The sequence below is a fragment of the Oryctolagus cuniculus genome, chromosome 5 (genome assembly GCF_964237555.1).
Source record: "Oryctolagus cuniculus chromosome 5, mOryCun1.1, whole genome shotgun sequence".
Lineage (NCBI taxonomy): Eukaryota > Metazoa > Chordata > Mammalia > Lagomorpha > Leporidae > Oryctolagus > Oryctolagus cuniculus.
In genome coordinates, this window is record NC_091436.1 from 99039768 (window position 1) to 99181284 (window position 141517).

Sequence of the window (141517 nt, forward strand, 5' to 3'; positions counted from 1 at the left end):
AACACCAAGAAATCATTACTGTCTTCAAGTATATGAAGAGTAATTTAAGACTGCAGAGTGTTGTTCAAAGTGACTTAAAACACAGGCTTGGGGCCGCCGGCAAGCTCCTTTTAAAGTGTACAATTCAATGATCTTTAATAATCTTCACAGAGTTTTGCAGCTATCACCATAATATAATTTCAGTCATTTTCATCACCTTTGCCCTTTTCTGAGGACAAAGAATCCACCCACCCAGAAGATTCCCTGCACAATTCACTGGGTCAGTTTGCACCGCAGCCTCGGGCATGGACCAAACACTGAGGGAACTGAAATTACCGAGCCTCGTTTCAACTAACAAAGACATAGGTCACATCTGGGGCTGCAGAGGGACAAAGGGTGACCAAAATCCCAATTCTCCGTATGGAAGAAGAGGGCAGCAGACGCACACAGTGGAAGCACCCGGCAGTGTTGATCATGGAATCACCAGGTCTTGATTCCCTTGTCTATGGAAAAGGGGTAACTTTATCACGGGGTTAAATGGGGTAACACATGTATGGCACCTACTTTGCTATCTGGCACACCAGAAAACATTTTTTTTTTTTTTTAAATTTGAGAGCAGTGAAAGAAATCCCATCTGCTGGCTCACTGCCCAAATGCCCAGGGCAGTAACTGGCCAGGCCAAAGCTAAAAAAGTCCAGGACTCAACCTGAACCTCCCACAGGACTGGCAGGGAATAAAATGACTCCCAGACAGCGTTAGCAGGAAGGTGGAGTCAGGAGCGGGAGGTGGACCTCAAACCCAGTCACTCTAATACAGGATGCAGGCCGCCACCTGCCTGCCCCGCCCCAGGTAGTAGCTGCAAATGAAAGTACTATTTCCTTAAGGGGACATGTGATGAAGTACTCTTAGATTTTAGTAATAGGAAAAAGGTTTCTCTTGCTTCCCTTGTGACAGAAAGACCTTCTTATATTATTGCTAGGAAGCTAAGAGATAGAATTTAATGTTTAAATAGAATCTGCCAAAAAAAAAATACACTAAAAACAAAAAAAGGCCAAAAAAAAAAAAAAAAGATAAATAGAAATCTGCCGCTTCCTGATCTTTTTCAACTCTTCTGGTTTACTTAAAAATGTCCCCACCAGGAGTAGGTGTTTGGTTAAGATTCCACCGGGGTGGGGTGGGGTGGGTAGTGTTGTGGCATCACAGGTAAAGTTGCCTGTGATGCTGGCTGGCATCCCATATGGGCTCCAGTTTGTGTCCCAGCTACTCCTCTTCTGATCCAGCTCCCTGCTAATGGCCTGGGGAAAGCAGTGGAAGATGGCCCATGTGGGAGACTTGGATGAAACTCCTGGCTCCTGGCTTTGTCCTGGGCCAGCCCTGGCCATTGCAGCCATCTGAGGAGTGAACCAGCAGACAGATCTCTCTCTCTCCCACTCTGTAACTTTGACTTTCAAATAAAATAAATTTTTTTTTTTTCAAAGAGTCCGCTTGGGGGATGCCATTGTGGCACAGCAGGTTAAGCTGTGGTGGTTGTGGGTGCTTGTGTGAATCCCAGGCGCACTATTTCTGATCCGGTTCTCTGCTAATGCACTTGGGAAAGCAGTGGAAGATGGCCCAAGTACTTAGGCCCCTGTACCCACATGGGAAGACTTGGATGAAGTTCCAGACTCCTGGCTTTGGCCTGGTCCAACCCCAGTCATTGCGGCCATTTAGGGAGTAAATCAGCTGATGAAAGATCTTTCTCTTTCTCTCCCCGTCTCTTTGTAGCTTTGCCTTTCACATAAATAATCTTTTTAAAAAAGACTCTGCTTGGGATGCCCACATCCCACATTGGAGTGCCTGGGTTCTAGTTCTGGCTCCTGGCTTTGACCTGGCCCCAGCCCAGCTGTTGTGAGCATCTGGGGAATAAACCAATGATTGGGAAATCTCTATCTCTACCTTTCGAATGAAAAAATAGCCGGCGCCGTGGCTCAATAGGATAATCCTCCACCTTGCGGCGCCGGCACACCGGGTTCTAGTCCCGGTTGGGGCGCCGGATTCTGTCCCGGTTGCCCCTCTTCCAGGCCAGCTCTCTGCTATGGCCAGGGAGTGCAGTGGAGGACGGCCCAGGTGCTTGGGCCCTGCACCCCATGGGAGACCAGGAAAAGCACCTGGCTCCTGGCTCCTGCCAGGATCAGCGCGGTGCGCCGGCTGCAGCGGCGGCCATTGGAGGGTGAACCAACCAACGGCAAAGGAAGACCTTTCTCTCTCTGTCTCTCTCTCTCACTGTCCACTCTGCCTGTCAAAAAAAAAAAAAAATAATAATTTTTTAAAAAAGATTTTATTTATTTATTTGAGAGGCAGAGTTACAGAGAGGTCTTCCATCAGCTGATTCACTCCCCAAATGGCCACAATGGCCAGAGCTGAGCCAATCCGAAGCTAAAAGCCAGGAGCTTCTTCTGGGTCTCCCATGTGGTTGCAGGGGCCCAAGCACTTGGGCCATCTTCTACTGCTTCCCAGGCCATGGCAGAGAGCTAGATTGGAAGAGGAGCAGCTGGGACTTGAATCGGCGCACATATGGGATGCTGGCACTGCAAGAGGAAGATTAGCCCACTATGCCACAGCATCAGCCCCCAAAATAATGCATTTTGTGAAAGATTTATTTATTTATTTATTGGAATGGCAGAGTTAGGGAGAGACAGAGAGATCGAGCTTCCATCTGCTGGTTCACTCCCCAAATGTCCGCCAACAGCCGGAGGTGGATCAGACTTGGGCCAGACTGAAGCCAAGAGCTTCTTCTGGTCTTCCCTGTGGGTGCAGGGACCCAAGCACTTTGGCTATTTTCTGCTGCTTTCCTAGGCCATTAGCAGGGATCTGGATAGGAAGTGGAGCAGCATGGCAAGTGGCAGCTTAACTCGCTGTACCACAATGTAGGCCCCAAATGAATACAGTTTATTATTATAATTTTTTAAAAATTTTATTTATATATTTGAAAGATAGAGTTACAGAGAGGGAGATACAAATTAATTTTTTAACTTTTTTTTAATTTGAAAAGCAGAGTTGTCGCTCCCCCTCTTCGTGGAGGAACGACACTAAACCCTGCCTAGGCTTCATATCCGAGTCACGACACCATTATGTCGCTCCCCCTCTTCGTGGAGGAACGACACAGGACCCTGCGCTGTTCTTTTGTCTGCTCGGCCCTTCCCTGGTTTGCTGCTGGTTCTTCCCGGGTTGGCTACCATCCCTTCCACCTCCGTGGAGGGGCGGGCCCCCCTGCCACTTTCCCCACTTCCGTGGGGGAGCGGCACACCGCCGGCCGGCTCTCTCGGGGGCTGCTCAGGTGTTCCTCAGGTGTTCCCCTTAGATGTTCCTGGTACATGTTGTCTCTCTCCTCCTTTATAGTCCTCTTCCACCAATCCCAACTCTGCTACCCACACGCCGAGTACGCTGCTCTCCTCCAATCAGGAGTAGGTCCTACAGTTTATTGGTCAAACTGGAGGCAGCTGTGTAGAAGCTGCTTCTCCCTTCTCAGCGCCATATTGTGGGAGAGCAGATGCATAGAATAAGTCTTAATTCCAGTAACAGTCTAGTCCGAGTTGCTCCCCACACAGAGTTACAGAGAGGTAGAGGCAAAGAGAGATCTTCCATCCACTGGTTCACTCCTCAAATGGCCACAATGGCTGGAGGTGGGCCTATCCGAAGCCAGAAGCCAGGAGCTTCCTCGGTATCCGACATGAGTGCAGGGGCCTAAGCCCTTGGGCCACCTTCTACTGCCTTCCCAGGCCATAGCAGAGAGCTAGAATGGAAGTGGAGCAGCTGGGTCTTGAACTGGTGCCCATATGGGATGCCAACACTACAGGTAGAGGCTTTACCTGCTACACCACAGTGCTGGCCCAAAATGAATGTATTTTTAAAAATAAAAAATAGGGAGTTCAATAGGTCTGGTCTGATTTCATCATCATTTAAAAAATCATCTATTATTTTTCACTTTATGTTTCTGTGTGGGAGCAAACTGTTGAAATCTTTATTTAATGTATACTAAGCTGATCTTCTGTATATTAAGAGAATCGAAAATGAATCTTGATGTGAATGAAAGGGGAGAGGGAGTGGGAAAGGGGAGGGTTGCGGGTGGGAGGGACGGTATGGGGAGGGAAGCCATTGTAATCCGTAAGTCGTACTTTGGAAATTTATATTCATTAAATAAAAGTTAAAAAAAAAATAGGGAGTCGGCACTGTGGCATAGTGGGTAAAGCTGTCACCTGCAGTGCTGGCATCCCATATGGGTGCCAGTTTGAGTCCCGGCTGCTCCACCACTTCCAATCCAGCTCTCCCCTATGGCCTGGGAAAGCAGAAGATAGCCTAAGTCCTTGGGCCCCTGCACCTATGTGGGAGACCCAGAAGAAGCTCCTGGTCCTGGCTTTGGATCGGTGCAGCTCTGGCCATTGCAGCCAATTGGGGAGTGAACCAGCGGATGAAAGAGAGAGGTCTCTCTCTCTCTCTCTTTCTGCCTCTCCTTGTCTCTCTGTGTAACTCTGATTTTCAAATAAAATAAATCTTTCAAAAAATATAAACACAATGTCTCAACTGTGTTTTTAGAAATAAGCAGATGATAAATTATCAATAAACAAACATAAAAAGCTTGGGGCCGGTGCTGTGGCACAGCGGGTTAACGCCTTGGCCTGCAGCACCAGCATCCCATATGGGCGCTGGTTCGAGACCCGGCTGCTCCACTTCCAAGACCTGGGAAAGCAGTAGAAGATGGTCCAAATCCTTGGATCCCTGTACCTGCGTGGGAGACCCAAAAGAAGCTCCTGACTCCTGGCTTTAGACTGTTGCGGCCATCTGGGGAGTGAACCATCGGATGGAAGACTCTGCCTCTCCTCTCTGTGTAACTCTGACTTTCAAATGAATAAATAAATCTTTGGAAAAAAAAAAGTAATAATAAGCTTGAGGGACTGAAATACAAATTAATTCATCAGTTTTTTAAAAATTGTGACACAGCATGTAATATAAAATTTACCATATTAACTATTTTTAAATGTGCATTTAAGTGACACCAGCCACTGTGTCTAGGACTCTTCTCATTTTGCAAAACTGAAGCTTGTACTCCAGGAACCATAACTCCATTTCACCCTCACCTCAGCCTCCAGTTTTTACCATTTTTCTTTCTATGAGTTTACTATTCTAGGTAACTCATGTAAGTAGAATTATACAGTATTTGCCTTTAAAAAAAAATTATTTATTTGAGAGGCAGAGTTAGAGATAGACAGAGGGAGGAGACAGAAGGGTCTTCCATCCACTGGCTCACTCCTCAAATAGCCACAATGGCTGGGGCTGGGCCAATCTGAAGCCAGGAGCCAGGAGCTTCTTCTGGGTCTCCCACATGAGTGAAGGGGCCCAAGCACTTGGGCCATCTTCCACTGCTTTTCCAGGCCATTAGCAGGACGCTGGATTGGAAGTGGAGCAGCTGGGACTTGAACCTGTGCCTAAATGGGATGCTGGTGCCACAGGCAGAGGCTTAACGTACTATGCCAGAGTTCCAGCCTCCTTTAAAAAAAAAAAAAATAGAAGGCTTATTTATTTGGAAGGCTGGGTGAAAGAATGAGAGAGTCACAGAGAGAGAGAGAGAGAGAGAGAGAGAGAGGGAGAGAAATATTTTCCATCCATTAGTTCACTTCTCAAATGGTCACAACAGCCAGGGCTGGACCAGGATGAAGCCAAGAGACAGAAACTCCATCCGTCTCCTATTGATCTGAAGTATGGATCCAGGAGCTTCTTCTGGGTCTCCCACGTGGGTGGCAGGTGGCCGAACACTTTGATCATCTTCTGCTGCTTTTCCCAGGCCATTAGTAGGGAGCTGGATTGGGAGTGGAACAGCTGGGACTCCAGCTATCATATGGGATGCCAATATTGCAGGTGGCAGCCTTATCCATTACGTCACACTGCCCCCACCCTTTGTTAAAAAAAAAAAAAAAAAAAAAAAAAAAAACCCAAACAAACAAACAAAAAAAACTAGTGTCTAGACTGCAGCCAGGAGCCAGGAGCTTCATCCAGGTGTCCCGTGGGCCATCCTTTGCTGAGTTTTCTCAGGCACGTTAGTAGGGAGCTGAATCAGAAGTGGAGCAGCTGGGACTTGGATGCTATTCTTTTTTTTTTTTTTTTTTTTTTTTTTTTTTTTTTTTTTTTTGACAGGCAGAGTGGACAGTGAGAGAGAGAAACAGAGAGAAAGGTCTTCCTTTACCGTTGGTTCACCCTCCAATGGCCGCTGTGGCTGGCGCACTGCGGCCAGCGCACCACGCTGATCCGAAGGCAGGAGCCAGGTGCTTCTCCTGGTCTCCATGAGGGTGCAGGGCCCAAGCACTTGGGCCATCCTCCACTGCCTTCCCGGGCCACAGTAGAGAGCTGGACTGGAAGAGGAGCAACTGGGACAGAATCCAGCGCCCCAACCGGGACTAGAACCTGGGGTACCAATGCTGCAGGCGGAGGATTAGCCTATTGAGCCGCGGCGCCGGCCTTGGATGTTATTCTAAGTTGCAGCTTAAGTCATGTGCCACAATGTTGGTCTCTTCAGTTAGCTTCTCTCTCTCTCTCTCTCTCTCTCTCAGATTGTTATACATTTATTTGAAAGGCAGAGTTACAGAGAGAATGGGCAGGGGAAGATAGAGATCTTCTTCCATCCACTGATTCACTCCCCAAATGGCTGCAATGGTCAGAACGGGGCTGATCTGAAGCCAGGATACTGGAGCTTTTTCCAGGTCTCCTTTGTAAGTGCAGGGGCCCAAGCATTTGGGTCATCCTTTGCTGCTTTCCCAGACACTATAGCAGGGTGCTGGATGGGAAGTGGAGCAGCCAGGACCCAAACTGGTGCCTATATGAGATGCCGGCATTACTGTTGGAGGCTTTGCCCACTATGCCACACTGCAGGCCTCTCAGTTTTGTTTTTTTTTTTTTTTTTTGACAGGCAGAGTGGACAGTGAGAGAGAGACAGACAGAGAAATGTCTTCCTTTGCCGTTGGTTCACCCTCCAATGGCCGCCACAGCCGCACGCTGCGGCCGGCGCACCGCGCTGATCCAAAGCCAGGAGCCAGGTACTTATCCTGGTCTCCCATGGGGTGCACGGCCCAAGCACTTGGGCCATCCTCCACTGCACTCCCGGGCCACAGCAGAGAGCTGGCCTGGAAGAGGGGTAACCGGGACAGAATCCGGCGCCCCGACCGGGACTAGAACCCGGTGTGCCGGCGCCGCAAGGCGGAGGATTAGCCTAGTGAGCCGCGGCGCCGGCCTCAGTTGGCTTTTGAACTAAGAAAATCAGTATCTGGAGCAGGTGCAGTGGATTAGCAGGTTAAGTTGTCACTTGAGAGGACAGCATTCCATATCAGAGCACCATTCTGAATCCCAGCTTCTTATCCAACTTCCTGCTAATGTGCCTGGGAAGGCAGCAGACTATGGCCAAAGTCTTGGGGTCCCTGCCACCCGAACAGGAGACCTGGATGGAGTCCCCGGCTCCTGGATTTGGCCTGGCCCAGCCCTGGCTATTGTGGGCATTTGGAGAGTGAACCAGCAGATGGAATATTTCTCTCCCTCTGTGTCTTTATCACCTTGCCTTGCAAATAAATAAATACATCTTCAGTAAGTAAATACATAAAGTGAACGTCATTAATCTCCGGTTGCGGACTAGAAGCAGTGAAAAGTAGGGATAGCGCAGGAAGATAGGGAGGAAATTCAGCTAAAGAGAATGTGAAGACAGAACAAGCAAACAGGAAAGTGCACAGTTCCTGGGGTGGGTGTTTTACCTCGTGGTTCAGATGCCTGCATCTCACAGAGGAGGGCCTGGGTTTGCTTCCTGGCTCTGGGTCCTGATTCTAGCTCCTTGCTGATGTGGACCCAGGGAGGAAGTGGAGTGGCTCAAGTAGTTGAGTTCCCGCCACCCACCCGCCTCGGAGACCCGGCTTGAGTTTCTGGCTTCCTTCTTCAGCCTCCCACACGTTGCTGGCATCTGAGGAGTGAACCAGTGGACAGCAGCTTGCTGTTTCCCTCCGTCTGCCTTTCATACAAATAAACAGAAGTTAAAAAAAATTGTGTACTTCTTGATACTTATGTCAGAAATACTAAAAAAAATTTTTTAATTAACTTATTTGACAGGCAGAGACACAGACAAGGCTTCTACACACTGGTTCACTCCTCAAATTCCAGCAACAATTGGGACTGGGCAGAGGTACAGCCAGGAGCTGGGAATTCAATTTGGATCTCCCACATGAGTGATAGGAATCCAACTACTTGAGCAACCTGCTGCCTCCCAGGGTGTGTATTAGCAGGAAGCTGCAGTCCAGAGGTGGAGATGGGTATGAAAGCCAGGCACTCCAATGTGTGCTAAGGCTAGGCTAACCTGCCCCACAAATATTTTTATCACATTTGATTGATCAATTGAGGGAGTGTTAGCATCACTTGCCCTTGGTAATCAAGAAGTCATTCAAAAAGCACTGAAGTGTCTACAAGGAAGGCACTGCCTGCATTCAAGAGGCCTTTCTCTCTAGAGAGATATGAAAAGTCAGATAGAATGCAGGGAGATACAAATCAAGATCACAATTATTAATCTCACCTCACAGGGTCAGAATGGCTATTATCCAAGAGACAGTAACAAATGCTAGAAAGGATGTGGAGAAGGGGAACTTTTATATACTCTTGGTGGAAATCTCAATCAGTGCAGCAACTGTGGAAAACAATATGGAGATTTCTTGAAACACTAGAAATGGAACTGATGTAGGATCCAGCAATCTCACTACTGGGTACATACCCCAAAGACAAGAACTCATTATAGCAGCACTGTTCAGAATACCCAAAATATAGACTCAACACAAATGTCCATCATCAGATGAACAGCTAAAAAAAAAATGTGATACACACACACACTACAATATTATTCAACTATAAAAACAGAATGAAATCCTGTCATTTGCAGCAAAATGGATGAAAAAGAGGACATCATGTTGGGACAAATAAGCGAGACACACAGGTTCTCCCTTCTATGTGGGAGCTAAAAAAAAAAAATAATTTGAACACAGAATGTTGATTGATAGAAGCTGGAAGGGTTTTTCGATTAGAAAAACGGGAAGCTGGGTGAGGTTCATCACCTGTGACAAATATACAAACAAGTATACGAAATAGAGGGGAAGCAGTGAGGGGCGTATGGGAACTTTTGGCATTACTGTCCCACAGTTTTATTAAAATTAAGATAGAATGAAACTAGGTACACTAATGGAAGTATTATGGAGTGGCAGTCTAAGAGGAAGAATTAATTTTCACTGGTACATTCCTGCACAAGTGGCTAGTCTTTATTGGTGGCTTTATTTATTTGAAAGAGAGAGAAATGAATGAATCTTCCATTGACTGGTTCACTCCCCAGATAACTGCCAACAGCCAGGGCTGGGTGAGGCTGAAGCCAGAAATCCAGAACTGAACCCAGTCTCCCATGTAGGTGGCATCACCTACTGTCTCCCAGGTTGTGCAACAGCAGGAAGCTGGATCAGAAGCAAGGACTGGAACCCAGGCATTCCAATATGAGATTTGGTCAATCCAAGCAGCTTACATCCCTGTTGGCTTTCTTGATATTCCTGACTTTCCTGGGGCAAGACACTTTTCTAGGAATTGAAATTTCTGAAGTGGAAAAGCCATCACCATTTCCATCTAGGTTGAAAAGTGACAAAACATTTTAAAAACAATCATTTACAAAATTCAAGTTCCTGGCTATAAAGGAACTTTATATTGAAGGTGATAATGGTTTAATTTAGCCAATTCATCTCCCTCCCCCAACTATTTCACAACTGCTCCAAGTCATTTCCCCTTTTTAATTTTGGTTTCTGTTGAGATGAACTTCAGCACCAGGCTTTTCCAACTACTGGACAGTGTGGTCTGTGGTGAGTGGAGGAAATCACAAGTGTAGCCAACTTCTGCTGGACGTTGACTAGTTTAATGATGGGGGATTTCTGAAGTAAATGAGTAAGATCACATTTTTAGCGGATTTTTCCCTAGAGTACCATATTTTGTAGTGCTTTTGGCTAATGACAATAGAAATAGTATTTGATGAGGTTTATATTCTAAACCCAATGGTGGAATCTAAAATAACTGTTTTCTATCAAAGATCATTGTGATTCTAATGGACTAGCATTAAACTCTAGAGCTCCTTTGTATGTGTAGTGCCACTTGGCACAAAATGTCAGGAATTCCCTAAGGAACTTTTTGTTTCTACAAGATAAATCTTTAGTGTATTTCATATAGTAGGCATCCCATTTACTGCTTTTGCTTTTGTATTTATTAAGAGGGGAAAAAAGTTTAAAAACAGTGATTTCCCATTTTGTGCTAAATAGGTAGTACAAAATAAATGCTACAGTATTATACTTAATATTTTCTTTATAATAAGAACTTTTGTCAAGGAGTACCTATAATGACTAACAAAGAAATGATCACCTTTTGAAATTACCAAATTAAGTGTCAAAAATAATTCATCATTGCTAAATGACCCAGCATTACCTATACAATTTACTTGTTACTGATACGACTGCTTTCTAGGTAGACTAAGATTTTAGTCTATGCAGACTAAACCCATGGAAACCCATGGAAACAGCTGTATTTAAGTGAACATGCGCACTGACAGAAACAAGATATTTAGTTGCCTCATACCCGTAATCAGACTTAGATCCACAGCCAAAGTGATTTTGAGGCCCTTAGACTTATCCTAAGTACCTGCTTTGGCCTGTGGCCGACATGGAAGCCTCTCCCATAGGCTGACAACAGACATCCAGGTTGGCATTTCAGGGACAAAAGGGCCCTTGGGCCCATTTGACTGTCTTCATATGCTGATCTATCCAGAAAAGCTGAGGTATCTGAGAAACCAAAGGGCCCAGTTAGTCACTCACTTCTAGCAATTGGAATCACTGAAGTATTGGAGCCTAAGAGGCGAACCAGCACTATTATGGTTTCTGTATCAATTCTGAATTAAAAATACAGAAACACTATTCACCAATTACTATGGATATGTGTCTTCAGTGCTATGAGATTACTGTCATAAGAGTTTCATAAGAAAATAATTTTAGGGGCTGGCGCTGTGGCACAGCCAGTAAAACTGTCACCTACAGTGCCAGCATCCCATATGGGTGCCAGGTCCTGGCTGCTCCATATCCAGCTCTGCTATGGCCTGGGAAAGCAGTAGAAGAGGGCCTAAGCGCTTGGGCCCCTGCACCTGCATGGAGACCCGAAGGAGGCTCCTGGCTCATGGCTTCGGATCGGCGCAGCTCTGGCCACTGCAGCCACTTGGGGAGTGAACCAGCAGATAAAAGACTTCTCTCTCTCTCTCTACCTCTGTCTCTGTAACTCTACCTTTCAAATAAATAAATTTTTAAAAAGAAAGCATAATTTTATTGTATGATATAAAATAATTGCCTTTGTTCTCCCTCAATCAAGTTACCAAATTAGTATCCACATTGTGAGATGAGAGAAAACAATGGTGATTAAAAAAATTATTATTTGAAAGAGCAATAGAAGAAGAGACAGACTCTTCCATCTGCTGGCTCATTCATATAATGGCTGTGACAGGGCTGGGCCAGGCTGAAGCCAGGAGCCTGGAACATCTGGGTCTCCCACACAGGTAGCAGAGGCCCAATTATTCTATTTACTTACTAGAGAAAGAGAGAGAAAGCGTGCTCCCGTCTGCTGATTTACTCTCCAAATACCTGCAATGGCTGGTACTGAAACCAGGAAGTGGGAACTCAATCATGGCCTTCCACATGGGTTACAGGAACACAATTACCTGAGCCATCACTACTGCATCCCCAGGGTGTACCTTAACAGGAATCTGGAGTCGGAAGCCAGAGACAAGTACTGAACTCAGGCACTCTGATAGGAGACATGGGTGTCTTAACTGCTAGGTCAAATGCCTATAACAACAATGGTGATTTCTAATCTTTCTAGTTTTATGGGGCTTTCATTAATTTTAAAAACAATTACTGGAGCAAAATCTTTTAAAGAATTTAATTATAAAAATGTGTATATTTGCAAGCTACAGTGTGATATTTAAATTCATGTATACAGTGTGTATTGATTTAAACAGTAATCCACATTTCCCCTTCTCTGACATTACTTTATGATGGGAGGCTTGGAGCTTCCTTGTTCTATTTGTTCACAAAATATATATGAGGTTGTTGTGAACTACAGCCTCCCCACAATGCTGTGTGAAGTACAGAAATCTCATAAGTCAACTTTCACCCTACATATTGTATTCCAGTATTAGATATTAGCTGAATGATTCTGGATACTTTTGTATAGTCTCGATTTTTAGCCCTTATCTCAGGACTTTGCTATTGTTTTCTTTTTAAAAAACTATTATTTCTTTTCTTTTTGGACAGGCAGAGTGGATAGTGAGAGAGAGAAAAAGGTCTTCCTTTTGCCGTTGGTTCACCCTCCAATGGCTGCCACGGCTGACGAGCTGCGGCCTGCGCACCGCGCTGATCCGATGGCAGGAGCCAGGTACTTATCCTGGTCTCCCATGGGGTGCAGGGCCCAAGGACTTGGGCCATCCTCCACTGCACTCCCTGGCCACAGCAGAAAGCTGGCCTGGAAGAGGGGCAACCGGGACAGAATTTGGCGCCCTGACTGGGACTAGAACCCGGTGTGCCAGCGCCGCTAGGTGGAAGATTAGCCTAGTGAGCCGCGGCGCCAGCCTTCTTTTCTTCTTTTTTTTTTTTAATTTGAAAGACAGAGACCTAGAGAGATCTTCTGTCTGCTGGTTCACCCTCCAAATGGCCCCAATATCCAGGGTTGGACCAGATCCAAACCAGGAGCTAGGAATACAATCCAGGTCTCACATGTGGGTGGCAGGGACTCAAGTACTTGAGCCATCTAATGCCTCCCAGGATGCACATTAGCAGCTAATTTGATAGGAAGAAGAAGAGCCAAGACTCAAACCAGCCTCTCCAATATGGGATGCAGCATCCCCAGTGGTATCTTAACCACTGTGCCAAAGCTTCCCCCTTTGATACTGCTTTCTTTTCTTTTCTTTTTTCTTTCTTTTTTTTTTTTTTTGGACAGGCAGAGTGGACAATGAGAGAGAGACAGAGAGAAAGGTCTTCCTTTTCTGTTGGTTCACTCTCCAATGGCCGCCGCGGCCGGCGCACCGCGCTGATCCTCAGCCAGGAGCCAGGTGCTTCTCCTGGTCTCCCATGCGGGTGCAGGGCCCAAGCACTTGGGCCATCCTCCACTGCACTCCCTGGCCACAGCAGAGAGCTGGCCTGGAAGAGGGGCAACCGGGACAGAATCCGGCACCCCGACTGGGACTAGAACCCGGTGTGCCGGCGCCGCAGGCAGAGGATTAGCCTATTGAGCTGCGGCACTGGCTTGATACTGCTTTCTAACCTAGTACAACCAGGCAAAAATTACTAACTTTCAAAATAGACCAACCAGTTAAGACTTTTAATTTGGCATACCATGTAATGGGCAAAGTCCTTATGAGTAGGCAAATATGCAAGATTTTTTTTTCAGGTTTACTTTTAGCCTCATGACATGTCTCTTTGAGGAACACTGCACGAAGTTACAAGAGGCTTACCATATTAGAACTGCCAAAACAGTACACATTGTTTAAAACTATTTTTTCCCAGATACACAAAAATCACAATTACAACCTCTTTCCCTTCATAAATTAATGACAAGCCTGTCATAACCTAATAAAGCTATTTTAATAAGTGCTAAACAGCTATCTCCTATCTATACTCTGGTACTGACTGAATTATTCGCACTTTAAAAGTCTCCTGTAAAGTGAAAGCTTGATGGTGGTATCACAGGCGTCATCAGTCAGTCTGTGGCAGTTCATTCACAGTTGCTTGTCTTTGCTGAGTCGTCTTCACAAATCTGAGCAGATTGACAATGGCAGCAGGTGTCACTCCAGGTATACGACTGGCGGCCCCGATCTAACAAGAAAATGATGAGAGGAGTGTAAGTGAGCAATGGCAAATCAAATCTATTTTCCTCTTAATACACCTATACAGTTTAGTTTATAAAACATTTCCATAAATATCAATCTTAATGTAGCTTCAAAACAACCTTGTGGCCAGCACCGCGGCTCAATAGGCTAATCCTCTGCCTGTGGTGCCAGCACCCCAGGTTCTCGTCCCGGTTTGGGCGCCAGATTCTGTCCCAGTTGCTCCTCTTCCAGTCCAGCTCTCTGCTGTGGCCCAGGAAGGCAGTGGAGGATGGCCCAAGTGCTTGGGCCCTGTACCCGCATGGGAGACCAGGAGAAGCACCTGGCTCCTGGCTTCGGATCAGCGCAGCGCGCTGGCCGTAGTGGCCATTTTGGGGGTGAACCAACGGAAAATGAAGACCTTTCTCTCTGTCTAGTTCTGCCTGTCCAAAAAATAAATAAATAAATAAAAACAAAAACAAAAACACACCAACCTTGTAGAGTAAAGGAATGGTGCTTATTACTTCTGTAATCTTACAAATGGGAAACTGAGGCTCAGAGAAGTTACAATGATTCTGAGATCACACACTAACAGATGTTATAGTACCTACTGTTTTGTTTGTTTAAAAAATTTTTTTTAATTTATTTTTTAAGGAATACAAATTTCGTAAGTACAACTTTAGGAATATAGTGATTCTTCCTATGATATCAGCCCTCCCACCCACACTCCCATTCCTCCTCCTCCTCCCTCTCCCCTTGCCAGACCCATTCTCCAATAAGATTCTTTTTTTTTTTTTTTTTTTTTAAGATTTATTTATTTGAAAGGTGGAGCTACAGAGAGGGGGAGAGAGAGAGAGAAGTCTTCTATCCCTGTCCTCTGGTTCACTTCCTAGATGGCCGCAACTGCCAGAGCTGAGCCAGGAGTCCCCTCTGGGTCTCCCACGTGGGTGCAGGGGCCAAAGGACTTGGGCCATCTTCTATTGCTTTCCAGGCCAAGGAGAGAGCTGGATTAGAAGTGGTGGAGCAGCCAGGACTAGAACTGGTGCCCATATGAGATGCTAGCACTGCAGACGGCGGCTTTGCCTGCTATGCCACAGCGCCAGTCCCAAGATTCATTTTCAATTGACTTTAAGAGTACCTACTTTTTGAAGATGGTGGAATAGGAAACTACATAAAGTGCTAGGCTAGGGCTAAATAGTTAAAAAAAAAAAAAAAAAAGGAAGTGTAGGAAGTGCATTCTTTGGGGCAAATCAGAGAGAAAACTGCAATGGAAAGTCTACAGAAGGAAGAACGCTGTGGACCTGCGTGCAAGGTGCACAACACATGACTCCAGCAGCCGAGAGCTGGAGAAAGCAGCAGCTTTGGAGACTGAGGTGAGATCAGACTGCAGCAAAGCATGCCTCTGGTGACAGAGCTGGAGGAAGAGCAGGGCATGACTCTGGCCTGGAGCCCTGGTGTGGAGAGGGTGCCTGGGGACCCTGTGGAAAAAAAGGGGTCAGGCTTCTGTCACCCCAACCCCCCAACAATGGCACCTGGCGATCAGCTAGAGGGCAGGCGCCATTTAGGGCACAAGCAGCAGCTGTGGAATCCCTTGTGCAGGTGTACAGCAACCGGCTGAGACAGACTCCATCTCCGAGTACTGGTGGCAGCAGCTCCGGTGCATGTGGCAGGGAGAAGGCAACACGGCCGGGGGCTCTTGTGCATGCGTGTGATCCCGAGACTCCAGCAGAGGGAAAAATCTGCATTCCCCACTGACTCTGAGTCTGGCTGGGAGGAACGACAGGGGGCTGGGCACCCACCTAAGACTGTGAGGTACCCCCAGCCTCCCAACATACCACAGGCTCTGGGGCTCAAGCTGCCTAGGTGGAGCACCCCAAGCAGCTGGCTCTGGGACAAACTGCCTCTCTGTGGATCAGTCAGGCTGGTGGGGTGGAGCGGACCCTCTGCAGCCCATGACTGTGGGCGCCTTGTGTGCTGAGTCTGTGGGGACTCTGTGGCTGCCCGAGAGGACGCAGGATGTGGCTGGGTCTCTGGCCAATCACTATGTGTGACTCCACGTGCTTGGAACTCCCTGGTTGCCTGGGTGAGTCATTCAGTGGGATCCGTGTTCAGACTGAGAACTGTGCAGATCATTTGTGTGGTTCCCATGGCAGCACGGATGAGTATTGCACCTACTGGGGCTAACATCTGGGCACTGACCACATTGGTAGAGAGGAGGTGAGGGTATGATCACAGCAGGAGCTGATCATGAACAAGAGATCTACAATGCCCAACTTGGGTGTCACCCTGGATACTCATCCCACCCTGAGCACTGACCAGAGCTCCCTGGCCACACCACGCACACACCTCTGTGTATTCACTGCAAATACAGACATTACACTAAGCCAAAGTCCAAAGATACATGCTATCAGAGGAAAAAACCAAAGTATCTCCACAAATGCCTAAAAATAAATGCAGAAATTCAAGAAATAATAAGACAACATGCCCCCCAAAAGGAACACAACACTTAAATATTAGAATGTGAAGAAATCGATGAAATGAATGCCTGAAACAGAATTCAAAGATTAATCACAGGATTAGTCAAACACAAACAGAATCAAATCCAAGAATTCAAGAAATCTGTACATGACATGAATGAAAATTTTTCCCATGAAATTGACATTTTATAGAGAAATCAAGGGGCTGCCGCTGTGGCACAGCGGATTAACGTCCTGGCCTGAAGCACCAGCATCCCATATGGATGCTGGTTTGAGACCTGGCTGCTCCACTTCCGATCCAGCTCTCTGCTATGGCCTGGGAAAGCAGTAGAAGATGGCCCAAGTCCTTGGGCCCTTGCACCTAGTGGGAAACCCAGAAGAAGCTCCTGGCTCCTGGCTTCGGATAGGCACTGCTCCGGCCATTGAGGCCAACTGGGGAGTGAACCATCGGATGGAAGATCTCTCTCTCTCTCTCTCTGCCTTTGCCTTTCTGTGTAACTCTTTGAAATAAATAAATAAATCTTTAAAAAAAAAAAGAGCGAGAAATCAAAATGAAATAATTAGAAATGAGAAAAATTCAAGAGACCAAATAAAAAATACAGTGGGAAGACTTAACAATACACTTGGTGAGGCAGAGGAAAGAATTTTCTAGCTAGAAGACAAATTTTTGGAAATTTTTCAGTCAGACCAAAAAAAGAAATTAGAAAAATTAAACAGTGTTGGAGATCTTTGGGATACTATCAAAGACCCAACACATGCATCTTAGGAGTTCCTGAAGGTGGGGAAAGAGAGAATGGATTAGGAAGGCCTATTTAAGGGCCAGCGCTGTGGTGTAACAGGTAAAGCCACTGCCTGCAGTGCTGGCATCCCAAGTGCTGGTTTGAGTCCCAGATGCTCCATTTCCAATCCAGCTCTCTGCTATGGCCTGGGAAAGCAGTGGGAGATGACTCAAGTGCTTGGCCTCTGAACTCGTGTGGGAGACCTGGAAGAAGCTCCTGGCTCCTGGCTTCGGATCGGCCCAGCTCCAGCTAATGTGGCCATTTGGAGAGTGAACCAGTGGATGGAAGATTTCTCTCTGCCTCTGCCTCTCTGTAACTCTGCCTTTCAAATAAATAAATAAATAAATAAATCTTTAAAAAATAAAAACAAACAAACAAACAAAAAGGTCTATTTAGTGAAACAGTTATAGAAAACTTCCCCAATTTGGAGAGAGAAAGGGATGTCCAAGTACAGGAAGCACATAGATCTAACTCCTAATAAACATGACCAGAAAAGATCTTCATCACGACACACTGTATTCAAACTTTCAACAGTAAAACATAAAGAAAAGATTGTAAAATGTGCACAGGAGAAACATCAGATTACTTTCAGAGGATCTCCAATTAGACTCACAGTGGACTTCTTATCAGAAACCCTACAGGCTAGGCAAGAATGGCAAGATATATTCCACGTCTTAAGAGAAAAAAACTGTCAAGCCAGAATACTGTACCCTGCAAAGCTCTCATTTATGAATGAAGGTGAAATAAAGACCTTCCATAACAAACAGAAATTGAAAGAATTTATCTCCACCTGCCCAGCCTTACAAAAGATGTTTAAGGATGTGCTACAAACAGAAACACAAAAACATGGTCATCACTATGAAAGAAGGTAAAGGCAGAAAATCTCCCAGTAAAAGTACAAAGGAAATCCAAAGTAAACAACAGGAATATTATCAAGTCACCTTGAATGAAAAGGGACTCAACTCTCCAGTTAATAGATACAGACTGGCAGGATGAATTAAAAAACAAAACCTGGGGCTGGTGTTGTAGCGCAGAGGGTTAAAACACTGGCCTGCAGTGCCAGCACCCCATATGGATGCCAGTTTGAGTCCCGGCTGCTCCACTTCCAATCCAGCTCTCTGCCGTGCCCTGGGAAAGCAGTAGAAGATGGCCCAAGTCTTTGGGCCTCTGCACCCTCATGGGAGACCTGGAAGAAGCTCCTGGCTCCTGGCTTTGATTGGTGTAACTCAAGCCATTGCAGCCATCTGGGGAGTGAACCCACAGATGGAAGACCTCTTTCTCTCTCTCTCTCTCTCTGCCTCTGCCTCTCTGTAACTCTGCCTTTCAAATAAATAAACAAATATTCAATAAATAAATAAAATCAGAGGTGAAAAATAAAATGTAACAACAGATACCACAGAAATAAAAAGAATCATCAGAATTACTAAAAAGAGCTGTATGGCAACAAACTGGGAAACCTAGAAGAAATGGATAGATTCCTGGACACATACAATCTACCAAAATTGAGTCATGAGCACACAGAAAACCTAAACAGACCAATAACCAAGACAGAGATTGAATCAGTAATAAAGACCCTCCCCCAACAAAGAAAAGCCTAGGACCGATGGCTTCACTGCTGAATTCTACCAGACATTTAAGGAAGAACTAACTCCAAATCTTTTCAAGCTACACAAAACAACTGAAAGGGATAGAATCCTCCCAAATTCCTTCTATGAAGCCAGCATCACTTTAATTCCAGAACAGAAAAAGATACAACAGAGAAAGAAAACTAGAGATCGAGATCCCTGATGAACATAGATGCAAAAATCCTCAACAAAATACTAGCTAATTGAATCCAACAACACATGAGAAAGATCATTCACCTGGACCAAGTAGGATTTATCGCTGGAATGTGGGGATGGTTCAACATTTGCAAATCAATAAATCTGATACATCACATTAACAAACTACCTGTTTTCTTACCGTCTGTGGGCGACTGAAATGTAATTTCTCCCGAACTTCCTGAGACAAAGACACATCCTTGATCGTCAAATAATCCAGGTCTTTTGGCAGCTGGAGAGTTTCATCTCGCTGAACTTCCTTTATTTCTTGTAGCTGATGGAACACTACTGATTCATAAGCGGCTGAGGAGTAAAACGAGAATTCTATTATGCTACCCAGGTTATACTAACAGCTTCCATTTGTATAGCCTTTTGCTATTTACAAAGAGTTTTGCATACATCATGTCATTCAACATTCATCTCAACACCATCAGACAGATGGGCAGGTGTCACCTCTGCAGGTGAGGAAGCTGAGGCTAAGACAAAGGGAGTATCTTGCATATTAGCTACAACATTCTGGCTAGTAGTATAATGTACTTTTCATTTCAAATATCTGGAAAATTAAAGATAAAAACAGAATTTGCTTTCCCTCTCAATTCAAATCTTGGTTGGAACAACTCCCTCAATACACTGTAGGTTTGAATTTTAATTCTCAAGATAGATATTGCTCCAAGAAAAATGACATTCTAAACTAGCTTGATATAAAGCTGTAATATTAAAAAGTGGAGCTACTTAGTTGAAAACCCATAATTTAAATAATTATTTAAAGTTTTATTCAGAAGTGACATTAAGATGATAATCCAGCAATTATTTTATAATTCAAATATTCTGTCCTTAGAAAAACCCAAAACTTCTGTTTAAACCTAAACTGAGGTGGTCATTCTGTCCTGTTCAAGAAAGGGGTTCCCTGAGGTCTTGGTAGCACCTGCTTCTGTCCTTGAGTAGCAGCTGGAAAATCTCACCTCTGAGCCTCATCTGCCAATGAGTTACTTGCCCTCTGACCACGGGCCCTGTGTCATCACTCTCGGCCTCAACTTCTTCAGAAACTGCCAAGTCTGGCATGATGACTTCTGAGTGTCTTTACAAAAAGACAGTTGTGAACTACACAAGCTTTGCATCCAGACAACCCAGGTTCAACCCAGGCTCTGCCACTCACCAGCTGTGATCTCAGACAACTTACCACTTCTCTGTAAAATAAGGACAACAATGCTAGTATGCAAATTCAAGAGGCAGGCCTACGTGTCAAATGACATAATTCCTCTAAGGGTGTGCTACAATACTGTAATGCAACAGATCTTAGGAAAACAAATTGTAAATCTTAATAAACAAATTTATGACTCATAAATAGACTCTTCAAGGTATCACAGAATATTAACAGGAATATGCTAGAGGATATATTATTTATTTGCTTAAATAATATAACAAGAGAGTTAAATGAAAAAAGAATCTGACAGTGATTTCTGCCCTTAAGAAATCTGTTGTCGGCTGGCGCCGCGGCTCACTAGGCTAATCCTCTGCCTTGCGGCGCCGGCACATCCGGTTCTAGTCCCGGTTGGGGCACCGGATTCTGTCCCGGTCGCCCCTCTTCCAGGCCAGCTCTCTGCTGTGGCCAGGGAGTGCAGTGGAGGATGACCCAAGTGCTTGGGCCCTGCACCCGCATGGGAGACCAGGATAAGTAACTGGCTCCTGCCATCAGATCAGCGCGGTGCGCCAGCCGCAGCACGCCGGCCGCGGCGGCCATTGGAGGGTGAATCAACGGCAAAGGAAGACCTTTCTCTCTGTCTCTCTCTCTCACTGTCCACTCTGCCTGTCAAAAAATAAAAAAATAAATAAAAAAAAGAAATCTATTGTCTAGTAGCAATTTTAAAACCAATTAGTGTACTATATTTTAACCAAATGTGTTTTCTTTTTAACCCCAAACAGACTACTAGAGTCTTTATATACACCAAGGTCTTTAAAGGATAAACACAACCAGTAGCAACACTGTAGTTGAAGGCAGAGGTTTCGTATCAACAAATTATTGTTCTGGATTATTCTGACCTGAACCTGATGATTACTGGACAAAATAAGACTGCAAACCAAGTTTAAAATATATCACTTAGTCACTATTTCCTGGTGCTAACAGTCCTACACGCTTAATAAAGTAATTTTTCTCAACAAAGAAATCATGGCGGTGAAGTAAAAGGTCAACATCACTTCTTGTGCATGAGTGTATTACCAGAACAAGTTTCTGGTGAGGTTCCTTCTGTGCCAGATTTTTATAAACTTTCATGGCAGGATGGTAGGTAGTACATGGGTCACCCCAGGTGACAGACCTCTGTGGAAGTGAAGGGAAACACGACCTCTAAAAAGAGTGCTGCATTCTCACCACCCTGGCTGTGCCCTAAGGTTTTAAAGCCTCCCTGTTTGAGCAGCCCACCACTGTCCAGCTTTTCCTACCCTTCTCCCCATCCTATACCTTGCTTTTTCCACTACATAATCTTCTACCCCTGGGGGAAAAAAAACAAAGTGCAGAAGGCAGTATTATTCTCAGTATTTTTGTTTATGTTTGAAATCTTTTATAATGAAAAACTTGAAAAAAAAATACAATGCAACTACCAAGGACACCAGTGGCTTAGGTAGTTGATCAACTGACCTAGAGTATGAGAGTTCATCATGTGTTACAACGTAAGAGGCAGACTCTAAATCTCTGTGCGATACAAAATGAGTATTTGTGAGTGGTAGAGTACTTCATATGTTGTCATAGCCAAAGACAGTATTATTTCTCTCATTATTAGAATGTTAGATAAGGAGAATGTAAATAAGGAAGCTCAATGTACAAAATAAGTGGTTTTCTTTTTAAAGGAAGGCTTTTATTGTAGCACTTCCCAGACTTAAAATGTGCAAACAAAACACCTGAGGATCTTGTTAAATGCAGATTCTCCCTCTAGAAATGGAGCCCAAGACTCCGCATTTCCAGCAAGCTGGCAGGTACTGCAATGCTGCTGGTTGGGGAGCACACTGAGTAGCACAGCGCCTAACACTATGCTGGTCCTTTGGAAATGACAGCTCTTCTTGGCATAGAGCTCTTAATGGACCTGCTGTCCTTTCATAACTTAGACAAGTAGGTAAAGATAGTACATAGGTATCTTAGGCAAAAAACCCTATTTTCTACCTTCTATTTTGAGTCTTTCGGCTAGTTCTCTACATTGAGTGTACTTCTTGAAGAGGTCTGGAACAACCTTGGCCAATGACTCCATGTCAACTTCCTCATGCTTCAGAACATCTAGAGCACTGAAAATACACAAAAGACTCATTAACGTAAGGATCCATATCATGTAAGGCAGACTAGGAGCGAGACTCCTTGGAACAACACCGAATCTCAGAATGAATAATACCGAAAGATAAGCTTCCCTGTTCCTAAGCACAGTGAGCAAAGCAGCAACACTAATGTAGGCCATCAATCAGATTTAATATTGATGTTCCCCAATTCCTTATCATGAGAATTAAGTTGCTGATAGAGTGGCATGGCTATAATCTGTCCTCCTTTTCATCGAAGGATACAATATCCTCTGATAACAAGGGTTTCATCACATCCCCTAAGCACAGGCAAGATGCTTTACATCTAAGCCATGTTAGGTCCTGGTGTTGCATCAGTGCATGATCCTTTTGCATGCTGGAAACTGTGAAGAAGACAGAACCACCTAAAGAACAAGAGGTCACTGTGAGCATGCTTTTAAGTCTCTGCAAAACTGATAAATATGGGCCAGCCTCGTGGTGCAGCAAGTTCTGCAACCATCTACAATGCCAGCATCCCATGTGAGCACCAACTGGAATACCAGCTGCTCCACTTTTCATCCAGCTCCCTGCTAATGCACCTGGGAAAGCAGCAGAAGATGGCCCAAGTACTTGGGTCCCTGCACCCACTCCAGGTGGGAGACCTGGATGAAGTTTCTGGCTTTGACCTGGTCCAGCCCAGCTATTGTGGCCATCTGGGGAGTGAGCCAGTGGATAGAAGATCTCTGTCCTTCTCTCCCCCTCTTTGTGTAACTGTCTTTCAAATATGTAAAGCATTAAAAAACAAAAAACTAATCAATATTATATACAAGTTTATAAGTAGTCTTCCATTCTGCTTTCTCCTGATTTGGCATAATCTCCATTTCAAATTTTTGCCACAGAGAACTTTTGAATTCTCAGTTCTACTTCTACTATCCATGATACATAGGCTAAGTCTCCTGGGCGAAAGGGGACTGTTAGAAAAATTTCCAGGCAACTTACACAGGTTACCACAAGAACATGCTGAAGTGAGATTTCCAAATACTATTTGTCACTCATTGAAATCAAACTACTGACAGAAACTTCAGGTATGTTTAGTCTCTAGAAGTTCTGGTGCTTCTTTGAATCCTTTTTGCACTACTTTCAGATTTTCTCTCTTTCTTTTTTTTTTTAAAGAATTATTTATTTATTTGAAAGTCAGAGTTACAGAGAGAAAAGGAAAGGCAGAGAGAGGCCGGCACCGTGGCTCAATAGGCTAATCCTCCACCTTGTGGCGCCGGCACACCAGGTTCTAGTCCCGGTCGGGGCGCCGGATTCTGTCCCGGTTGCCCCTCTTCCAGGCCAGCTCTCTGCTGTGGCCTGGGAGTGCAGTGGAGGATGGCCCAAATGCTTGGGCCCTGCACCCCATGGGAGACCAGGATAAATACCTGGCTCCTGGCATCGGATCAGCGCAGCGCGCGGACTGCGGCGGCCATTGGAGGGTGAACCAACGCCAAAGGAAGACCTTTCTCTCTGTCTCTCTCTCACTGTCCACTCTGCCTGTCAAAAAAAAAAAAAAGAAAGAAAGAAAGAAAAGAAAAAAGAAAGGCAGAGAGAGAGAGGGAGATGTCTTCCATCCGCTGGTTCACTCCCCAATTGGCCGCAATGGCCGGAGCTGTGCCAATCCAAAGCCAGGAGCCTCTTCTGGGTCTCCCACGTGGGTGCAGGGGCCCAAGGATTTGGGCCATCTTCTACTGCTTTCCCAGGCCAAAGCAGAAAGCTGGATTAGAAGTGGAGTGGCCGGGTCTAGAACTGGTGGCCATATGGGATGCCGCACTGCAGGCCAGGGTGTTAACCCGCTGCGCCACAGCGCTGGTCCCAGATCTTCTCTTTCATTTTTTTTTTTTTTTTAATTTGACAGGTAGAGTTACAGATAGTGAGAGAGAGAGAGACAGAGAGAAAGGTCTTCCTTCCGTTGGTTCATTCCCCAAATGGCTACCACGGCTGGCGCTGCACCGATATGAAGCCAGGAGCCAGGTGCTTCTCCTGGTCTCCCATGGGGTGCAGGGCCCAAGCACTTGGGCCATCCTCCACTGCCCTCCCGGGCCACAGCAGAGAGCTGGACTGGAAGAGGAGCAACTGGGACTAGAACCGGCACCCATATGGGATGACAGAGCCACAGGCAGAAGATTAACCAAGTGAGCCACGGCGCCAGCCCAGATCTTCTCTTTCAGTATTTCAATATCATACCCCTGTACCAACTCAACCCCAGATTCTCTCCTAAGGTAGAATTAACTACAAACCATTTGTTGCTCTGTTAATTATTATTTCATTTACACATGCTTTTTTTTCAGTCTAATTCATTTAAAGGAATACTGCTGTAGCAATTTTTACAGGAACAGAAAATTTCAGGGCTAGTGGTGCCGTGGGTTAATCCGCTGTCTGCAGAGCTGGCATTCCATATTCTACTATCACAGTCCGGCATTACCACTGTTTGCTGATGCTCAACTCCATATCCCTTCTTCAGATGGCCTGCTCTAGGACAAGGAATTCTCTCTCTTCTTAAAAAATATTTATTTATTTGAAAGGCAGAGTTACAGAGGGAAGGAGAGAGATTTCCCATCATTGGTTCATCCCCCAAATGGCCGCAACAGCCAGGACTAGGCCAGGCTGAAGCCAGGAACCAGGAGCTTCTTGTGGGTCTCATGTGGGTATAGGGGCCCAAGCACTTGGGCCACCTTCTACTGCTTACCCAGGTCACCAGTAGGGAGCCAGATGGGAAGTAGAGCAGCCAGGAATTGAACCAGTGCCCATATGGGATGCTGGCATTACAGGCTGTGGCTTTAATCCACTGAGCCACAGCACTGGCCCCAGGAATTCTCTCACTACAAATAATAGGTCATTGTTGTCATATTCTAGTAGATGAATTAGGTCAACTCATTACCAAGATAAGCAACAATGGAACCATAGGATTCTAAAACAATGTTAGGCCCGCACCACAGTTCACTAGGCTAATCCTCTGCCTGTGGCGCCAGCACATTGGGTTCTAGTCCCAGTTGGATTCTGTCCCGGTTGCTCCTCTTCCAGTCCAGCTCTCTGCTGTAGCCCGGGAGTGCAGTGGAGGATGGCCCAGGTCCTTGGGCACTACACCCGCATGGGAGACCAGGAGAAGCACCTGGCTTCTGGCTTCGGATCAGTGCAGTGCTCCGCCTGCAACGCACTGGCCATAGCGGCCACTTGGGGGGTGGTGAACCAAAGGAAAGGAAGACCTTTGTCACTGTCTCTCTCTCTCTCACTGTCTAACTCTGCATGTCAAAAACAACAACAATGTTTATAAGATTTTGAGCTATTCTCAAGTCTAAACTTCGAGACCAGCTTTGAATCAAGTCTAAGCCTCAGAACATAGACCTCTGGGACACAAAGAACAAATTAGCACACTTCAGCAGAACCTGTAAGAGACTTCTGAGCTATCTAAATACATCAATGTGCTTCTCTGTAATCTTTATGTATCCCTGAAATACCTGTTCAGAGGCTGGTTCAACTTATAGAACACAGCACTCATGCAGAGAGGAATATCTCCCATGCACTGGATTACTCCCCAAATGTCCAAAACAACTGGGGCTGGGTCAGGCCAAAGTCAGGAACTGGGAACTCAATCTTGGTCTCCCACACAAGTGCCAGAGACTCAACTATTTGAGGCACCATCTGCTGCTTCCCAGGGTGCACACAAATATGAATGGGGAGGAGAGCTGGAACCTGAGCCCAGGCACTCTGACCTGGGATGCAGGCATTCCAAGTGGCATCTTTTTTTTTTTTTTGACACGCAGAGTGGGCAGTGAGAGAGAGACAGAGAGAAAGGTCTTCCTTTGCCGTTGGTTCACCCTCCAATGGCCGCCACGGCTGGCGCGCTGTGGCCAGCACATCACGCTGATCCAAAGCCAGGAGCCAGATGCTTCTCCTGGTCTCCCATGCGGGTGCAGAGCCCAAGGACTTGGGCCATCCTCCACTGCACTCCCGGGCCACAGCAGAGAGCTGGCCTGGAAGAGGGGCAACTGGAACAGAATCCGGCACCCTGACCGGGACTAGAATCCGGTGTGCCAGCGCCGCAGGCAGAGGATTAGCCTAGTGAGCCGCAGCGCCAGCCCCAAGTGGCATTTAACTGCTATACCAAATACATTCTCTGGCTCTTTTTTTTTTTTTTTTTGATAGGCAGACTTAGACAGTGAGACAGACAGAGAGAAAGGTCTTCCTTTCCGTTGGTTCACTCCCCAAATAGCTGCTACAGCCAACACACTGCGCCGATCCGAAGCCAGGAGCCAGGTGCTTCCTCCTGGTCTCCCATGTGGGTGCAGGGCCTAAGCACTTGGGCCATCCTCCACTGTCCTCCCGGGCCACAGCAGAGAGCTGGACTGGAAAAGGAGCAACCGGGACAGAATCTGGCACCCCAACCCGGACTATATCCCAGGGTACCGGCACCACAGGCGGAGGATTAGCCAAGTGAGCCGTGGCGCTGGCCTATTTCCTAGCTCTCTTAAATTTAAACAAGCAGGGGCAGTGCTGTGGTATAGAAGACAAAGCCTCTGCCTGGAGGGGGTGCCAGTTCGAATCCCAGCCGCTCCACTTCCGATCCTTGGGCCCCTGCACCCCCGTGGAAGACACATTAGAAGCTCCTAGCTTTGGCTTAGCCCAGCCCCAACTGTTGTGGTCATTGGGAGAGTGAACCAGCGGACAGAAGACATCTCTCTCTCTATCTCTCCTCCTCTCTATCTCTGCCTTTGAAATAAAAAATAAATCTCAAAAAAAAATTAACTTAAATAAGCAAGGACAGAGCTGGAGACTGAGTAAATTATAAACTGTTCACACTACTGCCATTTTTCCAGCCACATACCTGGTAAACAGTTATATACCCAGCAGTAGTCTGAATGTTGGTGTCTCTCCCCAAATTTGTATGTTAGAACCTAATCCCCAAAATGACAGTATTAAGAAGTAGTGCCTTTAGGTGATTGAATCATAAATAAGTGAAAATAAGGTGATAAATATTAGACCATAATAAATACCAATTTAAAATTTCAATTACAATAATGATAATAACCCTGGTAACATAAAAGCAAAATAGAAATATGTCAGATTGCTAATTAAGGAAGGAGCACTTAAAAAGGCTAGAGAATAGGGGCTGGCATGGTGGTGTAGCGGGTAAAGCCGCCACCTGCAGTGCTGGCATCCCAAATGGGCACCCGTTCGAGTCCCGGCTGCTCCACTTCTAATCCAGCTCTCTGCTATGGCCTGGGAAAGCAGCAGAAGATGGCCCAAGTCCTTGGGCCCCTGCACCCACGTGGGAGATCCAGAAGAAGCTCCTGGCTCCTGGCTTCAGACCATCGCAGCCAGCCATTGTGGCCAACTGGAGAGTGAACTAGCGGATGGAAGAGCTCTCTCTCTCTCTCTCTACCTCTCCCTTTCTCTGTGTAAATCTTTCAATTAAATAAATAAATCTTGAAAAAAAAAAAAAAAGACTAGAGAATAAAATGAGCATATATTTAAGGCCACAAAAACTATCACAAGAAAAATGGAAGCTAAAAAGGGAGGATAAAATATACCAGAGCCATAGCTGCTAGAAAAATGCCAACAATGTGCACAGTATGCTTCTCAGCAACAAAACTGTAGATCTGGGGTAGGCACTTAGCATGGTAGGTATGGTACCTGTACAGCAAGTGCAGCAGAGTGCTTAGGTTCAAGTTCCTGTTCTGCCTCAATTCCAGCTTCCTGCTAACATGCACTCTGAGGCAGCAGGTGATGGTTCAAGTGGCTGAGTCCCTGCCACCCATGTGGGAGACTGTGCTGGCTTCAGCCTGGGCCAGACCTGGATGCTGCAGGTATTTGGGGAATGAACCCAGCAAATGGGAGATCCCTGTCCCTTTGTCTTTCAAATAAATTAAATAAATAAGTAAATAAATTATAGATTTATACCCTTTGACATCCTCTCCTACCTTAATTAGTTTACATCTTTAAAAAATTTTTATTTATTTACTTTTTATTTTTTTTGACAGGCAGAGTGGATAGTGAGGGAGAGAGATGGAGAGAAAGGTCTTCCTTTTGCCATTGGTTCACCCTCCAATGGCCGCCGCGGCTGGTGTGCTGCGGCTGGCGCACCGCGCTGATCCAAAGGCAGGAGCCAGGTGCTTCTCCTGGTCTCCCATGGGGTGCAGGGCCCAAGCACTTGGGCCATCCTCCACTGCACTCCCGGGCCACAGCAGAGGGCTGGCCTGGAAGAGGGGCAACCGGGACAGAATCCGGCGCCCCGACCGGGACTAGAACCCGGTGTGCCGGCGCCGCAAGGCGGAGGAGTAGCCTAGTGAGCCGCGGCGCTGGCCATATTTACTTTCATTTTCTTAAAAGACAATGAGACATACACACACAAAACAAACACGCACACACAAGCTGAAGCTAGGAACTTGGAATTCCATCTGGGTCTTGCATGTTGGCAGGGTTCCAAGCATTTAAGCCATCATTGGTTGCCTCCCAAGTTGCATCAGCAGCAAGCTGGATCAGAACTGGAATAGCTGGAACTGAAACCAGCACCCCAATATAGGATGTGGACATCGTAAGCAGCAACTTAACCTGCTGCACCAGTTTTCAGTCTATAATGGGTAAAATCAATGGTGAAATATACAGATTTTTAATTATGCAAAGTCATTAGGAATATATCTCAAGAGCAAAAATGTTTTATATTAATGTCCTTTAGACCCAGAGTCAATATAACTAGAATAATGAAAACAAGGACAAAACAATCTAAAATGCAGCAAGGAAGTCTTCACGTGAGTCAGAATTCATAAATACTCTACTGTGTTTAAAGGGTTTCCTTTGTTGTAGCTCATGACAATGAGACCACACTCATTGCTCGAAGCCTAGAACACAGATAACTGTATTTCTAGGTTTGGGCTTCCTAAATCTTAGGAATGGGAGCTGCAGAGAAACTATATAAAAAATAAAAATTACTTAGATTATATATAAATGATGACTGAGATTTGCAGTTTTATACAAATACCGAACACCATGGTATAATGGCAGAAATTTTTAAAGTAAACTTAGCTTCTAATATTAATCAGTTTTCAAATGCTTTGCAAGTAATTTAAAGACTGTAGCTCTTTTTCCTAAAAGTTCAGTGTTAGAATATACATATATATATAATTTTTTTTAAATTTGAGGTTGAGCATCATGTTCCCTCAAATTTGCTTTTAAGACTTATTTATGTGGTACAGTGTAACAATTCAATACACATAGTCATATACATGACCAATCAGGTTAATTTGCATTTCTATCTACTTACTTTTCTTTTGATCAACACACAACAATTGCACATATCTACGGAGTACAACGTGACATTTCAACAAGTGTATGCACTATGTACTGATCAAACCAAAGTAAGCAACATTTCTCTCTTCCTGATATCACTCACTCTATGCATGGAGCCTTGGAACTCCTCTCCTCTATCCACTCATAAAATCATACATATTTTTAATACTCAAGAAGTAGATGAGTTACATCTAAAAGATTCTGAAAAGGAGCTAAAATAAAATTTCGTTCATTTAAAATGTTTATGTAGGGGCTGGAGTTGCAGTGTAGCAGGCGAAGCTGCCACGTGAGACTCCGGAATCCTATACCAGTTCATGTTCTGACAGCTGCACTTCCAATCCAGCTCTCTGCTAGCAACCTGGGAAAAGCAGCAGAAGATGGCCCAAGTACTTGGGCCTCTGCCACTCACGTGGGAGACCCAGCTGAAGCTCCTGACTCCTAGCTTCAGCCTGGCCCAGCCATGGCCACTGCAGACATCTGGGGAGTGAACCAGCAGATGGATGATCTCTCTCCCTTTCTCTCTGTAACTCTTTCAAATAAATAAATAAATCTTTAAAAATAAAATAAAATGTGGGACCAGTGCCATGGTGCCATAGGTTAATCCTCCGCCTGTGGCACCAGCATCTCATATGAGCACCAGTTTTAGTCTCGGCTGCTCCTCTTCCCATCCAGCTCTCTACTATGGCCTGGGAAAGCAGTAGAAGATGGTCCAAGTCCTTGGGCCCCTGCACTCGCATGGGAGACCAGGAAGAAGCACTCGGCTCCTGGCTTTGGATCGGTGCAGCTCCAGCCACTGCGGCCAGTCGGCAAGTGAACCAATGGACAGAAGAGCTTTCTCTCCGTCTCTCCCTCTCACTGTCTGTAACTCTACCTCTCAAATAAATGAATTAAATCTTAATAAAAATATATAAAATGTTTAGGTAAAGAATCTATAGGTACCGTCTCTCTGGAATCACATTTTTTGGGTTAAAAAGTGAGAAAGGTGGCCAGCGCCGTGGTTCAATAGGCTAATCCTCCGCCTTGCGGCGCTGGCACACCAGGTTCTAGTCCCAGTCGGGGCACTGGATTCTGTCCCGGTTGCCCCTCTTCCAGGCCAGCTTTCTGCTATGACCCGGGAGTGCAGTGGAGGATGGCCCAAGTGCTTGGGCCCTGCACCCGCATGGGAGACCAGGAGAAACACCTGGCTCCTGCCTTTGGATCAGCGCGGTGCTCTGGCTGCAGTGCGCCAGCCGCGACGGCCATTGGAGGGTGAACCAATGGCAAAAGGAAGACCTTTCTCTCCATCTCTCTCTCACTGTCCACTCTGTCAAAAAAAAAAAAAAAAAAAAAAAAAAAAAAAAGTGAGAAAGGTAAAGTGCATACCTCACAGGATGACTTTTAGTAATACTTATAGAAGCCTCTGGGATTAATTGTTTCCATTTATAGCTTGAAAATTCAATGGATTTCAATACAGAGATGCCCTCCTCTAGAGAAGACTTCATCCAACAAGCTCTTTCATATCGCTGTTGGGACACACAGCCAGCTTCCTCATACCCTAGGACAGAGAGAGAGGATAAAATGAGAAGTTTCTTTTTTTTTTTTCTTTTAAAGAAATTTATGGGGTTGGGGCTGATGTTGTGGCACAGTGGGTTAGGCTGCTGCTTGCAATGCAGGCATCCCATATGTGCACTGGTTCAAGTACTGGCTGCTCTGCTTCTGATCCAGCTCCCTACTAAGGCACCCATGAAAGCAGAAGGTGGTGCTTGGGCCCATGTACCCATATGGGAGATCCTGATGAAGCTCCTGGCTCCGGGCTTTGTTCCGGTTCAGCCCCAGCCATTGTGGGCATTTGGGGAGTGAACCAGCAAATGGAAGAGCTCTTTCTCTCTTTGTCTCTGCCCGTCTCTCTTAACTCTACCTTTCAAGTAAATAAACAATAAATCTTAAAAAAAAAAATCAAGAATTATTTACTTGAAAGGTGAAATGACAGAGAGAGAGGGAGAGACAGAGAACTCTTCCATTCACTGGTTCACTTCCCAAATGCCCACAACGGCTGGGGCTTGTGGGTATCCCAAGTTGCAGCTTAACCCACCACACCATAACATTCACCCTCAGAGAGGTTTCAAAGAGGAGTAAACTAGGTTTCAGGGCTCAATGAGTGTTACCTCGGAACGTGAGTCGGCTGTCGGCATTATCAGGGCGCAATGACAGACGGAACTCCACTCTGCTGGTAAACATGCGGTATGGTTCACTAGTGCCCAGCGTGGTGAGGTCATCAATCAAAACTCCAATGTAGCCTTCTGTTCGGCTGACGACAAAGGGAGGCTTGCGGCTGACTCGAAGACTGGCATTGATTCCGGCTATCACACCCTACAAGAGGACTGAAATGTTTAAAAGGCCATTACGAACTGAACAAAGAGCTATCCTATTCAGAACACTACCTGGGAAGAACAGCACAGGGCAAGAAGGAAACAGGCACTGCCCATGAGGAATATAACAGAGGTGGGAAATGTGACCTACAATTCAGAAACAGAATATGGGCCACATACATCAGCATGCTATGATTCACTGTTCCAGAAATACCTAGTATTCCAGATAAGCCTGGAGGCTTTTTTAAAAAATCCACATGTGAGACTTTTCTAGCTTTTTCATACCTATTAACATAAATTAAAATAAATTAACATAATTTCCCATTTATAAAAACAATATAATTCTTAATAAAATTATGTCAAAAGAACTTTTCTTTTTTAAATTTCAGAAGCAACATAATAAATATAATCAAAATACAATACTAGATCTATGATTTTGGGAGTAATAAAGTCACAGGTGTTTTTAAAATCCTATTATATACAATGGCCACCCCCACATGTCCTGAAACAGCAGTTTTCTATTAGAGTTACCAGTTGTACCTCAGATCTATGTTGTTTACATAACATATTAAAAGACAGAATACCAGCCAAGCAGACCCTTTCAGTTTACAGTAACATTGGAACAGCCCTTACCTGAGCTGCCGCTTCCTCGTAACCAGTGGTGCCATTTATCTGTCCCGCAAAGAAGAGCCGCTGAACCAGATGAGTCTCGAGGGAAGGACTGATCTGACGGGGATCTAAGTAATCATACTGAACACCGTAGCCTGACCAAAGAATAAAGAACATGAAATGAGTAAAACGGAGCTGGATTTGCCTCTAGGAAGAGATACAAAGATTACTATCAAATGCCCTTCAAGGCCGGCGCCACGGCTCACTAGGCTAATCCTTTGCCTACGGTGCCGGCACACCAGGTTCTAGTCCCGGTCAAAGCGTTGGATTCTATCCCGGTTGCTCCTCGTCCAGTCCAGATCTCTACTGTGGCCCGGGAGTACAGTGGAGGATGGTCCAAGTGCTTGGGCCCTGCACCCGCATGGGAGACCAGGAGAAGCACCTGGCTCCCTGGCTTTGGATCAGTGCAGTGCGCCGGCCGCAGCACGCCGGCCGCAGTGGCCATTGGAGGGTGAACCAACGGCAAGGGAAGACCTTTCTCCCTGTCTCTCTCTCACTGCTGTCCACTCTGCCTGTTAACAAAAAATGCCCTTCAAAAGCAAAAAAGATTTTAAATGTACTTATGTTGGGCTTCATCTTCTGCGACTCTAAGCAACCACACTAACTGTAGCCAAACCCTCCTCACTGACAGCTAAGGCCATGCTGAGCTTACACTGAAGGGCAGTTGTGACGCTCTTTACCTGGCTGAATCATTTTAGCTTTCTCCAAGCCTCTGATGCACGCAATCATTTTCTCTTGTAATTCAGCTGGTAGCGTCACAGATAAGCCTTGGGGGTAGATAAGATCAGAATCCAATCCTTCAGGTTCCAGCCAAACCTGATGCAGGCGATTGGGAAAACGCAAAACCTTTGATTCAATGGAGGGACAGTATCTGTAATAGGACATTAAAAATTTTTTTTATGACATTAAAATTTTAAAAACCGAAGTGAACAAAAGAGAGTTTGCATCATTCCTTAAAATAACTGAGCACTAATTAATAGCTTGTCCTTACCGAGGCCCTCTGGTAGTTTCTTTAACGTGACTATTAAGGTGAAGGTTCTCAAGGACAATTTCATCCACTTTAGGATTCGTGTGAGTCATGTAACATGGCAGCTGATCTTCTGGCTAAAGAAACAGTAACCAGATATAAGCTTGTTTTGCTTCCCTACTAATCTGCCACTTCCTCAAATAAATTCCACACAATATGTGCTAACTTTCTAGACAGTAAATCCACGCATAATGCCCAGTATAGCTTATAAGCCATTCTTGTCAAAAATCAACAACCCCAAAGATTTCCTAAATATAAGCAACCTCTAGGTCTAACTTACAGAGTACAGGAAACAGGTAGAGAAATACGGTACAACAGCAACACAGCCAGACAAAACTAGACTACAGATATTCTAGAGGCAAAGGCCTCAATTTTTTTTTTTTGACAGGCAGAGTGGACAGTGAGAGAGAGAGACAGAGAGAAAAGTCTTCCTTTGCCATTGGTTCACCATCCAATGGCCACCGCGGCCGGTGCGCTGCGGCCGGCGCACCGCGCTGATCCGAAGGCAGGAGCCAGGTGCTTTTCCTGGTCTCCCACGGGGTGCAGGGCCCAAGCACTTGGGCCATCCTCCACTGCACTCCTGGGCCACAGCTGAGAGCTGGCCTGGAAGAGGGGCAACTAGGACAAAATCCGGTGCCCCGACCAGGACTAGAACCCGGTGTGTTGGTGCTGCAAGGCGGAGGATTAGCCTACTGAGCCGCGGCGCCGGCCCCAACTTTTTCAATATATAAATATTAAAAAGAAAAAAATGGAAGGTTACTATTACAAAACATATTCTCCAATGCAATGTGTGGACTTTATTTGGTTCCTGGTTCAAATAAAACAACTTTAAAAAATGTTTTTCAGACAATTATGGGCAACTAAACACTAAATATAGATGCTAAGAAATTATGGGGGCTGGCGCTGTGAAGTAGTGGGTAATGCCACTGCCTGCAGTGCTGGCATCCCACATAGGCACCAATCTGAGTCCCCACTGCTTCACTTGTGATCCAGGCCTCTGCTATGGTCTGGAAAGGCAGTGGAAGATGGCCCAAGTCCTTGGGCCCCTGCACCCACATGGGAGACCCAGAAGAAGATCCTGGCTCCTGGCTTCGGATCAGCGTAGCTCAGACGTTGAGGCCAATTGGGGAGTGAACCAGCAGATGGAAGACCTCTCTCTTTCTCTCTGTCTCTGCCTCTCTCTAACTCTGCCTTTCAAATAAAATAAATAAATCTTAAAAAAATTGTATTTTATTAGGTGTGATAATGGCATTTTTTTCTTAAAGTTCATAGCTAATAAAGATAACCATCCAAGTATTAATAAGGGAAATATGTGATGTCTGGGGTTGTTCCTTTAAACTCAGCATAAAAAAGCATTCAGGAAAAAAGAGGAAATAAGGATGCCAAAATGCTACTTGATGAAACTGGGTGATGGACATATAGCTTAATTATATTATTCCCCTGCTTTGTGAAGACCTGGAAATTTACAATAAAAACTTAAAATTAAACAATAAAAAAGTATCATCATAATTTGCATTTTATCGAAGCAAAGAATAAAATAGAGCAGTTGGAGCCACTCATCAGGATAACACCAGAAACTAGAAAAAAAAATGTTATTAATCCTCTGTCCTAAACACACAATATACATTCTTTCTTTTCTTTTCTTTTTTTTTTTTTTTGACAGAAAGAGTTAGACAATGAGAGAGACAGAGAGAAAGGTCTTCCTTCCGTTGGTTCACCTCCCATATGGCTACTATGGCCGGCGTGCTGCGCCGATCCGAAGCCAGGAGCCAGCTGCTTCCTCCTGGTCTCCCATGCAGGTGCAGGGCCCAAGCACTTGGGCCATCCTTCACTGCCTTCCCCAGCCACAGCAGAGAGCTGGACTGGAAGAGGGGCAACCAGGACAGAATCGGCGCCCCGACCGGGACTAGAACCCAGAGTACCGGCGCTGCAGGAGGAGGATTAGCCTAGTGAGCGGCAGCGCCAGCCCCATTAATTCTTTAATTTAAAAAATATGTGATGGAAAGTCAAGATACTATAGCAAAAAATGTTCTACATGAAGGATCTCTGTGAGTGAGACCCCACAAAAAGAAGTGGCCATCAAAGAAGGAGGTACTTTGAAGGAAGGAGAGAACTTCCACTTTGTTTTTGGCCTTGTCTAAATACTAACGGAGTTTGTGGATTCAAAAGGATTCCATAGCCTAGGCAGCTCATGTCAAGAGCCTCGGGTGATCACTGACATCACGCATAAAGAGTGTTAATTGTTAAATTAACAAGAGTCACTGTGCACTAACTTCCCATGCAGAACCTCTGTTCTCAAAGATTTGTATTATAATTATGTCTAAGTGCTCACAAAAGATGTATCATTCTTGGGTGCTTCTTTAAAGTTAATTAACTTTCTAAAAAAAGAAAGGGAAATTAATTTCAAGATGCAATGACCTTGAACAGCCCTTGTCTTGACTGTTGAAGAACAGGTTTATTTTTTTTCAGTGCAAATTGTTGAACTCTTTACTTAGTATAGAGTTGGTTTTCTGTGTATAAAGTTAATTAAAAATTATCTTAGTGGAGAATCGGACTGGGAATGGGAGAGGGAAGAGGAGGTGTGGGTACAGTGGGAAGAATCACTGTACTTCCTAAAGTTGCACTTATGAAATGCATGAAGCTTGTATTCCTTAAATAAAAGGTTTCTTTGGGGAAAATAAAATAAAAATATGGTCTGAAATATTTAGAGGTAAAGGCTCATGATCTCTGCAAGTATCTGTATTTCCATCTGTAAATGATTACACAGAGAGAAATATAAAATATTAATTACAGGTGACTTCCAATTGTTTTTAGGAATTTGCTATAATACTTTCACAACTTTTCTGTAAAATTGTTTTTTAAAAGTTTAATTTACAAAATAAGTAAAATTATTTGTGGGGTAATAATCAATTAGCCAAGTTAGCTAATCCTTTTAAACATCATTTCTTTGTACTCTAAACTATAGTAAAGTGAGTTATTGCCACAAAAGGAAAGAAAAAGAAATGACTAGGCTACCTCCTGCTGTGAAGAGCCAATAGTTATTCTAGGTGTTCATAAACTACCTTACCTTAATCCACACCGTCTCATTGATAAAGCTGAACGGTTTGGGCGGATCATCTGGTGTCTGCTTGTTTAGAATGCTGAAATTAATGGACTCTTTGGCAATTCGGGGTGGAGTCCCAGTCTTCAACCTTCCCACTGCAAACCCCAACTTCTCCAGAGTCTGAGCCAACCCTATGGAAGGCTGATCTCCTAAACGTCCTGCTGGATGCATCTCCAATCCAATCACAACTGTGCCTCTTAGAAATGTCCCAGTAGTCAGAATCACACTGTCCGCATATACTGTGCTTCCATCCACTAAATAAAAAAGCAAAATCATTTTCTGTTACCACAGGTCAAAGTGGAATGTGACTAGTTTTCATTAAAGCCACAAAAAAACTGTCAGTCCTTTTTTTTTTTTTTTAGAAGCAGAAAGACAACTCAAATCCACTAGCTCATTCTCCAAATGCCTGTAATGACTGGGGCTAGACCAGGCTGAGGCTGGAGCCAGGAACACATTCTAGTCTCCGAAACGAGTGGCAGGAAGCCAATTAGCAGAGCCATCACTACGGCCTCCCAGGCTCTGGACTGGCAGGAAGCTGGGGTCAGGAGCCAGAATTGAGAATCGAGCCCAGGCACCCTGAAGTGAAACACAGGAATCTTAACTGCTGGGCTAAATTGTGGGGAGCAACTGGGAGCAACTCGGACTAGACTAAGTTACTGGAATTAAGACTTATTCTATGCATCTGCTCTCCCACAATATGGCGCTGGGAGAGGAGGAAACAGCTTCTACACAGCTGCCTCCAGTTCAACCAATAAGCTGTAGGACCTGCTCCTGATTGGAGGAGAGCAGCGTACTCGGCGTGTGGGTAGCAGAGTTGGGATTGGTGGAAGAGGACTATAAAGGAGGAGAGAGACAACATGCACCAGAAACACCTGAGGAACATCTGAGCAGCCCCCGAGAGAACCAGCCGGCAGTGTGCCGCTCCCCCGCGGAAGTGGGGAAAGTGGCAGGGGGAACCGCCCTTCCACGGAGGTGGAAGGGACGGTAGCCAACCAGGGAAGAACCAGCAGCAAACCCGGGGAAGGCCGAGCAGACAAAAGAACAGCGCAGGATTCAGTGTCGTTCCTCTGCGAAGAGGGGGAGCGACATAATGGTGCCGTGACTCGGATATGAAGCCTAGGCAGGGTCTTGTGTCGTTCCTCCATGAAGAGGGGGAGCGACACTAAATGTCTGTTCCCAAGTCTCTAGAAACTTTGGAAAGAATTAAAAAAAAAAAAAAAAAAATTGTTCTTCTTTTCAAGCTTACTGACAAACAGATATGTGTGTATATATGTGTGTGTGTGTATATATATATAATATATATTGGGCTGGCGCCACGGCTCACTAGGCTAATCCTCCACCTTGCGGTGCCGGCACACCGGGTTCTAGTCCTGGTCGGGGCGCCGGATTCTGTCCCGGTTGCCCTTCTTCCAGGCCAGCTCTCTGCTGTGGCACAGGCAGTGCAGTGGAGGATGGCCCAAGTGCTTGGGCCCTGCACCCCATGGGAGACCAGGATGAGTACCTGGCTCCTGCCTTCGGATCAGCGCGGTGCGCCGGCCGCAGCGCACCGGCCGTGGCGGCCATTGGAGGTTGAACTAACGATATCTCCCTTCAGACACGGAGTTTTAGCTATCTCCCCTTTACCGAGTCAGTTAATGTTCTTCCAACAACTTTGTATCTCCCAAAAATATACTAGAGTACTTCAAAAAGTTCATGTGACACTGGCATCCCATGTTGGAGCACCGTTCTAGCTGCTCTGCTTTCTGTCTCACTTCCTGCTAATGTGCCTAGGAAGGCTGAGGAAGATGGCCCAAGTTGTCACCTAAATTGCCACCTACATGGGAAACCCAGATGGAATTCCAGGCTTCTGGCTTTGACAGGCCAAAGCAGTTGCAACCATTTGGGGAGTATACCAATGGATGGAAGATCTCTGTCTCTCTCTGTTGCTCTACCTTTCAAATAAATAAATCTTTTAACAAGGGTGGAGGGGGGGAGTCTTCAAAAAGTTCATGAAAGATGCACATTAAGAAAAAACTGCTGGCCGGCGCCGCAGCTCACTAGGCTAATCCTCCACCTTGCGGCCAGCTTCACTGACGGCATGGTCAGGACGTGGGACCTGCGCAGTTGGAGCATGGTCAGGGACCTCCCCGGCCCCCAAACTGCACCAACAGCATCGCGGTCAGAGACCAGCAGGTGTGGGCGGGCGGCCTGGACGCGTGCCTGCGCTGCTGGGACCTGCGTGCCGCGGGGCCACCCCTGCAGTACCTGCTGGAGTCCCAGATCATGAGCCTGGCCCACTGCCCCCAGGAAGACTGGCTGCTGCTGGACCTGGCGAACGGGCAGCAGTGGCTGCGGCGGCCCGACGGCAGCCAGGCACGCATGGCTGGGCACAAGGACAGCGCCATCCTAGCGCTCAGGTTCTCAGCCTTTGGCCACTGGTGGGTGAGCGTGGGCACGGACGACCTGGTCAGCATCTACGCGATGCCCCTGGGCGCCAAGGTGTTCCAGGTGCCCGAGGCCACCGCCATCTTGTGCTGCGACGTGTCCAGCGACAGCCACCTGGTCGTTACGGGTGCCGGGGACTGTGCCTCCGTGTACCGGGTCACCTACTGAGGCCCCGCGTCCGTCCATCGTCTCCTGAGACGGGCCGGGGGTGGGGGGAGGTAGTGGGAGGGGTCTCGTCGGCACCGCGTGGGGTTCACAGCCTCTGGGCTCTGTCCATGGAATAAAGCACTCGGCAAAGCAAAAAAAAAAAAAAAAAAAAAAGAGAGAATGAACTAATTTGCCCTACAAAGCAACATTAAATGGAGAATTGAGAAAGAGAACTGAGAAATGCAGGAATGAATATTGGGGCTAAAATAAAATAAACAGGTGAAGCTAATATATTAAGGTTTTATCCCTAGAAAGTTTTATCGTACAGAATAATGGAGGTTTATTCTTCAGATAATAGGGTATTACCATTTAATGGATAGGGAATTTCAACTTGAGATGATGAAAAAGATGGATAGTAGTGCTGGTTGTATGGCATTGTGAACAGACTAAACAAACAACATTGATTTGTACACTTTTAAATGATCAAAATGGTAAGCTTTTTAATAATGTATGCATATTTTTTAATATATACTTTACCACATTAAAAAAAATTAGAAGGATAGTGCTGTGGCACAGCAAGAAAAGCTGCTTCCTACAATGCTAGCATCCAAAATGGGCCCTTGTTAAAGTTCCGGCTGCTCTAGTTCTGATCCAGCTCCCTGCTACATGCCTGAGAAAGCAGTGGAAGATGGTCCAAGTACATGGGCCCCTGCCACCCATGAGGGAGATCCAAATGAAGCTCCTAGTTCCTGGTTTCAGCTCAGCCCAGTCCCAGCTGTTGTAGCCACTTGGGTAGTGAACTAGCAGATGGAAGATCTCTCTCTCTGTCATTCCCTCACTCTGTAACTCTGCTTTTCAAATAAATAAATCAATCTTTAAAAAAAATTATAGTTATATCTATAACAACAGGGCAAAAAATAGCAAAAAATTAGCACTGGGGCCAGTGCTGTGGCATAGGTTACGCCTCCGCCTATGGCACCAGCATCCCATATGGGTGCTGGTTCAAGTCCCGGCTGTTTTACTTCCAATCCGGCTCCCTGCTGGTGGCCTGCAAAAGTAATGGAAGATGGTTTAAGTGCTTGGGGCCCTGCACCCTTGTGGGAGGCCCAGAAGAAGTTCCTGGCTCCTGGCTTCAGATTGGCCCAGCTCCAGTCATTGCAGCCATTTGGGGAGCGAACTAGTGGATGGAAGACCTCTCTCTGTCTCTGTCTCTCTCTCTAACACTGCCTCTCAAATAAATAAATAAATAAATAAAAGCATTTAGGAATTCCTCAAAAAAGGCCAGTTCAATTATTGATCACCACTCTAGTCAGGCTAGCAATAAAATTAACTATGTACATAAAAATCTTCCACTTAGTGCCTCAGTGTCTCATTTAAAACCTTGAACAAACAACCAATGTTCCCCAGGCATTTGAAGAAAGCTATGTACATGAAAGAGAGCATCCGGGAAGGGAGAAAAGTTGCAGAAATAGAGCACGGAAAAACAACAGAAGGTGAGGCTGGCGCTGTGGCACAGTGGGTTAACACCCTTGCCTGAAGAGCTGACATCCTATATGGGTGCCGGTTCGAGACCCGGCTGCTCTACTTCCAATCCAGCTCTCTGCTTTGGCCTGGGAAAGCAGTGGAAGATGGCCCAAGTCCTTGGGACCCTGCAACCACGTGGGAGACCTGGAGGAAGCTCTTGGCTCCTGGCTTTGGATCGGTGCCAATTGGGGAATGAACCATCGTATGGAAGACCTCTCTCTCTCTCACTCTCTATCTGCCTCTCCTCTCTCTGTGTAACTCTTTCAAATAAATAAATCTCAAAAAAACAAACAAACAAACAAACAAAAAAAAAAAACAACCAATAGAAGGAAATACCCTGGGGCTGGCGCTGTGGCTCACTTGGCTAATCCTCCGCCTGCGGCGCCGGTATCCCATATGGGCACCGGGTTCTAGTCCCAGTTGCTCCTCTTCCAGTGCAGCTCTCTGCTGTGGCCCAGGAGGGCAGTGGAGAATGGCCCAAGTGCTTGGGCGCCTGCACCCGCATGGGAGACCAGGAGGATTGGCACAGTGCCGGCCATGGTGGCCATTTGGGGAGTGAACCAGTGGAAGGAAGACCTTTCTCTCTCTCTCACTGTCTATAACTCTACCTGTCAAATAAATAAATAAAAAAGAAAGAAAGAAAGAAAGAAAGACCCCACAAGAGGAGGACATGGCTTTCTAGATCTAAAAGGAACATCTAGTACTCCACCACAATGAAAATGAACAAAGAGTACTCCGAAGAACACCATTCTATCTTTTACAACACCAGAGGCAAATACAAGATTCTAAAGCTTTCAAAGAAAAGAGACATACAAAAAATAATTACAGCATTGAGCTAACCAAAAGCAACACAGCTAGAAGACAGTGAAGCAGGACTATCAAGATTCTAAGGGAGAAAAAAAAAAAAAAAGAAAGATAACAAACAAAAAAAAACATAAAAAAAAGAAAAAAGAAAAAAATAAGAAAACAACAACAACAAAAAAGGCAAAAAAAAGAGAAAAACAAACAAAATATTCTAAGGGAAACAGATTTAACCCAGAATTCTATATTCAGCCCCAAATTAAGAGCCAAGTCTGGAGCCGGCGCCGCGGCTCACTAGGCTAATCCTCCGCCTAGCGGCGCCGGCACACCGGGTTCTAGTCCCGGTTGGGGCGCCGGATTCTGTCCCGGTTGCCCCTCTTCCAGGCCAGCTCTCTGCTGTGGCACAGGGAGTGCAGTGGAGGATGGCCCAGGTGCTTGGGCCCTGCACCCCATGGGAGACCAGGAAAAGCACCTGGCTCCTGGCTCCTGCCATTGGATCAGCGCGGTGCGCCGGCCGCAGCGCGCCAGCCGCGGCGGCCATTGGAGGGTGAACCAAAGGCAAAAGGAAGACCTTTCTCTCTGTCTCTCTCTCTCACTGTCCACTCTGCCTGTCAAAAAAAAAAAAAGAGCCAAGTCTGGGGCTGGCATTGTGGTACAATGTGTTAAGCTGCTGCCTGTGATGCCGGCATCCCATATGAACACCAGTTTGAATCCCAGCTGTTCCACTTCTATTCCAGGTCCCTTCTCATGGCTTGTGAAAAGCAGTGGAAGATGGTCCAAGTATTTGGGCCCTTGCCACCCATGTGGGAGATCCAGATGAAGCTCCTGGCTCCTGGCTTTGGCCTGGCCTGGCCCTGGCTGTTGCGGCCATCTGCGGAGTGAACAAACAAATAGAAGACCTCTCTCTTTCTGTCTTCCTCCTCTGACTGTAACTCTTTCAAATAATCTTTTTTTTTTTTTTTTTTAAGATTTATTTATTTGAAAGTCAGAGTTAGAGAGAGAGAGAGAGAGGGAGGGAGAGAGACAGAAAGAGCGATCTTTCACCTACTGGCTTACTCCACAAATGGCTGCAATGCCCAGAGATGGGCCAATCTGAAGTCAGGAGCCAGGAACTTCATCCAAGTCTCCCACATGGGTGCAGGAGCCCAGGTACTTGGGCCATCCTTTGCTACTTTCCCAGGCACATCACAAGGGAGCTGGATCAGGAGTGGAGCAGATGGGACTTGAACCAGCATTAATGGGATCCCAGTGCTGTAGGCGGAAGCTTTATCCACTACACCACAGTGCTGACCCCTCAAATAAATAGATCAAATAAACAGATCTTAAAAAAAAAGAAAAAGATAGAATTGAGAGATTATTTGATATCTATTAAGAAAATGATATTGGCAGATATTTCTGATTAAAAAGAAAGGTGGGCAGGTACACAGAAACTAAGCAAATAAAAAATAAATCAGCCCAAAACAAAAACATATATGAAAGAAACATAATAATGTAAATACATTTTTTTAAAGATTTATTTTACTTATTTGAAAGAGTTATATAGAGAGAAAAGAGACAAAGAGAGATCTTCCATCCATCGGTTCACTCCCTAGACGGTTACAACGGCCGGGGTTGCACCAGGCTAAAGCCAAGTTAGGAGCCAGGAGCTTCATCCAGGTCTCCCACATGGGTGCAGGGGCCCAAGGACTTGGGCCACCTTCTGCTGTTTTCCCAGACACATTAGCAGGGAGCTGGATTGGAAGCAGAGCAGCTGGGACTTGAACTGGTACATATATGGGATGCTGCATCACAGTACTGGCCCCTAGAATGTACATGCTATTAATCAAAAATTGTGCCAGCGCCACGGCTCAATAGGCTAATCCTCCACCTAGCGGTGCCGGCACACCGGGTTCTAGTCCCGGTCAGGGCGCCGGATTCTGTCCCAGTTGCCCCCCTTCCAGGCCAGCTCTCTGCTATGGCCAGGGAGTGCAATGGAGGATGGCCCAAGTGCTTGGGCCCTGCACCCCATGAAAGACCAGGAGAAGCACCTGGCTCCTGCCTTCGGATCAGCACGGTGTGCCGTCCGCAGCGGCCGTTGGAGGGTGAACCAACGGAAAAGGAATACCTTTCTCTCTGTTTCTCTTTCTCACTGTCCACTCTTTCTGTATTAAAAAAAAAAAAAAAAGAGGTAATATCTAAGACTGATAATTCGATAATTCTTAAAAAGATTTATTATTGATATATTTATTTCAGATCTAGTTTCCTGCTAATATATCCTGGGAGGAAGTGGATTATGGATATAGTACTTGGGTCCTGCCACCCGCATTGAGTTCCTGGCTCCTAACTTCAGCAGGGCATCTGAGAATGAACCAGCAAGATGGGAGTTATCTCATCATTCTCTCTCTTGCTCTGCTTTTAAAGTAAATAAAAATAAATAAACTTTTTTTTAAAGTCCTACACTAAGATTAGATAATTGATGAGCCCAGAATTTGTCTGTGCTTTATGATGGTCAGAATGAAAAGAAAAGCATGATTACTTATATAGATTTCCTAACTCAGACAAAGAAAACACAGTAATTTTCTGGAACAAGAAAAAACATATCCACACTTTGCTCTAACATCACACGAAGTTTGATAATTACCACCAGTACATACCCAAAACAACACCGCTGACACGGCACTTCCCAGGGTGCTCAGGCTCTGGTTCCGACAGAATAAGGTCTTCTACTGCTCCCTCCTGAACTGTGAGCAGTGGCGTGTTCAGGATTTCTTTCTGTCAAAAGAGGATGCCAATTGAAGCACAGCAGTTAAACAACTCCACCAATCTCTCCGGTTCTCATGCCCTATTCTTACCTGCATGTTCTGTTTATACAGTTTCCTATCGATTTGAGCTCTCAGACCCCACACAGCTGGCCCCTTTCGCCGGTTTAATACTTTGTAATGTACACCAGACTGGTCACAGATGCGAGAACACAGACCATCCAAGGCATCAACTTCTCTCATTAAATGCCCCTTTCCAATGCCACCAAAGGAGGGATTACAGGACATCTGACCTAAACAGAACAGACATAAACAAAATGAATATATGAGCACCTTGCAAATAGTGGGTGTTTAATATGAAAATATTTAACTAGAATCATCTCATATTACAAAATGACAGGAAACTTGAAACATATACTACAAAGAAAATTCCAAAGTATCAATGGGATACAGGAGTTGTCCAGGGCATCCTGAAGACAAATCACCACCTGAATTCCTGTCTATGGCATTGCCACCTTGAACGCGCCAGTTCTTGTCTGAATTTCCTTTTGAATATTTTCCTTGATGTGTATTTTTTACTGTTTCGTTTGGCTTTTACTTTAAAATGTAGAATTCCTGAGCTGGCGCCGCAGCTCACTAGGCTAATCCTCCACCTTGCGGCGCCGGCACCCCGGGTTCTAGTCCCGGTTGCCCCTCTTCCAGGCCAGCTCTCTGCTGTGGCCAGGGAGTGCAGTGGAGGATGGCCCAGGTGCTTGGGCCCTGCACCCCATGGGAGACCAGGAAAAGCACCTGGCTCCTGGCTCCTGCCATCGGATCAGTGCGGTGCGCCGGCCGCGGCGGCCATTGGAGGGTGAACCAACGGCAAAGGAAGACCTTTCTCTGTCTCCTGTCTCTCACTGTCCACTCTGTCTATCAAAAAAAAAAAAAAAAAAAAGTACAATTCTTACCTCATGAACCCTCCCTAAATCAAGCACACTTTTTTTTTTTTTTTTTTTTTTAAAGAGAGTAGGAGGTGGGATGGTTTGGGGGTGGGAGGGCAGGTATGGGGGGAAGAAGTGCTATAACCCAAAAGTTGTTCTTATGAAATTTATATTTATTAAATAAAAGCTTTCTATAAAAAAGAAGGTGGGGGGGGCCGGCACCGTGGCTCACTTGGTTAATCCTCTGCCAGCGGCACCGGCATCCCATGTGGGCACTGGGTTCTAGTCCTGGTTGCTCCTCTTCCAGTCCAGCTCTCTCTGTGGTCCAGGAAGGCAATGGAGCCCTCAAGAATGCTTTTAAGCCGGCGCCGTGGCTCAATAGGCTAATCCTCCACCTTGCGGCGCCAGCACACCGGGTTCTAGTCCCGGTCGGGGCGCCGGATTCTGTCCCGGTTGCCCCTCTTCCAGGCCAGCTCTCTGCTATGGCCAGGGAGTGCAGTGGAGGATGGCCCAGGTGCTTGGGCCCTGCACCCCATGGGAGACCAGGAAAAGCACCTGGCTCCTGGCTCCTGCCATCGGATCAGCGCGGTGCGCCGGCTGCAGCGGCGGCCATTGGAGGGTGAACCAACGGCAAAGGAAGACCTTTCTCTCTGTCTCTCTCTCTCACTGTCCACTCTGCCTGTCAAAAAAAAAAAAAAAAAGAATGCTTTTAAAAAGTCCCTGGAGCTGGTGCTGCAGCCGTTGCAGCCATTTGGGGAGTGAGTCAGCAGATGGAAGGCCTCTCTCTCTCTGCCTCTCTGTAATTCTACCTTTTTTTTTTTTTTTTTTTTAAGATTTATTTTTTTATTTATTTGAAAGAGTTATAGAGAGAGGTAAAGACAGAGAGAGGTCTTCCATCAGCTCGTTCACTCCCCAGATGGCCGCAACAGCCAGAGCTGCACTGATCTGGAACCAGGAGGCAGGAGCTTCTTCTGGGTCTCCCATGTGGGTGCAGGGACCCAAGGACTTGGACCATCTTCTACTGCTTTCCCAGGCCATAGCAGAGGGCTAGATCGGAAGAAGAGCGGCTGGGGCTAGAACCGGCACCCATATGGGATGTTGCACTTCAGGTCAGGGCTTTAACCTGCTGTACCACAGCGCCGGCTCCCCACCTTTCAAATGAATAAATAAATCTGAACAACAACAAAAATAGGGGCCGTTGCCGTGGCTCACTTGGTTAATCCTCCACCTGTGGTGCCGGCATCCCATGTGGGCACCAGGTTCTAGTCCCAGCTGCTCCTCTTCCAGTCCAGCTCTCTGCTGTGGCCCCTGAAGGCAGTGGAGGATGGCCCAAGGGATTGGGTGCCTGCACCCACGTGGAAGACCAGGAAGAAGCACCTGGCTCTTAGCTTCAGATTGGTGCAGCTCTGTCCATTGCAGTCATTTGGAGAGTGAACCAATGGAAGGAAGACCTTTCTCTCTGTTTCTCTCTCACTGTCTGTAACTCTACCTGTCAAATAAATTTAAAAAGAAAAGTACTAAATGAAATTTAAAAACAACAACAACATAAGGTCCTTTGGCACTCATTCTTTGCTACAATCATGTCTTTCACAAGTGCCATTTGCTATTTTCCTTTCACTCTTATTTTATACAAATAAATTATAAATTTCTTGAAAGTCAAAGCTGTTTTATACCTTGCTTTTAATTTTACCCAGTCTTATTTGGAGACTAAACTCATATGTTACCGCAAATATTTTTAAAATTTATTTGAAAGACAGAGAGGCAAAGAGACAGGCAGTGGAGATCTACTGTCTGTTGATTCACTCTGCGAAGGCCTTCAACAGCTAGGGCTGGCTGGACTAGGTCTACCCAGGTCTCCCATGTGATTGGCAGGGACCTAATCCCTGAGCAATCCATCACCTGCTGCCTCCCAGGATGCACATTAGAAGGAAGCTGGAATCAGAGGCAGAGCCAGGACTTGAACCTAGACACTCTGGTGTGAGATGAAGCTGTCTCAAGAGGCATCTTAACTGCTGTGCCAAGGACCCAGCACTACCTCAAGGTTTTTATGGCGAAGTGGGAAGTTGTGCCAACATCGGCACATCTACCTCAGCCACTATTAAGCCCTCCAAAAGTCATTATGGTCTCCACAGGGAAGCTGAATAGTGCTGTAACCATGAGTATGGAGTGTGTGATTATGAGGAGTGAATGAAAGAGATTTGGCTCAATTTCTAAATCTACTACTTACTAACACTGTGGTTTTAGCAAGTTACCTTTCTTTCAGTTTTCCTACTATAAAAACAGAGTTAACAGCTGTAGATTTTCCCCTTCCTTTTGAAATGGAATAATAATTTTATTTAAGTAAACACTCCCATAACTCAGTTTTGGGATACGCCTTTCATTGGTATAAAGTAATCCCTGTAATCCTGTGCCTACTTGCCAGTGTCTGGTTTAATGGCAGTAAGTCAAGAGGGGAGAGCTGTGAAGGGTCTCAAGGAGAGGGTGGCTTGTTTGTTTTAGAGAGATTCAAGGTGGGGTGGAAAACACTCTTGGTTAAAAGCTGAAATCTCTGGATGTGACAACCGGAACTAAAGTAGACATCTTGCAACCATAAGCACAGCTAGCCTGAAGACAAGCTAAGAGTGGCATAATAAAGAGAGTGCAGGAATTCGAATCCTTGGGCATTGTGAGGCTGCTGAATCAGCTACCCTTACTGCTGATCTACCTGCAAATTTGTTTTTAGATAACAGGTATTATCTCACTTTTTATTAAATCAGTAGAATAAGAATTTTCTGTTACTGCAAAGTGAGATGATATGCATACAGCACTTAATACAGTGTCCGTTGCAGAGTACACAATAATTAATATTTACTAGCAATTATCTTAATGTATTTCTCAGGTCATTGTAAAATATTCTCTGCCTAAGATCCTTCATTTTTTTTAAAAAAATCACATAATTTCAAAAATTTTTTTTAATCCTCCAGAAGGTGATCGCTGTGATCATACTGCATTTCTACTTAAAATCCTTTTTTCTTTAAATTTGAAAGTCATCTTTCTTCAGAAAGGCTTCACAAAATCCCGATAAAAACAACGGTCGTTTTAATAAACGATGATTGATAATGCCAATTCACTCTTCATCTGACAAGATAGTAGGAGACAGATGCTACAAAGAACTAGGTAGCTACGATCGAATACTCTTGATGTTTCTCCCTTTCTAGGTGCCACCACCAACTCCCTACAACTAACTGCTGCCAACAGCCACAAAATCTTGGGTCCACGGAATAGACTGATCCAGAACTAACAGCTCATGCCCGCCTGATCCCTACGAGACACAGATCTGAGCTAAAAACACCACAGGGGCTGGACTCTCACCAGTCCTCAGGGAGGGAAGAAGTCGCCCACATCAGGCACCGGACAAGGGAAAGCGGGCATCTTGGCAGCCCGCGTCTTAGGCCAACCTCCACACCACCCGCTCTCCTCACCGATCGTATCCACGCGGTGCGTGAGGAGCAGAGTGCGGGAGCCGCACCGAGCGGCGGCGGCGGCTGCCTCGGTCCCAGCATGTCCTCCGCCGATGACTACCACGTCGAAGTGCGGAGTCCGGGGCGCCGCACTGTCGGCGCTAAACTGAGCCCACGGAAGGTGTTGTTTGGCGAGGGAAGCCGCTACCCAGCGGCCACAGCCACGGAGGGAGAGCATTCTGGAAGCAAGCTAGAGACTAACTTAGAGCCTGACATGAGCGAGTGGCCGAGCGTCTACACGAGAGAGAAGCCGCAGGGCGCAGCCATCTTGTCTGATGTCACGGCGTAGCGCGTCTACGTCCAGCGTCCCCGCTGATTGGCTGTGCAGTGCGACTTTGCAGGCAAAAGGAGGCTGAGAATGGGGCAGGCAGCCCGGGCTGCGTGTATTCTCGGGTTTGACGCAGCCTGTATTGGTTACCTTATAGCCGTGAACTGTGGGCAACTGCTAAAGGGCATCCTTTGTCCTTCCCCCGGCGTCCCGACCTTAATTGTCCGTTGGCTACCCACGAACAAAGAATTGGATGACTGCCTCATTAGTGCACAATTACGTGGACTTGTGTCTGTAAAAACTAGAGTCTGAAAATAGGAATGGATTCCAAAGGAATTCAGATTTATTTGTGAAAGAAAGTTTCAGGGCCGGCGCTGTGGTGCAGCGGGTTAATGCCCTGGCCTGAAGCGCCGGCATCCCAGATGGGCGCCAGTTCTAGTGCCGGCTGCTCCACTTCCAATCCAGCTCTCTGCTATGGCCTGGGAAAGCAGTAGAAGATGGCCCAAGTCTTAGGACCCTGCACCCTCTTGGGAGATCTGGAAGAAGCTCTTGGCTCCTGGCTCCAGATCGGCGCAGCTCCGGCCGTTGCGGCCAATTGGGTAGTGAACCACTGGATGGAAGACCTCTCTCTCTCTCTCTCTGCCTCTCCTTCTCTCTGTGTAACTCTGGCTTTCAAATATATAAATAAATCTTAAAAAAAAAAAAAAAGGAAGAAAGTTTAATGATGGTTAATTAGGGGAAGTGGATGATTCAAGGTTAAGTATCCAGCTTTTTGGAATTGATATCTTGTGGATCATTTTCATTGCTATGATTATTAAAATTACAAAATACATAATCTTATTTTAGTACCCTAGTACCAGTGCCGTGGCTCACTTGGTTAATCCTCCGCCTGCAGTGCCAGCATCCCATATGGGTGGGTGCCCGGTTCTAGTCCCGGTTGCTCCTCTTCCAGTCCAGCTCTCTGCTGTGGCCCAGAAGGGCAGTGCAGGATGACCCGGATGCTTGGGACCCGCATGGGAGACCCGGTGAAGGCACCTGGCTTCTGGCTTTGGATTGGTGCAGCCCTGGCCGTGGTGGCCATTTGGGGAGTAAACCAATGGAAGGAAGACCTTTCTCTCTCTGTCCCTCTCTCTCACTGTCTATAACTCTACCTGTCAAAACAAAACAAAACAAAAAAAAACCTGCTAGGTCAAACACCCTCTCCTGTGATATCCTTTCTATAAATATAAATACTACGGTTAAGGGTGTCTCAAATGTTTAAATTTTAATAGATTGATAAATTTTTTTCCAAAACCTGTCAGGTTGCACTAACAGTCTATAAAATTATTTCCCCATAGTAGCCAGCATTAATTTTAACTAAGCTTTAAATATGAACATATTGTCCATATTTTAATTAAAATACCATAATACAAATGTTGTTGTATAATCTACTTTTTTTTAAAAAAAGATTTATTTATTTATTTATTTGAAAGGTGGAGTTAAGAGAGGTAGAGGCAGAGAGAGGTCTTCCATCTGCTGGTTTACTTCCCAGATGGCCATAAAAGCAAAAGCTGCACCGATCTGAAGCCAGGAGCCAGGAGCTTCTTTGGGGTCTCCCACCTGGGTGCAAGGGCACAAAATCTTGGGCCATCTTCCACTGCTTTCCCAGGCCATAGGAGAGAGCTGGAAGTGGAGCATCCAGGACTTGAACTAGCGCCCATATGGAATGCCGGCACTGCAGGCGATGGTTTTACCCACTAAGCCACAGCACTGGCCTCCAATCTACTCTTTCATATAACACTTTAGCACGGATATTTTTCTATGCCAATATATACAAACTTAGATCATTTCCAAGACCACAAAATATACTATTTATCCATTTTTAAGCTTATAACTTGAGCCTTTAATTAGAAATCATATATTTTACATTTGAAAGCTATTCATCAATCCCTTTACCTGATGTGTTTTCAGCTGAGACCCTGCTCTTTGTAATAGAGACCTTAATCCAAAGAAGGGGTATTTAGGCATAGTTTAGGTAAATGACTAAGTGAATTTCTACTGTAAAAGGAGACAGCACTTCTTTCTGTTGAAGTTAGCATTTTACCTTTTGTGTTGGGGTTCCTAAGATGGTCCTCAGATTTGATGATTATCTGGAAAAACACACTCCAGAAAAGCAATTACATTTGTGTTGATGGTTTGTTAGAGTGAAAGGACACAGATTAAAATCAGGAAAGGCAAAAAGTGTGTTGGGTAGAGTCCAGGAGAGACCAGACATGAAATTCTAGTTGTCTCTGCCCGTGTTGGACTACAGGCAGAACTTAGTTTTCCTATGAATGATATATGGTAATATGAACAAACTGTGAACAGGTAGGGGAGCTTACCTAAGCCTTGGTATCCAGGGCTTCAGCCCCCTCAAAGGGCAAACTGAAAAACTCACCAAATATTACGTTGTGAGAATAAACTATCATGCATGGTGTAGTTATATATAGAATATATATGTGCAGTTTAGGCAGAATATTTCAAGTACTTTGAGGTTTTTCTCCCAGGAGCCAGGCAAGGCCCAGGCCTTTCTTTGAAATGTGCAGCATATGAACACCCTAAGCCTGCTGAGTTAGACCTTTACTCTTTTTATGAGTTAAGGAAATCATCACTGGTCATATGTTAGACTGCTTTATATTGTAAATCTTTTTTTTTTTTTTTGACAGGCAGAGTGGACAGTGAGAGAGAGAGATAGAGAGAAAGGTCTTCCTTTTGCCGTTGGTTCACCCTCCAATGGCCGCCACGGCTGGTGCGCTGCGGCCGGCGCACCGCGCTGATCCAAAGGCAGAAGCCAGGTGCTTCTCCTGGTCTCCCATGGGGTGCAGGGCCCAAGCACTTGGGCCATCCTCCACTGCCTTCCCTGGCACAGCAGAGAGCTGGCCTGGAAGAGGGGCAACCAGGACAGAATCCGGCGCCCCAACCGGGACTAGAACCTGGTGTGCCAGTGCCGCTAGGTGGAGGATTAGCCTATTGCGCCGTGGCGCCGGCCATATTGTAAATCTTTACCTCAGTCTTTATGTTAAGAGACAATCTATCAAAATTGCAGAACAGCTGGCAATAAAGTCTCAAGGTCCCTGAGTTGTAAGGTCCCTTGTAATTATAAACTATAGAAAAGAGAAATAAGATAAAAAAGAATGAAGTATATGTTACCAATAAATATGTGGGCCTTACAAATAATAGCTTTAGAAAATAACTCTAAGTGTCAATGATTTTCTTTTCCTTTTATTCTCCACTTAATTTGAAGTCTACTCATTTTGAGCAATAAGAGAAGTAGAAAAACAATTTCTGCCGTAGTGATGTGTATGGTTGCATGGGTAATTCAGCCAGGGTAAAAGCAACACAAGGGAAGGAGTCAATTTTACCACCATTTGGAGAAAGGTTGGCTTTACAATTGAACGATCAAAGAATTTGCAGACTGCTGGATGACATGCACACAGCAGTTATAAGGCAGTACAATAGTGAGCTGTGAGTACAGGGAGCATCTAGCCATGGCAGATGACAGGGAATGCTCGCTTCTTCACAGAGTTGACCCATGAAGAAGTACTCAAAACAATTCATCATGAAAGGAAAGGTGTCTTTGAGGAGTGCTTTATTATTATCTGGTCTCCAAATATTTCCCCTAGTCTTTTCTGTGTTTGCCGTTCCTTCAACCTGGAATGACTCTCCTCTTCCTCTACAAACTTTATGGTATTTTGTGCTTCAAAAGGAAGAATGTGTGGGGCTGGCACTGTGGCGTAGTGGATAAAGCTGCCACCTGCAGTGTCGACATCCCATATGAGCCCGGTTTGAATTCTGGCTGCTCCACTTCCAATCCAGCTCTCTGCTGTGGCCTGGGAAAGCAGTAGAAGATGGCCCAAGTCCTTGTACCCCTGTACCCGAGTGAGAGACCTGGAAGAAGCTCCTGGCTTCTGGCTTCAGATCGGCTCAGCTCTGGCTGTTGCAGCCATCTGGGGAGTGAACCAGTGGATGGAAGACCTCTCTCTCTCTCTGCCTCTCCTTCTCTCTCTGTATAACTCTGACTTTCGAATAAATAAATCTTTAAAAGAAAAGAAAGATCAACTTCTTGGTACATGGTTTCCTGGAAATCAATGTACAAGACTTGTGGACAGGATATGGCCAAGCCAAGGCTGAATGGCCAAAAGGATCCCTTTTGAGGTCTGTTGCTGCAGTAGACTCTACCAAGTGTTCTCAACCCACAAGGCTGACTTTGCTCCTCTTAATCCTCTTCCACTCCCTCCCCTGTGCTGGAATTGCAGGGAGCCCATTCTTTCTGCAGTGTCCTCTAGCTTGTATTGAGAAAGCTTAACATTTGGCCACTTTAAAGGATAATGCTTACAGGAGCTCTGCTGTTCATCCAAGAACATGTGTGTTTTTGGTTGGTTTTTTTTTGGACAGGCAGAGTTAGACAGTGAGAGAGAGAGAGAGGGAGAGAGAGAGAGAGAGAGAGAGAGAAAGAAAGGTCTTCCTTTTTCTGTTGGTTCACCCCCCAAGTGGCTGCTACGGCCAGCGCAGTCAGGAGCCAGGTGCTTCTCCTGGTCTCCCATGGGGTGCAGGGCCCAAGCACTTGGGCCATCCTCCACTGCACTCCTGGGCCACAGTAGAGAGCTGGACTGGAAGAGGAGCAACTGGGACAGAATCTAGCACCCCAACCGGGACTAGAACCCAGTGTGCCGGCGCCGCAGGCAGAGGATTAGCCTAATGAGCCACGGCACCAGCCCCAGAACATGTACTGATGGGTGCAGCTGGAGCTCAGAGGCAAGAAGCTGATAAGGTACACAGCAACGCAAACTTCACATGCTCCAGGCACACTCGCTAGTTAGTGTTGTAAAAACTACACACGTCCTTTGCATCATCTCTCCTTTTGCCTGGGGCACTCTTTCCCTTAAATCTTTGTTCAAATATTCTCTCAGTGTTTTAGTACTACATCAGTCCTCATTTCTCAATTCTCTTGCACTATCTTTTCCTTTTTTCAATAGAGCTTATCACCTTCTGCTATATGAGATAATTTACTTATGCACGATATTCTGTTTATCGTCCATTGCCTGTTTTTCCCAGACAGAATGTAAGCTCTAGGAGGACAAGGAACTTGTCAGTATATCCCAAGAGTCTAGAATAGAGCCTTGGCACAAAATAGGCACACAAATATTTGTGGAGGGGCCGGAGCTGTGGTATATAGCAGGTTAAGCCTTTGCTTGCAGTGCCAGCATCTCATATGAGTGCCAGTGCAAGTCCTGAGTGCTCCATTTCTGATCCAGCTCCCTGCTAATGTGCCTGGGAAAGCAGTGGAAGACAGCCTAAGTACTTGGGTCCCTGTACCCCAGAGGAGACGGGGGCTCCTGTTTCAGAATGGCCCAGCTCTGGCTGCTGTGGCCATCTGGGGAGTGAACCAGCATGTAGAAGATTGATCTCTCTCCTCATTCTCTCTGTATTAGGAAAAAAAAAAAAAAAATATATATATATATATATCGTTGAGTGACTAAATGAATTACTAGAGAGAAACATAATATGTAAAAAGAGATATAAATTCAACTAGATAAAGCCATCACCTGCAGTGCCAGCATCCCATATGTGTACCGGTTCAAGTCCCAACTGCTCCACTTCTGGTCCAGCTCTCTGCTATGGCCTGGGAAAGCAGTAGAAGATGGTCCAAGTTCTTGGGCCCCTGCACTCACATGGGAGACCAGGAAGAAGCACCTGGCTCCTGGCTTTGGATTGGCGCAGCTCCAGCCGTTGCGGCCAATTGGGGAGTGAACCAGCAGATGGAAGACCTCTCTCTCTCTGCCTCTCCTCTCTCTGTGTAATTCTGACTTTCAAATAAATAAAAAAATATATAAAATAAATAAATATTTAAAATACCAATAACAAATTTCTTGAGTTTCCTACCAGGTAATGTCAAAGTCCCACATCAAGAGTCAACTAAAAAACCCCACTCATTGTGATTTGGCTACTAGATGCTGCAGCAGGCTTGAGCTAGGCGTGAGTTTTCTTCCCCTTTTGACAGGACAACAGTAGTAGTACTTGATCTGCCCTGGTAGACTGTTGGTTAACTCAACACTAGTGGACTTTGGAACACTTAGGAAGCTGCTGCAAGGGTGTTAAGCTAGCTAGAGTCATTTACAGGATTCTGTGACAAGCAGCTGGAGCCCTTGGAGAAAACAAATAGAACCATGGGACAGAAAGGTCTTCTGAATGGTATAGACATATCCCTGAGCATGCAGGAAGATGGCCAGAGTGTACTTCTTTCAGTTTTTTTTTTTTTTTTTAAGGGTCTGGACATGCCGCCTTTTTTTTTTTTTTTTAAGATTTATTTATTTTATTTGAAAGTCAGAGTTACAGTGAGAGAGAGAGAGAGAGAGAGAGAGAGAGAGAGAGAAAGAGAGAGGAGAGAAATCTTCCTTCTGCTTGTTCACTCTCCAAATGGCTGCAAGGACTAGGGCTGGGCCAGGCTGAAGCCAGGAGCCAGGAGCTAGGAGCCTCATCTGGGTCTCGATGTGAGTGCAGGGGCCCAAGGACTTAGGCCATCCTTTGCTGCTTTTCCCAGGCACATTAGCAGGGAGCTGGGTTGGAAGTGGAGCAACCGGGACTAGAACTGGTGCCCATATGGGATGCTGGGGCTGCAAACAGTGGCTTAACTTGCTGCCTCACGTTGCCAGCCCCACACTTGCAGTTTTAAGGAAACTGACTTTCACATTTCAATTTCCATTTCATTCTTTCCTGAAACTAATCTCTTTGAGAACAGGCCTGATTACATGATAATCTATTTTTTAAAGATTTATTTAATTACTTGAAAATGATAATCTATTTTTAAAAGAGAGAAATATCTTTGTCTGGTACCACAATTCAAACTAGGGCTCATCCCTCCGGAGTGTTATAAATCTTCTTGGACCAAAAAGAAGGGTGTATCAAAACACCAACTTCAGGGGTTGGTGCTATGGCATAGACAATTATATAGACAGCCTCTGTTTGCAGTGCTCTATAATTTAAAAAATGTTCCAGGGGCTTGGCACTGTGGCTTAGCAGGTTAAAGCCCTAGCCTGCAGTGCCAGTATCCCCTATGGGTTTGGGTTCGAGTTCTGGCTGTTCCAATTCCAATCCAGCTCCTTGCTAATGCGCCTGGGAAAGCAGCTGAGATCGGCTCAAGTGCTTGGGGCCCTGAACCCACATGCAAGACCCAGAAATTCCTGGAGTCCTGGGAGAAGCTCCTGGCTTTTGGCTTTGGATCGGCTAAGCTCCATTTGGGGAGTGAACCAGCAGATGGAAGACCTCTCTCTCTTTCTCTCTGTAACTCTGTTTTTCAAATAAATAAATAAAATAAATCTTAAAATAATCAAGGCACTTTTGTCTATTGACAGATGAAGAGATAAATAAAATATAGATATATAGTAGAATATTATTCAACCTTTAAGAGGAGTAAAATTCTCACTTATGCTACAACATGGATGAACCTCAACTGAATAAAATAGGCCATTCATCAGAAAGAAAAATACTGTATGATTCCACTGACCCAAAGTACTTAGAGTAATCAAAAATCACAGACAGTAGAATGATAGTTGCAGTGAGCTGAGGAAACAGAATGGAGTTCTTATTGAATGGTTACAGATTTTCAGTGTTACAAGATGAAGAGTCCTGAAAATGGATGACAATGATGGTTGCATATCACTGGTAATGCACTAGTCACTGAACTATACACTTAAAAAAATACTTATTTACTTGAGAGGCAGAAAGACAGATCTCCTACCTGCTAGTTCACTCCCCCAGTGCCTCCAATGGTTGGGGCCGGGCATTCAGAAACTGGAACAGGGGACTCAAAGCAGGGTGGCAGGAACCCAATTCACTTGAACTGTCACCACAGCCTCCCAGGGTGTGCATTAGGAAGATGGAGTCAGCAGCTGGCCTGGCTTTGACACTAAGCAGCCATATGTGGAAAACTGGTGTCTTAACCAGTAGGCCAAGTGCCTGCCCCTGTACACTTAAAAATGGTTGAAATCAGGGGACAGAGCTGTGGGCCAGCTGTGGCGCAGTGGATTAATGCCCTGGCCTGAAGTGCTGGCATCCCATATGGGCGCTGGTTCAAGATCCAGCTGCTCCACTTCTGATCCAGCTCTCTGCTATAGCCTGGGAAAGCAGTAGGGGATGGCTCAAGTCCTTGGGCCCCTGCACCTGTGTGGAAGACCGGGAAGAAAACGCCTGGCTCCTGGCTTCAGATCGGCACAGCTCCAGCTGTTGTGGCCAAATGGGGAGTGAACCATCGGATGGAAGACCCCCCCCCCCCCCCCGTGTAACTCTGACTTTCAAATGAATAAATAAATCTTTAAAAATAGTCAAAATGGTAAACCCAGGGGGTTTCAAGTAGATCTATCTGCAGAGGGAGTGGCTTGGCTTTGAAATACAAATTTACAAGCCTGCACTGAGATACTCTGGAATCACAATTGCCATTGCAGTATGGATCATTCAAAATCAAGTGCCTTTTTTTGAAGGGTGTTAGAGAACTGATGGATAAAACTCAGTGGGTTAAGCCACTGCCTACAGTGCTGGCATCCCATACCAGCACCCGTTGAAGTCCCTGCGGCTCCACTTCCCATCCAGTTCCCTGCGGGTGCACGTGGGAAAGCAGCTGAGGATGGCCTATGTCCTTGGACCCCTGCACCGTAGGAGACCTGGAGGAAGCTCCAGGCCCAGCCCCAGCTGTTGCAGGCACTTGGGGAGTGAACCAGAGGATGGAAGATCTCTCTTTCTTTGTAACTCTGCAATTCGAATAGATAAAATATATCTTTAAATTAAAAAAAAAAAAAACTCATTGACAGGAACTTTAACATTTCTTTAAGATTTTGTATGGCTTTTTAAAAATAAATAAAATGAAATGTTTACTCATCTCATTCCATTTTCTAAAGGTTTGGTGTTTTCTATTTTCCATTAACAATAACAAAAACTCTTACTTAAGCTGACCTTGGAGTTTCTCCAGCCTGCCTTGTGGCACGCAGCAGCACCTGTTCGCGTAGGGTTGCTCCACTTATCCAACTCCCTGCCAATGGCCTGGGAAAAGCGGCAGAAGATGGTCTGGATGAAGCTCCCGGCCCCTGGGCCCTGGCCCCGGCTTCCGACTCCGCCATTGCCGCCATCTGGGGAGTGAACCTGCCGATGGAAGATCTTTCTCTTTGTGTTTCTCTCTATATATAACTCGGGCTTTCAAATAAGTAAATCAATCAGCACGTCTTTTTAAAAAAGTTCCTCTGTCAACTTCAAAAGTGCAAGAATGTGTAGGTTTTCAAAATAATTGTAGGCAGTATGTTAGGACATGTGTTTGGAGAGCGTGTTCTAGGTCCCTCTGGTTACACTCTGCAGTCCCCGAGCCAGTGGCACGGATTGCCCCGGAGCGTGAGAAATCTAGCACCACAGGGTGGCTGCGGCCCGCCCTTTCCCGACACCGGCAGGGCATCCGACGGCCTCCTGCCTCACTTCCTCATCTGGGCCTGCTCCCAAGCCGCAGACGCTGCGTTCCCGCCAGATAAATTTAAGTTTCATTTCCAGACGCCTCAGCTGGTTCCTCCTCCCGCGGTTCTTTCCCGAGTTCTTCATTCCGGGAGCAGAGAGCGCCAGTCATGGATCCCCGGGCCGGAAAGAAGACGCGGGTATCTTCGAAGGCCGGGGCCGCCGCCGCCAAGGTTTCGGCGCAGGGTGTGAGCGACGCCCTGTCAGAGCTCAACGACTCTCCCGTGGCCCGCAGGGCGCCCCTGCCCCAGGCGGGGAGCTGCGGTCCGGCCGGGGAGAAGGGACCGAAGGGCCGCGCGCTAAGAGCCTGCTCCAAGAAGGCAGCCCCGCGCGCGGAGGCCGCCGCGCCCCCGGTCGCTGCCACCGCCGTCCGGGTACAGGCACAGGTGGTCCCCGCGGAGGGGCCGGAGCCTCCGGCGGCCCCAGCGCCGCCGGTTTCCAGGGCAGGATCTCGCCGCAAGGCGGGTGAGCGCTCCGCTCGCGAGCAGAGTCCTCCGTCCGGGTCCCACGAGGTGCCCCGACCCGGCGCGTCGATTCAGACCCCGACTCTTAGCCGGAGCCAGGCGGCGCCGGGCGGCTGGAAGCCCCGGGAGGTGCTGGAGAAATTAAAGCTGAAACGCCAGGAAATCTCGGATGCGGCGGCGATCGTGAACAAGGTCGTGGACCGCCTGTTGCAGAGACTGCAAAACCTCGAATGGGAGTTTAAAGACGTCGCGCTGCTGCACACCGGCAGCTACTACGAGCGCGTGAAGGTGAGTGAGCAGCGCAGCGCCGGCCTTTCGGGGCCGGACTCCCACACTCATCCTTGCCGACTCCCGGAAGCGCGTTCCCCACCGCCCCAGCTCGCGATCTGTCATTCCGCCTTTCCCCCCGACCCCCCATTCCCCGAAGTAACTCAGATTCTTGTTCTGAGAGCTCCAGGTAAATCGACAGTTTGTTCTTTTATCCACCTGCACACCGGACCACCACAGAACCGATCCGCATTGATTGCCGGCTACTCTCAAGACACTGATGGTTGGGGCAGTTTAAATGTACAGATGTTCTCAAGCTTTTGTGTGTGTGTGTGTGTGCAACTTGTTGAAACTTTTACTTGGTATAGAGTTGTCCTTCAGTGTACGAAGTTAATTGAAAATGAATCTTAATGGAGAGTGGGACTGGGAAGGGGAGAGGGAGGAGGAGGAGGGGTGGGAGTGTGGGTGGGAGGGAAGGGAGGGTGGGAAGAATAACTATATTCTTAAAGTTGTACATATGAAATTTGTATTCCTTAAAATATAAATTAATTAATTAAAACTGAATAAGGCCCAAATAAGTATATAAGTGTACCACATTAGTGAACATAAAAACTGATATTGTAAATATGTCAATATTACCAATATAATATAAAACTAATAATATACAACATACATATATATTACAGTTATGTATGTATACAAAATTTACCTTAAAATCATGTATAAGTTAGAGGGATAAAATCATTAAGGGAATTTTGAATTAATGTATCTCTTTTTTTGTCTTGATGTTAAGTCATTGAAATGTTGTAATTTTTTTAGTATGCTATGGGCATAAAGATGAACAAATCACCACTGGACCAGAAAGAATATTTATGGTTATGTGACATAATAAAAATGACTTTAAAAATTGAAAAAACAACAGGAAAGTAGACATGTACTCAGCATAACAGTGCTATGCGTGGTGATAGCAATCTGAGGGCCCAAGGTGACTCTCAACGTGGATAATTTGATCTGAGAAAAATTCCACAAATCGGCATATCTAACAGAATTTTTCCCATGAGGAGGCTATTTACCCCGTAGGAAAAATATCTTAAATCCTCCTGCCACACCCAACCTCCATTCTTTCTTCTGTTTTTTGTACAATATCATCAGAAGCCCACAGTGAGTGATGTCTTAAAAATTTAAGAGCAATCTCCTGGAGGTACTGAAAGACGTACTTCCTAAATACACATCTGATGTAGTTGCTGTTAAGTGTGTCCTCCAATGCTCCATTTGTCTGTGGGCGGTTGAGTCACTAAAGTGATTTGTGTTTGTGTGAATGGAAGGTTTAGGAGCAGAGAAACAAACTCCTCACTAGAGTTTATTTCCTGACCAGTGACAAATTGCCCTGGTTAGGTTTGGCCTAGTCTTTCAGTTTTCTGAGTGCGGGGCTACACACTATGAACAGAGATGGATTGCTTATATTTGTTAGATCATAGTAACTTATTTTAGAGTTACATACTGGCTTTATTCAGCTAACTGTGTTCTTCCAGAAGGGGGATGATAGTAAAACTCTAGATTTAGGAGTTTAGGATTATAAACTCTTTTTTATAAAATATTTATTTATTTATTTATTTATTTGAAGGGCAGTTACAGAGAAACAGAGGCAGAGAGAGAAAGAGAAAGGTCTTCCATCTGCTGGTTCATTCCCCAATTGGCCGCAATGGCCGGAGCTGTGCTGATCCAAAGCCAGGAGCCAGGAGCTTCTTCTGGGTCTCCCATGAGGGTGCACGGGCCCAAGGACTTGGACCATCTTCCACTGCTTTCCCAGGCCATAGCAAAGAGCTAGATTGGAAGTGGAGCAGCCAGGACTCGAACCGGTACCCACATAGGATGCTGGCACTGCAGGCGCCCTCAGGATTATAAATTCTTTAGAGCTGGCTGAATATTATGCACCTCTGAATTTCTAAGCCTTATCACATAGTAAGCATTCAAGGCAGGGAATGAGTAGGTTAAAGAAGAAAGAAGGGGCAGGCATTTGGCTCAATGATCAGGACTCGACCAGGCCAAAGCCAGAAGCTTTTTCTAAGTCTTCCATGGGGGAGCAGGGTCCCAAGGACCTGGGCCATCTTCCACTGCTTTCCCAGGCCATAGCAGAGAGTTGGATTGGAAGTAGAGCAGCCAGGAATCAAATTGGCGCCCATATGGCCTGCCAGTTTCATAGGCAGCAGCTTCAACCACTATGCTACAACACCAGTCCCTTGTTTTCGCTTTTCAGTTAGATTGTAAGTTCCATTATCAAAGAATGTTTTATACAATTCTGTACACACTTCAGCTATGCATTTTGTTGGGGATAGATTCAGTGATATTTGTTGTCAAAGGCAGTGTACTTTTTTTTTTTTTTTTTTTTTTACAGGCAGAGTGGACAGTGAGAGAGAGAGAGACAGAGAGAAAGGTCTTCCTTTGCTGTTGGTTCACCCTCCAATGGCCGCCACGGCCGGCGCGCTGCGGCCGGCGCACCGTGCTGATCCAATGGCAGGAGCCAGGTACTTATCCTGGTCTCCCATGGGGTGCAGGGCCCAGGTACTTGGGCCATCCTCCACTGCACTCCCTGGCCACAGCAGAGAGCTGGCCTGGAAGAGGGGACTAGAACCCGGTGTGCTGGCGCTGCAAGGCGGAGGATTAGCCTAGTGAGCTGCAGCACCGGCGGCAGTGTACATATTGATATTTGCATTTTTTTTAACTCCAATCATTTTTTGTTGTTAATAAATATTATTTCTGGCTGGACTCAGATTTAGAAGTAGCCACTCTCAGAAAAGGTAGCCTACTTCTCTTAGCAATCTGTTCTGGTGTTTTTTTTTGTTTGTTTGTTTTCGGCCTCTTTCATTCTCCTGGCCAAAAGTTTAGCATAATCTACAGCCTCTTCCTTATTCTTACTACGCTGCTTCTCCAGAGCAATATGCCAGCGTTTGAGTTGTGGGATAATAACTAGATGCTGAATCTTGGGTGCTTTGGTCCTGGGTTTCTTACCTTCTTCATCTAAGGGCTTTCTTACAACACACTGGCGTGCGTCATCTTCTTTAGAGAGATTGACAAGTTTGCAGATTTTGCAGGCTCTTTTTGGACCCAGGAGGTGAGGCACTGTGGTTTTGCTTTCTTTCTTCAGTTCTCCTTGATCTCTAACAAGAAAGCCCCTTACTCAACAGTAGGCAGACATCAAGACATCTTGCTTCATGGGAAAACTTTGTCATTCCCACAGCTGATTTGGACCATGTAACCTTTCCATTCTTCACCTAGAGCATCGGCAGCAACTTCTGTATCCATATGCTTCTCATAAGAAGCATAAAGTTCACGTTGATCATTCACTTCCATGAGTTTCTGGCAGCCACTGGCTGGGAAGGAGATGTTCAGCTTCATTTCAAAGCAGTTGATGGTCACCAAGGCGCCATGGAAGAGACAATATTTGGATCTTATACTCTTTTAGGACTGATGATCACTCTTATAATTCCATCTAAATTTGCTTTGTTTTGTTTGTTTGAAATACAGAGAGTCAGAGAGAAACATTGATTTCCCATCTGCTAGTTTACTTCCCAAATGCCTGCAACAGCCAGAGAACTCAATCCAGGTCTCCCACATAGGTGACAGGGAGCCAAGTAATTGAGCCATCACCTGTTGCCTCCCAGGGTGTGTATTAGCAGGAACGTGAAATCAGGGGCAGAGCTAGGACTCAAAGCCAGGAACTCTGACGTAGGATGCAGGCGTCCCGAGCAGCTTCTTAACCACCATACCAAATGCACACCCATGAAAATTTCTTGAAAGCTAAGTGAGCCAGACTTTCATCATCCTATATGTTGCACATGATTCTTGTTACGTAAATAACAATTCAGTTCAATAATATGGAGGATCCAAAGGAAAGATAATGTTATTAGTGGTCTTTTTTTTTTTTTTTTTGCCAGGCAGAGTAAGATAGTGAGAAAGAGACAGAGACAGAGAGAGTTATAGACAGTGAGAGAGAGAGACAGAGAGAAAGGTCTTCCTTCCGTTGGTTCACCCCCTAATGCCCACTATGGCCGGCGCTGTGCCGATCTGAAGCTAGGAGCTGGGTGCTTCCTCCTGGTCTCCCATGCGGGTGCAGGGGCCCAAGCACTTGGGCCATCCTCTGCTGCCCTCCCGGGCCATTAGCAGGAGCTGGATTGAAAGTGGGACAGCCAGGACACAAATCTAGTGCTCATGTGGGATGCTGGTGTCACAGGTGGCTCGGTTACAACCTTTTAAAGCAAAATGACTTGAGCATTACATTTCCATTCACAAACCTAGCTGACTTACTTTTCAAACAAGGAGTGTCCTAAGCAGTGTCTTACTCATTGGGCCAAATGCCTGTCCCTGGATGGATATTAAAAACTTACATAATTTTATATAATTTTATTATAAAAATAATGCTTGTTAATGATAAAAAAGAAAAAAAAAAACTTGAGTGTAGACCCTGCAAACTAAAACCAGTAATATTCTTCAACCTGCTCCCAGCTCCACACTTCCCACTTCCAGATGGTATAAATATTAGGAACCTTGTTTTTTTACTGTAAAGTTTTAATTGGAAATTTCAGCAAAAAGAATTGCAATTGCCTAGAAAATATTTACAATCAAACATTTCAGTGTTATTTTTACTGTTTTTTAGATTTCTGCTCCTGATGAGTTTGATGTCATGTTTAAACTGGAAGTCCCCAGAATTCAGCTGGAAGAATATTGCAACAGTGGTGCTCATTACTTTGTGAAGTTTAAAAGAAATCCCAAAGGAAGTCCTCTAAATCAGTTTTTAGAAAATGAATTATTATCTGCCTCTAAGATGCTGTCAAAGTTTAGGAAAATCATTATGGAAGAAATTAAAAGCATTGAAGGTAAGGTTTTGAGTGTGGGTTCTTTTTTTCTTTTTCTTTTCCTGTAAGTGTAGATCTCAAAGGTCTAAAGTGGCTTACTAATTACCAGTGAACACTCAGCCTCCCTACCCCACACTGTTGACTACCACTTCCTTCTAGAAGCAGCTGTTAGCTCACGGATTTAGCCTACTGCATCTTCTTGGTGTTCTTCCCAAGCGTTGAGTGGCAAAAGTTCAGTCTTCACTGAATATTCACTGAACTGCTGCCTGTGCCCCTCCGTAAGTGTGCCTGGATAAGGTTCCTATCTGCTCCTGAAGCTCAGAACCTGTGTCTCTACCAAGTGTAGAGATCATGTAACACCAAGAGTGCCCTGCAGGGAAAGAACCGGGAGAACAGATAGCAGTAGGGGTGGTGTAGGGTGGTGGAGCAAGACCCCGAGGTAGAGAAGAGCTTGGGAAGATCAAGGAACAAAAGGACAAGGGGACATGTGACAGGAAATGAAGTTGAGGAAGTAGCCAGGAGCTGGATCCATTAAGACTTGTAACTCCTGGGAATTCAGATTTTATTCTGTGTTCATTGAGAAGGGAGTAATTATTGGTGTTGTATTCTGTTCTTGGTTTCTGTGGAAAAGATATTATAAGAAGGCAAATAGGGAAGTTCAAAAGGAAAATACTGTAGTTGAGATGAGAGATGGTGGTGGCTTAGCTGAGACGGGTTGAGGGCTGGGGATGGAGAGAAGCAGACGGACCCAAGCAGAGGCAGTACTTGTGTAGGGGCTGGGAGGATTGGATCAAGATGCCTTCTGGCTTTGTGACTTGAGCTCCTGGGCAGACTGATTGTGCTGTTCTCTAAAACAGAAAGGACTGAAGAAGAAACTATTTTGGGGTAAGGATTAAGAGTTTGGATTTAGAGATTTCTGTGACATGTCAAAGCAGATGTGTAAAGTACGCAGCTGGGCGGGGGTTTGGAGTGCAGAGAATACATTTGGATGTAAGTAGACATTCAGAAGTCATCAATGGGAGTATTTTGGCACAGCAGGTTAAGCCACCTCTTGAACTGTCTGCATCCCATACTGGAGTGCCAATTCAAGTCCCAACTACTCGACTTCAGTCTAGCTCCTGGCTAATGTAAGAGATGGGAAAGGCAGCAGAAGATGGCCCACATACATGGGTTGCTGTTACCCATGTGGGAGACCCTAATGGAGTTCCTGGCTCCTGGCTTCAGCCTATCTCAACCCAACCCTGACTGTTGGCAACCTTTTAGGGAGTGAATCAGTGGATGGAAGTTATCTCTAAATCTCTCTCTTACTCTGCCTTTCAAATAAATAAATAAATAAATCTTACAAAACAAACAAGCAAACAAACAGATATCATCAACAGGTAGGTGGCATTGGTAAGGGATGAGACTCCCGAAGCAGACAATGCAGATTAACCCAATCAATCTAAACTGCACTCATTGATTCCATGATGTGCAGGTGTTCTAGGTGTTCAGGATACATTAGTGAGCAGGTAGATGATGGCCTCTACCCTTCTGTAGCTCATAATCTTGAAAGCATAGATGTGCAATGAATAACAAATGGGAATACTACAATGCTTTGTAGTATACTACAAAGTAGTAAGTACTGCGATAAAAAGTACAACAAAGTGGGAAGGATCAGTAGTGCTGGGGACAGGAGTGAGGGTAGAGAATTGAAATGTTAGGCGGTTACAGGCTGGGGAGAAGAGAATGAGCGAAAGGGCAATATGAGTGCAGAAGGAGTGGTTGGTATATAGGATGCTGCCGACAGCCAGAAAGCCAATGGGTTTCTTCTCTGGTTTTGTGGGATTGGTGACTTTGACAAAAGTAGTTTCAGTGGGTGATGAACACAGAGAGGTGAAAGGGCAAGGATGCAGGGAAGCAGCCTGTCTAGGCCACTCTCGAAAGCTGTGGTTAAGAGTGTGAGGAGGAGGAAGCGGTAGGATCGCAGGGAGGTCTACACAGAGTGAGAGACTCTGTTGTCCTTTGTATGAGTGTAAGGATGACCCACGAGGGAGGGAGGCATGGCTGAGGTGGAGAGGGAACAACTGAGAGCATGGTGCTTGAGGAGGCGAATGGAGAAGGGATCCAGAGACCACGTGCAGGGGTGGCCTTTGAAAGGTGGGAGGTATTCTAATTGTATTCATTCCTCTGTATTTCCAGAGAAACTAAGATTGATCAGCCCTTCCTTCCCTTTTATATGTTTAAACATATACAGATGTTGCCGTGGAGAGGAAGAGAAGAGGAAGTCCTGCTGTAACCCTTGTTATTAAAAAACCTCGAGAAATATCTGTGGATATAATCCTGGCTTTGGAATCAAACAGTAGCTGGCCTGCTAGCACCCTGAAAGGCCTGCCCATCAAACTCTGGCTTGGTTCAGACACTAGGAAGCGACTAAGACAAAAGCCATTTTACCTTGTGCCTAAGCACGCAAAGGAAGGAAATGGGTTTCAAGGTATTTTATTTTGTTTTATTAATAATATTTTATTTATTTGAAAGGCAAAGTGACACAGAGAGAGGGAGACACAGAGAGAGATCTTTCATCTACTGGCTCACTCTCCAAATGGCCGAGGGGCCCAGGCTGAAGACAGGAACCTGGAACTCCCTACAAACCTCCCATTTGGGTGGCAGGGGTCCAAGCACTTGGGCCATCTTCTGCTGCTCTCCCAGGCCATTAGCCTGGAGCTGGATCAGAAGCGGAGCTCCTGGGACTCAAACCAGCCATCATCAGCTTTATCTGCTGTGCCACAATGCCGGCCCAGTTTTGAAGGTATTTTAGAGGTGAAGGTATCCTTAAAGATATGTGACTTGTCAATATTATCTACTAGGACAGTATGCAATCAATTACCAACTAATACTGTTAGCATTTCAAGAGCCATCAGTGTAAGTGAACCACCTGGTGGGAGTTTGGTGAGGCACAGAATTGAAAAGGTCATAGTTGTAGCAGTAATATCAGATACTCAGCTTTAAAATCTTTAGTAACCTGTATTTGATTTTATCCTTTTTTTTTTTTTTTAATAAAGAAAGAAAGGCAGTATTGGCCTTGGAGCCAGACTGTCCTGGTTCTGAATCCTGATTGTGGGCTCCTGGGTTAGTTACCAAGCCTCTCTAACCCTGTTTGCTCATCTCTACACAGTGGGTTTAATCAAAGCTGCTTGAAAGATTCTGGGAAGATGGAAATGAGACAGTGCATGTAAAGTTCCTACTTTAGTTCATGGCAGTTACATTGTTAGTACACAGAGTTGTCAGAATTCCATGGAAAACTGAACTAAAAGATGATGTGTATTTTCTGTGAGCCTTGTGAAGCTCCTTTATATTGCCACCAGAGGCTAGACCGTCACTCTCGGCCACGCTTCTGCCTTTCCTTCATCTTCCCATGCTGCTGCTGCCATTCCTCTCCAGCCTCAGCTGGAGCTGGGTCGTGGTTAGCGCTGCTGTTTCACCTGTGATGCTAGCCACGCCAATCACCGCAGGTTTTTATGCTGCACAATGGATGACGCTGAATTTCCAAGAGGCAGACTGAACTGGTCTACAGTTACAACTGAATAGTGGGGAACAATGGTGGTATTTCTTTCATATGGAAGAAAAAATATATACAGTTATTAATTTTCTCCTGTAAATTTGCACGGAACTTTTGGTACCCACTACTCGGTGGCAGGAACCCAGTTGCTTATGCCATCATTGCTGCCTTCCAGGGTCTGCATTAGCAGGAAGCTGGAGCAGGAGCTGGAGCAGGGGTGCATCCTAACTGGCATCTTTTTTTTTTTTTTTAAGGTTTATTTATTTATTTGAAAGACAGAGTTAGAGAGAGGGAAAGACAGGAAATCTTCCGTTCACTGGTTCACTCCCTAGATAGCCACAACGGCTGGGGTCGGACCAGGTCAAAGCCAGGAGCCAGGAGCTTCCTCTGGGTCTCTCATGTGGGTGCAGGTGCCCAAATACTGGGGCCATCCTTGCTGCTTTCTCATGCCTTTATCAGGGAGCTGGATCAGAAGTGAAGCAGCTGGGATTCAAATTGGGGCCCATATGAGATGCCAACAGTGCAGGCAGTGGCTTAACCTACACTACAGTGCCCGCCCCTTTACAGCATATTTTTATAGATGGTCAAATAGTAAATCATTTGCAATTTTGCCAGATATTGCAAAAAAATCTCTTCCATAGGCATTCTGTCAATTTGCATTTCTACAACAGTGTAATACAAGTACCTGTTTCACACTTAACTTCATTGACAGAACTTAAGGTGTGTTGTTGTTGTTTTTCTGCCTTTTTTTTTTTTTTTTTTTTTTGACAGGCAGAGTGGACAGTAAGAGAGAGAGAGAGACAGAAAGAAAGGTCTTCCTTTACCATTGGTTCACCCTCCAATGTCTGCTATGGCGGCGCGCTGCAGCTGGCGCACCGCGCCAATCCGAAGGCAGGAGCCAGGGTGCTTCTCCTGGTCTCCCATGCGGCTGCAGGGCCCAAGCACTTGGGCCATCCTCCACTGCACTCCCTGGCCACAGCAGAGAGCTGGACTGGAAGAGGGGCAACCGGGACAGAATCCAGCGCCCAGACCGGGACTAGAACCCGGTGTGCCAGCGCCACAGGCGGAAGATTAGCCTATTGGGCGCCGGCCTGTTTTTTTGTTTTTTGTTTTGAGTGAGCAGAGCTAGATTTATTGGACACACTGCAGGGGCATAGTGGGCAGGCAGGACAGCTAGAAGTTGACCATTACTGCCTTGTTAAGCATTTTTCCAATTGCAATTTTTGCCAGTAATCTAAAAAATGAAAAATAATATCTCAATGTAATTTTTAAGTAAACTTTTTGTTTTAATAAACCTTAGATTTGGGACTGACACTGTGACGTAATAGGCTAAGCCTCCACCTGCAGTGCCCGCATCCCATATGGGCCCCAGTTAGTGTCCTCATTGCTCCTCTTCTGATCCAACTCACTGCTATGGCCTGGGAAAGCAGTAGAAGATGGCCCAACAAAATTTAGAAGATGCTATAAATATCATTTTCAACTTGTGTAAACATAAGAAAGAGAAAAAAAAAAAGAAGCTCAAGTCCTTGGGTCCCTGCACCTTCAAAGGAAACCCAAAAGAAGCTCCTGGCTTCTTGCTTCGGATCCGCCCTGCTTAGGCCATTGTGGCCATTTGGGGAGCAAACCAGCAGATGGAAGACCTTTCTGTCTGTTTCTCACTCTCTCTGTAACTCTCTCTCAAATAAATACATAATAATTTTTTAGAAAAGAAAACCTTAGATGTACAGAAAACTTGCACAGATAACAAGATAACACAGGGTTCTCAAATACCCCAAGCCCATTTCTCTGTTATTACTAGCTTACATTAATATGATCCATTTGTCACAATTAATGAACCAATCTGGCTACATTATTGTCAACTAAAGTCAGTAACTTATCCATGTCTTCCTAGTTTTCAGCTGATGTCTTTTTTCTGTTGGTAGAATGTCTGTTAACTGGAGTTTATCTAGTTTTCCGTATGATCAGACTGGAGTTGGAGGGAGGAAGTTCACAGAGCTAAATAAAGTGCCATCCTCATCTTATCATTTTAAGGGTACAATGCCCTGACCACAACTTAACACTGTTCGTGTTACCCTTGATTACCCAGCTGAGGATGGATTTAGGAGGTTTCTCCAGTGTTCAGTGGACTCTCCCCCTTCTCATATGGTACTGTTTGAAAGGAAGCCGCTGTGCACAGCTCACCCTTGATGAGAAGGGAACTATACCCCACCTCTGAGAGCAAGTGCAGATGATCTCCAGGTTACAACGGCTCCGCTTAGGAATTTCAGCTCTTGAATGTTGTGAAAGCACCATGCATTCGGTAGAAACCGTACTTCAAGTTTTAGATTTTGATCCTTTTCCAAGCTGGCAGTAGGCAGCATGATACTGTCTTAATGTTGGGCACTGTAAACAAGCTATAGTCCCAATCAGTCATATCATCATGAAGGTTATCAACTAATACTCCATGGTGTATTATGTTGCCAATGACTTTGGGATACTAGAATTCAATACATTATATGAGATAATATTTTTAAAAATATTTATTCATTTATTTATTAAAGAGAAACAGATCAGTCTTCCATCTGCTGGTTCACTCCCCAATGGTCACAACAGCCAGGTCTGGGCCAGGCTGAAGCCAGGATCCTGGAACTCTATCCTGGTCTCCCACATGGGTGGCAGAGGCCCAAGTACTTGGGTCATCATCCACTGCTTTCCCAGGAGCATTAGCAGGAAGCAGAGTAGCCAGGACTCAAATTGTCACTCTGATATGGGCTGCCATGTCCCAAGTGGCAGTTTAACCCACTATGCTACAAAGCCAGCCCCTACATGAGATGTAAACACTTTGTTATAAAGTAGGCTTTGTGTTAGGTGATTTTGTCCAGCCAAAGGCTAATTTAAGTGTTCTGAGCATGTTTGAAGTAAGCTAGCTTGGGCCCAGTGTCGTGGCACAGTGGGTTAAGCCCTGTCTTTAACACCGCACCCCATGTCATAGCCCTGGCTCAAGTCCCAGCTATTCCACTTCCAACCCAGCTTCCTGCTAATGGGCCTGGGAAAGCCCCAGAAGTTGACCCAAATGTTTGAGCCTCTGCCAACCATATGGGAGATTCTGATGGAACTCCTGGCTCCTGCCTTTTGCCTGACCCAGCCCTAGCTTCTGTGACCAATTGTGGAGTGAACCACCAGTTGGACGAGAGCTCTCTGTGTCTCCCTCTCTGTCACTCTGCCTTTCAGTAAATAAATCTTTTAAAAATAAAAATAAACTGGCATATAAAATTATACATATTTATGGGATACAGTGTCATGTTTCAATATAGGTACACATTATATAATGTCCAAATCATGGTAAACATAGCTATCTCCTCAAACATTTACCATTCCATTTTTTATGATAAAAACATTCAAAATATTTTTTCTAACTTTTTTGTTCATTTTTCATTTGTTCAAAATATACAGCAGTAGTTTAATCTATCACTTTTTTTTTTCTGGACAGGCAGAGTTAGACAGTGAGAGAGAGAGAGATAGAGAAAAAGGTTAATCTATCATTTACAACACTGGCATTACACAGCGGAGCACCTGTTGGAGTCCTGGCTGCTCTGCTTCTGATCTAGCTCCCTGCTGAAATGCCTGGGAAATCAGCAAATGATGGCCCAAATATTTTGGCCCCTGCCACCCATTTGGGAGACCAAGATGGAGTCCCAGGTTCCTAGCTTCAGACTGGCCCAGACCTAACTGTTGTGGTCATCTGGGAAGAGAACCTACAAAAAGAAGATCTCTCTGTCTGTCTCTCTGTTATTCTGCCTTTCAAATAAATAAATAAATCTTTTTAAAAAATAAAAGATACAATACATTATCATTATACGTAATCATCCTACTATGTGATAGTTCACCAGAACTTTTTTCTTCTAACTTCTAATTTAGTACCTATTAACTAACTTTTCCTGTTTTCCCAGCTTCGAGTAACCATCATTCTATCCTCAGCTTCTATGATAGCAACTTTTTAGATTTCATATAGAGGTAACATCATATGGTATTTTTCTTTCTGCACCTGGGTTGTTTTACTTAACATCATGACCTCTGATTCCATCCATGTTGGTTCAAGGGACAGTACTTTTTAAAAAATTTTATTTTATTTATTTGAGAGGTAGAGTTACAGACAGTGAGAGAGAGAGAGACAGAGAGAGAGAAGTCTTCCATCCGCTGGTTCACTCCCCAAATGACCACAATGGCCAGAGCTGAGCCAATCCGAAGCCAGAAGCCAGGATCTTCTTTCGGGTTTCCCACACAGGTGCAGGGGCCCAAGCATCTTCTACTGCTTTCCCAGGCCGTAGCAGAGAGCTGGATCGGAAGTGGAGCAGCCAGGACTAGAACCCGTGCCCATATGGGATGTCAGCACTGCAGGCAGAGGATTAACCTACTGAGCCACAGTGCCGGCCCCAGGGCAGTATTTTTTTTTAATATCTATTTTATTTATTTAAAAGGCAGAGTTACAGAGAGGAAGGGGGAAAGACATAGGAGAGAGAGAGAGAGAGAGAGAGAGAGAGAGAGAGGGAGAGATCTTCCATCAGCTGGTTCACTCCCCAAATGGCTGCAATGGCCAAGGCTAGACCGGGTGGAAGCCAGGAGCTTCTTCTGGGTCTCCCATGTGGGTACAAAAATAGGAAAGCTGAAAATTAATCTATCTATATCTCTGCATACTTATCCTTCTTTATTGTTTTGATGCTGGTGTATCTCTAAAGAACAGGAGTTTAAAATAAAATTATGAAAATTAATCTATCTATATCTCTGCATACTTATCCTTCTTTATTGTTTTGATGCTGATGTATCTCTAAAGAACAGGAGTTTAAAATAAAATTATGGGGGCCGGTATTGTGATATAGCAGGTTAAGCCTCTACCTGCAACACCAGCATCCTATATGGGTGTTCCAGTTCCAATCCCTCTCTCTGCTATGGCCTGGGAAAGCAGTGAAGGATGACCCAAGTGCTTGGGCCCCAGCACCCACGTGGGAGACCTAGAAGAAGCTCTGGGCTCCTGACTTCTGCATGGCCCACCCTTGGCTGCTGTGGCCATTTGGTGAGTGAACCAGTGGATAGAAGATCTCTCTATCCCCCCACCCCATCTCTTCTCCTCTCTCTGTAACTCTGCCTTTCAAATAAATAAAAAATAAATCTTTAAAAATAAATAAAATGATTACATCTAGAAAATCAATAATATCAAAACATGTAGTCAGGTTTTAAATTTCTACTCCTTTCCTAAATGTCGGACTTTTTTCTTTGTTTTGCTCTTTGCAAATTTAATATATCAAAAGGCCTACTTCAGTGGCATTCTAGCACCACCACAAAGTAGCCCCAGTGCCCCATCAGCAACACATTTAAGCTGCCCAGTGAGGCTTTTTTCTTTCCAGCTGTGTATTTGGATCAGAATCCAAATAGGTCCACACATTGTGAATAGTTGGTATGTCTGTTAACAGTATATTTTAGCTTGCTGCTTCCTCTTTCATCTCTTTTTCCTATTCAATTTACTCATCTTTTTAAAAAAGGCTTATTTATTTATTTGAGAGGCAGAGTTACAGACAGAGGGGGAGACAGTGAAGGCTGTCGCTCCCCCTCTTCATGGAGGAACGACACTAAACCCTGCCTAGGCTTCATATCCGAGTCACGTCACCATTATGTTGCTCCCCGTCTTCGTGGAGGAACGACACAGGACCCTGCACTGTTCTTTTGTCTGCTCGGCCCTCCCAGGGTTTGCTGCTGGTTCTTCCCGGGTTGGCTACCAACCCTTCCACCTCCGTGGAAGGGCGGTTCCCCTTAGCCACTTTCCCCACTTCCGCGGGGGAGCGGCACACTGCCGGCCGGCTCTCTCCAGGGGCTGCACAGGTGTTCCTTCAGATAGATGTTCCCCTTAGATGTTCCTGGTGCATGCCGTCTCTCTCCTCCTTTATAGTCCTCTTCCACCAATCCCAACTCTGCTACCCACACGCCGAGTACGCTGCTCTCCTCCAATCAGGAGCAGGTCCTACAGTTTATTGGTTGAACTGGAGGCAGCTGTGTAGAAGCTGTTTTCTTCTCTCCCAGCGCCATATTGTGGGAGAGCAGATGCATAGAATAAGTCTTAATTCCAGTAACTTAGTCTAGTCCGAGTTGCTCCCCACAGAAGGCGGTATCTTCCATCTGCTGGTTCACTCCCCATATGGCTGCAACGGCCAGAGCTGGGCCAATCTCGAAGCCAGGAACCAGGATCTTCTTCCAGGTCTCCCATGTGGGTGCAGGGGCCCAAGCACTGGCGCCATCTTCTGCTGCTTTCCCAGGCGCATTAGCAGGGAGCTGGAACAGAAGAGGAACAGCTGTGACTTTAACCTGCGCCCTATGGGATTTTGGCACCAAAAGCCGAGACTTAACTTACTATACCAGAGCTCTGGCCCCTCGAATTACTCACTGAAGAAGTCCTACAGAGTTTCCCATAGACTGTATTCCAGTAGTGTCCTGAAACATGATCCACTTCTCTTTGTTTCAATGGTAATTAAATCTAGAAGATAATTGATACTACTGAGGCTATTGTAAGTAGCATTTTCCTTAAAATTTCACTTTTTGGTTTGATTTTCTTATCCACAAACTTGGTACCCCTTTAAATCAATTTGGTGCACTTACTTGTAGGTTCCTTTGTGTTTTCTATATATGAAATTAGATCATCTATCCGTAATGATAGTTTCTCTCCCTGTCCAGTGTTGTCACCCTTCTGTTTCTTCCCTTATTGTGCCTGTGGGAAACCTGGTGCAGGTTGAGCAGACAAGGGAATAGCAGACATCTGCCCTTTTCCTGATTTCAGGAGCAAAACTTTCAGATTTCCACCTCATATTCTGATGTTGCTATCGTTTTCTAAAATCCAACTTTTATCAGCTCAAGTTCCCAAAGAGACTTAACTTGCTGAGAGGTGTCTTTTTTCTTTCCTTTTATTTTATTTTTGACAGGCAGAGTTAGACAGTGAGAGAGACAGAAAGGTCTTCCTTCCATTGGTTCACCCCCCAGGTGACCACTACAGAGGTGTCTTTTTCAAAATGATAACTGAATGTAGAATTTGATTCACTGCATTTTATGCATCTATTGGGATAGTCATATACTGTTTCTCCTCTATTATGTTAATGTTACAGATTATATTGACTGATTTTCTAATTGTAAGCCAGATATAAAACGACCTAGGTATTAAGGTGATCAGACCCTAAAAGAGCTACTTATAGTAAGACTTGGCAAGAAGTTATCTAATCTTATACAAACTCTCACAAGAATAGAAAGAAAGATTCACCAGTCTATTTTATATTAATACCTAAACTTGCAAGGGTGGTATCCGAAAAAAAAGACTCAAATTATACAAGTTATTATTGAAACAAAATGTTAACAAACTAAATTTAACAATTTATAAGAGGCAATGCATCTTCTCATGGCTAATGATTTTTAAAATTTATTTATTTATTTGAAAGTCAGAGTTACACAGAGATAGAAAGAGAGGCAGAGATAGGGGGGAAAGAGAGAGAGAGATCTCCCCAATTGGCTGCAATGGCCAGAGCCACGCAGATCCGAAGCCAGGAGCTTCTTCTGGGTCTCCCATGTGGGTGCAGGGGCCCTACAACTTGGGCATCTTCTGCTGCTTTTCCAGGCCATAGCAGAGAGCTGGATTGGAAGTGGAGCAGCCAGGACCCAAACCAGCTCCCATGTGGGATGCCAGCACTGCAGATGGTGGCTTTACCAGCTACACCACAACACTGGCCCTGTGGCTAATGATATTAAGCTCTGATTTCTTCCTCCACTCTCCCATTTTTTCCCCCACTCATGCCCACTTTTTTCTTCAAAGCACTTATTTTAATATGTAATTATATGATATGGAATCATTTCTTTTCATCTATCTCCCCCTATAATTTTTTCAGGATTATATTTTAATGAAGGCAATCACTTACATATTGAGGTCTTCAGATAGTAGATGCTTTTTGGTAAAAGGCTTTTCTATTTTTCTCTTTGAAATTAAGAAGAAACATGGCGGCTGTCCTTCTCTCACATTGAGAAGGAAATTTTAAACCAGCACGGACAAAAAAAAACATGCTGTCAAAGTGATGGACAGAAGTGCTGCAGGTAACATCCTTCTCTTGTTAAATGGCACATTCTCTGGGGTATGCTTAATTTCTTGTTGACTCCATTGTTCAAACCTGAAGGTAACCATCGCTGGGTTGGGCCTGGGGAACAGAGAAGAGCTGGACTGACCTGGGTGGGGAGAATGTGAGGCAGAAACCAGAGAAGCCAGATCCAAGGGACGAAGGAAAGGGTGTGGCTGGAAGGCCAAGCCAGGGAGCAGCAGCTGTGAACCCCTGGATTAGATAGATGTGTAAGCAGGACGGAGCAGGAGAGTGGGAGCACTAACCAGGAGAGTCCTCAATGTCTTAGTATTCTGGTTGCTGAAAGATCTTGAATACTAATGTCATGCAAGGAAGGAGATCGATCTTAAAATAAAAAAAAAAAAAATACAGTACTTTCATTTAAAAACTGAGAGAGAGAGAGAGAAAGAAAGAGAGAGAGAGGATCATCCATTGGTTCATTCCCCAAGTGCATGGAATGCCCCGGAACCCAGGCACTCTCATATGGCTTGTGGGAGTCTGCTGTGCTAAACGCCTGTCCCTAGGAGCACACTTATTGGATAGGGTGTTTGCCTCGCCATGATTTGGCTGTGTTGATAGCTAGGGATTGAAGGCCCAAACTTGAAATAGGATTAAATGGGTAATAATTTTTCTTGGTAGCATACATGCCATAAAAAAAATCCCAAGATTGGAAAGCAGTTACTGAGGACTGGCATTGTGGCGTAGCGGGTTAAGCTGCTGCCTGTGATGCCGGTGTCCCTGCTGCTCCACTCCCTTTTTTTTTTTTCCAACTTTTATTTAATAAATATAAATTTCCAAAGTACAACTTTTGGATTATAGCGGGTTTTCCCCCCATGAACTCCCTCCCACCCGCAATCATCCCATCTCCCACTCCCTCTCCCATCCCATTCTTCATCAAGATTCATTTTCAATTATCTTTATATACAGAAGATCAACTTAGTATATACTAAGTAAAGATTTCAACAGTGCTCCACTTCTGACTGAGCTCCCTGCTAATGTGCCTGGGAAACAGCAGAGGATGACCCAAGTGCTTTGGGCCCTGCACCTACATGGGAGACCTGGAAAAATCTGGCTCCTGGCTCCTGGCTCCTGGCTCCGGCCTGGCCCAGCCCCAGCAGTTGCAGCCATTTGGAGAGTGAACCAGCGGATGAAAGATATCTCTCCTCCTCCTCTCTGTAATTCTGCCTTTCAAATAAATAAATAAAGTCTAAAAAAGAAAGAAAAATAATTACTTATTGGAATTTATGAAGCTTACCAGTGTAAAAGTTACAAAAAGGGGCCAGCATTGTGGCATAGCAGGTTGAGCCACAGCCTGTGATGCCGGCATCCAATATTGGAGCACCTGTTCAAGTCCTGGCAACTCAGCTTCTGATCCAGCTGTCTGCTAATGCACCTGTTTGAGCTAGGAATGGGGAAGAGAGGAGGGAAAAATCTGTTTTTAGGAGGCTGGTGTTGTGGCATAGGGGGTTAAACTGCCACCTGTGATGCTGGCATTCCACATGTGTGCCAGTTTGTGTCCCAGCTGCTCCACTCAGAGCCAGCTCCCTCTTAATGCACCTGGGAATGCAGCAGAAGATGACCCAAGTAACTGAGCCCATGCCCCTAGTGTGGGAGACCTGAAAGAAGCTCCTGGCCCCTGGCTTTTGCAAGGTCCAACCGTAGCCATCGTGGTGATCCGCAAAATGAACCAGTGGATAAAAGATCTGTCTGTCGGCCGGCGCCGCAGCTCAACAGGCTAATCCTCCACCTAGTGGCGCCAGCACACCAGGTTCTAGTCCCGGTCGGGGCGCCAGATTCTGTCCTGGTTGCCCCTCTTCCAGGCCAGCTCTCTGCTGTGGCCCGGGAGTGCAGTGGAGGATGGCCCAAGTGCTTGGGCCCTGCACCCGCATGGGAGACCAGGAGAAGCACCTGGTTCCTGCCTTTGGATCAGCGCGGTGCGCCAGCTGCAACGCACCAGCCGTGGCGACCATTGGAGGGTGAACCAATGGCAAAAGGAAGACCTTTCTCTCTGTCTCTCTCTCACTGTCCACTCTGCCTCTCTCTCTCTGAAATTCTGCCTTTCAAATAAATAAATAAAATATATTTTTTTAAAAATCTGTTTTTAAAACTTCAAAACAGGAGCTGGCATTTGATGTAATGGTTAAGATGCCCACATACCATATTAAGGTGCTTGGCTGAATTCCCAGCTTTGCTCCTTACTCCAGCTTCCTGCCAGTGCGCACCTTTTAGGAGGCAGCAGGCGATCAATCAAACACCTGGGTCCCTTCCACTCATTTGGGAGACCTGGATGAAGTTCCTGGCTCTTGGCTTCAGCCTGATCAAACCCCAGTTGTTGCAGGCATTTGCAGGCATTTGGGAATGAACCAGTTGATGGAGGTTCTTTGTCTCTCGCTGTGTCTGACTGCCTTTCAAATAAAAATAAATCTAAAAGTAAAAATTGAGATTAAAGGGGGCCGGCGTTGTGGCACAGCAGACTAACAACGCCCTGGCCTGAAACGCCAGCATCCCATATAGGCACCACCAGTTCTAGTCCCGGCTGCTCCTTTTTCTGATCCAGCTCTCTGATATGGCCTGCGAAAGCAGTAGAAGATGGCCCAAGTCCTTGGGCCCCTGCACCCTCATGGGAGACTTGGAAGAAGCTCCTGGCTTCTGGCTTCAGATCAGCGCAGCTCTGGCCATTGCGGCCATCTGGGGAGTGAACCATCAGATGGAAGACCTCTCTCTCTCTCTCTGCCTTTCCTCTCTCTGTGTAACTCTGACTTTTTTTTTTTTTTTTTTTTTTTTTGACAGGCAGAGTGGACAGTGAGAGAGAGAGACAGAGAGAGAAAGGTCTTCCTTTGCCGTTGGATCACCCTCCAATGGCCGCCGCTGCAGCCGGCGCACCGTGCTGATCCGATGGCAGGAGCCAGGATCCAGGTGCTTTTCCTGGTCTCCCATGGGGTGCAGGGCCCAAGCGCCTGGGCCATCCTCCACTGCACTCCCTGGCCATAGCAGAGAGCTGGCCTGGAAGAGGGGCAACCGGGACAGAATCCGGCGTCCCAACCGGGACTAGAACCCGGTGTGCCGGCGCCGCAAGGTGGAGGATTAGCCTAGTGAGCCACGGCGCCGGCTAACTCTGACTTTTAAATAAATCTTTAAAAAAAATTGAGATTGGCCGGCTCCGCGGCTCACTAGGCTAATCCTCCGCCTAGCGGTGCCGGCACACCGGGTTCTAGTCCCGGTTGGGATGCCGGATTCTGTCCCGGTTGCCCCTCTTCCAGGCCAGCTCTCTGCTGTGGCCAGGGAGTGCAGTGGAGGATGGCCCAGGCGCTTGGGCCCTGCACCCCATGGGAGACCAGGAAAAGCACCTGGATCCTGGCTCCTGCCATCGGATCAGCACGGTGCGCCGGCCGCAGCGCGCCAGCCGCGGCGGCCATTGGAGGGTGAACCAACGGCAAAGGAAGACCTTTCTCTCTGTCTCTCTCTCTCACTGTCCACTCTGCCTGTCAAAAAAAAAAAAAAAAAAAATTGAGATTGGGCCGCAAGGCGGAAGATTAGCCTATTGAGCTGCGGCGGCAGCACCCTGGGTTCTAGTCCCGGTTGGGGCGCCAGATTCTATCCTGGTTGCCCCTCTTCCAGGCCAGCTCTCTGCTGTGGCCAGGGAGTGCAGTGGAGGATGGCCCAAGTGCTTGGGCCCTGCACCCGCATGGGAGACCAGGAGAAGCACCTGGCTCCTGGCTTTGGATCAGCGCGATGCGCCAGCCGCAGCGGCCATTGGAGGGTGAACCAACAGCAAAAAGGAAGACCTTTCTCTGTCTCTCTCTCTCTCACTGTCCACTCTGCCTGTCAAAAAAAAAAAAATAAAATAAATAAATAAATAAAAATTGAGATTAAAAACAAAACGTCGAAGCATATATTTGGAAACATAATCAAGTTTTAAATAATGATAATTATAATTTTCATATATGACAATGAAATATATATGCTAATTATGTCTTTATTGTTTAAATATCTCGTTCCTGTAAGATGCCTTAAGTCTTTTATAAAATGAGGCATTTTGTAAGTAAAAATAAATGGTTTTCTTTTTTATGTAACAGGAAAAGTTGCTTAAAGCTAATGAAATACCTTTTGGAACAGCTGAAAAAGTTTGAAAGCCGCAGACTGGGTAAGTTCTGCTCCTATCATGTGAAAACTGCCTTCTTTCACACCTGTACCCTGGAGCCCAGCGATGACAAGTGGCGCCCTGAAGACCTGCCCCTCTGCTTTGACAAGTGCCTGGCGTATTTTCTTCAGTGCCTCAGGACTGAGCAACTTCAGCACTATTTTATTCCTGAGGTCAATCTATTCTCTCAAGACAAAATTGACAAGAGAAGTAAAGAATTTCTAATAGAGCAAATTGAATATGAAAGAAAAAATGGATTTCCAGTTTTTAGTGAATTTTGAAAGTATATTTAGAGAAAGAATCAAGAATTGGGGTGATGATAATATTTAAGAGGTTTGGAATTTGACTGAAACGAATATAAATAACTATTGAGTTCTCGCTGTGTCATAATAAATTCTAATCAATATATAGAACTGACTGTCTCAGGGAAAATATTAGTCCAGGAACAAGAAGCAAAAGGAATGTTTAAAATCTAAAAATATTCCATAGCGTGGAAGAGGAGTTTACTGTTCTGTGAGGCTTCCCCCCCACCCAAGTCTAGTAAGCAGGGGAAACCATCATATTTGTGCTTGAAATACAAGTTATTCAAGGGAAAAATTCTTGTCATTTGGCACTAACCAAAAAAAAAAAAAATCACAAAACAATATCAAGTTCAATTGAAGAAAAGAATAAAATCTATAATCACCTTTGTTAAGTTAATCAAGTACGTATCAGATGCCTCTGTCTTCTAGCACAGGTGGGGAAGGTAGTAAGAGACAATATTAGACATGATCATTGCTCCGTAAAACAGGTGTGCTTAGTTCAGCGTTTAAATATATTTGGAAGCAATGCCCTGTCCTGTATGTTAGGAGAAAAAAAAAAAAGCAAATGAAAAAAGAAAGAGCCTGCATGTCTCAGGAAATGCATGTTACAGAAAAATTCAAGGTAGTTTAATATATATGATTAAATATAAAGCATAACTTATTTTATTTTCAGTAACACGTCTAATATTCCGTTTTACCTTCTGAAAAGGCAGTGTACACACGTGGAATCCAATGCAGAGAAACGGTACGGAGGGAAACAGTAGTCCTCTCCACTGAGCCAGCATTCAGCCTGCTGGCACCTGCTGCTGGCTTTTAACATCTCCCTGTTTATATGTATTTTGCACATTGTCTGGTTGGCTGGTTTACTTTTTTCTCACTGTGCTGTAGTTCTTTATACATTTTGGACACTTACCCTTTGTAATCTATGTAACAAATAATTTTTCCTGCTGTGCAGGTTGTCTTTACCTTTTTTGGTGTCTTTTAGTAAACCAAGTTTTAAAATTTTAATGTAGTTGAATGTATCCGTCTTTTACATGGTTTGTGTTGCATACATCTGTTTAACAACCTCCTATGTTTGAAAATGTTAAGAGAGGCCGGCACTTTAGCACACATTGTGGGTTAAGCCACCAGTAGCAATATCAGCATCCCATATGGGCACTGGTTTGGGTCCTGGTTGCTCTGCTTCCAATCCAGCTCCCTGCTAATGCATCTGGGAAAGCAGCAGAAGATGGCCTGAGTGTTTGGGCCGCTTTCACCTGGGTGGAGCCCCAGCATTCTTGCTTCACCTGGCTGTTGCAACCATCTGGGGAGTGAACCAGTGGGTTTGCTCTCTCTTCCTCCCTCTGTCTCTCTGTAACTCAGCTATCCAAATAAACAAATCTCTCTTTAAAAAAGTATCACTGAGGCCGGCACCGCGGCTCACTAGGCTAACATTACAAAGTTATAGTAATGTAATCATTGGCTATTAATCTCATTAAAATTATGACTAACTGTGTGGGCAGGACAGAAATAGTAGCTGAGTGCCCATGTGGTGATAGTGGAGATTATCCTACTTTCTTATTACTGAGTAACAAGTGACCACAACTTTAGTGGCTTGAAACAACACACATACATGGGGAAGCGTGTTTGGTTCAGTGTTTGGGATGCAGGCATACCATGTCATAGTACCTTGGTCCAAGGCCTGACTTCCCTCCCGAGTCCAGCTTCCTGCTAGAGTGCACCCTGGGAGGCAGCACATGATGGCTCAAATACTTGTGTCCTTGTCATCTATGTGGGAGACCTTTAATGGGGTTCCTGGCTTCTGGCTTTGGCCTGGTCCAGATCTGACTATTGTGGGTATTTCAGGAATAAACCAGCTGATGGAAGACCCTCTGCTTTTCAAATAAATACATTTTTAAAAAAGCCTTCATTGTAGAGTAGTAGGTGGAGCCCCCACCTGCAAAGCCAACATCCCTTATGGGCACCAGTTGGAGTCCTGACTGTTCCACTTTGGATCCAGCTCCCTGCTGATGACCTAGGAGGAGCAGGAGGGGGTGGCCCAAGTGTTTGGACCCCTGTCATCCATGTAGAAGACCTGGATAAAGCTCCAGGCTTCAGCCTGACCTAGCCCTGACTGTTGTAGCCATTTAGGGAGTGAACCAACAGACAGAAGATATCTTTGTCTGTCTCTCCCTCTCTGTGGTTCTGACTTTCAAAATAAGTGAATATAATAAAATGCCCTCATAATATTATCTTCATTTCTATATGTCAGGATTCTGGTCATAGTTCCACTTGGGGTCTCAGGTCACTATAATTAAGGTGTGCCATCAATGTAATCATGGATTCACTGGAGAAGGAGCCACTTCTGTTGGGAGAATTTAGCTCCTTACACTTACTGACAGCTTTGGTTTCTTGCTCTCGGCTCCCAGAAGCTGCCTTTCATTCCTTGTTGTGGGAGCCTCTCAACATAGGCACTTATAAAGCAGCTCAATCCTCAAAACCACAAGGGATGCAACTCCAGCAAGGGGGTGCTGCGGTCCTACTCTACATAAGTATGTCTGCATAGCCATGTACGTCCCGTTGCCTTTACCATATTCTGCTGATCGGAAGTGAGTCACGGGCCCAGCCCCACTCAGGGGAAAGGGGGAACTCTTGGGGTGTGTGCCAGTTTAGCCAATTGTATTCTTGGCAGGGGAACTTTCGCTGAAGGACCACTCACTTCTAATACCAGTTGCAATTTCAGGGGATTCCTTAAACCACCCTCAGGGTCGGTTTTGTTTTGTTTTGAGATTTATTTATTTATTTATTTGAAACTCAGAGTTACACAGAGAGAAGGAGAGGCAGAGAGAGAGAGAGAAGTCTTCTATCCGATGGTTCACTCTCCAAATAGCTGCAATGGCTGGAGCTGTGCCGATCTGAAGCCAGAAGCCAGCAGATTGTTCCAGGTCTCCCACACAGGTGCAGGGGCCCAAGGACTTGGGCCAGCTTCTACTGCTATCCCAGGCCATAGCAGAGAGCTGGATTGGAAGTGGAGCAGCTGGGACTAGAACCCGCGCCCCTATGGGATGCTGGCACTGCAGGTGGCGGCTTTACCTGCTGTGCCACAGTGCTGGCCCCTGGAAATTCTTTACCTATTAAATAATAACTCCCGTTCTCCTTTCTGCCCCCTTGCCACCATTCTGCTTCTTTCATGAATTTAACTACTTTAGATATCCCATTAGTGAACTCATCGTATTGGTCTTTTTGTGAGTTTATTTTACTTACTAAAATGCCCTTAAGGTTCACTCATGTTGTAGCATGTGATAGAATTGTCTTCCTTTTTAAAAAAAAAAAAGATTTATTTATTTTACTTGAAAGAGTTACACACAGAGAGGTCTTCCATCTGCTGGTTCACTCCCCAGATGGCCTCAACAGCCGGAGCTGTGCCGATCTGAAGCCAAGAGCCAGGAACCTCTTCCAGGTCTCCCACGTGGGTGCAGGGGCCCAAGCACTTGGGCCATCTTCCACTGCTTTCCCAGGCCATAGCAGAGAGCTGGATCGGAAGTGGAGCAGCCGGGGCTTGAACCAGCGCCCATATGGGATGCTGGCACTGGAGGTGGCAGGTTCACCCGCTAGGCCACAGCGCCGTCCCGCTGCCTTTGTTTTTTAATGCTTATTTTTCACTTATTTTCATCTACTTGAAAGGAGAGGGAGAAACTGATCTTCCATTCACTGGTATACTTCTCAAATGGCTGCAAAAGCCAGGGTTGGTCGGGGGCAGAGCCAGAAGCCAGGAACTCCCAGATCTCCCACACGGGCTGCCTTCTAGGATGCAGTAGTAGGAAGCAGGATGGAAAGCAAGATAGCCAAGGCCGGTGCCGTGGCTCACTAGACTAATCCTCCGCCTTGTGGCACTGGCACACCGGGTTCTAGTCCCGGTCGGGGTGCCGGATTCTGTCCTGGTTGCCCCTCTTCCAGGCCAGCTCATTGGAGGGTGAACCAACGGCAAAAAGACCTTTCTCTCTGTCTCTCTCTCTCACTGTCCACTCTGCCTGTCAAAAAAAAAAAAAAAAAAAGGCAAGATAGCCAGAACTTGAATTAGCATTCTGATATACATATCACAAGTAGAGGCTTGGGGCCCGTACAGTGGCACAGTGGGTTAACGCCCTGGCCTGAAGCGCCAGCATCCCATATGAGTGCTGGTTCAAGACTTGGCTGCTCTTTCCGATCCAGCTCTCTGCTATGGCCTAGGAAGGCAGTAGAAGATGGCCGGCAGATTAGCCTAGTGAGCCATGGCGCCGGCCGATAAATAAATCTTTAAAAAAAAAAAAAAAATGTAGAGGCTTAACTGGCTGCACCACAATGCATGCCTCAGATTTTTTCCTTTTCAGGATTGAATATTTCATTGTATGTACATAAAAATTTTATTTGAAAGGCAGAGCCACAGAGAGAGGAAGAGACAGAGACAGAAATTTTATCCACTGGTTCTCTGCGCAAATGATCTCAAAGGCTGGGCCTGGGCCAGGACGAAATGAAAAGCCTGGAACTCTAGCCAGGTCTCCCTGATGAGTGCACTGTGTTAATCAATCCATTCACTCACTTGGACACTTGGGTTGCCTTCACCTTTTGGCTACTGCTAATGCTATGAACATGAGCATGAGCATAGAAAAATATCTGAGATATTTGCCTTCCTTTTCCATGGCAAATATCTGACTGGACAATTCTGAGAGCATTTATTTCTGGGCATTCTATTCTATTTTATTTTATTCTAGTTCTAATTCTATTCAAGTCATCAGTTTTTATGCCAGTATCATACTGTTCTGCTTAGTGTGGCTTTGTAATGTTTTGATATCAGGGAATGTAAGTCTTTCACGTTTCTACAGTTGCTTTCGACTATTCTGTGGTCTTGAGATTGTATGAATTTTAGAGTGAAAAATGTTTGTTCCTGGAAGACAAAAACCATTGGAACTTAAAAGTTCATATCATTTATTTGAAAAGCACACAGAGATCTCCCATCTGCTATTTCACTTGCCAAATGCCTGCAACAGCTGAAGCTGGGCCGGGCTGAAGCCAGGAGCCAAGAACTCATTACAAGTCTTTCACATGAGTAGTAGAGATCTAGTTACTTGAGCCATCACCTGCTGTCCCCTAGGGTGCATATTAGCAGGAATCTAGCTAGAATCAAGACAGCTGGGACTTGAACCTGATGGTAGGTACTGATGTGGGCAAGCAGTATATTAATCCCTATGTTAAATGCTCAAGCCCAGATGTTGAAATTTTGGTAAGAAATGCATAAAATGGATTGCATTGGGAGCTGGCGCTGTGGCATAGTGGACTAAGCCTCTGCCTGCAGCACCGGCATTCCTTATGGGCGCTGATTTGAGTACCAGCTGTTCCTCTTCCGATCCAGCTCTCCACTATGTCCTGGGAAAGCAGTAGATGGCCCAAGTGCTTGGGCTCATGCACCTGCGTGGGAGACCCAGAAGAAACTCCTGGCTCCCGGCTTCCAAACGGCACAGCTCCGGCCATTGTGGCCACTTAGGGAGTAGACCAGCAGATGGAAGACCTCTCTGTGTCTCTCAAAATATTTTTAAAAAGTGGATTGCATTGGGTAGTATTGACACCTTAAGTGTTATCTATGAAAAGAGGATGTTTTATCTACTTCATTTGAAAGGCTGAGTGACAGAAAATCTGCCATCTGATGGTCCACTCCATAAACAACCACAACAGCCAGGGTTGACCCAGGCCCAGGGGAAGCCAGCAACTCACAATCTGCTGCCCCATTTGAGCATTAGCAGGTAGATGGATTGGAAATGGAGTAGCCAGGACTCCAATATGGGAAGCAGAAGTCCCAAGTAGTGGCTTAATTCAGTGTGCCACAATGCCCACCTCAGCATTTTTGTGATTCTTACTGTACAATTCTTATGTCCGTGGTTTTAGTTTATCCTAAATATTGTTTTCAACACAACTGTAAAAGTTTCCTTAAATCTTGGTATTGTGCATGCATAGAAATGCACTTTCTGTGTATTGCAGTTTGAGTCTGTGGGGCTTTTTTTTGACAGAGTGGATAGTGACAGAGTGAAAGGTCTTCCTTTTGCCGTTGGTTCACCCTCCAATGGCCGCCACGGCAGGCACGCTGTAGCTGGTGCACCGCGCTGATCCGATGGACTAGAACCTGGTGTGCCTTCGCCGCAAGGGGGAGGATTAGCCTATTGAGCCAGCAGGGGCTTAGTATTCTAGGTCATCAACAAACAGGTCTTGGTTCTTTCCAACTTTGATTCCTTTTTTCTTGCCTCAGCTAGGACTCCTAGTACTAATGTTGAGAAGTGATGAGACAGCATCCTTGCCTTAGTTTCAGTCGTTCACTTTTAAGGTCTCTGAAGGCTTTTTATACATGTAGAGCTCTTATTACATTGACAGTTTCCTTCTATTCCTAATTGTCACACTTGGTTTTGGTATCACACACATTTACTTGGTTTTGGTATCAGGGTAATGCTGGCCCAAAAGGGTGAATCCAGGTGTTCTCTCATCCTTAGTATGGAAGGGGATTAAGGAGGATTACTGTACATTTTGCTGGGTACAATTTAGTGAAGCCATCTAAACCTGAGCTTTTCTCTGTGGAAATGTTTGAATATTTGCAAGAGTCTGTCTTAAGTCTTTCTGTGTTTAATTCCTACAGGTTCCTCCTGCCAACAAGCAAATCAGATTTTTTTTAAACACTTCAGATGTTTTGTTTTATTATGAAATTTGGTTTTATTATGAAAATGTTTCACAACATACAAATCAAACCCTCATCCATCATCCAGCATTGGGAACATATCAAAAAAATATTGCATCTAGCATTTCTAGTTTGAAGTAGAAAAGTTTCTTATGTTTGCTCAATCCCCCATTCTAGTGCATTTTGCTTTTATACTTGCAGTTTGCTCTCCTAGCTCCCCTGCCAGACACGTTACATTCTTTTGCCAGTGTAAACATTGCTTTAAATCTCCTAAACAAGCATATTTATAAAATACATTCCTAGAACTGCTGTATCAGAGGTATATGTATTTACCACTGATACGTTACTATGTTTCTTAGAAGCCATTTTACCAATTTTTACCTCTACCAACTTTTGTGCTATAATGACCTTTCTGTACAACTTAATACTTTCAACTTTGAAATTAGTACTTCTAATTCTGAATATACATTAGATTTTAGGCAACTTGTTAACACCTAATAATTAAAGACTTAGATAATACTGATTATAATAAACAAAAAGCCTAGTTTATATAGGCAGGCATTTGAAAGCCTAGTAGGTAAAATTTCACCTGTTAGGCTAATGCCACCTTTCAATAACACATCATTAATAAAACTTTTTGGGTTTGGCTTGAGGTCGTCCCATTTTTTTTTCCATTTCTCTTTTCAACTTGCTTGCATTGTATCTCTCAGCCATTGCAACAAGCTCCTCTGGGATATTCTGAAATAAAAATGTTATTAGGATTCTGAGTTTATTTTCTATAATATGCTAAAAAATCCCTCCCAATCATCTCACCCCAAATCATGTTAGGCCTTCAACTGCTTCCCAGAGCCTTAAACATGACTTCTCATACCATTTTCCACATATTCTTACCTCTGAGCCTGCTCACCTATTACCCTGGCTTACCTTATTCCCAACCCTTCCATACTTACAACCATTGTTTTTATTCTCAACAGAACTTGCATACCCACATTACATTAGGTTCCCCAATTAGATGGTCCCCTAGCACCTTCTCTTTGCCATGCCATAACTCTCATACCAAGCTTAAAAATTTGTTGGCTATTTCTGACAAGCAGTAAGCACTAGTACCTTTTATAATATACTACTGGAAACTGCACATGTGACAAGGAGATGGATTTGCATGCTCACCTGATTTGCTCTTTCCAGGATATGAATCAGTTCAGCAGCAACCCTCCAATCATTTCTCGTGATGAGGGTGATTGATACCCCTGTGTTTCTTCAGGGTGGGATGGGGGAGAAAATTCATGCTTATTTCACTTTATTCACTTTATTTGTAATGTACATTTACAATTAAGCTAACATTTGAATAAGACACAGGAAAACCAACTTTCTCAAGTCCAAATATGGAGTATACGTTAAGATTTTAGCTCACAAAACAGCAATTTGGAGCCTATATGGTCATCCCTCAGAATCAGTGGGGGATTGACTCCAGGCAACTTTCCCTCAAAATTCCAAAGGATCCTCAAGTCCTTTAGATGCAGAACCCATAAAGAAGCCTAACTATAATCTGCATTTGCTAAGCCAGCATAAGCAGGAGTGATGGTAGTGTTCCCATCCTCTTTCATAACCATGCCAAACTGTGCAATCTAAACATACAGATTAAGCTCTCAGCGCTGTGAAATACACAAGTAGCATTAGAAGCAGTTACAAGAAGTTAATCATGTCAGGATCTGGTTGAATCAGGAGCTAACCAAACAGGATCCAGAGAGCAGCAGAACTTACCTGCAGAACAAAATACATTTCTGGGTACAAACAGACTGAGGGGAGTGAACAAGAATCCAGGAACTGACCCCTTTCAAGAATAGAACATGCTTGCTTACCCTGCTCTTCCAGTACGTCCTACTCTGTGTACATATTCTTCAATATTCCTCGGAAAGTCGTAATTATAGACATGAGTGATATCATGGACATCCAATCCACGTGATGCTAAATCAGTAGCAATTAATATCCTCACTTTACCTAATGAGTAAAGTAAAATGAATTATTCTGACATGACTAAACTAAGACACGAAGAGTATTTGTCCTTTTCATCGTTGCTGACTTGAAAATGTTTTTCGTAGGGATATACTTAACAGCTACAAGTTACAAAGCATACTAAGCTTAGTAAATGGCTGCTGAACCATGTCATAAAGAGAATTTACTTAAAATATAATCTCCTATGCAAATTTTCATCTTGATAGTCAAGTGAGCATTTAGTGTTCTGGGAATTGTCAGTTGGTTCTTAAGTGAGAATATGAGGACGTATGTTAGGTATGGGCACCATGAAAAGATGCTGCCATTTAGCCAAGCCCAGTTCCTGGACCTATTCTGTTACTGCAATGATTACAAGTTATATTAATGTACCTGTTTTAAAGTTCTTTAACGCTTTCTCCCGATCACTTTGTTCTCTATTGCCATGCAGCGACTCTACTGATAAATGTTGGAGGACTAGGTCACTTGACAAATGATCAGCCCTGAAATAAAAGATGGAGTTGGTGATCTTATGTGATTATTCTAACACCAGCAATCCACCAGTTATTCAGCAAAAATCTGAGTTATGGACACATCACTATTAGCTGCGATTAGTATACAAATGGAAATCGTCATGATTAAACCAAAGTTCAAGAAAATACTTACACAATTTTTCTACTAACAAATACTATGACTTTGTCCTTCGGTGACATATTTTCCAGGAATTTTTGTATATGTATTCGTTTCTCTTCTTCTGTGGTAATGATTATATTTTGTTTTACTGTACTTACAGCCTAAAGGATACAGTACATGATTAGAGGCAGCATATAACGCCAAATAAACTTTTCAGATTACTAACAGTCACAGATTATCATAGCAAAATTAACTGTCTCTACTCAAGGTTTATACCTAAGCCATTTACCTTCATTCAAACACCCAAAATGTGACAACATTTGAATCCTTGAAAATGTGCTAAAAGTAACTGGTTCCTACTGTAGCAGTAATGAGTGAGACCAAATACAACTGAAACCATTTGGACTCAAAAAAATTTGTCTCTTTAGATAAGATTTTAGTAACACGAGAAATAATCCTTTACACAGCCTTTCCTGAATGATCATTTTTAAAAAATCACAATGTAATGAAACTGATTCTAAGATCTATAATAAATAATTAAAAGAAAAGCCAATTTCATTTACTAATGATGAATGGGCCAGAGAATTTTATAATGGAGGAGTCTGATATTTGAATCCAATGATTCATCCTAACTTAGGAACACCAAATTTCAGTACATATATGCAGACTTATGTTTAGACACTGATAATAACAGGGCTAATAAAAATGATTTATCAAGGAAGTGCAAACACTGACCAGATAGTTGATGGTTCTTGGAATTATGAAAAATTTAAATGGAATAACAGTAGTCAGGCTAACATGAATGGGATTTGCTGGGGAGTAGACAATATACCAAAATCAGCTATGTTCTCAAAATTTCCCTAATTTAATTTTTAAACTTTTCTAAAAATTAGTTTAATATTCCATAGTTTGTGGATTTAATAATAAAAACATGCTTACCACTAGATCCAAAGTTCCAACATACACAAGCATTGGTTCTTTCAAGTATGACTGTGCAAGCCTACGCACACCATAGGGCCAGGTTGCACTGCAAATAATGATACAACATTAACATTATTAAATCTCTTTAAGCATAGGAACCAATTCAATCATGGGAAATAAATAATTCAAATATTTATTTTGCCAAATACAAGTGTATCCTTTTCAATGTATATATATATATATATATGTATATATATGTATATATTTGAATGTTCTCCTCATAAAATTCATAAATCAAAGTGAAGCCGGCGCCGGCTCAATAGGCTAATCCTCCCCCTTGTGGCCCTGGCACACCGGGTTCTAGTCCCAGTAGGGGCACCGGATTCTGTCCCGGTTGCCCCTCTTCCAGGCCAGCTCTCTGCTGTGGCCAGGGAATACAGTGGAGGATGGCCCAAGTGCTTGGGCCCTGCACCCCATGGGAGACCAGGAGGAAGCACCTGGCTCCTGCCATCGGATCTCTACCTCTGCCTCTGCCTTCAAATAAATAAATCTTTTGAAAATGCATTCTATAATACAAGACAGGTATTCACTTATTCAAATGTTAGACCATAAGTAAATGCTTCTACAGAAATCTAAAACCTACGAAATCCAATAGTCAAAATAAAGCAGTCAGTCACACTTTCAAGTCATTCTCTAAAATACCACAATAATCTATCAGCCCGGGGTTCTAGGTTATATTGCAATCAGTAATTAGGCACACCTACCTTGTCATAATTGTTTGCCTATCTGGTCGAACGTCTAATAAAATCTTCATTATCTGGGGTTCAAATCCCATATCCAACATTTTATCAGCTTCATCTAAAACCTGCATTAATAATGAAGAATGTCCACTGGATTAGAATTTGGGAGATAATAAATGTAATATCCATCTCCCATATTATCTAAGCCACCATTTCTCTCCAGGTAAAAACAATGAACCTGTGGCTTGCTCTGTGGCGTAGCAGGTAAAGCCACTGCCTGCAGTGCCAGCATCCCATATGGGCACTGGTTCAAGTTCCAGCTGCTCCCCTTCTGATCTGGCTCTCTATTGCCTGGAATGCAGATGGCTCAAGTGTTTGGGCCCCTGTACCCGTGTGGGAGACCTGGAAGAAGCTCCTGGCTCTTGCCTTCTGGCTTCGGATTGCCTCAGCTCTGGCCATTGCGACCAACTGGAGAGTGAACCAATGGATGGGAGATCTCTTTCTGCCTCTTCTACTCTTGTGTTTAACTCTGACTTTCAAATCAATAAATAAATCTTTAAGAAAAATGAACCTATAGTTACAAGAAACACTGATGTTTTAGTTGGCTTTCCAATTGCCTCTAAATGTATTTAAAGAAAAAATTTGTCTAAAATATCTTTTATTCTTTATTTTATTCTTTATTAATCTTTATTCTAACAATACTCCTAGAATCTAACACCATTAGACAGTCCTTTTCCTCCCAGCATTCCAACCCTCTATTACCAAGTAGGTGACACTCTTGAGTCTAATGAAGTTATTCATCTGTAGATCATTTAACCTTCCAGGGGTTGCGATTACGATGTCGACACCTTTTGAAACATCTTGTATTTGTGCTTCTCGATCTCCACCACCATATATACAAACACTTTAAAGAAAATTCAGAGGTTCAGACAAAGTCTATCATATCACAACTCAATCCCAATTTACCTAAGCACTGGGTTTTATAATAAAAGGTCTGAGAATTAAAAAATTAAGGTTCCTACTGAGTTATTTTCCCTTTTTTGAGAAGGGCCCATGCTCGTGTATTGTATCTTAAGGAGACACGTTTTTTGGTCCATTACCTGACCAATTTTTTTCCTTATGGTTTACTGGCCCAAGGATGGGGAAAATCTATCCTCTGTTCAGATTCAGTAAATGTATATAATATAATAATAAAATAATGGGGAGGTTGTTTAAACAAGTGATTTGAAAATACTTGTGTAGGAGGGTGGGCATTGTGGCGTAGTGGGTAAAGCTGCTGCCTGGGTTGCTGGCATCCCATGAGTGCCAGTTCATGTCCAGGCTGCTCCACTTCCAGCTCCCTGCTAATGGCCTGGGAAAAGCAGCAGAAGGTGGTCCAAGTGTTTGGGCCCCTGCCACCCACATGGGAGACCCAGATGAAGCTCCTGGCTTTATCCTTGGTCCCGCCTTCACTCTTGGGACCATCCGTAGAATGAACCAGCAGATGGAAGATCCTTGTTTCTCCCTCTCTCTGTAACTGAGTTTCAAGTAAATATTTAAAATTTTTTAATACTCGTGTGGGAATGGTCAAAGAAATGACTTACCTTCTAAGATTTTTGTATGAATACTTAGAACATTCGGCCTGCACCTGCAGAGCCAACTCCCGAGTGGGTGTAAGGACTAACATGCCGGGGCCATTCCTTTTCTCCCTGCCACTTTGGAGAGAATAATGTTCGTGTTAAATGAGTTGTCTCTGATGCATGGTATATCCATTCAGCACTCAAGGACTCAAGGTGAGAATTTCCAAGGACGATAGACTAATCATGAATGACACATCTTTCAAGAGCCAATGGGCAGAAATGCCAAACCTAAGAAAATTTCTTACTGAGTTCTAAGCATTTACAAAAATGCATATCTATAATAAACATGGAAAGATCCAGAAAAGTCACACACTATCCAAATGTCTGCCTTTTCATTAACATCGATAATTTTTTAAATTTTTTTTGACAGGTAGAGTGGACAGTGAGAGAGACAGAGAAAGGTCTTCCTTTGTTGTTGGCTCACCCTCCAATGGCCGCCACGGCTGGCGTGCTGCGGCCAGCGCACCGCGCTGATCCGATGGCAGGAGCCAGGTAGTTATCCTGGTCTCCCATGGGGTGCAGGGCCCAAGCACTTGGGCCATCCTCCACTGTACTCCCGGGACACAGCAGAGAGCTGGCCTGGAAGAGGAGCAACAGGGACAGAATCTGGCACCCCGACTGGGACTAGAACCTGGTGTGCTGGTGCCGCAAGGCGGAGGATTAGCCTAGTGAGCCGCGGCGCCAGCCAATAATTTTTTTTCACACTGATGAGTAAACTATATTAGATATGATCATTTAAACAATGACACTCAGGGGCCAGCGCTCTGGCGCTGTGGGTTAAAAGCCGTGGCCTGCAGTGCTGGCATCCCATATGGGCACCAGAGACCCAGCTGCTCCACTTCTGATCCAGCTCTCTGCTATGGCCTGGGAAAGCAGAAGATGGCCCAAGTCCTTGGGCCCCTGCACAGGAGACCTTGAGGAAGCTCCTAGCTTTGGGAGTGAACAGAGGAAGGAAGACCTATCTTTGTGCCTCTCCTCTCTTCACTCTACCCTTCAAATAAATAAATCTTTAAACCTATAAAGAGAACCCAACCACAGGAAATCTTACACTGGTTGACAGTCTAGATGAATAAATCCAGGCATCAAATATGACAGTGTTTTCCCGGTTCCCGTTTGGGCTACTCCTATCACATCTATTCCTTGTAGAACTATCGGCCACGTTTGAGACTGAAAAAGAAAGAAAAACATTAAAGATTGTTTTGCCATCTTTCTGTCCCTCCTCTCTAAACTCAACAGGTTAAGGACTTTGTGGACTCAAAAGGCTTACATAGCCTTGTCAGCTCTTGTCAAGAGCCTCAGGTGGTCACTGACATCACTGCACTTACTCCCCATGTAGGACCTCTCTCCTTAATCAGTCGTACAATGAGAATTAACGGTAAAACTAGTCTTCAACAGTACTTTATACTTTGTGGGTCTATGTCGGTAAAAATAATTGAAATCTCTACTACGTATATAGTTGGTCTTCTGTATAAAGTCAATTAAAAATGAATCTTAATGAAAAATGGGATGAGAGAGGAAGTAGGAATTGGATGGGAGTGGGGGGTGGGAGGATGGTAATGGGGGGGAAGAAATGCTGTATTCTTAAAAGCTGTACATATGAAATTTGCCTTCATTAAATAAAAACCTTTAAAAATATAGAATTAAATAGAGCCTACCTGAATTGGCGTTGGCTTTTTAAAACCTGCCTTTTCAATATTTTTCATTACTTCAGGAAAAGTTTCAAAGGCATCTTCAAATGAACAGGTAGGATTCGGTACAGGACGTTTTTCACCTTCTTTCAGATCATCGCACATTACATTAAAATTTTCCTTCCTTTACAGAAAACAGAACCCGATTGAATGGTTTTGCATACTTTACTCAAAAAGGTTCCCAGTTCAGATCAAGTATAGGACTCTGCAACTGGTTAAAATCAGATAAAATTACGTAACATGAAACAGACTAAGTGGAAAAAATAGTTGTAGAGGACAGGGAAAATTAATTTTAGTTAGATAAGTGGTCTAATGAGTTTCATGAATGATTATGGAAAATTTAACCTAAAAATTCTAATTCAAAATTTATAATCAGACTTGGCAAAACTAGTAAGTATATTGTTCCATGAATATTTTTCTTAATTGTTCCTCACCAACCCAGTGGTGCCAAGAATTAGTCTCATTTGACAGGTAATCATAAGACAGGTTACTTGCCCAAGGACTGAGCCATACTAAGTATCTTATTTCATGCTATATCAGACTTAACAGTAAAAAGAAGGTTTATTAGATAACAAGTGGAACTGAAGCATTTGCTATTTCTGGTACAGATAATTTCTTCAGTTTTCAATTACTGGAGAATTAACAATGAGAAATGCCAGCTTTTACAGTACATTTCTAAGTAGCGTTATATTCTAAAATGTATAGTAATGCATAAAACAGTAAAAGTACTATGTTCTATACTTTAATGGGCTCCACAATAGGTTTCTCACCAGCATCAATCTCATGTGTAATGGATGTTATGGCTAATGTTACTAAGAAACATGAATTTTTCAGCTCCATTTTAATCTTCTGTGACCACTGGCAAATGTGGTCCATCACTGACCAACACTTTGTGGTTCCTGATTATATTCAGTTTGTTATACTAGCCATATTTATGTGCTAACTGCCAAAATTGTTGACTACTCTGCCTAAACAGGCCACTCTACATCAATACTAAATGTTTTATTACTTTAGCAATGCTTTAAAAATATCATGTGGGATGCAAGTCCTCATTTGAATAAACATGGAAGGTACAGACTTTAAATGACATTTCAAATCTTTGCCTGAAGAGCTACTAAAATTTAAATCGTTATTTTTATTATCTACCATAAATACATATACTTAATATACTAAAGTTGAAGAAATAGAAACCACCCACCTCCATGTGTCTATCTCTTCTTGTGTCATCGATCTTGTTTTTTCGGATTCTACATAAAAGTTTTTCTTAATCGGAAGTAAATCTGGGACAAAGGTGAAAATTACTTTAGCAGGAATTTACATTGTTAATGAAAGTGACAAGCCAAACTGAAATTAAGTTCACCATGCATTCAATTTTAGACAGTTTGCCACCCAGGTTTGTCGATCTAAGAGAACTCCTAGTTCTCTCAGAAAGACAAACTAAGTTTGTCCCATTCCCCAAATGGGACTAGGCCATGCTTTCTAAGACAAATTTGCAACTGACAAATATACTCAGATACATACCTTTCCTTTGAATGTCTGTCCCACTAAGAAATTTAACTTAAATCCTTACTCTCTAAAGCTTAAGTTTTTCAAATGCCTATTATTCCCTTTTCAAACTTCAATCTTTTCCCTATCCCCATATCAAGTCTTCCATCACATATATTGTCAAGGTGTCACTGGAAAGTTACAGGCAGAGGCTAATTAACAGTAGCAATAATATCCATTAATATTTTGGCTATATTGTATCAATTCCTTAGTTTTTAAAATTTAAATAGAAGATGTTCTATTTCTGCCTCATTCTAGCAGCTAAGATTTTTCTACCAAATTACTGTGAAATACTGTCCTTCATAATATCCTGTGAGAAATTTTATTTGGAATTCAAACACACACACACAAAAGCCATCAAGAATGATTATGCTTCTTATGATTTACTGTCTTGTTTGCCTTCATTGGCCAGAATATTCCAGGATCAATTTTTGCTCAATCACAGAAAAAATGCAGACTTAAAATTTTGCAAGTTTACTCCTTCCACATTCTCCCCAGGGCCTGATGTAGCTTTTTTTAATCTTTAGTCAGACTTTAAGAGCAGGGAGACAGAGATCTTCCGTCTTCTGGTTTACTCCCCAAATGGGACTAAGCCAGGCAGAAGCCAAGAGCTGGGACATTTAGCAGGAAGCTGGATGGGAAGCAGAGCATCCAGGACATGAACTGGTACCCACATGGGATGCCAGAGTCACTATGCCAAAGTCAGCTGCTATGAACTTTTTGCAGCCAGTTATACCTCCAGGCATAGTACAGCGCTTAATATTCATCATAGAAGCTATCATTCCTAGTGGACTAATTACAGAATTGTCATTTTTCATCTTATCACAAAAAATTAGGTAGACTTTACAGGATAAAAAACTGCAGTCAATAGAAACACATGTGTTAGGATGCACACTGACCTTCCCACTTCTTTTTCTCCCATCTCACAGCCTCCTCTCGAATTTGATCCCAGTCTATCAACGGCCGATCTTTAACACCATTGGCATCTGTGCTTACCTCTCTTCCAGAGGGTTGGAAGGCCTCAATATCTGTTTAAAGTATTTTTACCAAATGATTTATACAATAAATCCTGCCACTGTAAAAATCCAAAAACTACTTTTCTATTATAACCTGATAATGCTTGAAATGTAAAATTTGGTGTTTTCTTAAAACAGTACCACTGGAGGAGGAAAATACCGAGTCTAATGCATGCCTAAACTGTCACACACCATCTGCTGGGAGGCAGCGCTCATCACAGATGAAAACATGAAGCCTCAGAGGTTAGATTCCTTTCCATGAAACACCTATTGGCACACCAAGTTGCTTAAATCAACTTCGTTTTTACTTGTATGCTTCACTCCAAAATGGCTTTTTCTCTAATTGGTCTAAATTGATCGGAGACTTAAAAATACCAAGTCATTGAGGAGTTATTGTCATTTCTTGATCTAGGGAAGACAAAAGTCAGGAAGACAGGATAGCTTTACATAATCACTGTAACCTGAGCAGATTAAAGGCTCTTTTTAATCTTACTTTCCTGTTGGTAAACGTGAAATTCTGCCTTATTCATAACAGTTATCATTTGAGGAAAAACTGTTCTGGCCTCCAAGGAACAAAAATCACTAAGCTTATATCTAAGGTTTGGTACCAGGAAAGGAACCAGATGATGGCTTATAATATTGAAAAAAATATTAAAAACTCAATAGTCTTCAGTGGGCAAAAAATTACTTACCACTTTTGCGACTCAGATTGTAATTTTCTTGTTTTTTAACAAAGTCATCTATTACCGCTTTTGCTTTTGTCTGCATCGTCTTGCTGCCAAAAATTTTTACTTCCGAGTTAGGTGTTCCTTTTATTATCTAGATACAAAGGGAAGAACAGTTGAGTCTGAAGTGCACTTGCCCTTAAGGATCATTCAATTGCAAATATTATGACAGTATGTTGCAAATGAATCATTCCTGTCCTCCATCATTTCTGATGACAGGAAAGATATTTCTATCCACATAGAAATTTACTTTCTGGTTTGGTAGGGAGGAGCAGGACAACCTGTAAATTAAGAAACAGCTTGGGAATTCAGCAGTATTATAGGGAAATTACTCTGACATTTGACATTACTTAGCCTGAGTTCTCTTACCCATGAAGTGGTGTTATTTGCTTGGCTAATCTTACAGGATTATAGGGCTAGAGTGGGTTCATCCATGATACATATCAAGGTTACTTACCTAAATTTTTAACTTGCTGGGATTCTATATCTATACTTCTAAACTGTTATGGAGGTTAAGGATTCAAAGCTGACCGCAAAACTTTGATATCCTTGTTGATTCACTATTTACCTACAAGTGGTTCAATGCTTATCAGTCTCAGGGCTTACAGACACCCTATTCCAGCCAGGGCTAGCTCAGGCCAAAGCCAGGAGCTTGGAATCCCATCAGGGTCTCCCACATGGGAGTGGACCAGAGGATGGAATTACTATTTCTCTGATGACTTAAAAATTAAGAACACAGATGACTTACCTGTATTTTAGTGTTTGTTCTACTTTGTATCTCTTTTATTTTTGATCCACCACGACCTATTACACAAAGAAATATGACATTAATAGAGAATTTTAGTTCATTTCTCAAAAAAACCTTCGTGTCTTCCACAAACTATTCAAAGAAAGACTCCTAAGGCCCAGGAATCACATTCTCTTTGGAAAAAGCAAAGCAAGAGGTTTCTGGTTTGGTGGGGAGGAGCAGGACAACCTGTAAATTAAACAGCTTGGGAATTCAGCAGTGTTAAAGGGAAATTACTGACATTTGATACCACTTGGATCCTGAGTTCTCTTACCCATGAAGTGGTGTTAGGAGGATCTGTGGGTGGTAGAAGTGGGAACAAGTTCACTAACAGCATGCACAAAAACTGAATCCCAACCCTAGCAACAATGTGGAAAAACTGAAGCCCTTGTATAGTTGGGGCTGGAAAATGGTACAGTTATGGAAAACAATTTTCAGGTTCCTTGAAAATTAAAAATACAAAGGTACAAAGGCAGGTGTCGAGACAGTGGGTTAAGTTGCCACTTGGGATATCTACATCCCATTTGGGTATGAAGGCTAAGTCCCAGCTACGTAGCTTTTGAGTAGATGGCTCAAGTTCTTGGCACTGACGTGGAAGACCAAGATGGAGTGTTTGATACTGGGCCTCAGCCTGGCTCAGCCATGGAGGTTGCAGGCATTCAGATGGAAGCCCTTTCTATATCTCTGCCTTTCAAATCTTTTTTAAAAGTTTCCTTTATTTGAAAAGTAGAGTTACAAAGAAGCAGAGGCAGAGGGACAGTAATCTTTCATCTGCTAGTCACTCCTCAAATGGCTTTAATGGCTGGAGCTGGGGGCTCCAAAGCCAGGAGCCTGGAGCTTCTTCCGGGTCTCCGGCACCCTATGGCATGGCAGTGCTGCAGGCGGCAGCTTTACCCGCTATGTCACAGCGCTGGCCCCAAATATATCCTTTTTTAAAATGTAAAGGGGCTGCTGCCATGGCGCAGTAGGTTAATCCTCTGCCTGCGGTTCAGCATCCCATATGGTCACCGTTTCTAGTTCTGGCTGCTCCTCTTCCAATCCAGCTCTCTCCTATGGCCTGGGAAAGCAGTGGAAGATGGCCCAAGTTCTTGGGCCCCTACACCCGCTTGGGAGACCCGTAGGAAGCTCCTGGCTTCGGATCGGCACAGCTCCAACCATTGCGGCCATTTGGAGAAATGAACCAACAGTCCGAAGACCTTTCTCTGTTTCTCCCTCTCACTGTAACTCTCTCTCTCAAATAAATAAAATCTTTTTAAAAAAATAAAATGTAAAAACAAAACTACCATTTGATCCATCCCTGGGAATATACATCCTGAGAACTGAAAACCCCCCTTGTTCCAAGCTGCAAAATTCACAATGATCAAGAGTTGAGAAACTGAGGTGGCCAGCAAGGGATAAATGGACTAACAAAATAACAAATATACATAACAAGGGACAGGCATCTGCCCTTTAAAAGGAAATCCTATCACAGGACACAGAAGGGATAAGCATTCATCTTGTGAGATAAGGCAAGCTAAAATAGCCAATCACACACACAAAAGACAATCACTGCATTATAGTAGTATCTAAGGTAATCGAGAATTTTCTTGCAAACCTAGTGGTTTTTTCTTTGGAGCACAGCTGACAGTCTCCCGAGCAGCCACCAATGGGCCCTGTGCCGCACTACTAAATAGATCCACAAAATCTGTTCATCTTCTCAGAACCAGTTTAAAAAGTACAATGCTAAAAAACTCAATTCTAGTTATCCCAATTATTCCAGTCATTTGAAAATGATTCTCAAAAAAATCTAAAATGAATGTTAAGACTCAACATGTACTTAAAAATCACTTTTCAGCAGACAAGGTATCTCAGCAAAGCTAGAGAAACGAAAGAGTTAAGGCTGATCCTCTGGGTAGCCGTGCCATATCCTACATGTTTTCTTTGATTAACAGTTCTAAATTGTACTCATCCAAAGACGATTTCAGTTTTTGTTCATTTTTGATGCTGTCAAAGACCTGTCCCCTTCAGCCTCCCTCGACATCCCAATGATCTCTAGAAGTTTATCTCCCAAAAACATCTACATAAACTATCCGGTTTGCATGAAATGGCATTGTACCACCTGAAAGTCTTCGAGATAGCGGAGAGCAGGCTCTCATTACCGGAGAGCCGACGGGAGGTGAAGCGGACGCGGAGGGCGCGCCACTGCCCGGGCCCGCCCCGCCCCCCACCGACCTCCTCCCCAGGCCCAGCGCACCGCAACCATTCCCCCGCTCTTACCGATGACTGCGCCGACCAACTCGCTCTTCAAGTCGAAACAGAGAGGCGATTCCCTGCGACTACCGACCACGATGTCGCGTCCGGAGGGCTCGCTCCAGGAACCTCCTCTGCCGCCCCTGTTACCTCCCTGACCTCTTCGCCCGGGTTGCTCCGACGGCCTCTGCCCCGCAGCTCGAGGCGCAGCCGACCCTCGCCGGGCAGCAACGACCCAAGCGGAGGCGTTAGGTCCTCCGCCTTGCGTAGACATCCTAAAAAAGTTCCGGCGCTTCCGACGTCGCTCCCGTCCGGCAGTGCACCGCGCGACTGCGGCGTCCGAGAATCCCTGTGCCCGGGCATCCACGCAGCCGCCTTTTAAGGACCTCCCCATGACAGTCCCGCCCCCGCCCCCGCCCCCGGTCCGCCCTACTCGAGCCATTGGCTGGCGAGCATTGTGGGCGGGCCCTCTCCACCCCCCCCCCCCCGGGCCAACCCCCTCCCTTGATCGTGGGAGCGCGCCTTGAATGAATCATGCGCCAACAGTATGTTACTTTTAGGCGTGGGACTTCTGCGCGGCTCCCACGTTACCCCCTGCGACTTATTAAACAGCACCTCCGGGAATGCACCTCTCAGCGCCTCGAAAACATTTCTAAGCGTACCTCACAAGTCGGAGTCCCTTACGAAACGACCCAATTCACACGTTTAAAACTTGGAATCAAAAGGTTGAGGAAACAGTATTTAATCTTGCCACAGGAGCAGCATTTAGATGTGTTTACGTCGATTTTAGGTTTTAAAATGGTCAGAACCTACTAAATAATTCACTGGGTTGAGAGAGACTTTTGGACCCTTCACAAGCCACCACTTGAAGTTCATGTTATAGTTTTCAAGCTCAGGAAAGATATTGAATAAATGCCTGAACCAGTCCCATAACTGTGGCCACGCGTCTCTGGGCTGTAAGCCAAGTGGGAATGCCCTTGCTTTGACTACGATTTTTGGATTGTCTGAATCAATGTCTGTACAATTATCCACTAACCATCAAAGTGGTCACACCACTGTAATGATAGGCACTAAGATCAGTGCCAGGGAATGAAAATGCGTACAAGACTTGATCCATCCAAGATCGAGTGGCCTAACTCACACCCAATAGATTATAACTCTTAATCATGCAATCATATCTGGAGAAATATGAATAAAATAGTATTGGGGCACATAGGAAATATATAAAAACATCAAATACATGTTATGCATTTAATCTCTAATAGCTAATCCTTGATCTGAGCTAGATATTATCAGCAATTTTTTTGAAAAAAAAGTTGTTGGATTAGATTTGCTAATACTGTTTGAGGATCTTTCTATCTGTGTTCATGGGAGATACTGATTTTTTTTTTCCTGTAATGTCTCTGTATGGTTTTGGTATTAGGGTAAGATTGACCATACAGAATCTCTTCCAGAAAATGGAAGCAAAATATTTCCTAACACGTTGCATGAGACCAAAATCACCAGATAGTGAACTCTAATGTAAGCTACCGGCTCTCAGTGATAAAGATGATCCATTTTAAGACAGGGACCCTCTGCACGGGATGGATGTACGTTTGAGGAAAGGCAGAGGACTAAATGGTACATTGCTAAACTTTTGGCTCAATTTGTGCTGTGAACCTAAAATTGCTCTAAAAATAGTTCTCTAAAAAGAAAGTTTGTGCCTGTCCGGTTTTCCAGTTTTTGTTTCTTATTAATCCAGTCAGCTAATTCTTAGTGGTTGTGCCACTGATTTAACACATTGATACTGTTTTTCTCCAAAGGGGTGGTGGTGAGAAAAGGTTGTTTGTTTTTTTTTTTATTATTTGTTTGTTTATTTGAAAGAGTTTACACAGAGGGAGGAAGAGACAGAGAGAGAGCGAGTTCTTCCATCCTCCGGTTCTCCCCAAAAATATTCCCAGTGGCCAAGGCTGGGATCCGAAGCCAGGAGCCAGGAGCTTCTTTCGGTCTCCCACATGGGTGCAGGAGCCCAAGGGCTTGGGCCAATTTCCACTGCTTTCCCAGGCCATTAGCAGGGAGCTGGATCGGAAGGGGACACTGGGTCTCCAACTGGTGCCCGAATGGGATGCCAATGTCACAGGCAGCAGTTTTACCCACTTTGCCACAACGCCGGGAGGAGGGAAGGTAACAAGAATCCTCACACTGTTCTGCAGTATACACTTTCCAAGCCAGATGCATTTCCCCCTTAGATTTGTGACACGAAGACATTTGCAATAAAAGCCAGTGGCATCTTATCCTAGATCCCAACTTGTAGTGGCGCTTAGAAAGGTATTCGCTAAACGAGTAGAAAAATGATAGGACTTCAAGGCCAGGGGATCCGATCCTACCCCTTTGCTTTCCACCTCCAGGCATCAAAAAAGATAAAAAGATTAAAAGGCAAAAAAGGGTGGAAAGATTAAAAAGTCACGCCCGGTTTGGAAGTTCTAGGGTCCCTCGGGTCAGCGCTAGATTTGTGCAGACCGAAAGGCGCGGTTGCTTCGGGCGTGAGGGCGGGAATTTCGCCGTTTGTGCTCCACTTTGCGGGCCTCTCCTGCTGCGGGCGGTTTCCTCTAATCCTCTCTGTTCTTGGAAAACCAGCCTTCTCCGCGCTACTGCCCTCAGGGCCGCCTGGCCTCCGAAGTACGACCTCCGCCTGCGGCTAGGGAGTTCGCTGCGCTCCGCTGAAGCCGGACCGCACCCTCAAGGAGCCACGTTCCCACGGCCCCCGTGGGTCTCGGGGCAGCCAGAATTCAGGCAGACACCAGCGGGAACTCTGATTTTGGAAAACTACACTCCACAGGGTTTCACTTAGCACCCGGTCACGGGAGGCTGGCACTCTAATTTTGCTGAGCACCTACAACCAAGCCACTTGGTTCCAGAAGACTTATGTGGGATTAAGGGGGTGGTGAGGATTCCCTTGTCACAGGTGAAAGGAAGCCTGGCCCTTGGGAACCGTGGTGGTGCGTGGAACGAAGCCCGGGTTTTGTGCTGGCAGCGCTTCCAGAAGGAAGAGGATTTCCTTTTAAAAAAAATTATTTTATTTATTTAAAGACAGAGTTACAGAAAGAGGTAGAGATGGAGAGAGACAGGTCTTCCATTCACTCCCCAGATGGCTGTAAGGGTTGGAGCTGGGTCTCCCACATGGGTGTGGGAGCCCAAGGACTTGGGCCATCTGCTGCTTTCCCAGGCACATTAGCAGGGAGCTGGATCAGAAATGGAGCAGCCGGGACTTGAACCAAATGGGATGGTGGCGCTGCAGGCTGGGGCTTTAACCCCATGCACCACAGCACTGGCCCCAGAAGGAAGAGGATTTCAGTCTGGAGAAGTCGCTATTCCCTTTTCAAGAAAAATGTTCTCCCTGGCTTAAGATAGCTAACTTTGTAGCTTTAAGATGATGGAATTAGTATACGCTCATCAAGTACTGTTTGCAACATTCATTTCAAGTTTATTTCCTAGGCAAATGGCTGAGATTATACGGTATGTTCAATTTTGCATTCTGCCTTATCCCTGTAGGTTTCACAAAATAACCATTTCCCAGTGGAAGGCACTTGGCAGAGTGTTTGTCTGCATTCCATATTGGAGTGTCTGGATTTGAATCCTGCTAATGCGCACCCTCAGAGGGAGCAGATTACTTGGGCCCCTGCCACCCACTTGGGAGACCTGGCTTGGTGCATCAGCTGTTGTGAACATTTCGGAAGTGAACCAGTAAGGAAGATTCTCTCTCTCTCTCTCTCTCTCTCTCTCTCTCTTTCTCTTTCTCTTTCTCTCTCTGCTCCCCTCCCTCTCTCCCTCTCTTTCCAGTGAAATGAAAATTTAAAAAATTTGGGGCCGATGCTGTGGTGCAGTGGGTTAATGCCCTGGCCTGAAGCACCGGCATCCCATATGGGCGCCAGTTTGAGACCCGACTGCTCCACTTCCAGTCCAGCTCTCTGCTATGGTCTGGGAAAGCAGTAGAAGATGGCTCAAGTCCTTGGGCCCCTGCACCCACAAGAGAGACCCGGAAGAAGCTCCTGGCTCCTGGCGCAAATCTAGCCATTGGGGCCAACTGGAGAGTGAACCAGCAGATGGAAAACCTCTCTCTCTGTGTAACTCTTTCTCCCTCTGTGTAACTCTGACTTTCAAATAAATAAATCTTTAAAAAATAAGTACTATTAAGTATTTATAAATATTTATAAATTGCTTTTTACTTCACATTTTGAGGAATGGGACATCGGAATTTTTTCCTCTGAAAGTTTTACTTCTAACTTTTTTACAACTATCTTTGTTTTTTTTTTTTTTTTTTTTTTTTGTGGTGACAGCCTTTGGAGCCATCATTTGGAAGTTTGTTTACCCTCAAATTACATAAGCACTGATCTATACATTCTTTCAACACTGCTTTAATAATACAAAATGTTTTATCATCCTTTCTGGAAATGTTTTATACACACACATATTTATACATTCAGAGAGAGACACAAGAATACTGCAAAATGTGAGGAAATGGCATTAAAAGGGGAGTTTATTCTTGGGGCCCACGCAGTGGCATAGCAGGTAATGCCGCCGCCTACAATGTGGACACCCCAAACAGGCGCTGGTTCCCAGCTGCAGCAGTTGCCATGTAGCTCCCTGCTAAGGCGCCAGGGAAACAGTGGAAGACCGCCCCAGTGCTTAGCTCCCTGCCACCCGTGTGGAAGACCTGGAAGAAGCTCCTGGCCCCTGCCCTCAGCCTGGCCCAGCCCCCACTGTTGCAGCCACTTGGGGAGTGAAGCACCAAATGGAAGTGCTCTTGTGCTCTCTCGGTATCTCCTTGTCTTTCAAACAAATAAAACAAGTATTTTTAAAAAATAAAAAAAAAACAGTAAGTTTATTCTAGTGCAAAAAAACTCAAGTCCACACAAAGGTTTTTAAGATTTATAGATCTGAAAGACAGAATTACACAGGGGAAGAGAGTGAGGTCTTCCATCCCCTGGTTCACTCCCCAGGTGGCTTCCACATCTGGGACTGGATCAAGGAGGAAGCCAGGAGTCTGGAATCCCATCTGTTGCTTGACAAGATTAAGGGAGGGTACTTGGAAATGTTCACAGCAAAATAGATTTTAAAAATAATTTATTTCAGTGCAAAAAGTGTTTGAAATTCAGGCATATTTTCACAACACGTGTTACAAATGCACTGTTTGGAGGCTTTTGTATCTATTGACTCCCCTAGTTCTTACAACTTTAGGATGGTGGTACTGGTCTTATCATCCACAATTTACAGATTAAGACCTGGTAGCTGGGTGGGTAGGCATCTGGCTCAAGGTCACACTGGCTCCTCCGTAGTGGGGATGGAAGGCAGGATCCAGAATTCAGAGCGTGGTTACAGAATGCTGCACGCGCTGTAAAAGCTGTGAGTACTTCCCAATGTGTAACAAAAATTACTTTTTACTGAGCTAATCAAATATTATGAGCCAACAATTGTTAAGCTTTTTACACTCACTACTTATTTAAGTTTCCAGAAAAAAAATAATTTTCCAGACAATTCTCCAAGTATTGATATTTTTGATTGTCCACATTTACAGATGAGAAAACAAAGGAGCAGAGAAGTTAAGCGAGCTGCTCAAAGCCATAGATCCAGTCGTTGGTAGCGCTAAAAGCGAAGGACACATTGCTCTGGTCATTCCTAACCCTTGAGTATCATGAGCCATAGTAACTGCTATGAATACCCTTTTAAAAAAAAGATTTATGTATTTATTTGAAAGGTAGAGTTGCAGAGAGAGAGAGAGAGAGAGAGAGAGAGAGAGAATCTTCCATCTGCTGGCTCACTCCCCAAACGGCCAGAACAAAGTAGACCAGTCCTAAACCAGGAGCCAGGAGTTTCATTTAGGTGTGGCACCGAGCACTTGGGCCATATTCCACTGCTTTCCCAGGTGCATTAGCCGGGAGCTGGATCGAAAGTGTAGCAGCCGGAGCTGGCACCTGCGCTCTTACGGGATGCCAGCACTGCAGGCAGCGGCCGACTCGCAGCACCACGGCCAGCCCCGTGGAAAACCTTAATAAATAAGACGTGATCCTTGTTGAAAGACCTTTCTGAGTAAAGAACCCCAAGGGCCACAGAGGGGAGTGAAAGCGCAGTTTCACTCTACCCTCAAGTTGCGAGACCCGACCTGGCTTCTAGGGGCTGAGGAGGAACGAGGAGCTCCCGGGGGTGCGGATGTCCAGCGGGACAGCACCCCGCGGCTCCCGCGGTCCTACCCGCCCGCGTCAGTTTGCCAGGGCCGCCCCTCGGTCTGGTCCGGGGCGCAGAGCAGCGGTCGCGGGAGCCCTGAGCACCTGGCGCTGTGAAGCGGCTCCGACCGCAGTAGGAGAGCTTGGCCCTCTGCGCGGTGGCGGTTCTGGGCCGGGGCCCTGGGCTGTGTGGCCTGGTGGCGCTGCCCCGCACTGCACGGACAGCTTCCCGGGGTCCAATACTAAGGAATCCAGCTGCGAGCAACAGATGCCCGCTGTTTCTCCTGGAGACCTGCGACGCCGCGACTCGTGCAGAAAACCACCTAGAAAGCCTGGTAGTGTTGGCCTCCTGTTAAAGTAGGTGGAAAAGGTCTTCAGTGGGTGCTCAGATGAGGTCTTCTTTCGCCAGGCCTGCTCAAGCCCTCTTCCCAGCAGCACCCTCGCCATGCCCGGCCAGAACCCCCGACTCCGGGGGCCCCTTCCTCCGCAGACCGCACGGTGGGCAATTTGGCGCGGGATCTGCTGCTAATGCACATTGTGGGCCCCAGGAGCACGGTCAGGATGTCGATCTTTAGACCCGCAGGAAAAAGGAACCGGCGCAGTCTGCAACCAGCGGCCCTTTGCCGGCGAGCCTGGGGTGTCGTTGAACCCGAAGACCCCAGCCCCAGGAGCTCCGAAGTCCAGGGGCAGAGAAGATGGAGTCCCGGGTCCATCGGAGAGCGCGAACCCGCCCCTCTTTGGCTTTTCGTTTTATCCACTCATTTGCAGAAAAAGGCGAATCTGGGGCCGGCACTGAGGCTCACCGGGTTAAGGCGGCTGAGATCCCATATGAGTACAGGTTCGATTCATGGCTGTTCACTTCGGATCCAGCTCCCTGCTTACGTCCGGAGAAAGCAATACAAAAGGACCGAAGCACTTGGGCCCCTGCTACCCATGGGGGAAACCTGGATGGAGTTCTGGACTCCAGTCCCGAATTTTGTGGTCATTTGGGGGAGTGAGTGACCCAGGGAAAAAAAAAACCTGTCACTCCCTTTCTCTGTAATTCTTTCAAATAAATAAAAATAAATCTTAAAAGAAGGAGGAGGCAGCAGAAAGAAAAAGGGGAATCTTCCAGGGGCCATGCCTCTCAAGTACCTGCGCTTCAGGCGATGGTGGGGAGTTTTACAGAACCCGAGTCCCAGCCCAATCCGTTGGATAAATCTCACTAGGATCTTGACAACCTAGCCACCACAGAGGATGAAGAAGAGACACCAGCCCAGATTCGCCTTTTTCTGCAAAGGAGAAGCCCAACTTTGTCTCAAGGAACAAGAGCAGGTCCAGACTAACCATGGTCCCAGTTATCAGGGTGAGGGATTCAAAGCCTGCTAGGGGTGTACGCCCATGCACTAGTGGGAACCACAGTAAAACTGTCTCTTTCCCTTTGAGAAGCAGAGAAGGAAAAGGTGATGCCAGACATGGCGACCAAGAAGCCCCTGGGGAGAAAGCCACAGGGAAACTCCAAGATCCTTTCCGCATTTCAAGTCCTAATCTCAGCGTGAATGGCGGAGGTGTGAGCCGTGTGGATGCACAGGCCTGGGCTCCGGAAGGCTTGGCAGTGATTTGAATTTTGTCACGAGTGTACCTGTGCAATCTTTACCTGTTCATAGAAACAAATGCTATTTTAAAACAGCAAACAATAGAATTTTACTCCTTTAGTACTGAATGGGAGGATTTCTTTGCCAACATAACTGATACAGAGTGTCCTTGGCAGTTCTTAATGTAAAGTAAGGGCTTCAAAGATTTTTTTTAACCCGTCACTGCAATCTAATTTTTAGAACATCCCTGTCACCAAAAACATGAAGCTTCTTGTCCATTTGCAGCTACTCCTTGTCTCTAGCTGCTGGGAACCTCTTTTCTGTCTCTCTGGAGAAAAATTTTACATACAGAGAAAGATTTTTCCATCTGCTGGTTACTCCCCAAATACCTCCAATAGCTGGTGTTAGGCCTGACCAAAGCCAGGAGCCAGGAGCTTCATACAGGTCTCCCACATGGGTGTAAGGAAACCCAAGTACTTGGGCCATCTACTGTTGCCTCCCAGGTATATTAAGATAAAGCGGGGGGGGGGGCAGTGTTGTGGCATAGTAGGTAAAGCCTCCTATGATGCCAGCAAGCAATATGGGCACGGGTTCAAGTCCTGACTGCTCCACTTCCTATCCAGCTCACTATTGATGCACCTGGGAAACCATCTTAGGCCCCTGCCATCCATGTGGGAGATCCAGAAGAAGCTCCTGGCTTCGGTCTGGCCCAGCCCTGGCCTTTGTGGTCATTTGGGGAGTGAACCAAGGGATGGAAGATCTCTCTTCCTCTCCCTCTGTTAACTCTGCCTTTCAAATAAATAAAATACTTAAAAAAAAAAAAAAAAGCTGAATTGGAAACCCCAATACCGAGGGCAATCCCATATGAGATGCAGTGGCCCCAATGGACAACTTAATCCCATATGCCACAATGCCTGGACTTTGACTTTTGCATTTAATCTAAACTTGCACCCAGGAATAAATCTCACTTGCTCAAGCTGTATAATCCTTTTTAAAAATTCATTTTGCAGGCCAGCGCTTTGGCTCAGCGGGTTAACGCCCTCCCCTGAAGTGCCGGCATCCCTTTTTGATAGTCTGTAACTTTACAGAACAAATGTATTCTTAAAAAACAAGTAATCTTGCTTTTTTTCCTTCCTTTAAATTTCCAGCTGATTTTATCTGCATCTGTCCAAGCCTGATAAACCACAGGGCAGGTTTTTCTTTTTCTCTCACTGACCTAATTTTTACTTTCTGTCCTCTTAACTGAATTATTTCTTTCGACAAAGAGGTGGCTTGGAGGGGCCTCTATAAGTGGTCAGAGTTTGGCTTCATCTTAAGTTTGCCCAAAGCCCTTTCAAGTCAGTACATCAATAAGGAAAGTCCATTTTTTAAAAATAGAGTTAAGTACAAAACCATTGCAATAAAGTGTAGGAAACCCGTCTTAATACATCCAGTATAAATGCCAGCCTACAACCAGATTGACAAATACGGAGGGAAGGGAAAGCAGTAACACAGCGTGTTGTGTGTTGGATCACAGTTTCAGAGCTGGAGCCAGCCTAGTTTCTAGCAGGACGGGGGTTGGCTTGGGTTTCATTCCCGTGCCACAGAAGTGGGGGCTGAGGAGGTACCTAGGGATGGAGCCTGGAAAAGGCCCAGTCACCTTCCTTGGGGCTCTGGGTGGCTCATCGAAACGCTTACATAAACAGATACGTAGAGTTATGATAGAAGATAAAGCCTAGGATGGAAGATGACCCAGGCGGACGAGTTATTGTTAAGGTTCGTTTCTCCAGTTAAAACGTTCAATAATGTATTTTTTCCTCGCTGGTCCCAGATGGTGCCTACTGAACCTCATTTCCCTTCCGCGAAGGGCTCAGGACCCAAGGCAGCCCCAAAAGGTCGGAGAATCCATCCCAGTTCCGGCCGCCGGACCACCGCAGTCCACCGGCCCAGGGGGCAGCAGCCGTCTCTGCAAGGTCACCAAAACCCGACTGGGGCGGGAGCCATGTTCCGATCATTTCCTCGCGTGTTCGGATGTGCGCAAAGTGGAGGCCGGTGAGTTGGCAGAACCTGGGCCCAGGAGGCCAATCCGGGGCCCGCAGGTCGCCGGCGGGAGATGAGAGGGACCTGGAAGGCGCCGGACCTGAGCCGGGCGCGCCTCGCCTGCTCGCCGGCGGCAAGTGAGAGGAGGCGGTCCCGATCTGAGCTCAGAGGCTTCGAGGTCGGGGTACAACGGGAATGAAAGCCTAACTTGCTCAGGTCTCCGCCAGGAACCAAAGCGAGTTCGCCCCTGCCTGGGTCGCCGTTTGGCCGCTGGGCCGGGGTGTGAGTCGGCGCCGACACGCCTGGGTAGCCGAGACGGCGGGGTCCGGGTGAACCCTCCGCAGCCGGCCAGTGGGGGTGGCTCTGAGCGATGAGAGGTGTTCTAGTGCTCTTCCCGTGCCACCACTGACCCCTCCGCGGCAGCTGGCAGTGCGGCCCAAGGTGTCCCGAGAGTTTGGGGCCTCGCTGGAGCTTGGGGAGCGGTCTCCGGAGGTCTGCAGACGCAGCGACCCCTTCGAAGAGACCCGGCCTAAGCGCAATAGCGCAGCAAGCAGAACCTCGGACGGGGGCGAGGCGCCCCCTTCTTCACTCAGGCTCCCAGTCCTTCGGTCCCCGAAGCCGCCAGTTCCCTTGTTCCTCGGACCAGCTGCACCCCGCATTCGCACTGCCTGGTTCCACTTCTGCCAGGTCTCTCCCGCGCTAAGCTCCGGAGCCACTACCGAGTGTGACTTCAGCCCGGATAAAAAACGGGCCGCGAACCAGCGCTGTGGCGGAGCAGGTAGAGCCGCCGCCTGCAACGCCGGCATCCCGTCTAGACGCCAATCCCCGCTGCTCCGCTTCCGCTCCCACCAGCGTGGGAGACCTGGAGGAGGCGCCTGGCTCCTGGCTTCCGCCTGGCCCAGCCCTGGCCTTTGAGGCCATGTGGGGAGTGAGCCACCGGATGGAAGATCTTTCTCTCTTGCTCTTCCTCTCTAATTCTTTCAAATAAAAACACCAAGTAAATCTTAAAAAGCAAAACTGGGGCCAACAGTAAGCCAAAGACAAATTTTGGGGGTTAGTCCATTCAGTCTATTTTGTTATTTTATGCTTTTATTTATTATATTTAAACTAATTAAGATGTATTTTCGTTTTATTTATTTGAAAGGCAGAAAGTCTTCCATCTGCTGGTTCATTCCACAAATGGCTCCAACGCTTGTGCACAAGCCAGGAGCCTGGGACTCCATCTGTCTCCCACGTGGGTGGCAGGGGCCTAAGCCGCTGAGCCATCCTTTCTGCTTTCCCAGGCTCATTAGCAAGGAGCTGGATCCAAAGCGGGAGCGGCCAGGACTCCAACCTGCATCAGATATCTCTGATATGGGATGCCTGCCTAGTAGACCTAAGGGCTTAAGGCACAGAACCCTATTTCTTTTAATACTTAGAGTGTACTGTATTCCTATTACATGTATATGTGATTTAAACAGTTGCTTCCCCTGTTTAACATATTTTTCTTGTTGAACATTTGATCAGATTTTTAAAGTAACAGATAATGCTTCAATGAACAATCGTTCATGTTTCCTTACTTGTGAGCCTTTGAAAGGCATCCTAGACATTGAACTACTAAACCACAAAGACCACAAACTAAATTTCAGATTGGTACTGCCAACTCCCCTGCCTTTCACCTAAATATGTGTTTGCAGTTGGTGAACGGCAGGTTCCAGCAGAAGTTTGTCAGAAGCCTCGGATGCAAGGAGAGGCAGATATTCCAAAGTCATTACTGTGATCATCTGTTCCATACGGGATGCCCTGGGAGTCACAGGCAGTGGCTTGACCCGCTGCAGCATAATGCCAGCCTCTCACACTGTATCCTTCTTGTTATTTTTGAGTTTGCATCCATGAAGATCTATACTGTTCTTTTATGTTTTAAAACTTAAAATGGTTGTAAAAAATTATTTATTTTCAAAGATTTATTTATTTTATTTGAAAGGCAGAGTTACAGAGAGAGAGGGAGAAACAGCCCTGTGTTTTAAAATCTTATATAGTTGCGTGTTCTCTACTACATTCTGCAGCTTGCTTTTCCTCTTGTGAGTTGACTTCTCATACCTTGTGCTCATTTTATTTTATTTAAAGATGTATTTATTTGTTTGGAAGGCAGAGTTACAGAGAGGTTAAGGCTGAGAGAGAGGTCTTCCATCCGCTGATTCACTCCCCAAATGGCTGCAATGGCTGGAGCTGGGCTGATACAAAGCCAGGAGCCTGGAGCTTCTTCCGGGTCTCCCACACGGGTGTGGGGGCCCAAGGACTTGAACCATCTTCCACTGCTTTCCCAGGCCATAGCAGAGAACTGGATTGGAAGTGGAGCAGCCAGGACTTGAACTGGTGCCCATATGGTATGCTGGCACTGCTTATGGTAGCCTTACCCGCGATGCCACAGCTCTGGCCCCCATGTGCTCATTTTAATTTGGCCAGTGCCGAGGCTCAACAGGCTAATCCTCCGCCTAGCGTCGCCGGCACACCAGGTTCTAGTCCCGGTTGGGGCGCCAGATTCTGTCCCGGTTGCCCCTCTTCCAGGCCAGCTCTCTGCTATGGCCAGGGAGTGCAGTGGAGGATGGCCCAAGTGCTTGGGCCCTGCACCCCATGGGAGATCAGGAGAAGCACCTCGCTCCTGCGCCGGCCATGGCGGCCATTGGAGAGTGAACCCACAGCAAAAGGAAGAACTTTCTCTCTCTCACACTGTCCACTCTGCCTGTATATATTAAAAAAAAAACGGTATTTTTAGGAGTTTTAATAAATTCTGAATATTATTAAGTTATTAATGAAATAATTTTGTAGTCCTTCTTTATTTAAATTTTATCATATGATTGTATCATTTTTAAAACAGATTATTCAGTGTCATCTTCTATAGTTTGTGCTTTTTGTGTCTTAAGAAATAAGTCAGTTTGGGAGAAATGGAAAGAGTAGCTAAGAGAGGAGTTTATGAGGCCAAGCAGTTTGTCCTGCTGGAAGCAGAATGAGGCTGGGTTTAGGATGAGCGTGCTGAGCCTGGAAGTTGGACCAGGAGGGGTGAACCTGTAGTTTCCCTGGAGAAAGTAGGCTGAAGGCAGAGCTGTCTGCCCAGCAGAGGCGGTGAGGTGACCGAAGAGAAAAGGCACAGTTCTCATTCTTTGCTTCTTTTCTGGGCAGCCAGGTATGGTGAGTAGAATCCTAAGATGACCTCCATGCGCTCTGCCCTCTGCTGTTGTGTCCGAGATTAGGTGGTTGCATGACAAGGGTGAAGAGATTTTTGAGGGTCTAAATGGGCTCCAAATCAGATAATTTTTGAGCTGATCAAAAAGAAGAGCCAGGTGGGCTTGGGCTTAATAAGACTAAAGGTTTAAAAAGGTGAGGCTCTTCTGCTGACTTTAAAGACTCAGTCACATTACAAATTGCCTGAGGACAGGAGACGGTAGGTGTCTGGGAGCTGAGGAGCTCCGTCCTACAACCTGAATGGGCTTGGGAGATGAGAGTGCATCCCTATGAGACCCTTAGCAGAGGACCTAGTGCGTCCCCCAGTGTGGACTCCTGACCCACAGAACCTAGAACATCACGAACATTGGTTGAGACGCTGGATTTGCAGTAACTTGTTACAAACTAATCAATGGGAAATTCAGAGATATGTTAAATCTAATTTCAAAGTCTGGAAGGTGGAAGAGGACACAAAGGAAGTTATCAGTTATAGCTTCTGGCTAAACTCAGCAAAAAGACTTTCAAACTCCAAATCCCATCAAAACCAATCCTGAAGCAACCATTCTTACAGCTATCTTCCCATTCCAGATTCCCACCCTACCCCACCCCAGTAATCCTGTCCCTTTTATCTACAGCCAGTATATTCTCTGTAAACAATTATGCATTCTTTCCCTAAAACTGTCCTTATGGAAAAATGCTCTTTCCCTGTGAATATGTTTTCTTTTTCTTTTTTCAAGATTTATTTTATTTATTTGAAAGGCAAAATAACAGACAGAGAGGGAGACTCTGAGATAGATCTTCCAGCTGCTGGTTCACTCCCTAAATAGTCACAATGGCTAGGGCTGGGCCAGACTGAAGCCAGGAGCCTGGAACTCCATCCAGGTCTCCCACATGGGTGGCAGGGGTCCAAGCACTTGGACCGTCATCTGCTGCTTTCCCAGGTGCATTAGCGGGAGTTGTAGCAGTCTATCCTCTTTGGATAGCCTCTGTAACACTCAATAAACTCGCTATTTCAGTGACCCCTTCATATCAAGAGTTTTAGTTTGGGGCTGGCACAGTGGCACAGTGGATTAAGCCACTGCCTGGGAAGTCAGCATCACGTATTGGGGCACAGGTTCTCATCTTTCCTGGCTTCTGCCTGGCCCAACTGTGGCCTTTGCCACCATCTGGGGAGTGAACCAACAGATGGAAGATCTCTCTCCTCTCTGCCTTTCAAATCAATCTTTAAAAAAAAAAGAAAAACTTTCTAAAAAAGCATTGGGGGGGGGCTGGCGCTGTTGCTAGTAGGCTGGACTTCCTCCTGTATGCCATATAATCACCAGTTCGAGTCCCAGCTTCTCTATCTTTTTTATTATTATTATTTTATTTATTTGAAAGTGAGAGTTACACACAGAGAGGAGAGGCAGAGAGAGAGAGAGAGAGAGAGATTTTCCATCTGCTGGTTCACTCCCCAACTGGCTGCAATGGCCAGAGCTGCGCTGATCCAAAGGCAGGTCTGAGTCTTCCCATGCAGGTGTGGGGGCCCAAAGACTTGGGCTATCTTCTGCTGCAAAACCAGCGTCCACATGGGATGCTAGCACTGCAGGCAGCGGCTTTACCTGCTACACCACAGTGCCAGCCCCAGCTGCTCTACTTCTAATCCAGCTCTCTGCTATGGCCTGGGAAAGCAGTAGAAGATGGCCCAAGTGCTTGGGCCTCTGCACCCACTGCGAGACCCAAAAGTTCCTGGCTTCTGGCTTCTGATCTGCCCAGCTCTGCCTATTGTGGCCATTTAGGGAATGAACCAGTGGATGGAAGACCTTTCTCTCTGTCTCTCCCTCTCTCTGTAATTCTACCTCTCAAATAAATGATTAAAAAAAAAAAAAGCATTGGAAAAACTTTAAAAGACCATTGGAGGCCGGCACCGGGGCTCACTAGGCTAGTCCTCCGCCTTGCGGCGCCGGCATACGGGGTTCTAGTCCCGGTCGGGGCGCCGGATTCTGTCCCGGTTGCCCCCTCTTCCAGGCCAGCTCTCTGCTGTGGCCAGGGAGTGCAGTGGAAGATGACCCAAGTGCTTGGGCCCTGCACCCCATGGGAGACCAGGAGAAGCACCTGGTTCCTGCCATCGGATCAGCGCGGTGTGCCGGCCGCAGTGCGCTGGCCGCGGCAGCCATTGGAGGGTGAACCAACGGCAAAGGAAGACCTTTCTCTCTGTCTCTCTCTCTCTCACTGTCCACTCTGCCTGTCAAAAAAAACAAAAAAACAAAAAAACAACAACAAAAAAAACACATTGGAAAACCAATATACCTTACTCCCTGGGGAATATTGTAATCCTATCAGTGTGCGAGGAGAGGGAGGTGTCCACTGTGTGTGTCCCCAAGTTCTCAGCCTGTTTCCAGGTCACTCATTAAAAGAAAAAGTGCAGATGGGAGAAATGCTCAATTCTATCCATTATAGACTAGCATCAACATGAAACATGATAACTGTGTAATATTTCTGGAAATCTCTTTTTGCTACCCTGAACATTTTGTTTCCTATTGGACATAAGGGAGCTTTTACATGAAAGAAAAATTTAACAGAAATAGTCTGGCTGCAGGAAAACCAGGAGCTCTTGCCTGCGTGCCTTTGATTCTTCCTTCCTTCCTCCTTCCCTTGTGTTTTTCCTTCCAGCAGTACAAACATATGTGTAATGGAAATAAAAATAGCTGCTTTTGAGTCTGTCAGAATTGAAGGAGCAGGAATGGTGTCAAAGGTCTAGTTTTCCTCACCAGGTAATCTACTTTATTAACATATTTACTTCATATGTAAATACAATATACACGCATTTCTACCATTTATCTTGAAAACAGGGGATGTTAGTATCACAAAATGTGGGATTCATGACAAGGGTCATAAAGTAAGGAAAATGGGTATATTCTTATGTAACGGGTATAACTCAGTGGTGACAACATTTATAAATTTCTAGACACCAAATAATGTAGCATTCATACATTTCTTTCTAATATTTACTTATTTGAAAGAGAGACAGAAAGAGCTATCTTCAATCTGCTGGTTCATTCTCCAGATTGCCAAAACAGCTAGTGCTGGGCCAGGCCAAAGCTAGGAGCCAGGAACTATCCAGGTCACCCATATGGGTGTCAGGGGTCCAAGCAATTTGGTCATCACCCACTGCTTTTCCAGGTGCATTAGCAGGGAGCTGAAGCAGAGCTGTTGGGTTTCAAACCAGCGTACCAGTATGGAATGCCAGTGTTGAATGCACTCTGGTAGAAGCCCCAAAGCCATCCACTTATAGCAAACGGGTGGCAAGTTCAAGAATTTAAGAGCCTACATTCAGATCCATCTATCCCCACCCTCAGAGTTCTCCACACCCCACCCCAATGCCCAAACTGGAGTTCACAACTCTGCACCTCCAGCCGCTGATTAGGTGGGGGAAAGGGGATGATGGGAATCCACCAGCGAATCCACCCTAGCATTTCTCTCACTTCGCCTTGGCATTTCATTACACAGCAGTTGTAGCACCATTTTCCTAAGCTCCTCCACTGAGAACCGATGCTCCGTTTGTTTTCATGTATGGTTCCAAACCTTCGTGATTCCCGCCCCTCTGAGCTCTTTTTTTAAGTTTTTTTTTTTTTTAAAGATGTATCTATTTATTTGAAAATCAGAGTTACACAAAGAGAGAGTAGGAGAGGCAGAGAGAGAGAGAGAGAGGTCTTCCATCCGCTGGCTCACTCCCCAGATGCAACATTTTGAACCCAGGAACTTCTTCCGGGTCTCTCAAGTGGGTGCAGGGCCCAAGCACTTGGACCTCCTCCTCCCTCTCCCGCTTCCTTCCTTTCTTCTTCTCCTTCCTCTTTCTTCTCCTTCTCCTCCTCCTCCTCCTCCTTCTTCTTTTTGACAGGCAGAGTGGACAGTGAGAGAGAGACAGAGAGAAAGGTCTTCCTTTGCCGTTGGTTCACCCTCCAATGGCCGCCGCGGCCAGCGCACTGCGGCCGGCGCACCGCGCTGATCCGATGGCAGGAGCCAGGAGCCAGGTGCTTTTCCTGGTCTCCCATGGGGTGCAGGGCCCAAGCACCTGGGCCATCCTCCACTGCACTCCCGGGCCACAGCAGAGAGCTGTCCTGGAAGAGGGGACAGAATCCGGCGCCCCGACCGACTGGGACTAGAACCCGGTGTGCCGGCGCCGCAACGGCGGAGGATTAGCCTAGTGAGCCGCGGCGTCGGCCCCCTCTTTCTTCTTCTTAATATTTCTTCATTTATTTGAAAAGCAGAGTTACAGAGAGTTTTCCATCTGCTGGTTCACTCCCCAAATGGCCACAACGGCCGAGCTGGGCAGATCAGAAGCTGAGAGCCAGGAACCCAAAGACTCAGGTCATCTTCTGTTTTCCCAGGCCATTAGCAGAGAGCTTGATCGGAAGTGGAGTAGCCAGGACTCATATGGAATGGCGGCACTGCAGGCGCCAGCCCGGAGCTCTTATTTTAAAGGCTCCACTAGTGCAGGGCATCCTCAAGTGCTAAATCAGATAGATTCGATGCAAGTAGCTACCACAGTTGTCCCAATTTATCCCAAGTCATCGGCCGGATGACCAAGGAAGCTCTCCCGTGGCGCAGCGCCGCATCAACGCGCCCTGGCTAGTGTGTTTCTCCACACTTAAGTCTTCTCCAACAGCTTCGCCAAAATCGCTAAGGGCTTGACCTCCCTGCAGCCCAGGTGGAGGTCCCCATGGTGGTTACAGCGGCTTCAGCTCTGGGTGCATGCGCAACGGCGTCCTCTTACCCCTCCAGGGGTGAGAGAACGGAGTCGGAAGGTTTGCAGGGCAACGGGCTCAGGCCACTGCGGCCCCCCTCGGGCGTAGCGGCGCCTGCAGGATCCGTGACTGTAACCGCAGAGACTGCGAGCCGGAGCCTCCGCGCCGCCTCCTGAAGAGGTTTCCGGATAGCACGAGCTGTCCTGCGAGAAAAGACCCTGTGCGGGTCTCGGTCGCCGGCGCGTGCCCAGACTTGGATCCACCGTCGCTGTTGCAGGCGCCGGCGCCCCGGAGCCCTCTTCACTGGGCCGGGCAGGGTCGGGCAGCACGCTGGAGCCCGCGGCGACCTCTACCGTGCAGTAGGCAGCCACTCCGGCACCACAAGCCACTGTCTCAGCCCAGGCGGGCGGCAGCAGCCTCGGTACGGCAGGGGACCCAGGGGGCACACACTTGGAGGCCGGGCTGGAAGGACAGCTTTTATAATTTAGTTGTGATAGCTTTCAGTTGCATCGTATTCACATATTCACACTGCCAGGCAGAATATCCCAGAAGTCGTGGGACCGACCAAAGCATACTCATATAGCACAGCTTATTTAAACTATTTAAAACACTCAGAGAGAAGCAAGTGTTAAGAGAGATGAGCTGGGTCTGTAGGTAGTGTTCAAATGCTCACACTGCCCAGATCCTGTGTAATACAACGTGCATAGGTCTCTGTTGCATCACCCTTTGATGTTAGAGCAAGAGCGCTCCACAGAAGAGCCGTGCCTAAAGCCGAGGTAGGCTGCTCAACTGCAGACACAGAAACAAGTAGACCTGCCTGGCCCCAGGTGTAACTTTCTGATGACCTGGTGAGTGGCTGTGGATTTATCCTGTGTCTCTGGGCAGAAGACCAAGATAGGTATTTCCAATGGGTGGCTAGATTAAGGTGTAAACATTTAGAAAAACAAGTTTATTTGAAAGGCACAGTGACTCAGATGGAGAAACAGAGAGAGAGAAAGAAAGCACACTATCTTCCACCTGCTGGTTCAAATGCCAGTAACAGATGGGGGTCCGTCCAGGCTTAAGTCAGGAGCCAGAAACTCAATCTGGGTCTCTTACTTACCTGAGTGGTAGGGATCCAAATACTTGAGCTATCAGCTGCGGCTTCCCAGTGTGCACATTAGCAGGAAGCTGGACTGCAAATAGAGGAACTCAATCCCAGGCCCTCCAGTGTGGAATGTGGGCGTCCCAAGCAGTGGCTTAACTGGCTGCAACACAACACCTGTCTGAAAGGCATGACCATTTGGTGCTTCATGAATATTGGGTGTGGTTTGTTTTTCTCTATAGCAGAACTATTTTTTCTCCACAATTAAAATTTTTAATTTATTTTCATTAGTATTTTAATTGCACATATTTATGGTGTATGGTGTGATAATTTTTTTAAAAAACAGAATTATTTTATTTATTTGAAAAGCAGAGCATTAGAGGGAAAGACAAAGATACTTTGTCCTCTAGTTCATTCTGCAAATGGTTGCAACAGCCAGAGCTAGGGTGGGCCAAAGCCAGGAGGCTGGAATTTCACCTGGGTCTTACATATGGGTGCAGGGGCCGAAACACTTGGGCCATCTTCTGTTTCTTTCCCAGACGCATTAGCAGGAAGCTGGATTGGAAGTGGAGCAGCCGACTGCTCACATATCCATATGAGATCTTGGCCATGCAAGTGGCTGCTTAACAGGCTTCTGCCACAATGCTTGTCCTTCATTGAATAGTCTTAAATACAGCAAGTACACATTCTACTCCATTTAGTTCAATAACACTAATAATTCCCTTCTAGCACCCCACCACCACCACCATCTAGGTGGAGGCAAGTCTTCCTACATCCAATGGAGCCAATCTCTTACTTCTCCAGGACAAATCTTTGCAGAAGGAGCTACTGAATGGGGGAGAGTCAGAGGAAGAGGTTGGGGGGATTGATTTAGTACAACAGAACCTGTTCATGGCTCAGGAAACAGGTGACAGGTATGGTGCCTAAGTCAGATGAGGGAGTAGAGAAGGGAGAGAGAAATACCAGGTCATTACTGAAATCTAGACAAAATCAAAGGCTAAAATTGACAAAGAGTACAAATGGAATGATGCTGGAAAAAAAACTTAACAAGGTTTCAACAGGGAACGGCCATAGGAAAAGGATTACAGGCAAATAACACTCTGGAAGGCGGGGGGGGGGGGGCTGAAAGATAGAAGGGGCCATGCATGATGCCAGTACAAATTATTTGTGGGGCCAGCGTGTGGCACAGCAGGTAAAGCAGCTGCCTGTGACACCAGTGTCCCAAATGGGCGCTGGTTCCTGTCCTAGCTGTTCCACTTCTGATCCAGCTCCTTGTTAATGGCCTGGGGAAAGCAGTAGAAGATGACTCAAGTGCTTGAGCCCCTGTCACCCACATGGAGAGAGCCAGATGAAGCTCCTACAGCTCTAGGTTTCTGCCTGGCCCAGCCGTGGCCATTGTGGCCACCTGGGTAGTGAACTGGTAGATGGAAGATCTCTTTCTGCCTCTCCTTCTCTCTGTGGGACTCCTTCGAATTTATTAATTAATTTAAAAAAAACCTAGAGTGGCTTCATTGGAAAAGGTAAGGAGGGGACAAGGACACAGGGACAGGCCACTAGCAGTCCACTTCCACTCTGGGAAGGCAGTGGGGGTGGGTTGAAGGAATCGCTGTTCAGCCACACCATTTTCTCTTCCCAGAGCTAAAGACTCCTGGGAAACTAGGGAAACAGGTGAATCCTCTTAGAAGCGGTGCTGGAAGAGTCCTTTCAAGGTGGGGAGCTCTAGCTCTTCTCCCGCGGCGATGGGTGATTTCAGTTCTCTCCATTGGGTCTTGCGTGGAACAAACTGACTTCAGCCTGTTTTGCGCCCACCTGCTTCGCTTCTTCGACTTAGATTAGCGTCGTTCAGGACCCTCTGCAATAGATTTAGGAATGCGCCCCTTCTGTTCCGTAAGTGAGACTCTGTTCCCCATCGTTCCTGGACCCCCTCCGCAGGGCTGGCTGTGCAGAGCGAGCCCCGACCTCCTCGCCCCGTCTGCGCCTTGGATCCTTTGGCTGAGGTTTTCTGGTTTGCCTTCGGGAGCTTCAGCTTCGGGTTTCTGCGGACAAGATCCGGTGTCCCTGAGGCCGTGGGGTTTGAAGCGAGGCCAGGACCACTTCAGGGACTCCCCGCGCCAAGACGGGTGGCCCAGGGGTTGGTGGAGTGCAGGGCGGGAGCGAGCGCAGCCAGAACTCGGCCCCGCGCGGCGCTTCCTCCCCACCAGGCCCAGCTGTCTCCAGCCGGGCAGTGAGCACGATGTAGAGGTTGTCCCGCCTGGGTGGCAGGGTCTGCCACACGCCTCGCTACCCACCACCCACCTCTGGGAAGACCAACCTTTCTCCTTCCCCTTCAACACAGAACGCGGCTTCTTTCGCTGTACTCTTGAATAATTCGTTGTAAGTCTGAAATCTATTTGCTTCTAAAACCAGAAGAGGCCAAGCCCAGAACAATTTGACTTTAGACCCGCAGCCCCCCAGCCCCGTGCGCCTCGCAAGGAGGCCCCAGCCTCTTCCCCATGGGCCGGGAACCTGACTCAGTTCTTCCTCGAGCCGGGCGGGACGGGGGGGGGGGGGGCTTTCCGGGAGGCCTCGGGTCCGAGCAGCTGTGCACCGACAGGAGAGCAGCCACATTAGAATTCGAGGTTGTGCCTTGAAACTAAGCTGCGTGTCACCGCCGCGTCCACATCCTTCAAATCAGAATTCGGCCCTACATCTTTTCTCCCGTTCGGCGCTTCTCCGGGGGTTTAGAGGCAAGGACCAAGGTTGAGGGGCTTCCTCTAAAGGTCGGGCAGAGGATGAAGAAGCCCCCGCTTCTCCCACCACACACACGTGGAATCCCCAGCCCCAAGCTTCTCTTTAGAGACCCGATGCACCTTGTGTCGGCGCGCGGATGTGGCTGCAGAACGACGCGGGGAGCAGGGATGCTAGGTCCAGAGAGCACCCCAGTTCCAGGGCAGCCGGTAGAAAGGAGCCAGTGCGCAATGGATCGCCTGCAGGAGGTCCCCGCAAAGGTCGGGGACCGCGGCCAGGACGGGAGTGTATGGAACCACCTAGTCCCTCGCTGGACTCACCCGGGTGCGCTCCGCAAGTACCAAATCGAGTAGTTCAGGTCTGTCGTGGACAGTGGCTGGAGAGCTCTGGGGAATATCGATTTGCTCAGGCCAGCTTCCCATTTGGATCTCGGGCTGACGTCGGGCCCACAGCACGGCCGCGGAGTCGGGAACCGCAAGCCCACGGTGGCGCCCGGATGGGAGCCACAAGCCTTCGGTGCCAACCCCCTGGCCGGCTCTCCCGAACACTACCAGGGCACCTCTTACCTCTCACCTCTCACCTTTAGTCTCCGCCGTCGGCTTAAAACTCTGCTCACTCGCTCCAGGCTTCCCCGCTGGAGCTCCCCAGAAGTTTTTCTGCAGCGAAAACTGTCCCCATTTGAGGGACGGGAGATCAAGGGCACAGCCATGGCTGAACCCGATTCTGACCTGATCAGGGTTGGACCCATTCAGGTGAGAACAGCGATGCTCTAGGGAGAAAAACCACCTCGGAAAGCGATCCAAGCAGACTAACTCAGCCGTGCGTCCTCAGCGCAAGGTAACAGGGCTGTATCCTATTCACAAGGGAAAATGCAAAGTCACAGCCGGAGAAAAGACAGGTCATTCGGAGATGACTGGGAGAATTTGTTTAACTTACATAAATGCTGGGCGAAATAGAAGTCTCCCTTTTGTCTGCAGCATTGTAACTAAATGTTTTGATTGCAGTTTTACATGTTTATTGCTTCCCAGATGTAGATAAATCTTGTTTTCCTGAAAGTATGTGCTACTCACCTGACAGTCTCAGAAACCGCTATGTGAGGGCGGGAGCAGATGGTTCCTGCAGGCTTGCTGGCCTGGCCAGGGGATCCTGATCCTGTGGAGTTTGCAACATGCTTTCCACTGTTTGTGGTTGTTTGTTTTCCACACTTTACTTCTCTTGCCCAATATTCATTATATTTTTTTCCCTTTGTTATCCATCAGCTCTTGATGTAATAGAAAAATTTCAGCCACTTAAAATGTTATCAATGTACATTATTTATGCCCTGTCTTACTTTGTCCTAGTGGTGGACAGAAGTTTGTTCTTGTTCTAAGAACATATGTTTGATTTTAAGTTCCACTTATCTCACCCCCCCCCTTTTTTAAAAAGATTTTTATTTATTTATTTGACAGGCAGAGTTATAGACAGTGAGAGAGACAGAGGGAAAGGTCTTCCTTCCGCTGGTTCACTCCCCAAATGGCCGCAACCGCCGGAGCTTCCTCCTTGTCCCCCATACTGGTGCAGGGGCCCAAGCACTCTGGCCATCCTCCACTACTTTCCCAGGCCACAGCAGAGAGCTGGACTGTAAGAGGGGCAACCGGGCCTAGAACCGGTGCCAACATGGGATACCGCCCCCACAGGCGGAGGGTTAACCTAGTGCACTATGGCACCGGCCCCCCTCCCACTTTTAAATGATACTTTTTAATTTATTTATTCATTTAGTTTGAAAGGCAGAGAGATGGAGACAGATGGAAACCTATCTGCTGTTCACTCCCCAAATGCCCAAAATGGTCAGGGCTGGGCCAACCCAAAGTCAGGATCCAGGAACTCAACCCAGGTTTCCCATTTGGTGGCAGGAACCCAACAGTTTGAGCCCTCACTACCACAACTTCAATCTTGTCAGTTACAAACAAACATAATTAAAGGACAAAGGCCTGCCATTGCCTCGGCTCAATAGGCTAATCCTCCCCCTTGCGGCGCCGCGCCGGCACACCAGGTTCTAGTCCCGGTCGATCGGGGCTCAGGATTCTGTCCTGGTTGCCCCTCTTCCATGCCAGCTCTCTGCTGTGGCCCGGGAGTGCAGTGGAGGATGGCATTAGCTGGAAGCTGCAGTCTGGAATAGTGGCCAGTACTCCAACCCAGGAATTCCCATATGGCTTCTAAGTAACTTAACGGACATCTTAACTTTAACATTAGACCAAAGGGCTGCCCCAGAGCAGCCATATTTAACAAGCAGATGTTCTAAGAACATCTCTCATAGAGACAGAAAAGAAATCTGTGAAGACAAAAACAGCATATAATGAAAAGAAGGGAATTTCAGAAGGCTAAGAACATCAGATTATAAAAAAGAATATTCAAAGACTAAAAGAGACATAATCAAATAGGAAAAAATAAAGGGAAATAATAGTTTACAAGATCCAATTTAATAATCAACTAACAGGGATTTCAGAAAAAAGACCAAGAAAATGCTAAAGAAATTATCAGGGAAGTAATGAATTTTCCCAGAATTTTAAGCCTGTTTTCAGAGGAAGAGGGTATGCTTACTGCCTAACCTGATGGATAAAGGAGAATTACAGTGACATTTCTCAGGTTGCTAAAAGATAAAGCATTTTGAGCCTCGTTGTCTCACTTCTATGGTTACCTGCATACATTTGTTTGGATATTCTGAGCCATAAGCCTGTCTGGCAAGGGTTAACATCATTGCTCTGTACTAACAAGCAGAACCTGAAATGGTTACACATAAGCAGATGGGGACTACATTGAAGCATTCATAGGCAAGCAGATAACAGCACATTTCATTCCCAGGACAGAGTCCTCTCTTTTTCCTCTTCTGACCTTGGGAAGGCCTCTACCACAACTTCAATCACGTCAGTTACAAACAAACATAATTAAAAGACAAAGGCCTGCCCTTGCTGCAGCTCACTAGGCTAATCCTCCGCCTAGCAGCAGCGCCAGCACACCAGGTTTTAGTCCCGGTCGGGGCACCGGTTGCCCCTCTTCCAGGCCAGGTCTCTGCTGTGGCCAGGGAGTGCAGTGGAGGATGGCCCAAGTGCTTGGGCCCTGCACCCCATGGGAGACCAGGAGAAGCACCTGGCTCCTGCCATTGGATCAGCGCGGTGCGCCGGCCACAGAGCGCCGGCCGCAGTGGCCATTGGAAGATGAACCAACGGCAAAAGGAAGACGTTTCTCTCTGTCTCTCTCTCTCACTGTCCACTCTGCCTGTCAAAAAAAAAAAAAAAAGCCAAAGGCCTCTGCCACACTCAGTGGCCCAACTCAGAGACACATCTGTGGCAAAAGGACGGAGTTTACAATTTCGTTAGCAAAGGAGGCAGATTTTTTATTTTTTGACAGGCAACAAGGATTCTTTTTTTAAAAATTAATTTATTTTTTAAGGAATGCAAATGTCCTAAGTACAACTCTAGGAATATAGTTATTCTCACCATATCAGCACTCCTACCCACACTCCCACTCCTTCTCCTCCCTCTCCCCTTGCCAGTCCCATTCTCCATTAAGATTCATTTTTTAAAAAAGATTCATTTATTTATTTGAAAGTCAGAGTTACACAGAGAGAGGAGAGGCAGAGAGAGAGAGAGAGAGAGGTCTTCCATCCACTGGTTCACTCCCCAGCTGGCCGCAACGGCTGGAGCTGTGCCAATCCGAAGCCAAGAGACTCTTCCCAGTCTCCCACGTGGGTGCAGGGGCCCAAGGACTTGAACCATCTTCTACTACTTTCCCGGGCCATAGCAGAGAGCTGAACAGGAAGTGGAGCAGCCAGGTCTCGAACCGGTGCCCATATGGGATGCCGGCGCTTCAGGCCAGGGCTTTAACCTACTGTGCCACAGTGCCGGCCCCTAAGATTCATTTTCAATTAACTTTGTACACAGAAGACCAACTTTATACTAAGTAAAGATCTCAACATTTTGCACACACACAAACATACACACACACACAAAAATTGGGAACAAGTTTTACAGTTAACTCATAATACAACTCATTGAGGACAGAGGTCCTACATGGGGAGTTAGTGCACAGTGACTCCTGTTGTTAATTTAATAATTAATACTCATATGTATGATGTCAGTGATCACCCGAAGCTCTTGTCATAAGCTGCCTAGGCTATGGAAGCCTTTTGAGTGCACAAACTCCATTAGTATTTGGACAGGGCCATAAGCAAAATATTAGTTCTCGCCTCCCTTCATAGAAAAGTGCATCCTTCTTTGATGGCCCCTTCTTTCCACTGGGGTCTCACTCACAGAGATCCTTCATGTAGGACATTTTTTGCCACAGTGTCTTGGCTTTCCAAGAGGCAAGGATTCTGACTCCAAATCAGGGTCTTATACTGGAGCATAAGCTAAGGAAATTCAGGAGGGGGCCTAAGCTTTATGTAATGACCCTGGTATTTCTGATTTTCTAAAAACATATAAAAAACAAGCAGACAAACTTGGCAGGGCTAAACCAGAACAAGGCTAAAGGATTAGAGAGGGAAAGGAAGTGTGGGGGCAGGGCTCCTCAAGGTGGAGGAAAAAACCCCACAATTTGCAAGTGGTAAACAGAACTGGAGTGATTTAATTTTTACCATAGCAGGGGAAGGAAAGGGAAGCACACAGAGAAATGGAGAGGCTCAAGTTTGGATACTCTGTTACAACTATGCCTCCAAAACAAAAGGAAATCAGCAATAATCCACACCCAGATGAGACTGGCAAAGGAACTTGTTTTTCTCAAGCAACCACAAATTCAATGTGTGTAATTCACTGTTCATGTGGGAACTGAAAAATTTTCAAGACAGTAATTTGAGGATGGCTAAGTAAAAAATAATCAGTTTATAAAAATATGACATTCTATCCCTATCTCAAGTCCAGTTTAAAAGAATGAACCTCGTGGGGCCGACGCTGTGGCATAGCGGGTAAAGCCGCCACCTGCAGTGCCAACATCCCATATGGGCACAGGTTCAGGTCCCAGCTGCTCCACTTCCAATCCTGCTCTCTGCTATGGCCTGGGAAAGCAGTAGAAGATGTAGCAAGTCCTAGGCTCCTGCACCTTCGTGGGAGACCTGGAGGGAGCTCCTGACTTTTGGCTTCAGATAGGCGTAGCTCTGTCTTTTGTGTTCAACTGGGGAGTGAACCAGCAGATGGAAGACATTCTCTCTCTCTGCCTTTCCTTCTCTCTCAAATATTATTTATTAAAAAGCAAAGCATAGGATTATCGTTAAAAAACAAAAACAAAAAAAGAATGAACCTCAGATGGTTCAAGGATTTAAATGTCAAAGCAGAAACCTTAGCAATCTTAGTAGGAAGTATGGTGAGTCTCTAGACCTCAGGGGAGGAAAGAATTTTTTTTTTTTTATCTCACAGTTCTATTGTACTGCACTAACAGTACCCTAGGATGGTTTTTACCGTTTTCTCTCCTGTTTTGAATATCTAAAGTACTTGCAAATTTTCTCTCTCTTTTTTTTAAAAGATTTATTTATTTGAAAGGCAAAGTTAGAGAGAAGCAGAGACAGAGAGATCTACCATCTGCTGGTTTGCTCTCTATATGGACGCAACAGCTGGAGATGGGCCTGTTTGAAGCCAGGAGCTGGGAGCTTCTTCTGGGTCTCCCACGTGGATACAGGGGCCCAAGCACTTGGGTCATCTTCTACTGCTTTCCCAGGTGTGTTAGCAGAGAACTGGATGTGAAGAGGTACAGCCAAGACTCAGAGTGGCACCCATAGAGAATGTCAGCACTGCAGACTGGGGCTTAACCCGCTGAGCCATGGTGCCAGCTCCAGGACTTGCAGATACTTAAGATTATCTTTATCTCCAGATTAGAACAATAAGTGTAATAACCGATTGCTTTTTTTATTATTATTTATTTGACAGATAGAGTTGGACAGTGAGAGAGACAGAGAGAAAGGTCTTCCTTCCGTTGGTTCACCCCCAAAATGGCTGCTACGGCTGGAGCAATGCCAATCCGAAGCCAGGAGCCAGGTGCCTCCTCCTGGTCTCCCATGCGGGTGCAGGGCCCAAGCACTTGGGCCATCCTCCACTGCCTTCCTGGGCCACAGCAGAGAGCTGGACTGGAAGAGGAGCAACTGGGACTAGAACCTGGCGCCTATATGGGATGCGGGCGCCGCAGGTGAAGGATTAACCAAGTGAGCCACGTCCCCGGCTCCATAATAACCGATTTCTTAACATATAAAAAACATATTAAAATAGCTTTAAATTAATTCTTCACAAATAATTCAGTATATATATATATTTAAAATATTGATTTATTTACTTGAAAGGCAGAGTTACACAGAGAGAGAAGGAGAGGCTGAGAGAGAGAGAGAGAGAGAGAGAGAAAGAGGTCTTCCATCTGCTGGTTCTCTCCCCAGTTGGCTGCAACATCTGGAGCTGCGCCGATCTGAAGCCAGGAGCCAGGAACTTCTTCTGGGTCTCCAACATGGGTGCAGGGGTCTAATGACTTGGGCCATTTTCTACTGCTTTCCCAGGCAATAGCAGATAACTGGATTGGAAATGGAGCAGCTGGGACTCGAACCAGCGTTCATATGGGATGCTAGCACTGCAGGTGGTGGCTTTACCTGCTATGTCACAGTGCTGGCCCCTCTGCATATATTTTTATATTATGTTCATCAAAACAACTTAAAGCAAATGTATTTAAAGCAAGCATATTACTCTTGGAAATATGGAAAATTTTTAATTCATGCAATGTACAGGGATGATATTCAAGTCAAAGGGAAAAAAATACCATTCAATTTTATAAATGTATCCATATATAACTATCTACATAAGGACAAGCATGAAGTTTTCCACAAAATATACATTATTAGCTCATCACGAACACCTGATATCTATAGCTAATTTAAAATTAGATGGCATTTCAATAAAATCAGAGTAAGCCTTAAAAATTCTTTTAAGATTTTTATTTATTTATTTGAGAGGTAGAGTTACAGACATAGAGAGAGAGAGGGAAAGGTTTTCCAACTGCTGGTTCACTCCCCAAATGACCACAGATTTGGTCCCCTAAAATTCTTTTTTTTTAAAGATTTATTTATTTTTATTTATTTGAAAGTCAGAGTTACAGAGAGAGAGGAGAGGCAGAGAGAGAGAGAGAGAGAGAGAGAGAGAGAGAGGTCTTCCATCTGCTGGTTCATTCCCCAATTGGCCGCAATGGCTGGAGCTGTGCTGATCCAAAGCCAGGAGCCAGGAGCTTCTTCCTGGCGCCCCAACCAAGACTAGAACCCCGGGGTGCCGGCACCGCAAGGTGGAGGATTAGCCTATTGAGCCGTGGCGCCGGCCTCTGTTATGTTACCTTTTAAAATGATTCCTGGGGCCAGTGCTATGGTATAGTAGGTTAAGCTCCCACCTGTAGCGCCAGCATCCCATATGGGCACCAGTTCAAGTCCCTGCTTCTCCACTTCCAATCCAGATCTCTGCTAATGCACCTGAACTTGGCAACCTTTAAGATCAACCATAGTCTTCTAAATTATAGTTTGAATTACTGACTCTCCTTATTCCATTGGAAGATTTTCTTTATAACAATTTTAAGGGGGGACTGGTGCTGTGGTATAACAGGTAAAGCTGCCGCCTGCAGTGCAGGCATCCCATATGGGAGCCATTTTGAATCCCGGCTGCTTTACTTCCAATCAAGCTCTCTGCTCTGGCCCGGGAGTGCAGTGGAGGATGGCCCAAGCCCTTGGGCCCTGCACCCCATGGGAGACCAGGAGAAGCACCTGGCTCCTGCCATCGGATCAGTGTGGTGCGCCGGCCGCAGTGGCCATTGGAGGGTGAACCAACAGCAAAGGAAGACCTTTCTCTCTGTGTCTCTCTCTCACTGTCCACTCTGCCTGTCAAAAAAAAAAAAAAAAAAGTTAACATAACAGAACCCACAGATTACTCTTGGAAACAGAATCTTCTTGGATAGAACCTCTACATGTGGTGTCTTTCATGCACATAAATGGACCAGTTCTGTGCGTTGTTCTAAGAGTTCATCAAAACTTAGATCATACTGTATATGCAGTAAATACATTAGAAAATAACAAAACTAATCTGAATCATCCTTTTTTTTCCCCTCAAAGATCATTTGAAAGGTGGAAGCACACACACACACACACACACACATTCCATTTGCTGGTTCACTCCCCAGTTGGCTGCCAAGACCAGGTTTGAGCCAGGAGCTGGGAACTCCATCTGGGTCTCCCAAGTGGGTGGCAGGTGCCCAAGTCCTTGGGCCATCATCTACTTTCCTGTGTGCAATAACACAGAGCTGGATTACCAGTGGCACAGCTGGGACTTGAACCAGCACTCTAATAGGGATGCCGGTATGGAAAGTGGCACCTTACCCACTGCACCACAATACCAGTACCTGCACCATTCTTCTTTCTTACACTATGCTAGAATACCTGTATTAATGATGATTGTGGGGTCATAGAGTCCTGGTACACTCTTCACTGGCCTGCTTGTACCTCCAAATAATGGGATGCCAGGAGAGGCACATTGAGTCCCGGAATAAGCCATGGGGGCTGTACAAAGAAAGATGCCACAGAAGAAAGCATAAAATAAGTATTCTGGAAGTACGAGAGGATTCAGGGTATCACATTGGTCTACAGGATTCCTGCAATCAGTTTTCAGCTTGTTAAATGCTGTAATGTGCCAAATGATGGACATGTTGGTGAGTAGCAGCACCCACATAATGCAGAAGATTGCAAACATGAATGCCATGACCAGGCAGCAGGAAAGGATTTTTTTTAAACCAAATTTACTCTTTGTTTATTTGTTTTATTCGAAAGGCAGAGTTACAGAGAGGCAAAGAGAGAGGTCTTCCATCAGCTGGTTCACTCCCCAGTTGGCTGCAGTGACCAGAGCTGCACTGATCTGAAGCCAGGAGCTTCTTCCAGGTCTCCCATGTGGGTGCAGGGGCCTAAGAACTTGGGCCATCTTCCACAGCTTTCCCAGGCCATAGGAGAGAGCTGGATGGGAAGTGGAGCAGCTGGGACTCCAACTGGAGCACATACGGGATGCTGGCATTGCAGGTGGTGGCTTTACCTGCTATGCCACAGTGCCAGCCCAGGAAAGGATTTTTTTTTAAAGGATTTATTTTATTTATTTGAAAGGCAGTGTTAACAGAGAGACAAGGAGAGAGGGAGAGGGAGGGAGAGAGAGGGAGAGAGGGAGAGAGAGTGAGAGGGAGGGAGAGAGAGAGGGAGGGAGAGAGGGAGAGAGAGAGGGAGGGAGGGAGGAAGTGAGGGAGAGAGGAAGAAAGAGAGGGAGAGGGGGAGAAAGAGAGGGAGAGGGGGAGAAAGAGAGGGAGAGGAGGAGAGAGAGAGAGAGAGAGAGAGAGAGAGAGAGGGAGAGGGAGAGAGGGAGATATCTTCCCTTTGCGGTTCACTTCCCATATAGCTGCAACAGCCCAGGGTTGGGCCAGGCAGGAGCCAGGAGACAGCAGCTTCATCCTGGTCTCCCATGTGGATGCAGGGGCCCAAAGACTTGGGTCATCTTCTGATGCTTTCCCAGGCACATTAGCAGGGAGCTGAATCAGAAGCAGAGCAGCTGGGACTTGAACCCCTAGCCTAGGAAAGGATTTCTTAAGCGTGATAAGGGAAGTACTTTATACTATAAAGACTTCTGTCCATCAAAAGACACCATAAGAAAATGAAAAGACAAGTTAAATGGTAAGGAGAGATTCATAATATACACAGTTGAAAAAGGAGTAGTAAAGACTGCAGGAAAATGCTTGTATATGAAACAGGAACCTTCACATATTTATATCATCAACACTTTTTTTAAAAACAATATGCAGGCATTACATTGATTTTTAAAAATTATACAGAAGTAAATACCACTAAAATTAGATTATCTCCACTCAATATTTTTATTGTTTTTAAGAATACATAATATTATTTATTTGAAAGGCAGAGTTAGAGAGAAAGAGAGAGGGAGATAGAGAGAGAATGTTTTCAACTGCTGATTTACTTCCCAAAAGACAGCAACAGCTGGGGCTAGGCCAGGACAAAGCCAGGAGCCCATAACTTCCTTCAGTTCTCCCACGTGGGTAGCAAGGGCCTGAGCACTTGGGCCATCTTCCAGAGCTTTCCCAGGCTACATTAGCAGGGAGCTGGATGGGAGGTGGAGCAGCCAGGCTTTAACAGGCGTCCATACAGAATGCTGGCATTGCAGGTGGAGGCTTAACCTACTATGCCACAATGCCTGCCCGATATTATCTATAGATGACAACTGCAGCCTAGAGCCCTCTGGATGAGGGATTCAGCGCATTAATAATAGTACCTTTTCTTATATAAGTGATAGAACATTTCCATATAAAAGATTAAAAAAAAACACAGCTAATTATAAGAGTTTTTATAGCAGATGTGATGAGTATCTATTCTAAAACTGCTGAACAATTCTAGAAATGTAATAGAAAATGTGTAAGAACTGGGCTTACGTTGTGTCCCAGCAGGTTAAGCCACTAGCTTAGCCACCAGCATCCCATATGAGTGCTGATTCAAGTCCTGGCTGCTCCACTTTCCATCCAGCTCCCTGCTAATGCACTTTGAGATAGAAGGGAAGATGACCTAATTGCATCCATGTGGGAGACCTGGATGGAGCTCCTGACACCTGGCTTCTGGTTGACCCAACCCCACCTGTTGTGGCCATTTGGGGCGTGAACCAGTGGATGATCTTTCTGTCTCTATAATTCTGCTTTTCAAATAAATAAATAAATCTTAAACAGAAACAAAAACAAACAAACAAAACCACGACACTGAATGATTTTTGAAATGGCAACCATCCAGAGTCCTACGATAACAAGGAGCACACAAGAAAACCTTAAATTCGAGCTTGCCCAGGGCCTGACCTGTCTTTGGAAGGTAACTACGCAAATCTTAACGCAGGCTCTTAAGGTGAGTCCCAGTCAACAAGGTTAACAATCCAAACTGTTAATCAGGTATGAGTTAGGGCTGGGACCTTTTTTTTGACAGGCAGAGTGGAGAGAGAGAGAGAGAGAGAGAGAGAGAGAGAGAGAGAGAGAAAGAGAGAGAAAGGTCTTCCTTTGCCGTTGGTTCACCCTCCAATGGCTGCCGCGGCCGCCGCGCTGTGGCCGGCGCACCACGCTGATCCGAAGGCAGGAGCCAGGTGCCTCTCCTGGTCTCCCATGGGGTGCAGGGCCCAAGAACTTGGGTCATCCTCCACTGCACACCCGGGCCACAGCAGAGAGCTGGCCTGGAAGAGGAGCAACCGGGACAGAATCCGGAGCCCCAACTGGGACTAGAACCCGGTGTGCCGCAAGGCGGAGGATTAGCCTAGTGAGCTGCGGCGCCGGCCTAGACTGTGAAACCTTAAACTGCAGAGATGATGACCAAGCGAGCGTGCCTGAGACCCAAATGGATCTCAAACCAATACTAATTTCAGGTGGAAGAAGTCTGGGGCCAGAGTGCCTTGCGCAGACTCACTCCGAACTGGGCGGGCGTGCTGCTGCCGGGTGGGCGGGGCTGACCTGGGCCATAAAAGAGCCCGCGTGGCCTGCCGGGTCTGGAGCAAGGTTCCGGTGGTTGGTGCGAACGGTTTCAGCTGCTGCTCTCAACATGGACACGGACGTTGGAGCTGCTGAGGCCCGGCAGCACCCATTGAAGCTGACCCGCCCAGAGGACCTACTTAGGTTTCCACATCCACTGCCGCCCCCGCGCATTCACATCCGGCCGTGGTGGTTTCCGGTGCAGGAACTGGAAGACCCCGCGGTGTTCTACCTGGAGGCATGGGTGGCGGACTTGATCTTTGGTGAGCTGCTAGTGCGACTCCAGTCTGAGAGGCTCGAGCCACTCCCGGGCCTCTTTCCGGGGTGCTCTGGCTCTGTGGGTGGCTCATCCCTTCCCGGGCCATCTTTACCTTCACATCTAGCTCCTTCTGATCTGACCATGACTCCACTTGCTCTCCCCTTACTTGTTTAGGCCCAGACCGCGCCATGATTCCGGAAATGGAGTGGATGAGCCAGGCCCTGTTGAGGGTGGACCCAGTGGACTCCGGGAATTTAGTGGAAATCACGGTCCACGCACGGCCCCGTGTGCAGAACCGGGTGAAGAGCATTCTCCTGAGCCTGGCGTCATGGCACCGAGAACGTCGTGTGGCGCGAGGTGAGGCTGTTGGAGAAGCTGCAGGCGGAGGAAGCCTCTGGCTTTGCTCAGCTCCCTTCCAGCCTCCTGTAGCTATCAGTACTTACTGCCATTCCCAAACCCCAGAAGCTGCCCGCAGACCCAGGGGGTCCTTTTGGGGGGGGGGGTGCACGTAGGACCTAGGGAAGGTAAGCAAAGATCTGATGCATTCAAGCTTCTTATTGCCCAAGTCAGCCTTCGCTAGGCTGCTTCCCTGTTGCCAGACGGCACGTTCAGAGCCTTCACCTCTCCCCACTTTGCCAGATGCACCGCCCTCGTCTCCTGTATGCACGGAGCACGTGGGAACAGCCGACATTTTCCCTTGCCTGTGGTTGATATCCATTGCTTCTCTTCCAGCGGAGAAGATGAAGCACCTTGAGGAGTTCCTGAAGACTCGTTCATCGGGGCCGGACGCTCCCCTGCATCTCGATACTTAGAGCACAGGACTACGGCCAGGAGCAGAGCATTAGAACAGCCTTGCTTTTTCTAAACTTGGAGAGAAGCAGGTGACCCTAATCCCTACATTCCTTTTTCCTGTGACTTGACAGTACTTCTGATGTGAATGTGCATTTGTAGAGATATTCGAATAAATGGACTTTTTTTGTCCAATGACATAAACTTTTGCTTACTTAAATCTATAAAAGGTTGAGTGTTTATCTGACATGAGGGGTGGGTAGAAGGCTGGCAGGAGGTGGGTTTTTTTCCCCTCTTATTTTGAAACTTAGGGTTTTTTTTTTTTTTTTTTTTTGAGATAGGTCATCAATTTGAGAGCTCGTTAAAATAGTTCCCTAGGCTCTTCCTATTCTAAAAATTTGGAAGGCAGAGTGATAGGAAAAGGCAGAGATGGATCTTTTTTTCCTTTTTAAAGATTTATTTATTTGAAAGTCAAGAGTTAGGAGGCAGAGAGGTCTTCCATCTGCTGGATCACTTCCCAGATGGCTGCTACGGCCGGAGCTGCGCTGATCTGAAGCCAGCAGCCAGGAGCTTCTTCCGGGTTTCCCACGTGGGTGCTGGGGCCCAAGGACTTCGGCCATCTTCCCCTGCTTTCCCAGGCCATAGAGAGCTGGATCGGAAGTGGAGCAGCTGGATCTCAAACAGGCGTCCATATGGGAATGCGGGCGCTTCAGGCCAGGGTGTTAACCTGCTGCACTACAGCACCAGCCTCTAGAGATGGATTTTATATTCACTGGCTAACTTCCCAAATGGCTGAGGTTAAGCCAGAAACCTGCCTGGAAGAAACTCTAGGCTCCTGGCTTCAGATTGGCCCTTTAGAGAATGGATCAGTGGATGGAAGATCTCTGTGCCTCTTTGTCTCTGTAACTCTGCCTTTCAAATCTTAAAAATGGAGTTAGCACTCCAGTATGGATTGCCGGTGTCAGACAACAGCTTAACCAGTTGCACAACAACGCTGGCCCCCTTTGTCCAGTGATGCTGACTCAAGATGTGGTTAAGGTCTGTTAACTTCTACTTTTAAGACGGACTTGAAAGTTAGAGGGAGAGACAGAGTCCATCTGCTGGTTCACTCCCCAGATGGCTGAGCCATGCAGGAGCCAGGAGCCCCTTCTGGGTTTCCCTTGTGGGTGGCAGGGATCCAAATGCTTGGGCCATTCTCCAATGCTTTTTCCCAGGTCATTAGCAGGGAGCTGGATGGGAAGTGGAACAGCCAGGACTAGAACTGGCGTCCATCTGGGATGACTGTACTGCAGGCGGAGGATTAACCTGCACCACAGCACTGACCCCTAATTTGTATTTCTAACAAACTTGTGTGTAAGACCAAAGCAACTCTGAGGTTCTCACTTCAACCCTGGTAGTCTGCCCCTCAGATCACCAGGTGTGCCTTTTTCTGAGTGGTGCCTCCTGCATTGCATGTGAGTTGCTCTCCCCCACACAGGCCTAGCCTAGACTACCAGCATTTATGATGGCACTAAGTTTCACCACTGAAAAGCCAGGGTGGCGGGCCCCTTGGCCGACCAGAGGGTGCCCTGCATTGGAGCTGGCTGTTTCCTTGCTCTTGTTGCACAGGTATTCCTTGGGGGCTGAGTAGTTTTCCTTACCCATTCAGTGATGACCAATCTGCAAAAGAGCTCCTACCCTCACCAGCACAGCTTTGAAGAGCCAGAATTTTTTTTTGACAGGCAGAGTGGACAGAGAAAAGGTCTTCCTTTTGCCGTTGGTTCAACCTCCAATGGCCGCCGCGGCCGGCGTACCGCGCTGATCCGATGGCAGGAGCCAGGTGCTTCTCCTGGTCTCCCATGCGGGTACAGGGCCCAAGCACCTGGGTCATCCTCCACTGCACTCCCGGGCCACAGCAGAGAGCTGGCCTGGAAGGGGGGCAACCGGGACAGAATCCGGTGCCCCGACCAGGACTAGAACCCCGTGTGCCAGCGCTGCAAGGCGGAGGATTAGCCTAGTGAGCTGCTGCGCCGGCCAAGAGCCAGAATTCTTGAGGCAAGGTGTCAAGAACTGACTTCAAAAAAGTTAGGGTAATCTTGACTCATGCAATTTCTTCATCCCTTGCCAATAATGGCGGTCTAGCCCTTTGCAAGAATTTTATACTTGAATTTTTCATGTAAACAATTAAATTTTATTACCAACATATTCCACCTTGTTAAATTTTTTGCACCTGATTTTTATTTAATGTAGTTAATGACCTCTCTGCTCTTCCCACATCCCCACTCTTTAATATCAAGCCTAGAAGCAGCTGCTTTCTTTCATGTTGAACTTTCATAAATATTCAAGTTTTTCTTGGTGGGAATTTTTACAAAATCATGGCTTATTATAACTTATGTCAGGGCAGGCGCTAGGCACAATGGCTAAGATGCTACTTGGGATGCCCTCATCCCATACTGGAGTTCCTGGGTTGGAGTTCTGGCGCTGCTCTGGATTCCAGCTTCCTGATGACACAGGTTGTGTTAGCAGCAGGTTGTGGTTCAAGCAGCTGGGTCTCTTCCACGCAAGTGGAAGACCTAGAGTAAGTTTCTGGCTGGTGGCTTTCTGCCTGGCCCAGCTGCACTTGGGCAGTGAGCCAGCAGATGAAAGACCTTTCTGTCCATTTTCAATAAAAATATAAATTATAATGTGTTTCTTTTTAAAGTTATTTGAAAGGCAGAATGAGGCAGAGGTTTACCATCTGCTGGGTTACTCTCCAGATGCCTGCAACAGCCAGAGCTGGGCCAATCCAAAGCCGGGAGCCAGAAGTCTCTTCCAGGTCTCATGTGGGTACAGGGGCCCAAGGACATGAGTCATAGCAGAGAGCCGGACTGGAAGTGGATCCGGCTCTTGAACTGGCACCCATATGGGATGCCAGCACTGTAGGCAGAAGCTTTATCTGATAGACCACAGCGTATACATTTCAGTGAATTTTTTTTTAGTAAATGTATGAGTGGTTCCACTACAAGTAAAACGCCATTGTAGACATCTTTATCCTTCCAGAATGTCCCATGTGCTCCTTTGTAGTCTATTACCACTATCTCCATGAGCCCCAGGCAATCTTTTAATTTGACAGGCAGTTAGACAAAGGTCTTCCGTTGGTTCACCCCCAAAATGGCCGCCACAGTCAGCATGCTACACTGATTGGAAGCCAGGAGCTAGGTGCCGCCTCCTGGTCTCCCATGCGGGTGCAGGGCCCAAGCACTTGGGCCATCCTCTACTGCCTTCCCTGGCCACAGCAGAGAGCTAGACTGGAAGAGGAGCAACTGGGACAGAATCCGCCACCCCAACCGGGACTAGAACCCGGAATACTGGTGCCGCAGGCGGAGGATTAGCCTAGTAAGCCGCGGAACCGGCCAATCTGCTTTGTTTCCAGTTGCCTTTGCTGGACATTTCACATACGATAGAAAATGTAGGTTTTTGCACTTGACTTCTCTGTAGGAAAAACAATGATCCATTGTTTCTCCCTGCATTTAGAGAACATGGGTATGTGGGAATGTAGTATTAACCCCCCCTAAATCAAGTCTAGCTATTACCAGATATCCTTTTTTTTTTTTTTTTTTGACAGGCAGAGTGGACATTGAGAGACAGAGAAAGGGCTTCCTTTTGCCGTTGGTTCACCCTCCAATGGCTGCCGCTGCCGGTGCGCTGCGGCCGGCACACCGCGCTGATCCGATGGCAGGAGCCAGGTACTTATCCTGGTCTCCAATGTGGGTGCAGGGCCCAAGGACTTGGGCCATCCTCCACTGCGCTCCTGGGCCATAGCGGAGAGCTGGCCTGGAAGAGGGGCAACCGGGACAGAATCTGGCGCCCTGTCCGGGACTAGAACCTGGTGTGCCGGCGCCGCAAAGCAGAGGATTAGCCTAGTGAGCCTGTGGCGCTGGCCCCTTCTTTGATCTTGTAATGTGATTTATCACAATGAATATATCATTAAACCTCACTCGATGCATATATGGCCCTACAAGAAAAATGTATAAAGCCGGGGCTGGTGCTGTGGCATAGTGGGTAAAGCCGCTGCCTGCAGTGCAGGCATCCTGTATGGGCACTGACTCGGGTCTCAGCTGCTTCACTTCCAATCCAGCTCTCTTCTATGGCCTGGGAAAGCAACAGAAGACAGCCCAAGTCCTTGGGCCCCTGCACCCACATGGGAGACCTGGAAAGACGCTCCTGGCTTCGGATTAGCATAGCTCTTACCGTTGCAGCCAATTGGGGAGTGAACCAACGGATGGAAGACCTTTCTCTCTGCCTCTCCTCTCTGTAACTGACTTTCATGAATAAATCTTAACACACACACACATACACACACACGTAAGATGTTTGGAACCTTTGGCTCTTGAGACTCTTGGAAGGAGGCAGCTGGCTTGGCTTTCTATAATTTCAACATGAAACAGTGTCTCCATTTCTGGGGTGCTTAAAGAGGAAGAGCCATGGCAACAGGTGGAACTCAAGTGTATTCCAGGAAAGGTTAATAAATGTGTTAATGGGAGTGAAAATGTGGCATCAGCCTTCTGATCACATGACGAAAACCCTGTCGGTGTGGCTACTGGATGGGCTTGGCCCAGTGAAGCTCAGCTCTGCTTCATGGGCCTCGATGAAGGCCTCACATTTCGGGTAATTCCTGAAGACTGTGGGGCTGCCAGGCGACAGCAGATAAGAAGTCAAGAGCTGCTAAGAAGGAACTCTTGATTTGCTAGTTCTCTTTGGAAACAGCTGTTCAGCATAACTGTAGCTGTTGGAATAGGCCAGTGAACACTAGAGCCCTAGCAATTTGGGCAGAAATTCGATGAAACCAAATGTCTTGGCCTGGGCCTTCAGGAATCCACAGAGGAATTGAAATGTCTCTAGCCTGTAGTATGCATGGTGGTAGCAGTCAGTCTCCAGAGCTGGTTCTGGAACACCTTGAATTGGGGAACGAGGGAGTATGTTCCCCCTTAGCCACTTCCCCGAATCTAAGACCATATTGCCTGTGATGGTAGCCGTAGCCTCCTTTCTTTACTGAGCTACTGAAATGTGGCTAGTCTGCATTGAGATGCACCACCATAGTTAGATTAGTGTTATAAAGTAAAATATCTCCGCTTTCATGACATGTTGAAATTATACTAGGTTAAACATAAAAAACAATCCTACCTGTTGCTTCATGCTTTAAAATGTGACTACTAGAAAATTTTTAAATTACATTGTGGTCCACGTTGTATTTCTATGGGACAAAACTGCTGTAAGGGCTCACCGCCCCACCTGCTGTCACCTATCTGGCCTATACACTGCCATCACTCTGCTCCATTCTTAGTGTGTGTGTTTTTTTTTTTTTTTAAATATTTAAAAGATTTATTAGAGCCAGCGACCTCCAGCCAGAGTGGCATAGGAGGCTCCAAGAGAGGAAAAACCTGAAGGGGCTGGTGGTGCTGGGTTTTTAAGCACAATTTTGAGGAGGGAAAAAACTTATCAGGGTGACATTGAGTTACAAGGTGGGAACAAAACCCATCAAAAGGCCTGATTTGCATTCTTACCCTGTCTATCTAGCTCATCATAAAGCAAAAAGAGCTATCAGAAGGGTGGGTACCTAATTTGTTTTACAATAAACTGGGAGCCCAGAAGGGTGTAGTCGCCACTCCCTTGCTATTCTCATGATAAGTTTTAGCATTCTGTTTCTGTAGCAGCCACTTATTTTTTTGCCTCTTTATCCTGGGCAGGACAACAAAACCAAGGATTCCTGGGGTCTCTGTTCCCAAACAAATCATGCAGGCAAAGAAGGCAATAGGAGCATAAAATCTCCAATTCTCCATCTTTAAAAAAAATTAAAACATTTACTGATTGATTCCCCAAATCACTGAAATAACCTGGGCCAGGCCAAGAACCAAAGCCAGGAGTTTGCTTCCCACAAGGGTAGCAGGAACCTGATTGAGCCACACTGCTGCCTCCCTGGATCAGTACTGTATAGAATCTTACCTAGGCACTCAATATGTGAGATGTATACTGCTTTTTTAAAAGATTTATTTGCTTGAAAGAATTAGGTAGAAACAGATCTTTCCACTGGTTTACTCCCCAGACAGCTGCGATGGCTGGAGCTGAGCTGATTCGAAGGCTGGGTTGGAAGTAGAGCAGCCAGGACCCGAACCGGTGCCCATATGGGATGCTGGCGCTGGCCCTGAGATGTAGTTTTCCTAACCCCTAAAGGCCTACACCTCCCTCCCATTTTTTAATGATTAAAAAATCCCATTTGAGAGAAGGTGGTGGGGGTAAGCAGGCACGAACCAAACCCAGAGACTGATATGGGGGTGTCCTTAAGCAGCAGCTTAACTGCTAGACCAAAGACCATCCTCTTAACTGGCAAAATACACCGATTCATGTAAGTATATCGTGAGCTCTAATGTTCGAACAAAACCAGGAACTTTGGAAGCCATATGTATATACATTTTCCCTCAACCAGCTTATGCATTTTAACTGCTTCATCTGGAAAAATCATCTAGGAGCCAGCATTGTAGTATGGTGGGTTAAGCCTCTGCCTGTGACACCAGCATCCTTTATGGGCGCTGGTTCCAGACCTGGCTGCTCTACATCAGATCCAGCTCCCTGCTAATGGCTGGAGAAGGCAGCAGAGGATGGCCCAAGTGCTTGG

At 45.9% G+C, this 141517-nt stretch overlaps 4 protein-coding genes across 10 annotated transcripts; 2 read left to right on the forward strand and 2 right to left on the reverse strand.

The window, feature by feature from the left end:
- Positions 1-13387: 13387 nt before the first annotated feature.
- On the reverse strand, positions 13388-49053 carry MTO1 (mitochondrial tRNA translation optimization 1). 2 transcript variants are annotated; one of them, XM_051854155.2, is made up of 12 exons: positions 48613-49053; positions 44435-44634; positions 44237-44354; positions 36672-36961; positions 33569-33681; positions 33258-33448; positions 32542-32672; positions 31705-31909; positions 30923-31094; positions 22131-22249; positions 19119-19279; positions 13388-13910 (listed from the first exon to the last, which is right to left on the reverse strand). In XM_051854155.2, exons 2-12 carry the CDS (start codon positions 44627-44629, stop codon positions 13791-13793), a joined length of 1815 nt encoding a protein of 604 aa, XP_051710115.1. In that variant the 5' UTR covers positions 44630-44634; positions 48613-49053; the 3' UTR covers positions 13388-13790. The 2 variants fall into 2 exon arrangements, with proteins under 2 accessions (XP_051710115.1, NP_001164763.1); NM_001171292.1 differs by having other exon boundaries at positions 13791-13910; positions 48723-48939.
- A 9425-nt stretch (positions 49054-58478) lies between these two features.
- CGAS (cyclic GMP-AMP synthase) lies at positions 58479-81223 on the forward strand. Of its 5 annotated transcripts, XM_070073884.1 has the most exons (6): positions 58480-59288; positions 63922-64141; positions 66354-66590; positions 75650-75752; positions 79849-79916; positions 80925-81223. In XM_070073884.1, exons 1-6 carry the CDS (start codon positions 58647-58649, stop codon positions 80990-80992), a joined length of 1338 nt encoding a protein of 445 aa, XP_069929985.1. In that variant the 5' UTR covers positions 58480-58646; the 3' UTR covers positions 80993-81223. The 5 variants fall into 5 exon arrangements, 4 of the variants coding, with proteins under 4 accessions (XP_069929986.1, XP_069929985.1, XP_051711481.2 ...); XR_011388649.1 differs by lacking the exon at positions 75650-75752 and having other exon boundaries at positions 58481-59288; positions 80925-80943; XM_051855521.2 differs by having other exon boundaries at positions 58481-59288; positions 79849-81223.
- On the reverse strand, positions 80765-101157 carry DDX43 (DEAD-box helicase 43). Of its 2 annotated transcripts, XM_008263107.4 has the most exons (16): positions 100811-101154; positions 98516-98571; positions 97735-97861; positions 96926-97054; positions 95680-95761; positions 94449-94605; positions 93842-93960; positions 92758-92868; positions 91937-92078; positions 91199-91299; positions 90453-90540; positions 89547-89674; positions 89274-89383; positions 88751-88889; positions 88059-88146; positions 80765-87629 (listed from the first exon to the last, which is right to left on the reverse strand). In XM_008263107.4, exons 1-16 carry the CDS (start codon positions 101055-101057, stop codon positions 87516-87518), a joined length of 1938 nt encoding a protein of 645 aa, XP_008261329.1. In that variant the 5' UTR covers positions 101058-101154; the 3' UTR covers positions 80765-87515. The 2 variants fall into 2 exon arrangements, with proteins under 2 accessions (XP_008261329.1, XP_051710506.1); XM_051854546.2 differs by lacking the exon at positions 96926-97054 and having other exon boundaries at positions 100811-101157.
- Positions 101158-133832: 32675 nt separating this feature from the next.
- On the forward strand, positions 133833-135087 carry OOEP (oocyte expressed protein). The gene is made up of 3 exons (XM_002714425.4): positions 133833-134101; positions 134272-134454; positions 134830-135087. The coding sequence occupies exons 1-3, from the start codon at positions 133909-133911 to the stop codon at positions 134907-134909; spliced, it is 456 nt and encodes a 151-aa protein (XP_002714471.1). The 5' UTR covers positions 133833-133908; the 3' UTR covers positions 134910-135087.
- The last annotated feature ends 6430 nt before the right edge of the window (positions 135088-141517 follow it).

Excerpts from the sequence above, each read along its gene's own strand:
- CGAS (XM_051855521.2), top strand. The coding sequence starts at position 58,647 with ATGGATCCCCGGGCCGGAAAGAAGACGCGGGTATCTTCGAAGGCCGGG. Across the intron at positions 59,289-63,921 it reads GCTACTACGAGCGCGTGAAG|ATTTCTGCTCCTGATGAGTT; the intron begins GTGAGTGAGCAG and ends ACTGTTTTTTAG. Across the intron at positions 75,753-79,848 it reads GATGGACAGAAGTGCTGCAG|GAAAAGTTGCTTAAAGCTAA; the intron begins GTAACATCCTTC and ends TTTATGTAACAG.
- DDX43 (XM_008263107.4), bottom strand. The coding sequence starts at position 101,057 with ATGTCTACGCAAGGCGGAGGACCTAACGCCTCCGCTTGGGTCGTTGCT. Across the intron at positions 92,869-93,841 it reads CATCTAGACTGTCAACCAGT|TGGCAGGGAGAAAAGGAATG; the intron begins GTAAGATTTCCT and ends TTCTCTCCAAAG. Across the intron at positions 92,079-92,757 it reads TCATACAAAAATCTTAGAAG|TGTTTGTATATATGGTGGTG; the intron begins GTAAGTCATTTC and ends TTTTCTTTAAAG.
- OOEP (XM_002714425.4), top strand. The coding sequence starts at position 133,909 with ATGGACACGGACGTTGGAGCTGCTGAGGCCCGGCAGCACCCATTGAAG. Across the intron at positions 134,102-134,271 it reads GGTGGCGGACTTGATCTTTG|GCCCAGACCGCGCCATGATT; the intron begins GTGAGCTGCTAG and ends TTACTTGTTTAG. Across the intron at positions 134,455-134,829 it reads AGAACGTCGTGTGGCGCGAG|CGGAGAAGATGAAGCACCTT; the intron begins GTGAGGCTGTTG and ends CTTCTCTTCCAG.
- MTO1 (NM_001171292.1), bottom strand. The coding sequence starts at position 48,939 with ATGCTCTCCCTCCGTGGCTGTGGCCGCTGGGTAGCGGCTTCCCTCGCC. Across the intron at positions 44,355-44,434 it reads TGTATAAACAGAACATGCAG|AAAGAAATCCTGAACACGCC; the intron begins GTAAGAATAGGG and ends CTCTTTTGACAG. Across the intron at positions 31,910-32,541 it reads ACGAGGAAGCGGCAGCTCAG|GGTGTGATAGCCGGAATCAA; the intron begins GTAAGGGCTGTT and ends GTCCTCTTGTAG.